The 137,616-nt window shown below is 37.0% G+C and overlaps 4 protein-coding genes, 1 non-coding gene and 2 pseudogenes across 5 annotated transcripts; 4 read left to right on the top strand and 3 right to left on the bottom strand.

Moving 5' to 3' along the window:
• Positions 1-32,686: 32,686 nt before the first annotated feature.
• LOC116134361 (protein REVEILLE 1-like) lies at positions 32,687-35,837 on the bottom strand. Its single transcript, XM_031420042.1, has 6 exons — positions 35,513-35,837; positions 34,810-34,926; positions 34,606-34,717; positions 34,461-34,522; positions 33,896-34,300; positions 32,687-33,796 (listed from the first exon to the last, which is right to left on the bottom strand). Exons 1-6 carry the CDS (start codon positions 35,537-35,539, stop codon positions 33,065-33,067), a joined length of 1,455 nt encoding a protein of 484 aa, XP_031275902.1. The 5' UTR covers positions 35,540-35,837; the 3' UTR covers positions 32,687-33,064.
• Positions 35,838-43,635: 7,798 nt separating this feature from the next.
• On the top strand, positions 43,636-49,559 carry LOC116134351 (expansin-A13). Its single transcript, XM_031420032.1, is given in 8 exon segments — positions 43,636-43,683; positions 43,865-43,927; positions 44,564-44,774; positions 44,777-44,864; positions 44,866-44,925; positions 44,927-45,072; positions 45,075-45,117; positions 48,924-49,559. Coding segments are annotated over 8 exon segments (966 nt in total). The 3' UTR covers positions 49,231-49,559.
• Positions 49,560-49,858: 299 nt separating this feature from the next.
• Positions 49,859-52,380, top strand: LOC116134350 (annotated as a pseudogene).
• Positions 52,381-57,571: 5,191 nt separating this feature from the next.
• On the bottom strand, positions 57,572-59,479 carry LOC116134364. The gene has a single exon (XM_031420044.1). It carries the CDS (start codon positions 59,313-59,315, stop codon positions 58,215-58,217), a length of 1,101 nt encoding a protein of 366 aa, XP_031275904.1. The 5' UTR covers positions 59,316-59,479; the 3' UTR covers positions 57,572-58,214.
• Positions 59,480-68,770: 9,291 nt separating this feature from the next.
• On the bottom strand, positions 68,771-68,877 carry LOC116134368. Its single transcript, XR_004128725.1, has one exon. It is a non-coding gene; the product is annotated as a small nucleolar RNA R71 (small nucleolar RNA).
• A 29,197-nt stretch (positions 68,878-98,074) lies between these two features.
• LOC116134362 (uncharacterized protein At5g03900, chloroplastic-like) lies at positions 98,075-100,081 on the top strand. Its single transcript, XM_031420043.1, has 6 exons — positions 98,075-98,501; positions 98,920-99,027; positions 99,135-99,235; positions 99,375-99,455; positions 99,813-99,891; positions 99,983-100,081. The coding sequence occupies exons 1-6, from the start codon at positions 98,106-98,108 to the stop codon at positions 100,064-100,066; spliced, it is 849 nt and encodes a 282-aa protein (XP_031275903.1). The 5' UTR covers positions 98,075-98,105; the 3' UTR covers positions 100,067-100,081.
• A 623-nt stretch (positions 100,082-100,704) lies between these two features.
• LOC116134349 lies at positions 100,705-106,807 on the top strand (annotated as a pseudogene).
• Positions 106,808-137,616: the final 30,809 nt, after the last annotated feature.

The following is a 137,616-nucleotide window of genomic DNA, read 5'->3' as shown; positions in this document are numbered from 1 at the left end:
ATAAGTTTGTAAAAGAAATTTTATATGAAAAAAGTTATGAGTATAGTATTATTTTATTGCTTTACTAGAAATAAAAATTTATCTGTTTGAAATGATCGAAAGTTACAAAATAATCACTTTATTCTTAAAGTGGGAAACAAAAGTTGTATTAAAATGAGTAAATTTTAAATTAATTATAAAAATAATTAATTTTATAAAAGATTTTACGAAACCAGAAAGATTATTTCTTTAAGCTTATAATTTTATATATCTATAATGGAAAATATAGAGAAAGCTAGACAGAGACAGACAGACAGGGCAAATCATTTGATTTTTCAATAAACTCGCTGTTTCAAAGGTTATTTCTCCAACTAGCCTTCTCGAATTCCAGTTTCTATTGTCTTGATTTAAGGAGTAAACGACTTTGTCCCACCCAAAGGTTTGCCTAAATGACACTTTTCTACCTAAAAAGTTTTAAAATACTATTTTTTCACCCAAAATTTATATTTCGTTAATATCCAAAATACAATTCACTTTCTTGACTGGCGCTCGACGAGTTAATAGAAGTCAAGGTAACAAGGGTTTTGCAGAGTGGAAGCCGGTGGATCGAATGGTGGTGTCTGATTGAATATTCGCTGTTGGAATCAGTCACAAATCAATTAAGAACAAGAAACTTTAGTTTTGCAATAGCGGGCAATCGGCGAGAAATCAGGGCTTTGTTTGGTTGTATTTTGGGAATACTACTTTTAGTATTCTCAAAAAAGTTAAACAGTAAAATACCAAAAAACTCATAATATTATTCAACTTTTTTTAAACCTTCTAAATTTGTTAATTTAATTAAATACCCCTAAATATTTTTTAAAAATTTTGTAAAAACACCCCAATAATCCACATTTACCAGATTCCGGCCACCACTGTCGGAAAATGGCCGGAATCTGGTAAGATAGAGCACTACCGGCTAAATCTGGCCGGTAGTGCACCGATCTAGCATTTTTCGGCCAAATCCACAGTGGATCTGGCCGGAAAAGGCCAGATCTAAGGCCAAAGATTTGGTCGTTGACTGCCAAATCTTTGGCCGTAACCAGTAGGTAACGACGGCCAACAAACAGTCGTTGTTGACCATCAACGACGGCCAACAACGACGACTGTTTGTTGACCGTCATTGAATAGCAAATACGGCTAGATCTGGCCGCCAATGGCCCGATCTAGCCGTAGATCTGGCCTTTGTCGGCCAGATCCACCGTGGATCTGGCCAAAAAAGGCTATATCGACGCACGATTGGTAAGATCCAGCCGGTCACGTGCCGATACAGCGACTCCAACCATGAGGGTGGCCGGCTGTCCGTATTTGAGGGTGGCTTGGAGGTGTTTTTGTTAACTTTTAATGTTTTATTATAGAGGGTATTTTGTAAAAAAACATTGGGGGGTATTTTATTAATTTGTAAATCCTACATCGTAATACCCGCCCAATTCAACTTTTTTTAAAAAACTTTTCCCAAAAACACAAAATTGTGAATCAAACGGAGCCCAGGTAATGGAGTGACAGAGGTTTTATAGAGAGAAGATCGGAGGCTCAAATGATAGTGACGGAGAGAATTTTCACCACCCAAATCAATTGGAATCGGCTTTAGATAATAATAGAAGTTATAGAATATCAACTTTAAGTGAGAAAAATAATATTTTGAAATTTTTTGGGTGAGAAAGTGGTATTTTAAAACTTTTGGGTGAGAAAGTGTCATTAAGGCAAACCTTGTGTAGGAAAAAGTCGTTTACTCTGATTTAAAATCAATACCTTAGGTGGTTATGAGTTAAGAATATGTATTAAATTTTATTTTCTTTAGTTTAACTGGGGCTTTAGTTTCAAAAATCAAAAACATCATATAATTTGAGAGTTTATTTCATTAACACACTTGTACGATTGTTTATGGTGCGTTTGGTTCAAAGAATATTGGATTACTGGGAATGTTGGATTATTGGAATCTTATATTTCCTTGAAGATTACTGAAAATCTTTAAGAAAATGTGTTAGGTTAGTTGTAATAAATTAGTAGGTATGTTTTATTAATATGTTTGGTTAGGAGGAATAAATTGGTGGGTATGTTATTTAAATTACTAGATTGCCCTATTTTTAAATATTAATATAATATAATATTCATTACTAATTTTTAAATAATTTTTAACTCCCAATATTTTATATTTAGCTAAAACACCCCCGCTTATATAAAACTTTAATTTATAACAAACTCACCCCCACCACCCTGCCGCCACCGCAAACCACTGCCGGAAGTCACTGTGAGTCGCCCACCATGATTGGAGGCCCCGATATGGCCATTTCTGGCCATATTGATGGCCGAAAAGGCCAGATTGATGGACGACCAGACAGTTGGCCTTTATCAGCCAGATCTGGCTGAGATCTGGCCGTTAATGGCCAGATCTACTCTCGATATGGCCTTTTCGGCCATCAATATGGCTAGAAACGGCCAGATCTACTCTCGATATGGCCTTTTCAGCCATCAATATGGATAGAAACGGCCATATCGGGCCTCCCGGTCACGATGGGTTGCTCACGGCGACTCCAGATGACTTCCGATGACTTTCCACGGCGGTCGACGGTGGTTTGGTGCGGCAATAGATGGGTGGGGGTGGTGGCTTGGGTAAGCTAAAATTTGTTTTGATTTCAAGGGTAATTTTGTCCAAAAAGTTAATTAATTGGGTGAAATAGTAAAAGCAAGATTCATGTAAATAAATTTAAAAATAAGGGCATTATTATTCTAAAATTTTATTAATAAATGATAGAATTGTAACAAAAAAAAATTACCCAAGTAATCTTACAATACCCAAGAAAATGGAGATAATCAGATTACCTCCAATATTACCAACAATAACCACTATTGGTATTTAAAGATTACCGAAATCTTATATTACTTGACAAACCAAACATAATAATCCAGTAATATAAGATGATTTAACCCTAGTAATCCCACATAATCCCCAACCAAATGCTCCCTTAGTAGTTGCTAATCAACAAAGCTACGGACACCGAATAGTTTGCATCGAAAATGTGTACCGGCCTACATGTACGCGTGACTCACACCAGCAGTCCAGTCTCTGATTTTTCTATGAATATTTTTCTAGTGAACGGCCGTCCATCAAATATGGAAAACCGTTCACTCACATGGACTCCTATCCATATTATATGGACGGGGGTCCATATACCATGGACGGGCATCCCCATTTAAAGGACGCCCATCCCTAAGTAAAATACAATAAAAAAAATCTATAAACATTAGGGACGGCCGTCCATTACTTTTGGGCGGGCGTCCACAAATAATGGACGCCCGTCCTTGACCCAAATATGAAAAAAAAAAACTTTGGGGACACCCGTCCACCAATTGTGGACAGCCGTCCCTTACTTTTTGACGGGCATCCGTAAGAAATGGACGGGCAATTTTGGTTTTGCAAATCAAAAAAGAAACTCTTTGGACGGCAGTCCAAAAATTATGGACGGTCGTCCTTTCACTGTGGACGGGCGTCTGTAAGTAATGGACGCCCGTCCATTCATTTGTTGTTTCAAATTAAAATAAAAACTATGGACGGCCGTCCACAAATTGTGGATGGCCGTCCTTTGATTGTGGACGGGCGTCTGTATCCATTCTTTTGCTTTTTAAAAAAAATAAACAAAGGACGGCAGTCCATAAATGGAGGACGGTCGTCCCTTTATAGTGGACGGGCATCCATAATTAATGGACGCCCGTCCATTCTTTATGGACGGCCGTCTGTAAGGGTTGGACGGCCGTCCCATATGTAAAGGATGGCCATCCCACCCTTATGGACGACCGTCCTTTACTGTAATCAAAATTTAAAAAAAACAAAGTCACGTTTTAGGTTAAAAATTTTGGGGAAGTTTCAAAAATTAAAACACACAGCCAGCCATTACCATCTTCTTCGTCTTCCATCTACGTTACTGCGTCTTCTTCGTCTTCTCACTCTTGTTCTTCTGGATTCCTGTTCTGCGCTTGTTCTTCGTCTTCCTCATCTGCCATTGGTAATTAAACACTTTCCTTTTTCAAATTTTTTTTTTTTTTTTTTTTTTGGTTGGATGAATGTGTTGAATGGAGTTGAGTTGATGAAATGAAATCTAGTCAATTTGGTGGGACTGGTTTGTGTGATTGATAAATAGAAGTGTTCTGCCATTGATAAAGAGAAATGTAGTTTATTTTACGTGCTGGTTTGTGTGAACTACCGTGAAAGGAAAATTGATTTTAGGCATATTTTAGGTGCAGTAGCAGGTAATTTGATTGATATCAAGAATCATAGTCTTAAAACCTTGTTTGCTCGAGAAAGATTCTCCTCTCAAGCTATTTCGAAATGAACTGTTATTTCAATTTTTTGGTGGGTATTTTCTTTCATTTGGGTTTTCTGATATGAACTGTTATGCCTAACTTTGATTAACTTTATGTTCATTCTTGCTGTCATGATAAGATTAATCTACTTATTAATTACAGTCCCCACTTGTAAATTTTACAAGTAGATTCTTGATTGATGACTGACTGATAAAATATTTGCAAAGAATGGTGATTAAAACTAAGAGTGTGGAGTTTATGCCATTCTTCTTGTCAATGTTTTTGTTCCTTTGTGGCACTTCATTTTTTGTTTATGGGCTACTTGGTAAAGGCCCTTTTGTGGTTGTAAGTATCCTGACTAATACTTTAATTAATTCCCGAACGAAACAAGAGAAAGAGGATTTGTCTTCTTAAATTTTGGTGCTTAATTTGATGTTGCAAGTACCTGCAGGATTTATGTGCACACTTTTGCTTAGTGATAATTGTTAGCTTTAAACTTCTGTAGGTTGTGTTAAACTGGTGTATTGGTTGAATTACTACCAATATTGATATACATATTTGAAGAGTATTTGTTTGATTGTTCTATGTTGGTTATTGTGTTTATATGAAATTGTTATTTGTGTTGGTTGTGGAATTCTGGAATTTGTGTTTTGCTGGGATCTAAGTGAGTTGTGATTGAAGTTGAGAATTGGGTTTTCATCAATGTTCTGTAGTTGTATATACACTGAATTTCTTTTGCTTTTCTCTTTTTGTAATTTGATTTTTGGTGATTGGTTGGTTTAGTTGTTATTGGAATTAAGGACTGGTTAACTTCTATTACAAATTCATGTGGATATACTTTCTTGACTTCATTTTTGCTTTCATTTCCGTAAGGTTTAGCTTAGAATTTGATATGGGGTTGTCCAAAAGTTAAATTCTCTTCTTATGTTTCAAAGATTTGTTAGGTGGTTGGCTTTTCAGTTCAAATTAGTATTTTTGATAAAGTTTGATGTATTGTGTTATAATTTAAAAAGGCTTAGAGAATGAACATAAATGTGTCTTTGATTTGTTTGAAAAACGAATGAGACTTTATATGTTATGAAAAGTCTCTGAACAAGTCGATATTTGTATGTTGGTTTAGGTTTGGCATACTATGATGACGACTTTTTTATGTATACAGGTTTTAGAAGAAAGCGGAAAATGGTGAGGGCAAAAAATACAATCATTCCTCAGGAAGGCACGTCGTCATCTGCAATTCAATTTCGAGACTTGCGACATAAAAAACAATACGAGGATGTGTCGAAAAGAGATATTTGCCTTGGAAGAAGTTTGGATTTAGGACTTCTAACAAGTTTAGGTTTAGGTGATGAAATCAATGGTTGGATTAATAATTTGAAATGAGACTGTTTGGTCAGTATGAGATATGATGGATATAGGCATTTGATATATGAGTTTTTTTGGTAGTTTGGAAGTTGCAGAGACAGATAATGATGAGTTTCAGACGTATACAATGTTCTTTAGATTAAAGAATCAGAACTTTGTAGTGACACCACAAGATTTAGCAACCTGAATAGGATTGATTGTTAAGGTTTGGAAAACGTATCTAGAACCTGGGATTCCAAACAAGCTTGGATTGATGTTTCCGGGATAGGGACTTACCATCCACATAGGTGTAAATCTACAAAGTTACAGAATCTTGCTATGAGAGTATTTCACAGATACCTGACTTTCACATTTAATGGTAGGAAAGAGACAAATGGAAATGTGACGGTTAAGGATTTAATGTTCATGGAAGCAGCAGTAGTAGGGAGGCAAGTTAATTCAGCGAAGTTATTGATTAAGAAGTTGGGAGAGATTCAAGCAGAAAAATGAGAAGTATATTGGGGGATGCTTGTTATGTTAATATGTGAGAAGTTGAATATTGAGATCACCCCTGATGATGCAACAAATAGGATTAAGTTTTCTACAAATAATGTGTTGGGGGATTTGACATTGAAAAAAATGGGTTTGATTAAAAAGAATATGGCAGGACAATGGATTCTGATTAGGGATGAAGTGGAGGGAGATGCAACGGTTCAGGAAGGTGTTAGTGTTTCAGAAGGGGTTAATGAAGGACAAGTGTATGTGCGCAAAAAAAGAAGAACGAGTACTGAACCTAGATCATCTGAGAACGTAGAAGATATGCCTTCTCATACTTTAGAGGAAATAGAAAGCAGATTTGAGCGGATGGAAAAGTTTCAAGAGGAGTGTTTTTCACGTATTGAGAGGCAAATGCAAGAACAACATGATCAATTGCAAAGTGATTTCAACACGTTTGCATCAAGAATAGAAGAAACAGTTGACATCATTGGGGAACGCATGACAGAGATTTTCAACATGATGAAGAACTTTTCAACAGCCTCCTCTTCCTCCAGTCAACCTCCACCCCCTGCATCATGATTCTTGGGGAACACACTATGAATGTTAATTATGATTATGTGTACTTCAAATAGTTCGCTTTATATACGAAGATTATTTTTGCCTTTTGTTTATAAATAGATTGATTTTAGCGGATGTTCTTAATAAAGATTGTCTTTTGTTTATAAATAGATATATTTTTTGTTTATACATATGTGAACTACTCTATTGAATGCATATGTATATGTAATACATCCAAAATTTCATGTACAACCAAAGTCTGCAATGTGACGATAATATATACTAAAAACATTTATAATAAGTTACATTAACGCCATTATCATGAATTCACTACCCTACACAACTAATGACGAAAATACTAAAAATAAAACAACTGAATAAGCATACAACTCAACTACATTCAGCAGAAATTAACCAAAACATGAAAAATTTATACCAAATACAATTCTATATGCTTCAACCTAGCAACAACATCAAACATCTCCCAACGAGACATGTTCATCATTTACAAACTTCTGTCCAGTATGGAAATTATTTTGTCCTGCGATATTCTGAACCGGACCAGTGGACATCTTTCATTGTTTAACAACCACAATTTAGCACACGTTATAGAAAACTCAAGGCAATTACAATTATACAAGATACATAACACATACCTGGGTAGTAACAACATCATTCGACAACACTTGAGTTTCTGCATCGGCCACAGAGGTACATGAAAGAAACTGTTCCTTTTGTCGCTGTACCGATGATCATTTTCCTAAAAAGTATCATAACACATTAATAATCAAGTCGATATTATTCTAAACTTCAAATAAGTAAGTAATGTTTCAAAAAAAATACTCAAATAATGTATAACTCATACCAATTCTTTGTTTTTGAAATTTTTTCTTTTTAACCCTACGTACAATTTCTTCAATCTTCTATTGCTTTCTTCTACATGGAGGACGACATTTGCTACGAGTTACCTGTGGACTAATAATTAGGGTATTCCCCTCTTTCGGAGGACTGTCCCCATCTTGACTAGTCAAACCGGTTGTGGAAGAGATGTTCACTTTTGTACCAAGCCCTCCCTTACTTTCCTTTTGCTCCAACTATTTCCTCATGTCAATCATAAACTCCGTCATAATATTATAATCTTCCTCAGTGTTTGATGTCATATCCACTGTTGTCAGCATTAAATTAGACAACTTATCAAAACGTTGTCCTTCAATGTTGGTGCTCCACCTATTATAACTGACCTTAATTTTCGTATGACATCTGTTCACATTCTTCCTCCAACGCCGTAAAATGTACTTTTCCGGAACGTGTGAAACCCTTTTATGAATCAACACCATAATGGCATGTCTGCATAAAATCCCCCTGAACTCAAACAAATGACAAGTACTCCGAATATCACACGAACTTTCATCAAAGTATACTACATGAGGAACACGGCGACTATTATCTCCAAACCAAACATCTTCCCAAACTTGAAACTCCTCGCATGAATCAAATTTTTTCAGAAAAGATAACTCACAATAAATCTTCCCGGCAATCTCATCTTGAAGCTCTTTAAACTTTGCAGTTGTGTATGCACTTTGAAATTGTTTCTCAATGGGGTAATTAGTTATGCATGGTATCCAAGATTTGAAAGATCTAAAATCAGCCTCCCTTTCTTTTTCCACTTTAGCTCGCAATGCATTATCATATTGTTCCACAAATTGTTTCAAAGTGGTTTTGGAATTGACATACCCATCAAAAAATGCATGCATACTTTCACTACGTTGGGTAGTAGACATACCTGCCCAGAAAGTATCTTTAAGAAATGCAGGCACCCATCGTACTCTTTCTTTGTACAATCCACATAACCATGCATTATCGTGAAGGTTGTGCACATCAACAAATTGGTTCCACCGCTCTTCAAACTCTTCACGCGTAAAGGAATCATACATAACATTTTGCAACTTAAACTTGATAGTTTCATATTCCTTATACCCCCTTAACTTTTCAGACAGTTTCTTCATTATATGCCACAAACACCACCTATGTCTGGAATCAGGGAAAACAATCTCAATTGCATTTTGCATGGCCTTATCTTGATTAGTGATTATTCCATTAGGAGCGACATCCATGCATTCAAGCCAAGAACGAAATAGCCATACAAATGTCTCAGTGTCCTCATGAGAAATTAACCCGCAACCTAACAACGTCGAATGTCCATGATGATCAACCCCCATAAAAGCAGCAAATGGCATGTCATACTTGTTCGTCTGATACGTTGTGTCGAAGGTGATAACATCACCGAATTCTTTATATGCAACCCTACATCTAGCATCAACCCATAGCACATTCTGTAATCGACTTTCTTCATCTACATCAATCATGTACCAGAAATTTGAATTACTCCTTTTGCATTTTCCTAAAATACTTAAGTACTGCCGAAGATCTCCAACTCCAAGTCGTAGCTTTCTCACCTTTTCAATGTAGTTCCTACAATCTTTTTCTAGAAACGTCAAATTCGTTACACCTCCTGCCTCAACTGAACATGACTGGAAATTTTTACATGGTCTAATCTCAGTCACATCATTAACTTCAACTCGCCTTTTCATATAATGTTGTATGGTTCGGTTAACCTTGAAATATCTTCTTTTTGTCGGACTTGTAAGATCATGGTTATGTTCAATTATAACTAATTTAATTTCCCATTTGCATTCACCATTCAAAGCTACACTAATCCGACTCTTACAATCTGTTTCGGCAATAGGTTGTTTTTTCAAGGTATTTCTGGACTTACATCTCTCCTTTCCAGAACAACAACATGCCACTGTCACATATCTCATCTCTCCATCTTCGCCTTTCTTTGACGTACATATCATTGCTTCAAATGCCATTTTGTTACCATACCGTTTGTAATACTTCACCAGACTATCAACTGAATCAAACACCATTCCAATATGAGGCTCTACTTCTTCCTCCACACATCCCATATCTTCTAATTCATCACGTTCATTTTCCTGATTATTTAATAGTTTTATAATAGACAAAATTAGAATGCACTAATACAGCACATCAAAAGAAATAATACGATACAATAAATTTAAAATCATGTTAACAAAAAAGTTAAGGTTTCGAGCACAATTTACCTCAACATCATTGAAATGAGGCAAACTGGACTCTTCTATATTCTGAGGCAAATTGGACTCTTCCATATTCTGTAATTTAATGCAAAACCAATACTAGTGTTCACGTTCACGAATCTGATTCATAACAATCACCAACAAATTTTCTGTATCAATTTTTTTCTATTGTAACATATATTCAATCCAAAATATAATACAAAACTAAATAAATGCATAACTTAAATAAAAATCGGTTAAAAACCTGGACAAATCTTTCTAATCTCCCTTTCCACTGTAAAAAATTGTTTGATGAAAAGTTTATATGTTTCGTTCTTCTCATGGTAGTTGGAAAATAAGGAAAAAATGGCTGATCAGGAAGAAATGGCTGAGAAATGCAGATGCAACACAGAGGAGAAGAACAGACGGCAACGATGAAGCAGAAAGGGACGAAGAATTTTGGCTCTGGTTTTCTAGAAGCGTATTGGAGAAGCTAATGTTATTCGCAATAAACAAAAAAAAATTATTAAAAAAACTTTTCATTTTTGTGTGGACGGGCGTTCATAAGGGTGGGACGACCGTCCAACCCTTATGGACGACCGTCTATAAAGAATGGACGAGCGTCCATTAATTATAGATACCCGTCCACAATAAAAGGACGACCGTCCACCATTTATGGACTGCCGTCCTTTGTTTTATTTTATTTTTAAAAGCAAAAGAGTGGACCGGCGTCCATTACTTACAGACGCCCGTCCACAATCAAAGTCCATAGTTTTTATTTTAATTTGAAATAACAAATGAATGGACGGGCGTCCATTACTTACGGACGGCCGTCCAAAGAGTTTCTTTTTTTATTTGTAAATCCAAAATAATGGACGCCAAAAAGTAAGGGACGACCGTCCACAATTGGTGGATGGGCGTCCCCAAAGTTTTTTTATTTTTTTATTTTCATATTTGGGTCAAGGACGAGCGTCCATTATTTGTGGGCACCCGTCCAAAAGTAATGTCCCTAATGTTTATAAAAAAAATTTATTGTATTTTACTTATGAACGGGCGTCCTTTAAATGGGGACGCCAGTCCATGGTCCATATAATATGGACGCCCGTCCATATAATGTGGACGGGAGTCCATGTGAGTGAACGGTCGTCCATATTTGATGGACGGCCGTTCACTAGAAAAATATTCATAGAAAAATCAGAGTCTGGACTACTGGTGTGAGTCAAGCATACACGTAGGCTGGTACACATTTTTGGTGCAAACTATTCGGTGTCCGTAGCTTTGGTGTTAACCAATATGTTTTGTTCAGAAAGTATTAAAAATATCTCTGTCATTACTCATTAGTAATTTCTTAGTTCTATCAACTTCTAAATTTAAAAGTCTATTTTAACCCTCTGTCTCACTTAGCAACTTATCATTTAAAAATAATTAAGGGCTTGTTTGGCTTATTATTTTTATTCGTATTCTCAAACCGATTTTCCCAATAGTGTTTGGCTTATTATTCAGAGAATAACACTTTGAAAATTCGATCCTGACAGTGTTTGACTGTTACAGTTTGTAGCTTTTATTCCTCTCTCATTTGTATTTAATTTTCTCAGTTTTTCTTCACTGACCGTTACAGTTTTCAGCTTTTATTCCTCTCTCATTTGTATTTCATTTTCTCAGTTTTTCTTCACTGCATTTGTATTTCATTTTCTCAGTTTTCTTCACTGCATTTGTGTTTCATTTTCTCAATTTTCTTCACACCGTGACCCACCCCACACCACCACATTTGTCGCACATTCACCGTGAACCACCCCATACCACCAGATCTATCGCACATTCACCGTCAACCACCCCACCGTGAACCACCCCATACCACCAGATCTATCGCACATTCACCGTCAACCACCCACCACTGTGAACCACCCCACACCAACAGATCTATCGCACATTCACCATCAACCACCCACCACCGTGAACCACCCCAAACCACCAGATTTGTCGCACATTCATTGTCAACCACCCACCACCAGATTTGTTGCTGTTATCATTTTTAGATTGATGCAGTTAGATTTGTTTATGGGTAAGCTTTGTGCTCCATGTTGTATTTTCATCGATCTGTTGAATGATTGTTTAAATTATTTTGTGGTTTTACAGGAGTAGAGTTCAACAAATTACTGGCACAACAAACAATCTGCAACAACGTTCTGGTAGTGTATTACCGCCACCATTTGATGATTATTGCATTACTAGTTCTTGGAGGAACACCGCCATTTTGATTTTGTCTTTATTGTAATTATCTAAAGGTTGATTATAATTATTTCAAGGTTGATTATAACTTTTCAGCCTTTGTTTACCTCATGATATAAATTTCAAAATATTTGACTTCAAAAAGTTTGTTTTCAACTTGTTTATCTCATAATATAAATTTGAAAATATTTTACTTTAAAATAATTTATTATATAATAGTTTATATAATATATATGAGCAATACTAGTTTTACAAAGACACATACAAATGGGGCATACAAAGACAATCCACACCCTTGATTTTCATGATTTCTCTCTCTCTCTCTCTCTCTCCCCGTTTTTTCTTTGTTTTTTTCTTCTTAATGATGTCACTTTGTAACCCTTTTTGTATGGGTCTTTGTAAGGATAATATTTTTCAATATATATTATTTCAATAGAGTTTTCAATTTTTGTAATACAATATGTATTAAATCGGGGGAAAAGTTATATCTTTAAATAAAATATAAAATACAACCTCTTTAGTCATTACACATATAACAACAATTTGAAAATCAAGTTTATCAAATTTATTTATTTATTTATTCATTTAAAATGATTGGAGACTCAAACTTGTTACCTTTGATTTTGACATCATGGTAATAACTTGTAATGTACATTAAGCTTGAAGAGTTTACCATGACCTCAGTCTTGGTTATTAAAGAATTGCAACCCTCAATTGACATTTTAAACCTCGTTTTGCATAATAAAAAGATAGATACCAAATTATATTTAATATTCAAGGAGTATATATTCTATGAGAGGATTTTCTTAGAAATAAGTTCAAGAAGAACTTTCTCTTTGCCTAGGATTGGTGCAACCTATTACTCACCAAAAAAGATACATTCTTCCCTTTCCTCTTACAGGAGGCAAGTTTTTCTTGTTGCCTTATTCAATTTGGCATACGCCACATATTGAATATCGATTCGATTCCAAAGCTTGTAAGATAAAAGAAACGAAATAAATCTGAAATAATCGATGAAGAAGTTGATAAGTTATTTGACAAGTAGGATTTATGAAAGAAAATTTCTACCCAAATAAGCTAGCAAATGTGGTCATAATTCAAAAGAAACATTTGAAAATGGAGGGTTAAAAAAAACCATTAATTTATGATGATTTAAAATTGTACTCCAAATAATATGAGGTGAAAATCAATATGATCAATCTAAAAGTGCATCTATTGACACCTCACTAATGGACTAAAGAAGCCCTACCTTTTAATATATTTATAATGACAAATTTATCCATGTAGTAAATTATTAAAATTAATTTTAATTTTTTATTGTTTACAAATAATTTTGACTATTATTATTATTTTGTTTGCTATTCAAATCATTCTTTAAACAAAAAAATAGTTTAATGGAAGAAAAATATTTGCAGTGGGATGTACCAGGTTCTAGGAAATATAAAATTGTAAGTTTTTAATTGCTTCATATAAATTTATTATTATGTTTTTCCTCAAAGTATTGATAACTATTTTAATTTATCTAATATATATGGAAATTCTCTAGTGGAGACCGTTCTAATATACTTGTATCAAAAACCTTACTTGAATACGGTTGCATTCACTTATTGGATTAAAATAATATTTTACATATAAGGATACAACGATGATTAATCGTAGTCTTTATAGAGGTGTGCAAAATTTTCAGGTAGAACCAATACTCGATGTTTCGGTTGCGGTTCCTACTTGGAACCAACATTGTGCAGGTCAATTCCGACTCCCAAATGTGTGGAACCAGTACTGTGCGGCCTCAATACCGGCTCCAATAGTTCAAGGAACCGGAATTGGATCTAGAATCGAGATATGGGTACCCAAGTTAGGACCGATTTAAGAATTGGGACTTAATTAAAGTTTTAGCAAACAATGGGACTATTTGTATCTACGTTTCAAATAAGAAATTAGGTTTTATGAATATTTCTTCCATTACGCCAAATGCCTCTTTCTTCGTCTTGTTCACTATTTCATCACAAGTCTCAAAGGCATCCGGGGAAGTGAAGAGTCAACTATTCTCATACTGTGAGATACCTTTTCCTTTCATGCCTAATCCCTCTTTCTAAGCATTGAACCAACACAGATAATTCCAGTATCCAGTAGTCGGCAAACTCACACTCGCACTCGCACTCAAACTAGATATTTTCAAATACCGGGATTGCTTCAATGGTAGAAGTTGGAAGAGTGAATTCAGCAATTGCTTTGTGACATGAAGTTCAAAGAAGAAAAGAGCAAAACCTAGTCGAATCGAAGCTCGTGAAATACCCCCTCAAATCGAGAAGAAGGAACAAACAAAAACAAATGAAAAAAAAAAAAAAAAAAAAAAAAGGAAAACAAATCGAAAACAAAGGCGAATTGGCGAGTAATAGAAGGACGAATAAATCGCAGAGACAAAGCGATTGAAATCTTTTGCTTTGTGAAATGGTGTTGCGAGTTTTGTGCTCATGTGAGTTGTTTGTTTTTTTTTAGCATTAACGTTTTTTGAACTTTCAAGTTAATTATTTAAAATTTTATTTAGGAATAAAGGTAGAGTGGGGTGTATTATACAGCATAAGTGAAGGGACTAATAAGTTAGCTCTTTTAAATATAGAATAAAATGAAAGGAAGAATATTTATAATTTATAAGGTGTTATAAGAAAAAAAATTAATTTTGAAACTTTGAAAATGACGGGTGCATTGTTTTGTTATTTTGGATAGAATTTTGGGAATAATTGGGTAGTTGAATAGAGTGAGTATATAAGGTAAAATTTAAAATTTAACATAAAACCTCTAGGTTTGCTAATTTAACTAAACACCTCAATATTAAATTTTTTTAAATGACAAAAACACTCCCACCACCTACAGTGCCAGATTTCGGCCACTACCGTCAAAATCTGGCCGAAAAAAGGCATTACGACGTAGATCGGTTAGATCTGGTTGGTCATGGATCGATATAGCCTTTTCTGGCTAGATTTACCACGATCTGGCAAAAGATCAGATCTACGGTCAGATTTGGCCATCAATGACGACATTCTTTTGCCTCGGTTGACAGTCAAATTGGTCTTTTTCGACCAGATCCATGTGGATCTGACCGGAAAAGACCGATCGATGAAGTACCGACTAATTCTATCGTTTTTAGCCGTTGTGACAGATTCCGACAATCGCCAACAGTGATTACCGGAATCTGGCAACTATGGGTGGGTGGGGGTGTTTTTATTAATTTTTAAATTTTTTTTCTATAGGTGTTTAATTAAATTAATAAACTTAAGAAATTTAAAAGTATTTAAAAAATAGAATAATATTTTTTAAATAATTAAACAAATTATATTTTGGGAATAGGATATAAATATAAAACAACGCAACCCTCGATGTTTTACGAAAGAGGCTTCTTTGATCTATTAGTCAGGTGTGAGTAACTCTAAATATAATTAATTGCGTTTACTTAAAAGAACCCAACCAAGGATTCTTATCACTACTGTTAGGTAAACTTTGAATAATAAGGTTACAGCCCAACGATCCCACCTAAGGTAACGTACTCAAATCCTTGTTCTGTTTCGGTTTTAAAACAAAACAAATTTTGAACCCATTGGATCAGATTGGACCCAAAGCATATGACGCCGGTCCCCTAACGCTGTCCGTCACTCTTTGAAAAAAAAAAAAAAATGGAACTCTGAGGATAGCATACCCAAACCAAGGCAAAAGAAAGTTTTAGGATCGAGATAAATTTGAGAAATTCCGGTTTACTAATTTTAATTTTCAAAAGTTAAAGTTTAGACTTTAGAGAAACTTCTTAGACTTAAAAAGACCACATTTATCTACCCTCCATCTAAATCTAATCTGGGTTTAGAGAAACTTTGAATAAATAGACATTTATTATTGCCTACACTTATTTCTCTAGTTTAAAAGAAATTCAACTTACAATCTCTTACCTTCACTACTACTCAGCCAACAGATTCCACAAAAACTTGAAATCAAATTGGAAAAAAGAAATTGAATTCATGGGTATTAGAAATCGCAGAATCAAAGTAAATTAACTTATTTCACCCCATTATTATATGAATTAGATATTTGTTTAAGAATATTTTTTCCAAAAGATTACTTTCTCTTTGAGCGTCATGGTTATTTTATCCGTCCAGGATTTTGAAAAATATTATAATGGTAGATCAAGGATGAGCTTGACAATGTTTGGTTTATTAATTAGATTCAGTATTTGTAGGCCTTTAATAGAGATAGAAAAAATTATCTAAAATCTTACGAAGACCCACCAATTCAGTATTGATTTCAATTGTTCAAAAATTGAGGTTTCCCGTTTCCATGGTTGAATTAAGAGTTTATGTTGGCTGAGCACAAACTGAGTTAAAAAGATCCGCGTCTTTTCTTACGGACCTTCTTGTTGACTTAGCATCGTTTCTGGAAGAAAAAAAAAAATGCAACAAACATTTGAACTTTATGCATTTCAGTACAGCACAAGCAACAAATACTTCCAACATAATTATACTAACTCATCAATAAGAAACTAGTCGTGGATATTACAATGGATACGGCAAAATTAGGGTACAAGGAATTCACGGTTCAAAGAAGGAAAAGAATTTAAAGAATAAAGCTGCTACTCAAAGGAAAATATGTAACAATAAACATACAGGAAGGGGCAGATTATGGAATTCAACAGCTGGGGTGAAAAACTAACTAGATGTAGATGTGAGTTGTATATACCAGACGCTTATGGTTTTTCCACAGCAGCCCAACCCGCTATCCAGTTGTTAAGTCACCTGATTCAGTTCTTCAACCGGTTAGAAACACCTATCAGCTGCTCAAGAAACTCTAATGAGTTACCCATTGCCATCACCGGAGACGAAGGCGGATTCTTTGCTCGCCTGTTATTGTTGATGATGGACTTCTCTTTCTGCCACACGTTTCTTATATGGCATAAACCCTTTCATACTCTTGTCAGGCTTTGCTTTTATTACGGAGAAGGCAGATTTCTCACTAGGTTTAAGCTCAAAATTACATCTGGCTCCTTTTCCTGCTTGTCAAAGAAAATCGGCAACTCTGAGTTTCGCCCTCTGAAGTTTATCAACCTGTCTTCCTCATTTACTGATTTGAGTTTGAAGCAGTCCAAGATCCTTCCTTCTGAAATTCTTTCTCCTGGATTTCTTGGAGATTAGAATCTACATGTACCTTCCCTGTCTCCTGCTTATGGTATGGAGAGACTGGAAAGGTGGACTCCCATATAAAGTCCACAATTGCAGAGGAGCAGCTGAAGCTTCCACCTGATTTAAATTTCTATCTGGGAATTGCGTGAAACAGAGACCCGCAGGTGCGCATCTGAAATGATTCCAACCACATTAGTATTCCCAGATGACAACGCATAATTGCAAAGGTCTTCCTTCATTCATGTCTGAAGGCAATGATTTAGGAGTCCCTGCAGTGGAGAATTCGTCTATGGGATTCAGTAACTAATACGGTTCTACCAAACATTAAGGCTCCGGGTAGATGCTTAATCAGCAGAGACTTCTCTAGCAAATTCTTGGGGAAACAACTCAAGTTTTGTGGCATCCTAACCAAAAGAAATAGAACCATAACAAGAAAACCATAATTTTTTGCAAAAATATCAGTATTCAAAATCTGATTGTTCGAGGGGTGTGGTAGTACCGTGGGTGACTGCTCATCCAAAACTGAATCACCGCTAAGACAGGTGGAGTTCCACTTTCTTCGGTGAAGAATTTGGGCGGGAAGTGTTACCACCAGTATGGACAGGGTCAGCAGATGAAACTGGTGATAAGCTGCCTTAGGTGTATTCGAATCGGAGAAACCAAAAGGCGCCGAACCAACTGCGATAATACTGATGTTGGAGATTGTTTTTCCTGTTCTGAAACGATAAGTTTGGAGATATAGACCTTCTAGGCAGCTCGGTTTGAGCTTTCTTTGACAAGTCTTTAGTCAATTTACGAGGGTAAGGATGCACAGGTTTTCGTTTCGGTCGAGGAGGGGGATTTCAATGGTTCCAGTGGGCTTGTGTTGCTGCCACTTGACTCACGAACAACCTATCATGAAGGCAGAAACAGGGTAGAACAACATTAAGAATGAACAAATGAACCTCTAAAATCGTTAAAACAACCTGGGTCACACAATTTTCAACTTACTTCAGTTCATATCATACAATATGGGTAAGGATATTGGTATAAAGCAGTAAACCTTAGAAAAGAATTTCTGAGCATGGCTTCGAATCTGAACTGCAGTCTTTGAGCCAACATGTTCTGTTATGAAAACAGAATATGGTTGTTCATTCAGGGGACTCACAACGCTTACTCAAAAAAACATAACTGTGACTCATTACCTTCTTCTTCCGCCAAGCCCGCCATACAGCTTCAGGGCTTCAAGAAATTCTTATGCTCTTCCTCAGTCCACCTTTCTCTTTGTTTGGTGATTATGTACGGTTTCCTTGCCTAGCAAAAGAAACAAAACGTAGAGTCAATGGAGATCTGCAATTGATTTTCTTAGGAGTGAAGCAAAACACTAAGAACAAACTAAAGCAACCTTAGGAGCGTAGTCATTCCCACAAGAAAATTGACCTTCATTTGGAGACCAGAACTCGACGCAATCCTTAACAACCGGAAGAACCAAGTCTGAATGACCATCTCCACATCTCCTTTTAACGCAAAGGGTAAAATCTGTTAATTCCAGTAACTTAAAACTACTACACATACAAAAAAAGAAACAACATCTATGTAGTTTCGCACTCCCACCACTCCTACACCAACATAACAGAAGTTTTTTTTTATTTCAAAAGCTATTAACACAATATATATATTGTACAGTTACGCCTTAAATTCTTCCGATTGCCTGTTCGAAATTCGCAAGTTTTATTTCAACCAGTTTTTATTTGTCCAACACGAGATCTAACTAGCTAGACTAACAGTACACAACATTGGAAAATTCTTTGAAGACAAAACCCTTTTAGCAACATTCTCTATTTACACAATTTTTCAAGCATAAACTAAAATTTCAAAGAGACAAATAAGGCTTTCTCTACGATCTGTCTTTTACTAATAAAGCAAACTATGTTCAACAAAAAATTGAAAAACAAAAAAACTAAAATATTGTTTACAACAAGAAATTGAAGATAATTAGCACAAATCAGTATAAAATTAAACAGTTCTGTAAAAGTAAAAATTAAACAGAAATAGAGGGATAATGAAATTTGTAGACATACTTGGACAGCCATAGCTACAAAAACCATCAAGATCTCCTTCTATTCAGTATCTCTTCTCTTCCTTTCAGAATCAACAAAAACATAACGAATTTATCACAAAATTCAAAGCCATTCGCTAAGTTTCTTCGGTACAGGCCTTGAATGGAAACAAAGAAAGTTTCGATAACAGTAACTTCGAGCACTCGGTAATCTGGTGCAAGAAAACAAAGCAGAGAGAAACAGAGAAGTTTTTTAAGAAGGCGAGTTGAAGAACAGAGAGAAACAGAGAGAAGAGTTAAATTAATATTTTTGAAAAGACTATATGGCTTGTGAAAGAAATGGAGAAAAAAATAAAAGAACAAGAAGAAGAAGAAAGAAGAAGGAAGAGGATGCCACGTCAGTTTGTTTAAATTTTTTTAATTTTTTTTTAAAAAAGTTGAGATGGAAAGCTCGAAAATCGATAAAATCTTGTGGCTCAGTCAAAAGACAGGGTTAACACGTGGCAGTGACTGTCGTGTCTCTCCGCTTTTTATTACGCAGCGTGATTAATTAGTTTGGAGAAATTCAGGGGCTACAAGCCATACATACTCGCATGTGTTTAATGTTTGAGTAACCTTCTTTCTTCTTATCTTATCTCTACGCAACTTTCTCTGTATTTTTTTTCTTTTTTTTTTTTATTGTTATTTATACCTTTCTCTATCTTCTCGACTAGTCTTAATTTAGAATAAATTTATTTTGATTAAAATTCACGTGAGCTCCTATGTTAACTATATTTACGCGTTGTTTTAGTCAGGCTTTATAGTTTTTTATCTCACAATAGATTTTGTTTATTAATTTTGAATTTAAATTTAGTTAGGTTATTGAATTAAATGAATGATAAATTAATATCCTTTTTATTTTTTTGTTAAGAAGGATTTTTTTATTTTATTTATTTTATTTTTCTCATATTTTTAATCAAACCTCTACTATTTATCACCCAGATTCCATCCATAACCTCTTAATTAACTTTTAAAATCTAAAAACTTAAGTTAAAATGCCTACAACTTCCAGTCCAAATATTATCATTAATATTTTTTACATTAAGATAATATTACTTTTATTTTTTATTTAAGAAATTTAATTAAGCTTTTGTAACTAGAAGAGGCCAGGAAGGTCCTTAAATTTAATGACAAAAATAGAGATCATAATAAAAGAAAATAATTAATAGTTTTAGGTAAATAAAAAGAAATTTTTGTTGTTTGTTATATATAATAAAATATATAGAAATTGGAACTTTTTGACTGGATGTGTTAAAGAGTCCAGAGGCTCGTGTAGCTTTTTCTTTAATTGAAGCCCCAAGCAGAGCTGTGATTGGTCCAGGTTGCGAGTAGCTTTTAATTCTACTCTCAGGCAGGGATGTTTATATTAAAAGATATTAAAGAAATTGAATGATATTTATGAATAGTAGAAAATTTAAAATATCTACGGCCAAGTATAAGGTTGATGATAGAGAAAGAGCAGGTCCCAGTGTGACTTTTCCTGCACTTTTCGCCCCGTCATCCCCCTTGCCGCCCTTCCTTATGAGCAGACGCAGTGTACCAAGAAGTGAGGGAGAGAGAACGGATATGGATGGTTGATAGCCCCTCGTTTAGTTGGACTTAAGATTAATTTAATCTAAAAAATTGATGCCCCAAATTCTTCTTAGGGTTTTCTGATGTTTCTGGTCGGATGAAAAGCGAATTAGGATGTGTGCTACTACGCTTTATTATGTATAGTAAGTTTTTGATTATTTTAGAAGAACAAAAGGACATCTAAGGTTTATGATTAAAGTATCAATTTTTTTATTTATCAAATAATATACGACAGTTCATTTTAAATTATATGCAAAAATAACTATATAAAATATGAAAAAGTTAGTGCAAATATTTTTAGATTAAATTTGATATTATATTATAAAATAGTTAAAAAAAAAAAAGCAACAACCACCAATTGGAAACTTTTTTTTTATAGAAAGTAATATAAAACGACAAAGATTAAAATTTTGTAATTAGTTAATTTGGTATACTTTCAAATAAAAATATTTTCAATATTATTAACGAATCTGGACATTACCAAAAGAAAAGACATGTTAACACAAAACTTACTATATAATCAGAAAATCCATAATATCAAATAAAATAATACGTTTTATATTCAATTGCAAATTTATTTTCTTAAATAAAATGTTATCAGAAAGTTTTCAACAAAGACAGCTTTAATTAAATTTTCTTAAAAAGTAATTAAATAATAGAATAAAAAAGAGGGTGAGCAGTTCCTATTTGAAAAAGGGAAGAGTTGAATAAGCGAAAAAGGGCGAGCCAGTGTAAACCGAACTTTCGAGCAAGCATTGAAACCAGAGGCCAGGTTTCCGGCTCATTAGGCCCATGACAAGAGTCGAGTGGAGGCGTTTGCTGAAACTGCGAATGAGTTACACCACGTAGTCAGGACTTAAGACCATAACTAAGCTATCCTCTTTTCTTTGGTTTGTTGCGTTAGTTTAGGAAGGCGGTCCTACGCCTGAGTCAGTATTGCATTTGCGTATGGTCAATCGGCTCCAAAACATATGCTCACAATTCTTAGTATTTGTTGTGATTATCACACTTTGATCATTGATTCTTTTAATTGAAATATTTGTATTTAATTTGAGGATATCCCCATTGTGTGGCTACCTAAATAAAGCGATAATTGCATGATAAACATTGTTTGGGGATGTGCTATTACTAGCTTGACACGTGGGCATCTAATTTTTTCCCTTAGGGCATTTGGTTAGGGGTTAAGTGGAATTACTGGGGTTATGTCATCTTATATTACTTGATTACCATGTTTGGTTGTTAAGTAATATAAGATACCGGTATCTTTAAATACCATAGTAACAATATAAGAGGTAATCTGATTACTCCATTTCTTTAGGTATTCTGAGATCCCAGGGTTATCTTTTTTTGTTACAATTTTATCCCTTATTAATAAAAATTTTGGACAATAATACCCCTATTTAACAAACAATTTACATAATATTCTATTTCAATTTACCCTTGTAATTAAAATTTGGACTATCATCCCCTTATATTTAAAATAATTTACAGACCACCACTCACCCAGCCACCACCGCCACTGCCACCCAGCCACCACCACTGGCAGCGGCCAACCACCACGGACCACCACCGGAAAATCGTTAGAGTCCTTGAAAAGGAACGAAATTCCGTGGGAGGCTCCGGAGGCTTCGATATGGCCGTTTTCAGCCATTTCGATGGCCGAAAACGGCCATATCAGGCCAGATCTAGCCGTTAACGGCCAGATCCCTGGCCATTAACGGCCAGGTTTGGGCTAGATATGGCCGTTAATGACCAGATCTATTCTGGCCTGATGGCCATATCGAAGCCTCTTCGTCACGGTGAGGTGCTCACGGGTGCTTTCGGAGATTTTCGGCGGTGGTTTGCGGTGGCGCCAGGAGGCGGCCAGAGGTGGGGGTGATTTTGTCATAAATTAAAGTTTTATATAAGCAGGGGTGTTTTAGCTAAATCTGAAATATTGGGGGTTAAAAGAAATTATTCAAAAATTAATAATAAAAATAATCTTATATTAATATTTAAAAGGTGGACAATTTAGTAATTTAAATAACATACCCATCAATTTATTCCCCATAATCAAACATATTCATATAACATACCCACCAACTAACCAAACACATTTTTTTAAAGATTCCCAGTAATCTTTTAAGGTAATCTATCTTCCCAGTAATCTAACATTCCTAGTAATCTAACATTCCTGAACCAAACGCCCTCTTAAAGCAATTTAGAGAAATTCAAATAAACAGAGGTGGCTTTGGTCAACATGACTCATTCCATGTTTATATAAGCCAAATAAATTATGAACTAAAATCAAAGTGAAAAACAAAGGGATGCATGTGATTTTTGAATTACCCCTCTTACACGTTCAAAGACAATCACAATAGTAATGGTGGCCAACAGTTATTCATACTCTTTGAAATGTTATGGCAAATTTCTTCATAGTATTTTAGTAGAGACTTAAGCTTTGATGAAAGAAAAAAGACTCTAAGGATATGTTTGGTTCAGCAAATGTTTTATTGCTGAAAATGTAGGATTACTAGTATAATATATTACTTTAAAGATTATGGGGGAATGTTATGTCAATATGTTTGGTTAGATTAGTGGGTATAAATAATTAATATGTTTGGTTGGAAAGAATAAAATATTATCGACAAATGTTTTTACTGAATTGCCCTTCCTTTTTAATATTATTATTCTTATTTAAATAAATTACTTTTAACCCCCCCTATATTTGAGAATTTAGCTAAAACATCTAACAACAAAGTTTAAATTTTAACAAAATACCCCCAGCCACCCAAGACCACCGCCAACCATCGGCCACCTACTGGCGATAGCCACTGAAACGGTGTACGACCAGTGAGATTTGGTCGACTGTGCGCCGTTTTAGTTGTTTCCAGCCAAATCCATGCCAATATGGCTATTTTTAGCTAGATTGAAAGCCAAAAACAGTCAAATCGTCGTGGATCTGGTCAAGAACGGCCAAATTTGTTCTGGTCATTTTCGGTCAAATCCACCGTCATTTGGTCGTTTTTGGCCTTTGATATTGCTAGAAACAACCAGATCAATGCACGATTAGCCAGATCCTGTCGGTCGTGCATCGATCTGACGACTATTGCCAAAGGTCGGCGGTAGTGACTACCAGTCAGTGGTAGTCTTTGGTGACTGGGGGTATTTTGTTAACTTTTAAACTTTATGTGACTATGGTGTTTTAGCTAAATTCTCAAATGTAGGAAGTTTGAATAATTGTTATTTGGTAGACATTAGAGGGCAATTTAGTCGAAAATGACTTTTATTTAAGGGCAAATTTGGTTTAAAAAAAAAAAGATAACCTTGGTAAAAAAAAGATTAACACCCTTAGACTAGGTAAACTGACAACCCCCAAAATGACCAACAATATTCACTATTGAGAATAAAACATTCTTGTAATCTTATATTACTATCAAACAAAGCAAAAAAATGTTTGGAATAAAAAATGGATAACAAAAGTTATCTGCCCACAGCCCTAACCAAACACAACCTAATGGTAACAACAGTGGTTATAGTTACCCTCATCAATTGATTAAAGAAACTCAATTTCTTAAAATATTTATTTTTAAAATTAATTTTTTACGGCATCCCATAAATTTTATAAATACCCTTTATTCCATTTTTTTATTTTATTTTAAATTTGTAAACATTTCATTCCCTTCCTATACACCCCACAATCATCATTCCTAAATCAAAATTATAGATATTCAAATTAAAAGTTCAAAAAAATTAAAGTTAGAAAAAGAAAATCCAAATAATTAACTCAGCAACATGATACGATAAGATTTGTAATAAACAAATAAAAATAATATAAAATTATGTTAAACATGAAATATCTATTTTTTCTAGCTAGTTTTTCATTAAAGATAATTTGATTTAAAAATAAAAAATGATAGGCAATTAAAAAGTAACAATTGTGTATTACTTGTAACCTGCAAGTTTTCTTCATCCATTAGACTATCTTTTATTTCTAAGTATGATTTTATTAGTATATAAAAATTACAATTTATGAGATAAAAGTAGGTTATCAAAAGCTTTTGTAATAAATAAGAACGGGTACGAAACACCTATCAGCTGCTCAAGAAACTCTAAGAGTGTACCCATTGCCATCACCGGAGACGAAGGCGGATTCTTTGCTCGCCTGTTATTGTTGATGATGGACTTCTCTTTCTGCCACACGTTTCTTATATGGCATAAACCCTTTCATACTCTTGTCAGGCTTTGCTTTTATTACGGAGAAGGCAGATTTCTCACTAGGTTTAAGCTCAAAATTACATCTGGCTCCTTTTCCTGCTGTCAAAGAAAATCGGCAACTCTGAGTTTCGCCCTCTGAATGTTTATCACCTGTCTTCCTCATTTTGATTTTGAGTTTGAAGCAGTCCAAGATCCTTCCTTCTGAAATTCTTTCTCCGGATTTCTTGGAGATTAGAATCTACATGTACCTTCCACTGTCTCCTGCTTATGGTATGGAGAGACTGGAAAGGGTGGACTCCCATATAAAGTCCACAATTGCAGAGGAGCAGCTGAAGCTTCCACCTGATTTAAATTTCTATCTGGGAATTGCGTGAAACAGAGACCCGCAGGTGCGCATCTGAAATGATTCCAACCACATTAGTATTCCCAGATGACAACGCATAATTGCAAAGGTCTTCCTTCATTCATGTCTGAAGGCAATGATTTAGGAGTCCCTCAGTGGAGAATTCGGTCTATGGGATTCAGTAACTAATACGGTTCTACCAAACACTTAAGGCTCCGGTAGATGCTTATCAGCAGAGACTTCTCTAGCAAATTCTGGGGAAACAACTCAAGTTTTGTGGCATCCTAACCAAAAGAAATAGAACCATAACAAGAAAACCATAATTTTTTGCAAAAATATCAGTATTCAAAATCTGATTGTTCGAGGGGTGTGGTAGTACCGTGGGTGACTGCTCATCCAAACTGAATCACCGCTAAGACAGGTGGAGTTCCACTTTCTTCGGTGAAGAATTTGGGCGGGAAGTGTTACCACCAGTATGGACAGGGTCAGCAGATGAAACTGGTGATAAGCTGCCTTAGGTGTATTCGAATCGGAGAAACCAAAAGCGCCGAACCAACTGCGATAATACTGATGTTGGAGATTGTTTTTCCTGTTCTGAAACAGATAAGTTTGGAGATATAGACCTTCTAGGCAGCTCGGTTTGAGCTTTCTTTGACAAGTCTTTAGTCAATTTACGAGGGTAAGGATGCACAGGTTTTCGTTTCGGTCGAGGAGGGGGAATTTCAATGGTTCCAGTGGGCTTGTGTTGCTGCCACTTGACTCCCGAACAACCTATCTGAAGGCAGAAACAGGGTAGAACAACATTAAGAATGAACAAATGAACCTCTAAAATCGTTAAAACAACCTGGGTCACACAATTTTCAACTTACTTCAGTTCATATCATACAATATGGGTAAGGATATTGGTATAAAGCAGTAAACCTTAGAAAAGAATTTCTGACATGGCTTCGAATCTGAACTGCAGTCTTTGAGCCAACATGTTCTGTTATGAAAACAGAATATGGTTGTTCATTCAGGGGACTCACAACGCTTACTCAAAAAAACAATAACTGTGACTCATTACCTTCTATCTTCCGCCAAGCCCGCCATACAGCTTCAGGGCTTCAAGAAATTCTTATGCTCTTCCTCAGTCCACCTTTCTCTTTGTTTGGTGATTATGTACGTTTCCTTGCCTAGCAAAAGAAACAAAACGTAGAGTCAATGGAGATCTGCAATTGATTTTCTTAGGAGTGAAGCAAAACACTAAGAACAAACTAAAGCAACCTTAGGAGCGTAGTCATTCCCACAAGAAAATTGACCCTTCATTTGGAGACCAGAACTCGACGCAATCCTTAACAACCGGAAGAACCAAGTCTGAATGACCATCTCCACATCTCCTTTTAACGCAAAGGGTAAAATCTGTTAATTCCAGTAACTTAAAACTACTACACATACAAAAAAACGAAACAACATCTATGTAGTTTCGCACTCCCACCACTCCTACACCAACATAACAGAAGTTTTTTTTTATTTCAAAAGCTATTAACACAATATATATATTGTACAGTTACGCCTTAAATTCTTCCGATTGCCTGTTCGAATTCGCAAGTTTTATTTCAACCAGTTTTTATTTGTCCAACACGAGATCTAACTAGCTAGACTAACAGTACACACATTGGAAAATTCTTTGAACACAACCCTTTTAGCAACATTCTCTATTTACACAATTTTTCAAGCATAAACTAAAATTTCAAAGAGACAAATAAGGCTTTCTCTACGATCTGTCTTTTACTAATAAAGCAAACTATGTTCAACAAAAAATTGAAAAACAAAAAAACTAAAATATTGTTTACAACAAGAAAATTGAAGATAATTAGCACAAATCAGTATAAATTAAACAGTTCTGTAAAAGTAAAAATTAAACAGAAATAGAGGGATAATGAAATTTGTAGACATACTTGGACAGCCATAGCTACAAAAACCATCAAGATCTCCTTCTATTCAGTATCTCTTCTCTTCCTTTCAGAATCAACAAAAACATAACGAATTTATCCAAAATTCAAAGCCATTCGCTAAGTTTCTTCGTAAGGCCTTGAATGGAATACAAAGAAAGTTTCGATAACAGTAACTTCGAGCACTCGGTAATCTGGTGCAAGAAAACAAAGCAGAGAGAAACAGAGAAGTTTTTTAAGAAGGCGAGTTGAAGAACAGAGAGAAACAGAGAGAAGAGTTAAATTAATATTTTGAAAAGACTATATGGCTTGTGAAAGAAATGGAGAAAAAAATAAAAGAACAAGAGAAGAAGAAAGAAGAAGGAAGAGGATGCCACGTCAGTTTGTTTAAATTTTTTAATTTTTTTTTTAAAAAAGTTGAGATGGAAAGCTCGAAAATCGATAAAATCTTGTGGCTCACGTCAAAAGACAGGGTTAACACGTGGCAGTGACTGTCGTGTCTCTCCGCTTTTTATTACGCAGCGTGATTAATTAGTTTGAGAAATTCAGGGGCTACAAGCCATACATACTCGCATTGTTTAATGTTTGAGTAACCTTCTTTCTTCTTATCTTATCTCTACGCAACTTTCTCTGTATTTTTTTTCTTTTTTTTTTTTTATTGTTATTTATACCTTTTCTCTATCTTCTCGACTAGTCTTAATTTAGAATAAATTTATTTTGATTAAAATTCACGTGAGCTCCTATGTTAACTATATTTACGCGTGTTTTAGTCAGGCTTTATAGTTTTTTATCTCACAATAGATTTTGTTTATTAATTTTGGAATTTAAATTTAGTTAGGTTATTGAATTAAATGAATGATAAATTAATATCCTTTTTATTTTTTTGTTAAGAAGGATTTTTTATTTTATTTATTTTATTTTTTCTCATATTTTTAATCAAACCTCTACCTATTTATCACCCAGATTCCATCCATAACCTCTTAATTAACTTTTAAAATCTAAAAACTTAAGTTAAAATGCCTACAACTTCCAGTCCAAATATTATCATTAATATTTTTTACATTAAGATAATATTACTTTTTATTTTTTATTTAAGAAATTTAATTAAGCTTTTGTAACTAGAAAAGAGGCCAGGAAGGTCCTTAAATTTAATGACAAAAATAGAGATCATAATAAAAGAAAATAATTAATAGTTTTAGGTAAATAAAAAGAAATTTTTGTTGTTTGTTATATATAATAAAATATATAGAAATTGGAACTTTTTGACTGGATGTGTTAAAGAGTCCAGAGGCTCGTGTAGCTTTTTCTTTAATTGAAGCCCCAAGCGAGCTGTGATTGGTCCAGGTTGCGAGTAGCTTTTAATTCTACTCTCAGGCAGGATGTTTATTTAAAAGATATTAAAGAAATTGAATGATATTTTGAATAGTAGAAAATTTAAAATATCTACGGCCAAGTATAAGGTTGATGATAGAGAAAGAGCAGGTCCCAGTTGACTTTTCCTGCACTTTTCGCCCCGTCATCCCCCTTGCCGCCCTTCCTTATGAGCAGCACAGTGTACCAAGAAGTGAGGGAGAGAGAACGGATATGGATGGTTGATAGCCCCTCGTTTACTTGGACTTAAGATAATTTAATCTAAAAAATTGATGCCCCAAATTCTTCTTAGGGTTTTCTGATGTTTCTGGTCGGATGAAAAGCGAATTAGGATGTGTTGCTACTACGCTTTATTATGTATAGTAAGTTTTTGATTATTTTAGAAGAACAAAAGGACATCTAAGGTTTATGATTAAAGTATCAATTTTTTTATTTATCAAATAATATACGACAGTTCATTTAAATTATATGCAAAAATAACTATATAAAATATGAAAAAGTTAGTGCAAATATTTTTAGATTAATTTGATATTATATTATAAAATAGTTAAAAAAAAAAAAGCAACAACCACCAATTGGAAACTTTTTTTTTATAGAAAGTATATAAAACGACAAAGATTAAAATTTTGTAATTAGTTAATTTGGTATACTTTCAAATAAAAATATTTTCAATATTTTAACGAATCTGGACATTACCAAAAGAAAAACATGTTAACACAAACTTACTATATAATCAGAAAATCCATAATATCAAATAAAATAATACGTTTTATATTCAATTGCAAATTTATTTTCTTAAATAAAATGTTATCAGAAAGTTTTCAACAAAGACAGCTTTAATTAAATTTTCTTAAAAAGTAATTAAATAATAGAAATAAAAAAGAGGGTGAGCAGTTCCTATTTGAAAAAGGGAAGAGTTGAATAAGCGAAAAAGGGCGAGCCAGTGTAAACCGAACTTTCGAGCAAGCATTGAAACCAGAGGCCAGGTTTCCGGCTCATAGGCCCATGCACAAGAGTCGAGTGGAGGCGTTTGCTGAAACTGCGAATGAGTTACACCACGTAGTCAGGACTTAAGACCATAACTAAGCTATCCTCTTTTCTTTGGTTGTTTGCGTTTAGTTTAGGAAGGCGGTCCTACGCCTGAGTCAGTATTGCATTTGCGTATGGTCAATCGGCTCCAAAACATATGGCTCACCAATTCTTAGTATTTGTTGTGATTATCACACTTTGAATCATTGATTCTTTTAATTGAAATATTTGTATTTAATTTGAGGATATCCCCATTGTGTGGCTACCTAAATAAAGCGATAATTGCATGATAAACATGTGTTTGGGGATGTGCTATTACTAGCTTGACACGTGGGCATCTAATTTTTTCCCTTAGGGCATTTGGTTAGGGGTTAAGTGGAATTACTGGGGTTATGTCATCTTATATTACTTGATTACCATGTTTGTTGTAGTAATATAAGATACCGGTAATCTTTAAATACCATAGTAACAATATAAGAGGTAATCTGATTATCCATTTCTTTAGGTATTCTGAGATCAGGGTTATCTTTTTTTGTTACAATTTTATCCCTTATTAATAAAAATTTTGGACAATAATACCCCTATTTAAAAACATTTACATAATTATTCTATTTCAATTTACCCTTGTAATTAAAATTTTGGACTATAATCCCTTATATTAAAATAATTTACAGACCACCACTCACCCAGCCACCACCGCCACTGCCACCCCGCACCAAACCACTGGCAGCGGCCAACCACCACGGACCACCACCGAAATCGTAGAGTCCTTGAAAGGAACTCGAAAACAAAGGCGAATTGGCGAGTAATAGAAAGGACGAATAAATCGCAGAGACAAAAGCGATTGAAATCTTTTGCTTTGTGAAATGGTGTTGCGAGTTTTTGCTCATGTGAGTTGTTTGTTTTTTTTTAGCATTAACGTTTTTTGAACTTTCAAGTTAATTATTTAAAATTTTATTTAGGAATAAAGGTAGAGTGGGGTGTATTATACAGCATAAGTGAAGGGACTAATAAGTTAGCTCTTTTAAAATATAGAATAAAAATGAAAGGAAGAATATTTATGAAATTTATAAGGTGTTATAAGAAAAAAAATTAATTTTGAAACTTTGAAAATGACGGGTGCATTTGTTTTGTTATTTTGGATAGAATTTTGGGAATAATATTGGGTAGTTGAATAGAGTGAGTATTATAAGGTAAAATTTAAAATTTAACAATAAAACCTCATAGGTTTGCTAATTTAACTAAACACCTCAATATATAAATTTTTTGTAAAATGACAAAAACACTCCCACCACCTACAGTGCCAGATTTCGGCCACTACCGTCAAAATCTGGCCGAAAAATGGCATTACGACGTAGATCGGTTAGATCTGGTTGGTCATGGATCGATATAGCCTTTTCTGGCTAGATTTACCACGGATCTGGCAAAAGATCAGATCTACGGTCAGATTTGGCCATCAATGACGACCATTTCTTTGGCCTCGGTTGACAGTCAAATTTGGTCTTTTTCGACCAGATCCACTGTGGATCTGACCGGAAAAGACCAGATCGATGAAGTACCGACTAATTCTGATCGTTTTTATGCCGTTGTGACAGATTCCGACAATCGCCAACAGTGATTACCGGAATCTGGCAACTATGGGTGGGTGGGGGTGTTTTTATTAATTTTTAAATTTTTTTTTCTATAGGTGTTTAATTAAATTAATAAACTTAAGAAATTTAAAAGTATTTAAAAAAATAGAATAATATTTTTTAAATAATTAAACAAATATATATTTTGGGAATAGGATATAAATAATAAAACAGACGCAACCCTCGATGTTTTAACGAAAGAGGCTTCTTTGATCTATTAGTCAGGTGTGAGTAACTCTAAATATAATTAATTGCGTTTACTTAAAAGAACCCAACCAAAGGATTCTTATCACTACTGTTAGGTAAACTTTGAATAATAAGGTTACAGCCCAACGATCCCACCTAAGGTAACGATACTCAAATCCTTGTTCTGTTTCGGTTTTAAAACAAAACAAATTTTGAACCCATTGGATCAGATTGGACCCAAAGCATATGACGCCGGTCCCCTAACGCTGTCCGGTCACTCTTTGTTTTTTTTTTTTTTTACCTTGAGAACTCCTATCGTATGGGCTTTGGTTCCGTTTTCTTTCAAAATCCTAGCTCTATTTAAACTCTTTAAGGCCAAATGATTAAAATTAAAAGTTTTACAATTTCAAATCTGAAATCTCTTTGAAAGATCTGAATTTTTCTCTGTGTTAAATAGATGGGAGGTAGATTTAGATTAGATTCCCAAATCTCTTTGAAACTTATTTATCTGTAAATAAATAACGGATGTGAATAAAGAGATCAAATTTTCTTTAAGTTGTTACAATCTCTTACCTTCACTACTACTCAGCCAACAGATTCCACAAAAAACTTGAAATCAAATATGGAAAAAAAGAAATTGAATTCATGGGTATTAGAAATCGCAGAATCAAAAGTAAATTAACTTATTTCATCCCCATTATTATATGAATTAGATATTTGTTTAAGAATTATTTTTCCAAAAGATTACTTTCTCTTTTGAGCGTCATGGTTATTTTATCCGTCCAGGATTTTGAAAAATAATTATAATGGTAGATCAAGGATGAGCTTGACAATGTTTGGTTTATTAATTAGGATTCAGTATTTGTAGGCCTTTAATAGAGAAATAGAAAAAAATATTATCTAAAATCTTACGAAGACCCACCAATTCAGTATTGATTTCAATTGTTCAAAAAATTGAGGTTTCCCGTTTCCATGGTTGAATTAAGAGTTTATGTTGGCTGAGCACAAACTGAGTTAAAAAAGATGCCGCGTCTTATTCTTACGGACCTTCTTGTTGACTTAGCATCGTTTCTGGAAGAAAAAAAAAAATGCAACAAACATTTGGAACTTTAGCTACATTATCAGTACAGCACAAGCAACAAATACTTCCAACATAATTATACATTAACTCATCAATAAGAAACTAGTCGTGGATATTATACAATGGATACGGCAAAATTAGGGTACAAGGAATTCACGGTTCAAAGAAGGAAAAGAATTTAAAGGAATAAAGCTGCTACTCAAAAGGAAAAATATGTAACAATTAAACATACAGGAAGGGGGCAGATTATGGAATTCAACAGTTGGGGTGAAAAACTAACTAGATGTAGATGTGAGTTGCAATAAACCAGACGCTTATGGTTTTTCCACAAGCAGCCCAACCCGCTATCCAGTTGTTAAGTGCACCTGATTCAGTTCTTCAACCGGTTAAGAAACACCTATCAGCTACTCAAGAAACTCTAATGAGTGTACCCATTGCCATCACCGGAGACGAAGGCGGATTCTTTGCTCGCCTGTTATTGTTGATGATGGAGCTTCTCTTTCTGCCACACGTTTCTTATATGGCATAAACCCTTTCATACTCTTGTCAGGCTTTGCTTTTATTACGGAGAAGGCAGATTTCTCACTAGGTTTAAGCTCAAAAGTTACATCTGGCTCCTTTTCCTCCTTGTCAAAAGAAAATCGGCAACTCTGAGTTTCGCTCTCTGAATGTTTATCAAAACTGTCTTCCTCATTTACTGATTTTGAGTTTGAAGCAGTCCAAGATCCTTCCTTCTGAAATTCTTTCTCCTGGATTTCTTGGAGATTAAAATCTACATGTACCTTCACTGTCTCCTGCTTATGGTATGGAGACACCGGAAAGGGTGGACTCCCATATAAAGTCCACAATTGCAGAGGAGCAGCTGAAGCTTCCACCTGATTTAAATTTCTATCTGGGAATTGCGTGAAACAGAGACCCGCAGGTGCTGCATCTGAAAAATGATTCCAACCACATTTAGTATTCCCAGATGACAACGGCGATAATTGCAAAGGTCTTCCTTCATTCATTTCTGAAGGCAATGATTTAGGAGTCCCTGCAGTGGGAGAATTCGGTCTATGGGATTCAGTAACTAATACGGTTCTACCAAACAGCTTAAGGCTCCGGGTAGATGCTTTATCAGCAGAGACTTCTCTAGCAAATTCTTGGGGAAACAACTCAAGTTTTGTGGCATCCTAACCAAAAGAAAATAGAACCATAACAAGAAAACCATAAATTTTTTGGCAAAAATAATCAGTATTCAAAATCTGATTGTTTGAGGGGTGTGGTAGTACCGTGGGTGACTGCTCATCCAAAACTGAACCACCAGCTAAGACAAGTGGAGTTCCACTTTCTTCGGGTGAAGAATTTGGGCGGGAAAGTGTTAATCCACCAGTATGGACAGGGTCAGCAGATGAAACTGGTGATAAGCTGCCATTAGGTGTATTCGAATCGGAGAAACCAAAAGCGTCCGAACCAACTGCAGATAATACTGATGTTGGAGATTGGTTTTCCTGTTCTGAAACAGATAAGTTTGGAGATATAGACCTTCTAGGCAGCTCTGGGTTTGAGCTTTCTTTGACAAGTGTTTTAGTCAATTTACGAGGGTAAGGATGCACAGGTTTTCGTTTCGGTCGAGGAGGGGGAATTTCAATGGGTTCCAGTGGGCTTGTGTTGCTGCCACTTGACTCACGAACAACCTATCATGAAGGCAGAAACAGGGTAAGAACAACATTAAGAATGAACAAATGAACCCTTCTAAAATCGTTTAAACAACCTGGGGTTCACACAATTTTCAACTTACTTCAGTCTATATCATATCAATATGGTAGAATGGATATTGGTATAAGAGCAGTAAACCTTAGAAAAGAATTTCTGAGCATGGCTTCGAATCTGAACTGCAGTCTTTGAGCCAACATGTTCTGTTATGAAAACAGAATATGGTTGTTCATTCAGGGGGCATCACAACGCTTACTCAAAAAAACAATAACTGTGACTCAATTACCTTCTATCTTCCGCCAAGCCCGGCCATACAGCTTCAGGGCTTCAAGAAATTTCTTATGCTCTTCCTCAGTCCACCTTTCTCTTTGTTTGGTGATTATGTACGGTTTCCTTGCCTAGCAAAAGAAACAAAACGTAGAGTCAATGGAGATCTGCAATTGATTTTCTTAGGAGTGAAGCAAAACACTAAGAACAAACTAAAGCAAACCTTAGGAGCGTAGTCATTCCCACAAGAAAATTGACCCTTCATTTGGAGACCAGAACTCGACGCAAATCCATTAACAACCGGAAGAACCAAGTCTGAATGACCATCTCCACATTCATCCTTTTAACGCAAAGGGTAAAATCTGTTAAATTCCAGTAACTTAAAACTACTACAACATACAAACAAACAGAAACAACATCTATGTAGTTTCGCACTCCCAGCACTCCTACACCAACATAACAGAAGTTTTTTTTTATTTCAAAAGCTATTAACACAATATATATATATTGTACAGTTACGCCTTAAGATTCTTCCCGATTGCCTGTTCGAAATTCGCAAGTTTTATTTCAACCAGTTTTTATTTGATCCAACACGAGATCTAACTAGCTAGACTAACAGTACACACAAGTTGGAAAATTCATTTGAAGACAAAATCCCTTATTAGCAACATTTCTCTATTTACACAAGTTTTCTAAGCATAAACTAAAATTTCAAAGAGACAAATTAAGGCTTTCTCTACGATCTGTCTTTTACTAATAAAAGCAAACTATGTTCAACAAAAAATTGAAAAACAAAAAAACTAAAATATTGTTTACAACAAGAAAATTGAAGATAATTAAGCACAAATCAGTATAAAAATTAAAACAGTTTTGTAAAAGTAAAAATTAAACAGAAATAAGAGGGATAATGAAATTTGTAGACATACTTGGACAGCCATAGCTACAAAAACCATCAAGATCTCCTTCTATTCAGTATCTCTTCTCTTACTTTCAGAATCAACAAAAACATAACGAATTTATCACAAAATTCAAAGCCATTCGCTAAGTTTCTTCGGTACAGGCCTTGAATGGAATACAAAGAAAGTTTCGATAACAGTAACTTCGAGCACTCGGTAATCTGGTGCAAGAAAACAAAGCAGAGAGAAACAGAGAAGTTTTTTTAAGAAGGCGAGTTGAAGAACAGAGAGAAACAGAGAGAGAGAGAGTTAAATTAATAGTTTTGAAAAGACTATATGGCTTGTGAAAGAAATGGAGAAAAAAATAAAAGAACAAGAAGAAAGAAGAAAGAAGAAGGAAGAGGATGCCACGTCAGTTTGTTTAAATTTTTTTAATTTTTTTTTTAAAAAAAGTTGAGATGGAAAGCTCGAGAAATCGATAAAATCTTGTGGCTCACGTCAAAAGACAGGGTTAACACGTGGCAGTGACTGTCGTGTCTCTCCGCTTTTTATTACGCAGCGTGATTAATTAGTTTGAGAAATTCAGGGGCTACAAGCCATACATACTCGCATGTGTTTAATGTTTGAGTAACCTTCTTTCTTCTTATCTTATCTCTACGCAACTTTCTCTGTAATTTTTTTTATTTTTTATTATTTATACCTTTTCCTCTATCTTCCCGACTAGTCTTAATTTAGAAATTAATTTATTTTGATTAAAATTCACGTGAGTTTCCTAATTTGTTAACGATATTTACGCGTGGTTTTAGTCAGGTTCTATAGTTTTTTTATCTCACAATAGATTTTGTTTATTAATTTAGGAATTTAAATTTAGTTAGGTTATTGAATTAAATGTATGATAAATTAATATACTTTTTATTTTTTTGTTAACATGGATTTTTTATTTTATTTTAACTCATATATTTTAATCAAACCTCTACCTATTTATCACCCAGATTCCATCCATAACCTCTTATTTAACTTTTAAAATCTAAAAAATTAAATTAAGTAATGCCTACAACTTCCATTTCAAATATTATCATTATAATTTTTTACATTAAGATAAATATTACTTTTATTTTTTATTTAAGAAATTTAATTAAGCTTTTGTAACTAGAACAGAGGCCAGGAAGTTCCTTAAATTTAATGACAAAAATAGAGATCGTAATAAAAGAAAATAATTAATAGTTTTAGTTAATTAAAAGAAATTTTTTGTTGTTTGTTATATATAAATAAATGTATAGAAATTGGAACTTTTTGACTGGATGTGTCAAGAGGCTCGTGTAGCTTTTTCTTTAATTGAAGCCACAAGCAGAGCTGTGATTGGTCCAGGTAGCGAGTAGCTTTTAATTCTACTCTCAGTCAGTGATGTTTATATTAAAAAGATATTAAAGAAATTGAATGATATTTATGAAATAGTAGAAAATTTAAAATATCTACGGCCAAGTATAAGGTTGATGATGAGAGAAAGAGGAGGTCCCAGGTGACTTTTCCTGCACTTTTCGCCACGTCATCGCCACTTGCCGCCCTTCCTTATGAGCAGCGACACGTGTACCAAGAAGTGAGGGAGAGAGAACGGATATGGATGGTTGATAGCCACTCGTTTCTAGTTGGACTTAAAATTAATTTAATCTCAAAAATTGATGCCCACAAATTCTTCATTAGGGTTTTCTGATGTTTCTGGTCGGATGAAAAGCGAATTAGGATGTGATTGCTACTACGCTTTATTATTGTATAGATAAGTTTTTAAGATTATTTTAGAAGAACAAAAAGGACATCTAAGGTTTAGGATTAAAGTATCAATTTTTTTATTTATCAAAATAATATAAGACAAGTTCATTTAAATTATATGCAAAAATATACTATATAAAATATGAAAAAGTTAGTGCAAATATTTTTAGATTAAATTTGATATTATATATATATAAAATAGTTAAAAAAAAAAAAGCAACAACCACCAATTAGGAAACTTTTTTTTTATAGAAAGTATATAAAAACGACAAAGATTAAAGTTTTGTAATTAAGTTGAATTTGGTATACTTTCAAATAAAAAATATTTTCAATATATTTAACGAATCTGGACATTACCAAAAGAAAAAGACATGTTAAACATAAAACTTTACTATATTAATCAGAAAATCCATAATATCAAATAAAATAATACGTTTTATATTCAATTGCAAATTTATTTTCTTAAATAAAATGTTATCAGAAAGTTTTCAACAAAGACAGCTTTAATTAAATTTTCTTAAAAAAAGTAATTAAATAATAGAAATAAAAAAGAGGGTGAGCAGTTCCTATTTGAAAAAGGGAAGAGTTGAATAAAGCGAAAAAGGGCGAGCCAGGTGTAAACCGAACTTTCGAGCAAGCATTGAAACCAGAGGCCAGAGATTCTGTTTCCGGCTCAGTAGGGCCCATACTAGGAGCCGAGTGGAGGCGTTTGTTGGAAACGGCGAATGAGCTAACACCACGTAGTCTTAGGACTTAAGACCATAACTAAGCTATCCTGTTTTCTTTGGTTGTTGCGTTTAGTTTAGGAAGGCGGGTCCTACGCCTGAGTCAGTAGTTGCAATTTGCGTATGGTCAATCGGCTCCAAAACATATGGCTCACAATTCTTAGTATTTGTTGTGATTATCACACTTTGAATCATTGATTCTTTTTAATTGAAATATTTGTATTTAATTTGAGGATATCCCCATTGTGTGGCTACCTAAATAAAGCGAATAATTGCATGATAAACAGTGTTTGTGGGAGATGTTCTATTAGTAGCTTGACACGTGGAGCATCTCATTTTTCCCTTAAAGCTATTTAGAGAAATTCAAGTAAAGAGAGGTGGGTCTGGCCAACATGACTCATTCCATGTTTATATAATCCAAATTATGAACTAAAATCAAAGTGGAAAACAAAGGGATGCTTGTGATTTTAGAATTACCCCCTTACACGTTTAAAGATAATCCCAATGGTAATGGTGGCGAAAAGTTATCCATACTCTTTGAAATGTTATGGCAAATTTCTTCAAGTATTTGAGTAGAGACTTAAGCTTCGATGAAAGAAAAAAGACTTTAAGGGTGTGTTTTGTTTGGAAAATATTTTATTGCTAAAAACGTAGGATTACTAGTAAGATAGATTACCTTGAAGATTATAAGGGAATGTTATATCAATATGTTTAGTTAGAATAGTGGATATAAATAATTAATATGTTTGGTTGGAAAAAATAAAATATTATCGACAAATGCTTTTATTGAATTGCCCTTCCTTTTTAATATTATTATTTAAATAAATTACTTTTAACCCCCTATACTTGAGAATTTAGTTAAAACATCTAACAACAAGGTTTAAATTTTAATAAAATACCCCCAGCCACCCAAGACCACCACCACCTACTGGCGACAGCTACCGAAATGGTGCTTGACCGGCGAGATTTGCTCGACCGTGCACTATTTTAGTTGTTTCTAGCCAAATCCACGCCAATATGGCTGTTTCTAGCCAGATTGAAGCAAAAAACAGTCAGATCGTTGTGGATCTGGTCTGAAACGGCCAAATCTGTTTTGGCCGTTTTCGGCCAAATCCATCATGATCTGGTCATTTTCGGCCTTTGATATGACCAGAAACAGCCAGATCGACGCACAATCAACCAGATCCCGTCGGTCGTGCATCGATCTGACGACTATTGCCAATGGTCGGCAGTGTTGACTAGCAGTCAGTGGTGATCTTTGGTGACTGGGGATATTTTGTTAACTTTTAAATTTTATGTGGCTAGGGTATTTTAACTAAATTTTCAAATATAAGGGGTTTGGGTGATTGTTATTTGGTAGACATTTGAGGACAATTCAATCCAAAATGACTTTCATTTAAGGGCAAATTTGGTAAAAAAAAGAAAAAAAGAAAAGATAACCCCGATAAAAAAAGATTAACACTCTTGGACTACGTAATCTGATAACCCCCAAAATGACCAATAATATTCACTATTGGGAATGAAACATTCCCAAAATCTTATATTACTATCAAACACAACAAAGAAATGTATGGAATCAAAGATAGATCACATGAGTTATTTGCCCGCAGCCCTAAGCAAAGACAACCTAATAGTAACAAGAGTGGTTATATTTACCCTCATCAATTGATTAAAGAAACTCAATTTCTTAAAATATTTATTTTTAAAGTTTTAAAAATAATTTTTTTACGGCATCCCATAAATTTTATAAATACCCTTCATTCCATTTTTTTTTTTTTTTAATTTTAAATTTGTAAACATTTCATTCCCTTCCTATACACCCCACAATCATCATTCCTAAATCAAAATTATAGATATTCAAATTAAAAGTTCAAAAAAATTAAAGTTAGAAAAAGAAAATCCAAATAATTAACTCAGCAACATGATACGATAAGATTTGTAATAAACAAATCAAAATAATATAAAATTATGTTAAACATGAAATATCTATTTTTTCTAGCTAGTTTTTCATTAAAGATAATTTGATTTAAAAATAAAAAATGATAGGCAATTAAAAAGTAACAATTGTGTATTACTTGTAACCTGCAAGTTTTCTTCACCCATTAGACTATCTTTTAGTTCTAAGTATGATTTTATTAGTATATAAAAATTACAATTTATGAGATAAAAGTAGGTTATCAAAAGCATTTGTAATAAATAAGAAATTAATGGCCATTTTAATAATTCAATATGAAGATAATTTTGTCATTATAAAAATGATTAAAACGTCAGACTTTTCTAGTCTATTAATAACAATTGTCTTCTTTACACTTGTTAACTCCCCAAATATCACGTTTTTAAGAGGGGGAATGATTTTGAGCCCCACTCTTCTACTTTGAGGGTATAATAGTAATAAAAAATATTGTCCTTCCTCCATACTTTTTTTTCAAAACTTTGAATTTGTAGTTAACAGGAAAAAAAAAAAAAAAAAAAATTAGGTTAATCAGAATTCATAATTTCACAAATAAATTAAAGCTTATTGTATTAATTATCAAAAACTATTTGTGTTTCACTTTATTTTCAAATCTCTGTATCTCTTATCTTTTAGACTTAAAGTAAAGTAAACATTGTTTGGTCTTCTTTAGGAGAGTTCTTTATCATTATTATTTTATTTTATCCTAAGTTTATATTTTGGAGAATTGCACAATTCCATTGTTTAAATGGAAAAATGACCATACAAAAAGAAATTACTATAACTTGAATCAAACAAGTATTTATGTTAATTTTTAGAGTTGACAAAATTAAAGAAATATAAGAATCTAAAAGATTTAAGATATTAATCAAAATAATGAACATGTATATTAGTAATTTTTCTAAATACATACTGGCTGCGTTTGGTTTAATATTTTTATCCCTATTCTAGATCCTATTTTTTAAATAGCGTTGGGTACATATTCCAAAATATTACTCTATTTTTTTAATTACATTTTAACCCCATAGATTATTAATTTCACTAAATACCCCTGAAAAAAAGTTTAAAAATTAACAAAAACACCCCCATCAACCCAACTTGTCAGATTCCGGCAACCACCGTCGGTGATAGCCGGAATCTGTACAACGGCCAAACTTCGACCAGAAATGGCCGGAAGTTCACCGCTGTGGCCTTTTCCGGCCAGATCCACCACGGATCTGGCCGGAAAAGGCCAGATCTGGCCGTCAGCGACGCCAAAGAAATGGCCGTCGTTTGCCTTTTCCGGCCGTCGACGGCCAAAACAAACCGTAGATCTGGCCTTTTCCGCCAGATCCACCATGGATCTAGCGGAAAAGGCCATAACGACGTTTACGGCACAGATCCGACAAGTCGGTGCCGTAACGAAATTTTCCGGCCAGATTCCGCGGTGGTGGCCGGAATCTGACACTGCAGATGGTGGGGGTGTTTTTGTCATTTTACATGTTAGGGTCTTTAGTTAAATTAGTAAACCTAAGGGCTTTTTTATAAATTTTTAAAATTTACTTCGTAATACTCCCATTCCAATAACCCAATACTATCCCTAAAATTCTATCTCCAAAATACTAAACCAAACGCACCCACTATTTTACTCCTATTTAAGATGGAGATGCGGTTAAAAATCACCCAGACAAGGTCTAGGCCCAATTTTAAACAATTTATTATCTTTCAAGTTCATTGGGCATATTGCATGGTCTTGAGCTCACTTATTTATTCTCTCTTCTCGGGCTTGTGCATGGGTCTTATTGGGCTCTTGCAGCAAATTTAAATTCCACCCACAACAGATGGATATTATTTTCTCATTACTATTTTATAACAACAATTTATATATGGGTGGATTTATAACATCTCACTACATTAAAAAAAGCTCCATCCATTATTAAAATTAACTTTAATTCTTATTAAAAATAATTTTGAAGCCACTCTATTATCTCATAAATCCAATTTTACTATTCGAATCATTCATAAGACAAAAAGATAGTTTAATGGAAGAATAAAAATTGTAATGGGATATTCAGTTGCAACCAATACCAAATTATAAAATTCTAATTAATTCACATATAAATTTATTGTAGTTTTTTCATCAAAGTATCTATAGATATTTTTTTATATTGTTTAATTGTATTATATTCTTATAATTTTTTTTTTAGATTTAATTTTTTCTGAATTTTCAATTTAATTATCTAAATTTTATTTTTGAAATACCGAGTATCGGAGGTTATAGCATAACTACTACAAGGTCTATTAATAATATTATGGTATACTCTTAACAATAGTGAATATCTAACATTGATGATAGTTTTTTTGACAGACTTGAGTTAATTGTTGCGCGCACCCATACCTCTCATTATAGTCAAATTATCCTAACCCAATCATACAAATTATTTAAAAGCATAATTTAAAAAAAGTTTCAAATTATAATTTAATCATCATTGACCAATCCAATTGGAGAGAAAAACAAAAAAATCAAAGTTAATAAGGAGTTAAAAAAAAAATTAAACCTTTCAGATATGATTAAATAACAAAAATCTCCCTAAAATTTATGAAATAATAAAAAATTTGTTGTGTTAGTAAAGTGTTAGTGAGTAGTTAGAACTTACTTTATTAGGAGGTAATAAATATTTACTAAATTACCTTTTTATTATTTATTTTAACACTTAAAATTTAACGGTAAATAGATTTTTGTTATTTTGGAAACTTCAAATTTTTTTTTGTTATTTAATCATATCTTATAGAAAAAAATGTTATTAACTCTAGAGCAATAATACTACAGACACCGAAATATTAGCACCAAATTTCTGTACCGGCCTACGTGTAACGCGTCTTTCTATTTTTTTACAATTTTTTTTCTAGTGAACGGCCCTCCATCAAATTTAGACGGTTGTTCACTCACATGGACGTCCGTCCATATTATATGGACGGACATCCATATTCGGGGGACGGGCGTCCATATAATATGGACGCCCGTCCCTATTAAAATAAAATTAAAAAATTTGTAAAACTTTGGGGACGGCTGTCCCCTACGTTTTGACGGGCATCCATTCCTAATGGACTTCCGTCCATACTTAAAAAAAAAAAAAAATGTTTGGACGGGCGTCCATTATTTTGGTTTCTACATATTAAAGAAAAACTTTGGACGATGCCTACTCTGATTCCAGCTGCAACTCAACCCTTCTCAACCTCCATGCTGCTTCCTTCTTCTGTGCTGCCCAAGCACGATGCCCTTCTTCCAACTCTCTACAGCAGTCTACCAGCTTAGATACTAAACATGCTCTGAAATCTCCATGGCTGAAATACTGAAGATAAAACTACTGAAGAAGCAACACAAATACACAGGAAGGAGAGACCACTTTGATGATGACCAATCCATTTTTTTAATTTTTAATTTTGGATTTAATTTATATATAATATTATCTTTACACTTCATCGGCTTTCAACACAAATACTGAAGATAAAACTACGAAGAAGCAACACAATACACAGGAAGGAGAGACCACTTTGATGATGACCAATCCATTTTTTTTATTTTATTTTGGATTTAATTTATATATATATTATCCTATGCAGATGCTTAGAAATTTCTTAGAGGAAGAGCTTAACGTACTAGTGTCTGATCCTCTATTGGTATTGATAATTTGTTTCAGATATTCATTTGAGTTCAGAATGTGCATGCAATGATAAACAAGGAAGTAGCTGCTGGAACAGATCCAAAAAATGTGTTTGTATGTGGATTTAGTCAAGGAGGTCTCTCTCTCTCTTTCTTCAACGTTCACAGAGACACCATAAATAGACATTACTGTGTTGCTATTTTTTTGCAACTTGATTACGGCGCTGAAGATCCGTGCTATTTCAGCCATGAGATTTCAGAGCATGTTTGATATCTGAGCTGGTAGACTGCTGCAGAGAGTTGAAGAAGGGCATCGTGCTTGGGCACACGAAGAAGGAGACAGCATGGAGGTTGGAAGGGTTAGTTGCAGCTGGAATCAAGAAGGCATCGTCCAAAGTTTTTCTTTAATTTGTAGAAACCAAAATAATGGGTCCAAACTTTTTTTTGTTTTTTTTTTTTAAGTATGGATGGGCTTCCATTAGGAATGGACGCCCGTCCAAACGTAAGGGACGCCGTCCATAATTTATGGATGGCCGTCTCCAAAGTTTTACAAATTTTTAATTTTATTTTAATATGATATATGGACGTTTGTCCCTCGAATATGGACGCCCGTCCATATAATTGGACGAGCGTCCAAGTGAGTGAACGATCGTTCAAATTGATGAGGTCGTTCACTAGAAAAAATTATAAAAAATGGAAAGACGCATCACACGTAGACCAGTACAAAATTTGGTGCTATTATTTCGGTGTCCGTAGTGTTATTGAACTCTAAGTTATCCCAATCTCCTTATCCCTGATGTTTATGAAATAACATCAATTTCTCTTTTATTAATAGTTTGATGGATATATCAAATTGTCTCTATCTACCATCTTAACTTAACAAAAAAATTTATAAAAAATATTTGGGATTTAATGTCCTTAATTTAACTCTATAATAAACTAAAAAGCATTTCCACTTATTGAAAATCATCAATTTCAAAATCAAACAAAGGCAGCATCTTTACTTTCACTTTCATCCTTTGTCAAACAAATTCTTCATTTTCTCCACTCTCTATCAAACAACAAACAAAAATGCTACATCTCATTCTACTTCAACTGCTTCTATCACACTTACACGAACCGCTACCTCTCACTACAACTACAATTTCTCTTCCTCCTCGCCCTCCGCTTCGTCGCCGAATTCCGAGTGGCGCCCCGCACGCGCCACTACTACGCCGCTTCTGATCCACGTGACGTTGTCGGCGGCGCGTGCGGCTATGGCGACCTGGTGAAGGCTGGCTATGGTAAGGCCACTGTGGTCTGTCGAGTCTATGTTCGAGCGTGGCCAGATCTGTGGCGCGTGCTTTGAACTTCGTTGCGGTAGGACTTGCGTGGTGCATCCCTGGAACCTCCATTATTGCTACTGTGACTAACTTTTGTGCTCCTAATTATGGTTTTAATGCTGAGGAGGCGGCCATGTAATCCGCCAACAAGCATTTGGTGCTTCCTATTGAAGCTTTTGAGAAGACGCTATTTGGAAGGCGGGCAACATGCCCGTCCAGTATCGGAGGTACTTCCTTTTTTTTTTTTTTTTTTTTCCTTATTTATATAATTATTTATTTAGTTCTGGTGAGTTGTAATTGCAGTAGGGCACTTTTGTTTTGCTTAGTGTTGCAAGGGCAGGTGAGGTTGGCCTACTTTTGTTTCTTGGAGCTTTTACTTTATTTACTTTTTAGATAAGTAAAGCTCTGTGTTATTCGTTTGTGGAAGAATTTGATGTTAATCTAGTTGCGATAATTACGTTCGCTTAAGTAGTAAAATTAATATTTAGCTGTACTTTTCATGAAAAATTAACCAACATATATAGTTTCTTTGATTTAGGCTTAGTTTAACTGGGTTTAGAGCTGATACTTGGATATGAAGAGAGTGTAAGTGTACAATATATAAGTTGCACTATGTCATCCATGTGCCAAGATGACAAATTCTGTTAGTAGATAATCATTTTAATATCCACCGATCTTCTTAGTTATTAGGATTCCCAAAAAAAAAAAAAGATAATAATTCATTCATGGTTTATAAATATTGCCTTAAATGATATGGTATGTCTAATGTATAATAAACTTTTTTCTGGGATACATTCCAAATGTAAACACAATAGAAACCTCTACTAGCTATGACTTTTGAAATGGGTGAAAGAGCTTACTTAGATGTACTTTTTTATGATTGACAGCCAGAAAGCCGATAACAATATAAACCTCTACTTGGAACAGCTATTTTAAATTGAAGTTGGTTTTATGTTTAGTAAGTTAGCATTTTAAATGTGTTTGTATGTATGCTTATTGAGGCATGGACGTTTGGATCATGGCTTAAGGGGTGGAATAAGCATAAAAATCCGAAATGTTGGTTTACAGTTCCCAGAAGAATTTCTAGGTGTAATAAGTGATCAGATCATTCTAAGTTGTAAAATTCAATGTTAAATTTGAGGCCATTTTGAAGTACGAATAATGAATCATGCATGTTCCTTTTGGAAAATCCGATACTTTCTAGCTTAAATGTAAGTTGCTTCCTCTTGGAATAAGTTACAATATTATGATATTTGCATTAAAGAAACTTTAGTTAGTAAACAGAGCATATGTAAAGATTATGGATATAATGTACAGATTATGGATATAAGAATGATAAGATATGGATGTGGATGATTTAAATCTTCAAATGGAATGGTATGATGTCAATCACAAGGCACATGGCATCCACATATGATTATATTATTTGGTTAAATATTTTTCAGTTATTTACATTAGTTAGTTGGATGCACAATGCCTACCAGAATATTGAAGATTTGTAGGAAAGAAGGGTAGGCACTCTTTCCTAAATTAAGGGTAGGAAAATGAGATATATAATCTATTTGCAGTGGAGAACCTTCTTATAATGATTTTAGAAATTATGATCTGATTTATCTTCTCAGTAGTGATGAGGATGTACAATTACACCGAGGAATAAATTTATTTCTATTCAATGGTCTATCAAATGGAATAGATTGATGTTAGCTTAGGCAAGTTATGCCGGTTAGCAGCCACAATTTATTGGCTAAATGAGATATAATAAATGCATGTAGTCAAGGCCCAAGAATAGTCCAATGCAAACTGGGCAACCTTAGGTATGTATTTGGTGAATGTATTATAGCACTGAAAAATTAGACACATCTATTTAGAGGATCCTACATCAGTTTGATAGTTTATATTTGACACCCTGCTATAGTATCAGACAAGTAATTCCAGGATCTTGTAGAATATAAAGACAAAACTATGGGGCAAAATTGGCAGATATTTAAATCATGAAGTTTTGAAGAACATTTAATAATTGAGAAGAACTTGAAGATACTACAATGAAGTATGCCTTTACGTTAGTACTAGGGGCCCTAGTGTTGTTTACGTAGTCTTACACAAATTGCAATAAAAATGACTTGCCAAGTAAATTGTTGTAGTATTAATGATGCAATACAATACCCGTAATTCAAACGGTTTTCCTTGCATGTCTGTGAACAGTCCTCAAATGGGATTATCAGTTCATTTATCCCTTAATACTTCATGATCTTATACTGTTTTACTGCAATTCATCTGCCTTGTCTCTAAAGCCTTAAGTTTTCCATAGAAGTAACAGTTATTACAATACTATGACAAATTCAATTCAGTAGTTGGTCTAGGCTACTTTAATATTGGAGTCTAGCACTGTATTTATCTCTGGGTTGCAGGTACTTAGCTTGCTTTATTATTTATTTTTTGTACTGACTAAATAACAATGTCGAGTCTGCTATCTTCATTCCTTTTATTGTAAGTGAAGCCATCTTATAGGCTACAATTGCATCACTCTTCTTTCGTTTTTGAGGTTGTACTAAGTGTATGTCATTGCCTATGTTGGAGAATGCCTGTTCTGTTGATTATAAATCTTCGTATCTTGAAAGAATTTCCAGTTCCTGATATGTTGATTTGGTGTGGAATAGGATAAAGTGCAGGAAGGAAGGAGGCATTCGATTTTCAATTGATGGTTCAGGCATCTTTATTTCAGTGCTGATCAGCAATGTGGCAGGTGCTGGAGATATAGTTGCAGTGAAGATCAAGGGTCATTTAACAGGTTGGCTTACGATGGGNGTTAAATATTTTTCAGTTATTTACATTAGTTAGTTGGATGCACAATGCCTACCAGAATATTGAAGATTTGTAGGAAAGAAGGGTAGGCACTCTTTCCTAAATTAAGGGTAGGAAAATGAGATATATAATCTATTTGCAGTGGAGAACCTTCTTATAATGATTTTAGAAATTATGATCTGATTTATCTTCTCAGTAGTGATGAGGATGTACAATTACACCGAGGAATAAATTTATTTCTATTCAATGGTCTATCAAATGGAATAGATTGATGTTAGCTTAGGCAAGTTATGCCGGTTAGCAGCCACAATTTATTGGCTAAATGAGATATAATAAATGCATGTAGTCAAGGCCCAAGAATAGTCCAATGCAAACTGGGCAACCTTAGGTATGTATTTGGTGAATGTATTATAGCACTGAAAAATTAGACACATCTATTTAGAGGATCCTACATCAGTTTGATAGTTTATATTTGACACCCTGCTATAGTATCAGACAAGTAATTCCAGGATCTTGTAGAATATAAAGACAAAACTATGGGGCAAAATTGGCAGATATTTAAATCATGAAGTTTTGAAGAACATTTAATAATTGAGAAGAACTTGAAGATACTACAATGAAGTATGCCTTTACGTTAGTACTAGGGGCCCTAGTGTTGTTTACGTAGTCTTACACAAATTGCAATAACAATGACTTGCCAAGTAAATTGTTGTAGTATTAATGATGCAATACAATACCCGTAATTCAAACGGTTTTCCTTGCATGTCTGTGAACAGTCCTCAAATGGGATTATCAGTTCATTTATCCCTTAATACTTCATGATCTTATACTGTTTTACTGCAATTCATCTGCCTTGTCTCTAAAGCCTTAAGTTTTCCATAGAAGTAACAGTTATTACAATACTATGACAAATTCAATTCAGTAGTTGGTCTAGGCTACTTCAGTATTGGAGTCTAGCACTGTATTTATCTCTGGGTTGCAGGTACTTAGCTTGCTTTATTATTTATTTTTTGTACTGACTAAATAACAATGTCAAGTCTGCCATCTTCATTCCTTTTATTGTAAGTGAAGCCATCTTATAGGCTACAATTGCATCACTCTTCCTTCGTTTTTGAGGTTGTACTAAGTGTATGTCATTGCCTATGTTGGAGAATGCCTGTTCTGTTGATTATAAATCTTTGTATCTTGAAAGAATTTCCAGTTCCTGATATGTTGATTTGGTGTGGAATAGGATAAAGTGCAGGAAGGAAGGAGGCATTCGATTTTCAATTGATGGTTCAGGCATCTTTATTTCAGTGCTGATCAGCAATGTGGCAGGTGCTGGAGATATAGTTGCAGTGAAGATCAAGGGTCATTTAACAGGTTGGCTTACGATGGGTAGGAATTGGGGCCAAAACTGGCATATAAATGCTGATTTAAAGAATCAACCTCTCTCATTTGAGGTCACTAGTAGTGATGGCCTCACAGTTACATCTTATAATGTTGCTCCTAGGAATTGGGACTTCGGACAGACCTTTGAAGGCAAGCAATTTGACTAGATTACCATCAATAACATAAATTATGTAGAATAGTTTTTTATTTTTTAGATTTTATGTCTTAAATCTTTTTCTTGTATTAATTGGGTGAAGGTGTATGATGTGGTGGGGTTTTCTTTGATGTGGGGAAGTAAGATACTGAACTGCAAATGGTACGATGATTCCAACATTTTTTGGTAGCAAACTGCAGATCATTCCGATAATATTATCAGATCGATAATCATTTGATAAACTTATTAGTTATCTAACTAATATTATTGACTTGATGATGTGGGAGATGCTGTCATTGTATTTAAGAGGTGGAAATGTGGTGGCCTTAAAAAAGCACCTGATAGAAAAGAAAATGGCGCGGACGAACTGAGGTAGTTGGACACGGGAGATTGGTTCATCAAATGTTCATTGGTTTGTTTCTAAAAGAATAAAAAATATAAAACCAGTCTTGGAATTTTGGTCTGAGTTAACAATCGGATTAAACTCTTTAATGTTCACCCCTAAATAAAGTTGTTATTGTTACACCGGGCCACCCAAAGGTGGTTCCTATTATAATTTATAAACTAGTGACTCATTTTCTAGTGTTCATCCTTGTCATTTAGAGTGTAATCAAATTTCTAGTTAATTAAGTAGACTTGAATCAAACAAGCACTCCTCCAAACCTTCGATCAAGAAAACTACCTAAATAAACTTTGCCAAAGCCACTTGAGAACAAAGGCATGCAGTAACAACAATTTGATTGCTTGTTAATAGAAATGCAATTAACTTTTCACAAAAGAGCCGTTGGCTTTACCAAACTTTTCAAACTTAAACCCTGCACGTCTCTTGCTCAAAACCCCTCTACAAAGCCCTTTTACTCTTCACTTATTCAACAATGTATAGACACCAAATCCATATTAGACCTCAAAAACATCCAAACCCACATCATAAAATCGGGTTTTCTACTCACTTCAAGTGATAAACTGATTGATGCTTACATAAAATGCGGCAGCATTTTGGAGGGTCGTAAGCTGTTCGATGAAATGCCTGAACGGCATATTGTTACTTGGAATTCCATGATAGCTAGGTACGTTAGTCAGAAAAAGAGTAAGGAAGCTATTGGGTTGTACAAAATGATGATTTTTGAGGGAGTTTTTCCTGATGAGTATACGTTTTCGAGCATTTTTAAGGCGTTCTCTGAGCTGGGTTCTCTGCGCGATGGGCAGAGAGCTCATGGGTTGTCAGTGGTTTTGGGCGTAGAGGTGTCGAATGTGTTTGTTGGTAGTGCTTTGGTTGATATGTATTCGAAGTTTGGTAAAATGAGGGATGCTAAATTGGTGGCAGACCAAGTTGTTGAGAAAGATGTTGTGTTGTTTACTGCTTTGATTGTTGGTTACTCTCAACAGCGCGCAGATTGTGATGCTTTATCGGTTTTTGTGAGTATGATCAATGAAGGGGTTAAGGCTAATGAATATACTTTTGCAAGCATTTTGATTGCTTGTGGAAATTTGAAGGATTTAGGTAATGGTAGGCTGATTCATGGTCTTATTATTAAGTCTGGTTTTGAATCTGCGGTTGCTTCACAAACTTCACTGCTTACTATGTATTCTAAGTGCGGATATATTGATGATTCTTTGAAAGTTTTCAAGTGGTTTGCAAACCCGAACCAAGTGATGTGGACGTCAATAATTGCTGGTCTTGTGCAAAATGGTAGAGAAAAGATTGCTTTGACAAAGTTCAGGCTGATGATCCGTAACTCGATAAATCCAAATTCTTTTACTTTATCTAGTGTACTTAGGGCGTGTGCCAGTCTTGGCAATGCTAGAAGAAGGGAAACAAACCCGGCCATAGTCACGAACTACTGATTGGATAAATATCAAATATTTCTGGAGTGGCATCATTGATTGACTTGTACGGGAAATGCGGAAATACAGAAATGGCAAGATTTTTTGATGACTTAACTGAACTTGATGCTGTCTCTGTTAACTCAATGATATATAGTTATGCCCAGTATGGATTCGGATCCGAGGCACTTAAACTGTTCAATAGGATGAAAGATCTGAGACTGGTCCCAAATGAAGTTACGTTTTTAAGTGTTCTTTTAGCATGTAACAATGCAGGGTTGGTAGAAGAAGGTTGCCAGATATCTGCTTCTATGAAGAGCAATCGCAATATTGAACTAACAAGAGATCATTAGGCTTGTATGGTTGATTTGCTTGGACGTTCTGGAAGACTTGAGGAGGCTGAAACCACTGTTTTAAAATCCAGCCCAGTGTAACCAGTACTTGAAAGCCTCACCGGGTTGGGTTTGCATTATTTATATTCACTCAAAATCCTAGAATTTTGAATAATGATTTACGAACAATTGAAGGTCGGGATATTAGGGCTTTTAAAGAGCAAGTTCCAATGAGTATAATGGTGGCGACGGAATTGATTTTCGATGAGTAAATCCACTGAAAATTGAAAAACAGTAATATGGTCTTAGCTAGATGTGGCTTTAGCCAGGGTTGGGTTTTAAAATATTGGCTGAAACATTAATAAATCAGGTTAAGAATCCATATGTGGTTTTATGGAGGGCGCTACTTAGTGGGTGCAAGATTCATGGACGAGTCGAAATGGTGGATAGAATTAAGAATAGAGTGCTCGAGCTTGCATGGGCGGATGAAGGAGCTCATGTTTTGTTGTCAAATCTTTATGCTGCAACAGGCAAATGGAACTAGGTTATTGAGATGAAGACCACAATGAGGGAGATGAAATTGAAAAAGGATCTGGCAATGACTTGGGTTGATGTTGATCGCGAGGTCCATATCTTCATGGCCGGGGATTGGTCCCACCCAAGGTCGCAAGAGATAACCGAAACACTAGAGAATCTAATTCAAAAGGTTAAAAACCTTGGTTATGTTCCAGATACTAGATTTGTGTTGCAAGACTTGGATGAGGAGAGAAAGAGAGGTCTTTGTATTACCATAGTGAGAAACTAGCCATAGCTTTTACATTATGGAAGACTAGTAATCAAACTTCTAGTATCAGGATTTTTAAGAACCTTAAGAGTGTGGGGACTGCCACAATTGGATTAAGCTTGTATCCAAAGTTGTTAATAGGGAAATAATTTCGAGGGATGCAAAGAGATTTCACTAATTTAAAGATTTTTCTTTCATCCTTTTTTTTTTTTTTTTGGTTTAAGTCAATGCAGTTCATTTGGTTTAACTCTATTGACAAAAGGCCAAACAAAGACACAATTGCGGTATACAATATAGAAATGTTTTTCTATACCATCATCATCGTTACAGTGAAACGAGAAATCAATTACTAGTGCAAAAACCGTCTAAAAATTCAAACAAACAAAGACAACAATACAAAATTGCCAAGTTGTACCTCTCTTGTCGAAGCATTTTTCATCCAAATTTTACAGTTATTGTCAGGATGCTCAACGATCACTCCAGCATTGACAGCTACAGATATACTATAAGTTATCTAACAAATAAAACAGGAATTAAAGCCCAAGTTCTGAGAGAAGCTCACGCCATCTTGGAGTCTCTTCATCAAAAATGTAGGTCAAGGGCGAGATTAGAACCCCGCTGCCTCCAATCTATATCAAACAATATTTAAGAAATCAAATTCATCAAGTGGATCTGGCTGGGAGAAGCCGCCTTATTTCAAAACATGCATTACTGCACAAAAAGGCAGGCAGAGAAGATCCTTAGAAGTTCACAACCAATATGTTGAGATTCAAAAATGTCTGAGAACTACAGAAATTGGAATAAACCCGCTTATGATGGAAGGCTAGTTTATGTAGCCCAAAACTATGTATGAGCAAGAAAAACAATTAAGTTGGTTTTCAACAGCAATGGTTAAATATGAATAGGCAATGTTCCCTAAAAATATACCAGGCATGTTTATTCACTGCCTATTGAAAAGTCAATTCAACTGTGTATTATAGCAATGAAAAATGAAATCTTATCTATAAACCAGAAACAATTTTTGAAGTGTATTTAAGTATCTATTTATATCTTTAATAGATTTCAGAAAAAAATGTCACGGTTCATACAATTGTTATGTGTGTGTCTATGTGTGTATAATAGAACTATGACTCACCGCTCTCAGTTGCTGTACAGACTTGTATAGTGCTTTCTTGGGTACACAAATGACTATGGCATAATAATCAGCTGTTACCTTCCCATCGCGTTTGCGAAAAACAGGACTGACAGTGGGTCCCTGCACATACAATCATTTAACAAACATACAAGAGTTTTTAATTGAGAAAACCAACTGCAGATGGCACCAATTTTATACAAAAAAAATTGACATTCTTCAGTGATTCCATGATATTGATTTCATATAAGGTAGGTGAGGCCATTGGGAAAGGACAAACACGAGGGAGTAGTCATTTTTCCTGACAAGAAAATCTGGTTCATCCTGTCATGAACNACCCAAATTTGGCTTTCATGTTGGATCAATTGATCAAATACTTACCCAACAAGCTAAATTCTAGGGATTGATTGAGAAAAAATGCTTTTTAGAACCTGGTCGTTAACTTCAAGACTCTAAGGAGGCGTTTGGATCATATAATGTTTTTTTATCTTAGTAATAAGATTACCGGAAAGAAAGATTACATTGTAGATTACCGAGTTTAAATTATTATTGTCCTTGGTTCAATTGGGATGTATTAATAATTAATGTGTTTGGTTGATAGTAATAACAGATGTCCTGAAATACCTTTTTACTAGAATTTCTTTTAGATGATTACTAGATATAAAGAATTAAGGGTTTGTTTGTTTTATTATTTCAAACCCTATTCTCTATCCTATTCCCAAAATACTTGTTTGTTTAATTATTTGGGAAATACAATTCTAGTTTTTTAATATTTTTAGACCCCTTAAGTTTATTAACTTAATTAAACACCCCCAGAAAAAAAGTTTAAAAATTAACAAAAACAATCCCATCCACCCATAGTTGCCAGATTTCAGCAACCACCGTTAGTGGTGGTCAGAATCTGTCACAACGACCTAAAAACGATCGAAAATGACCGTTTATTCACCGATTTGGCCTTTTCGGCTAGATCCGTGGTGGATCTGGTCGGAAAAGGCTAGATCTGGGCGTCGTGCGGCTGTTGACGGCTAAATCTGGCCATAGATCTAGCCTTTTCTGGCCAGATCCATGGTGGATCTGGTTGGAAAAGGCCAGATCGACACACCACCGGCCAGATTCGACCAGTCTGAGTCGTAACGGCAGATTCCGACTAGATTCCGACGGTGGTGGCCGGAATCTGGCACTGTGGTGGTGGGGGTGTTTTTATCATTTTACAAATTGGGTGTTTTGTAATTATTAACAAAACCAAGGATATTTTCGTCCACATTGTCCACTGTTTTGGGGTAAAATTGGACAGAAATTTGGATTACCGAAGTAATATTTTAATACCACCCTCCCCCCAGGTAAGATTATTCCCGATGATTTATCCTCTTTTTGGCACTGTTTGTCATCTTATTTTCCGGTAATGTTTTTGTACAAAAATGCCAAACATGGTAATCTGCTCAATTAAACAAATATTACCCTTATTAAAAAATTTCAACCCAATTCAAACGGGTCCTAAGAGATTTTTATTTATAAATGAACACTAGAGGGTTTACTCGGTCGTTAACTTCAGGATTTTGGGAGATTTTTATCAATAGAAAACCATTCTTGGAATTTTTGTCTGACATCTTTGGCTGCAAAAATCATCCTTCTAGATGTGTGGGATGGATGCGAATGGGGTTTTACAATGACATCCTTCAGGTTTAGTAAAAATAAGACCCACAGGTTTTAGAAAGTGACATTTGCACCCTGAAATTGTTAGCTGTTATTAATAAGAATTTGAATTGTAAGGACATATATACCCCCTTAAATATTGCGATTGCGGTCATTGCAGCCAATTATTGTGCTGTCGTGACAAGGTCTTAACTATGATGGCGATTGGATTGCAATGCAATTTGTTAATTTTAACTTAATTTTTAGGATTAGTTATAACTCAATTGTATAAATAATTACCTCTACATCAAAGTTTTTAAGGTGTTTGTTTTGTTTAATTTGTAAATTAATTTTACTTTCAAGAGAAGAGATGTAATATATAACTATAACACCATTAATTATATATCCTTAATAATTAATCTAGGATAAATCATACAAATTCTATTTGTTATAAATTTTTCCTAATAATTTATTAAACTTAAAAGATTATCTTACAAAAGTTTTCTAATGATATTTTATTTATAAAATAAAGAGTTATATTAACATGTGTTATACAAATTCTATATGCAATGATTATTATAGAATATTACATAAATTAACAAATAATAAAAAATAAAATGAAGAACACCTAGACCACAAAGTTGATGCCCAAACAATATTTCAATGAGGGGTGATATTGCCCAATTCTTCAAACTTAATCTCACCAAAATTTTCCCACTCTCAGCTACAACAGCAATTAAAATTTTAAGAAATTACGAGCTCAAAGGAGAAATGAGAATACGAAATAATATCAATGACAGCAAGAAATTTACACTGCATACTATTGTATGTAAAATTGGTCTCACCAAAGAAATGAAATGACTCTTTGACATTATAAAAAAAATAAAAAACCGGTAATTCCTTTAGTTTAAAGCCCTGTAGAGAGAAACGGAGTAATTCCTTTAGTTTAAAGCCCTGTAGAGAGAAACGGAGTAACTAACAAAGAACAACCCCTTCCTCCAAAAAAATAAAATAAAATAAATAAATGCCGAATCATCAGTGCTTGCCTGCAATTCATATAATGTCAGCAGCAGCAGTAAATGTAATAACTTCTGAAGTAAAACCCTAGTTTGTATCAAAGACTTGTTGCATTTTTCAACAGAACCAAAATGATAAATCCAGTGCACATTTGGAGGTAGGATGTGCATCTAACAACAGAAGAGAGTATTAAATAGAGTATGACAGGAACAAAATTCTAAAGTGATGCTTGAGAAAAGTAGCTCAGAGATGATAAAGAGTAACATATTAAAGAGATGCAATAGTAATAAGATATGGGTCAAAAACTTCATGACACAAATAACCAAGGTTGAGAATTCCAAATCAGGATGGAAGTAAACAGTTCACAACATAATCAAAATAAGTCGTACATTTTGATTAGAAAGGAAAACATAACAAAATATAGATTCACTTCTATCAGGAAGGAGAAGAATAGTTCGGGACATAAACCAAAGTGAGTCATATTTGAATGAGAAACCTAACAATATATAGGTTCACTTACAGAATTAATATAGTACTTCTGAAACAAACCAAATACAAAGTTATTGAAACATAATAAAAAAGAGTCATTTCCAACACAGAAACCAAATTCTAGTTCTAACAATTTCTTGCCATCCGAAGTAGTTTATGTCAGCCACAAATGTCATTAACTAAAAAATTTCATAGGTATATACCAAGAATATAAAATTTTCTTATTCTTAGTTATTGTTATCATACAAACTCGGCACATCATGCTTCAGAGTCTCGAAATTTAAGAAATGATAGTCACCAGAACCACAGCAGAAGTGACAAGATAGACCATTCATTAATACAAATAGAAAATAGAAAATATTTACAATAGTATCCTTGTTTGAAGGAGGAAAGAGCAGCAAGGTAGGGGAAAACAAGTTCTACTGTCTCTTCAGAGACATCCCATTGCATACATCAGTTTGTTTCTCATGACTGCATCCAGTATAGACTTTGAAGTCTTCTCACCATTAAACTCCATTCAAAATTTCAAGTCTAAAGAGTTATCAAATTCATTCAGTTAGCGACAGTACTAAAAACAGTCTTGCAATGCAAACATTTATCATTGTATAAAATATTGTTGAATCAGACACACGCCTCAGGGAACACCTAGTCCAGTAAGAGCGGCCAACTGTACATAGAACCAACTCCAGGTAAGCCATAGAATCGACTAGTCATTAAAAAATACATGTATCCTATCTTTGATGTTTAACTCAAAAAATGTGAAACACAGATGGAGCAATAAAATCCATGGTATTAGTATATTTCCATCCTTTAATTCCAAATTACATCTAAAATTAAATGGGTTTAGGTTAAAAACACACCTGTCAAGTAACCAACCCAATCACAAAGATAATTTTAGAACAATAATGCTCTGACCATATTTTATACATTTGGGGACATCTAAACTAGAACATATTTCTTCCACTTAGGTTGAGCTTTTCCTAAGCATTTGTGATAGGTCAAATTCAAACTGAATGCAATCTCAACCATTCAAATATTAATCCAAGGGCTTTAACTTTGAGTAAAAGACATGGAGCTCTTAATCATAACCCCTCTATTAAATATTGATATCTAAGATAGGGTAAGAACAGTTTTATCAGACGGTAGTCACTGTAGCACTTCACAGCTATTACTATGCTAATACAAGTGATAGGTTCCTCATAATAAACAGATTACAACATACACAGTAGAACTAATCAAAAGTGATTGTAGGTTTTTCTTTTCTATTTGTGTACTGTAGCATTGATCTCTTGACAAGATATCAACAAACAGCAGAAAGGAGAACAGACTCTTCAATCCAAAATCGATTTAAAAAGTCAATATGCGATCATTCAAAACAAAAAAAAACTAATCAATTGAAGTGAAGCAACAAGATCTTTCCAATGCTATAAACTTAATGAAAGCATGGATATTATATTTATTATATTTATATGAAACTGTCAACCCTATTCCCATCAAAATTGGATGTGAGAATGATCCAGTTGTTTGACTATAAAATATCAATACCTCGAGTATTCAGTTTTCAAACCTATTTGAACAAAGAACCAAAAAAAGAATTTCAATGCGTGTATACTAACACAAAACTTTACTTGTGAGTTGATTATAAGCGTGGAAAGAATCACATATACAAAATAGGAGGTATGAATTCAGCCTCATTTAAGGGTCAATGTCTTGAAAGTGTTAGAGAGCCCTTTTGTAACCCCATGCAAAAGCCGCACCAATTTAAGAGACAAGCAAAACTATAGCTTTTACAGCACCTGGTGAGATTCAATGAGTAATGCATTTAGCATGATATGAACAGCTGCTTCATAAACAACTCCATCATAATGCATACCATCAATTGTACACCGAGGACCACAATTCCAAGTCAAAGACTGAATATCAAGCAATACAAGTGGCCCACCAGTTTGGCGCAAGAGCTTACTATCTCCAAGTGCTCTATCATAAGCATGCCACATTTCATCGCTCATTTTCTCCCTCTTCTCCTCTGTATTCAACATCCCATTTATCAACACAGGCATGCCAATCCAAAATAAATGCGGTGATCTAATCGAAACGGAACCAGTCACAGGCCCATTTGTTCCCAACTCTGGGGAAAAAGGTAACAAAGACACCACAGAACTTTTCAACACCCGCAAAGAAACAACATAATCAGTTGCATTCGTGCAATGTAACATATGCCATAGCCCCGAACCCATCACCAAAACATCCGGGTACTTCCTCTTAACCTTAAACTTAATAACCAAATCCGTCAAATTCTTCTCATAGGGTGCCCATATAAAATCCAATTTCAAACCAATCTCATGTACCACAATATTATAATCACTATGTCTCCTAAACAAATCTTCCCTAACAGAATCCATCCGTTCTTTCTCCAAAACAAAACTAAGTAAAGACAGAACAACCAATCTTGCCTGCGAATCACCCGCCACAACAACCCAAGATCCGTTTAACAAATCCGAAGCGTCGGATTTCCCCAATTTCTGAAACTCACAAGCATTGACTTTCCCCGTATTAACCCACTCCCAATTCTTCTCATAATATTCAAAAGAAGAATTATCACTTTTATCAATTAAATCAGTTCTAGGTTTAACATCCCACGCAATTTGATTGACCAAATTAATACAAGAATTGCGATGATCAAACACTACAAAAGACGAAAACGACGACGCAAATTCAGAAACAGAAGGAAAATAAGGAGTCAAATGTACACAAACCGCGAGGGTTATGAACAAAGCACCGCTGAAAAATAACATCTTGTTTCGGCTTAAATGCCAGCCGGCCATTAACATGGGCACGAAAAGGACTAAACACGCGGCCAAGACTCCCAATTGAATGCCTCCAATCATTTTAATGTTTGGATCCTTAAAATTTGAACATGTTGCGGGAGGTGAAATGGGTTGTATGGTGAAGAGATCTGGGGATCCGGTTGTGAGTAGAGAAGGAATATTGGAGGGATTGGTGATGGGGATGTGGTAACAGCAGCCATCGACGTGGGTTGTGTTTAGTTACTGATGTCGATTTCAATTCAAACGGCCGGTGCATGTTAGCACGTTGGCCGTGTTTTTGTTTTAAAATGCGCCGCGTTTATTGTCTCTTGTGAGTCTTCTTTTATCTTGTTATGGATTTTGTTGCCTCGTCTATAAATTTCGGGCCGGCCCAAATAAAACCAAATGAGCTCTCATGTTTTACTGTGGGCTCTTAACATCTTTTGTTAATCTTATGATATATGATATTATATAACATTTATGAATATGTGATTGACAATTGTTTCCTTTCACCATCTCTTTTACTAATCATCCATCAAGTTTTTGCATAAATGAAGATCAAATTACTAAAAACACATAGGCCATGTCGAATACTCTTATGTAGTGTATATATTAAAGTTAAGGTGTATTAAAAATTAACCAAAAATGAAGGGGATTAAACAAAATTAACCATTCATTCACTCTCTCTTTCTTCAATTTTTTTTTTGTCCTTTTCTTATAATTCGAAATTCAATTTTTGAGCTGTTTCAAATTCTTGAAAAATTAAAGCTTTAATTAGTTGTTTCCATAATATTAAAGATGAAAAATTGATTGGAAAAGTTCAACTTTTGGTTTGAAAAGCACAATGTTTTAAAAACCGACTAGGGACAAAACCCGACAAGGTGGCTGGGTCCTGGGTTGACTGGTTTAATCGGTTGAACCAGCTGGTTCAACCGGTGACGTCATAATGCTGACGTCAGCAAATTTTAATTCACAGATTGCAAATTTCAGAATTTGGCTCCAAATCATAAACTCCAAAATAAAAAATCCTTAGCAAAACATCATCAAACATCATTACATCAATAATACAACAAATTACAAATCAATAACAAAAATGAGGGAAGAAAAATGACATAATAGTTGTTTCAACTTTCAAGTCAACACTTCACATTCTAACAAAAATGATCTTCACCCAATAGTCTTTAATCCATCATTCCATCCTCAATTAAAATTTACAATTCACACCACCACCTGACAGATGATTGTCATCATATTAACATCGCGGATATCATCTACAAAAAATTCTAGCAAAAAAGGAAAACCATAAGTTAAATCTTCCCATTTAAACTAATGAATATAAAGTATAAACTAGCTACTACCAAATTGAAATTGCTTAAAAATTGTAAACAACCTTCAAAGCATCCGTTGAGTCATATAAGAAGGGTGATCACCACCATATATAGAATAGCTCCTTCTCCATATAATGATTGTTGCAATTCATCATAATTAAGCTCACCAACCTTTTCTTTCATCAACTATCCACCATTAAGTTTTTCAATACTTTCATAATCAAAGGATCATATGTAATTTTCTTGTAAACTCATGTAATAGCAGAATTAAATATTCAATCATGACCAATAAAGACATCAATGAAATAACAAAATGAAGAAGGCTTTATACCTATTTTGAAACGCAAGTTATAATGAGTGAAAACCAAATCATTCAACCGTGGATGCTCCAATCTATTCCTCTTTTTAGATGATGTGTTAAAAACACTCCAATTTCGCTCATATCTAGAAGAGGCCGAAGTTTGACTTAGAATTTTGATTGCAAACTTTTGTAATTTGGAGCACTAAACCCAAATGTCCTCCACCATTCATCTAATTGAGAATAAAAGCATAAATTACATAAGAAATAAACACAATTTCATAACTTAAAAATTAGACTTAAAAGTTAAATATATTACATACGGCCATGTAGTTTTGCAAGTTTGAAGAGCAAACTCACGGGAAAAGCTTTCTAGCGGTCTCGATATAATCTACTCTCCTCCAGTAACGTTGTCTTGCTCATTTTGAATGCAGTTGCTTTACTGTCAATAGTGTCAAGGAAACTACATGACCTCAGGTTTTTTGGAAAAAGTATCTTCGTCATATTTAAATGCAGGATTCGAATAATATGCTGTTGCATGAATATCACGACGCACATCCTATCCTAGCGCATCTTAATAATTGTTGTATAAGGCTTATACACATTTTTCTTGTTCTAAACTACTTATTGATTCCCATCGTTCTGTACATGTCATCATACACATGTCCTATTGAAGGCCTCTCATCTGAGTCTACAATCCGGAGCATACGCATCAATGGACTCACAACTTTGGAAATTATACCAATGTCATCCCAGAACCTGTTCTCTAGAATTATGGAAATAAAGGCTTTGCCTTTATTAGTTTTTGCATATTGAGACTCCACAAAAGTTCTATCTGTCACTGTAGATTGCAAGTCATGTTTGTGATGTGTAGTGCTCAATGCAATGAAAGTTGTGGCAAAATGGGTTGCACCTGGGCATATAATTTTTGTCCAACCATTCAAGTGATAGACAATAGATGTTAGTACTTAGTAAATAATAAAAAAGTACACATATATATTATGTCTTGACAATGTAAATTATAAACATATGAGGTAAAGGTATATAACCTGTTTTTTTCCTTAGCAAAGCTAGCACAAAGGAACGATTATACACAAACTTTGTAACCCAGATGCACGTGTCGAAAGGTTGACTATATGACTCATCTCAGCTATGTCTTTCAACATCAAATTAATGCAATGTGCTGCACAAGGAGACCAAGTAATCTGCTATGTTTTTCAGACAACATTCTTCCAACAACTTATAATTTGCTCCATTGTCAGTGAAAGATGGAAATATGTTGGTCTAACCCATAAAGCCATTTCCTCAAACAAGCTAACAATGTTGCATCATCCTTTACAAGATCTGAAGCATCCACTGATTTCACAAAACACACTCTTTTAGGACAGTACATTAGAAAATTAATCAGCAACTATGTGAATATATCTGTCCAACCATCAGCCATTAAGTAGAGCTGGGCATTTGGGACCGGGCCCAAAGCCCAGCATCAAAACCCGATCCTAGGACTAGTCCTTGAGAGGACCGTCCTAGGAGGCTTGGTCCCAAAACGGGACCAGGCCTAGAGGAGGCCGGGCCCTCCTCCAAGGCCGAGCCGCCTAGCCTAATTTTTTTTGTATTTTATCCTTTAGTCCCCTGTAAAATTACATTAAACCCCTTATTAATTTAAATAAAATAAATTATAATGGCTAAAATAAAATTTCACAAAATTTATTAAATAAATATAATATATATATTTTTTTTTTTTTAACTTTTTATAACCGTTGGCTGCCAACGGTCACAGCAGAGCAGCCAACGGTTATAATTATTATTAATTAAAAGTTTTTTTTCATTCCCCCCCCCCCCCCCCCCCCCCCCCCCCCCCCCCCAACAACTACACTATAAAACCCTAAAATCTTTCATTTTTTTCACACACTCAATATCTCTTATTCTTCATTCTCTCAATCTTCTACTCCAAATCTCCAATCAATTCTCATTCAATTTATATTATAATTTATTCATATAATTTATTTATATTATTCAATTTTTTCTATTTTCAATATCATCATTCATCAAATTTCATATATATTTAATTTCTTTTTATTTTAATTATTTATTATTTCTCATAATATGATAATGTCTTCCCCAAATGAGTTTTACTTCCATCCACCGAAAGAAATGAAGGCAATCCTTTTCACAATTCTCCAGTCCGGAAGCAGCTGCAATTTCACACCCATATCGTAGGACGAGGTGTAGCCAAACACATGCGAGATGGGAGTTAACGGGCACAGACATAGCCCAACCCCCCGATCGTCAAAGAGGGTCGTGTCCGATGTCTGGCGATACTTCATCAAATCAAAACGGCCAAAGACAAATGGGAGGGGAAGAATCGTGTGGGATATAATTTATGTGGAACCATTATTGGCACTGAAAAGGGACTTCGACGATGCACGACACGTAGAGAAGAAGCATCCCAAAATAAATGCATCTCAAGCGGATCAGGTAGACAAATTCAAACTACACTTAATTTAATCCACATCCTCAACTTCTCAACATGGCAATAAATACACATGTTGCACGAGAGGAAATAACAAGATATATAGTTGCTACGGACTCTCCCATTTGTTTATTTGAAAATCCTTTTTTGTTAATATGGTTAAACTACATTTTGTCCAGCATATACCCCTGTTAGTAGAAGTACAAGTAGAAGAGATATACTAAAACTTTATAACAAAATAAATAATAAACTTAAAATGAATTTCAATTTTAGGAATATATCTATTGCACTTACATCAGACATATGGGTGTAGATCAAAAACCGATTTTTTAACTGTCACAGTACACTTTAGATCATATTGGGGTTTACAACAAAAATTGATAGGTTTTAAACCATTATATGAAAACTAGTGCTAAAACTATTTTTTTACAATTCTTGAAGTTTTGCAAGAATATTTATTTACAGATAGAGTTTTAGCGTTAACGCTTGATAATGCAGCTGCTAACCCGCGACAATCTCTTTATTTGAAAAGAAATTGGATCTGTTGGTGAAGACAAATTTTATCACCAGAGAGTGCTTGTCACATCATCAATTTGTAGTTAAAACAGGTTTAGATGCTATACATTCAAGATGGAGAGGGTGGTAGAGCTATCAGATTTATCGTGGCGGTAGCAATAAAAGATGGTAGGAGTACGTCAAATATTGTAAGCAAGAGGACCACCTGTTCGACCTTTGAAGTTATGTACAGACATGTCTATCCGTTGGAACTCTACCTACTTGATGTTGGAAAAAGCTTTGTCAATTGCAAAACAAATACAGATTTCGTCAACCGGAAGAACTATCCAGAGGAGTTGTTATGATGATTGGGCGGTTGTGGAACTTTTTTATTCATTTCTTAAAATTTTTTATGATGCTACTAATACATAAGTGGTATTTATATCCAACTAACTAATTAGCGTTAGATAGTTTAGTTAAATTGCTAAAACTTTTCTCATATAGATATGATAATATTTAAGTGAAATTGTTTTAAGTATGGAAGAAAAATATAAGAGATATGGTGATATGACCATTCTTATATGGATTAGGCTTTTTAGATCCTAGGTTAAATTATCCATAGTAACGTGTAATTACTGAGTTAAGCCATCATTTATGATATGATTATAGTCTTATTGACTGACTTAAACACAAATTGGATAGGCCTTTTTCTTTATATGAGAATAGGTACAAGGAAGTGGAGTAGAAGTGGAAGTGGAACGTTTAGGAGAGCGATCAGGACCTTGATGCAGCAACAACCCCCCACCCCCCCCTCTCTCCGCTAAAGGATTGAGCAAGTGGGCGTATGTGGAACGTGGCGGGAAGCTCCAGCTCGTTACATACATAGACCAAAGAGATGACTGACCTACAGGGGACTTGACCTTTATGATGATGAAGGAGTAACTTGACATGGATATTCTTCAATGGTGGAACCAACATGAAGTCGATTCCCCATTATATCCTAAATGGCAGTGACATTTTATCTGTGTCGGTTTCTACAATTGCATCTGAGTCAACATTTTCAACGAGTGATCGGATGTTAAAGACAGAAGATGTTCTTTAACCGATGAGATGATTGAAGTGATAACGTGTTTACAGATTGGACTCATACAGAAAGAAGAACTACAATAGCACCCTGAAGATCAAACTACTCGAACTCTTTAGGATACAGATTTGAATAATGTAACTAGTGTTGACGATGAAATGAGATGATAATTTAATAAAAAAATTATTTAATTGTTTATTTGTGAGCGTGAATGTGTGAAATGTGAATATTACATTTATATTAAAAATTAAAATTAACTATAATTTATTATTTTTTAAAAAATTAAATTTTAGAAACTTACTAATCAACCCCTAAAACTAAAAAACCCCCTATAAAACTTCATTTCGCCTCTAAAATATAAAAAAATATCAGGGGGGGAAAAATTATCAAACCACAAGACCGGTGGCCCATAGGACCAGTCCCGACCAGGCCTAGCACCTGGTCTGGTCCTGGTTTTTCTCATGGGCCGGTCCCAGGCCCATGAGTGACTGGTCCATTTGGGACCAGTCTCAATGGGCCTAGGCCTGGGCCCGCAAGGGACCGGTCCCTACCCAGCTTACAAGTAAATACATCAACATCCTCCCAAGTTTTCTTGTAACCATCAAGTAATTGCACTTCTTTCCTAGCATCTCTCAATATATTTACACGCAAATTATGATAAGTTAGGATTTTATACCCAGAACCAATTGCAGTTATATATCCACCATAGATTGAAAATAAATTGAATAATAACATTAGTTGAGATGCAAGAATCATAAATAACCTTGAACAGCATGTCCGCTCTCCACTTAGCTTCTTTTCCGGCTAAAACACTCTTAATTGAGGCTGAGACCAGACTTAGTCCTCAGAGCAAATAGTCACCTATCCCATAGATGTTTTTCTCTTAGTGCTTGAAGTTGAAGTTGGAGCTGGACATGGAGAAACCTTTCACACTCTTTATCTTCATCTAACATACACCTTCAAATTATTGTACACTAGCTCCATAAGGATTGAACATTCTTACGAAGTTCAACTTTTTGTTTATTCTTGGCCCCAATTTCATTAGTGCTTCTTCAATCTTGAATTTAACATCGAAAGGAGCTTTAGAGCACTTTCCAACTTCTCCTTTATACCCGCTAGATGCAATTTCACTCGACAAATCCTCCACCTTTGATTATCTTGCCACGTAAAGACATGTTAATATCTTCTTCCAATTTCATCCACACTCTCATTAACAGTCCCCATGCTATCATTTCTTCCTCGAAAAGATTGTGAAACACCTATAGAAGTAGATTGTTGACAAGACCCAGATGATGACATATTCTCTGTCTTTAATGTTGATCTCTAACCTGGCGATACAAATAACAAATAAGTTAGAAATTAATAATAACCTCAATCAACCAAATACTCATGCATTGTACCAATACTCATGCATGTAAATAACTCAAAAGTGTAAATATATCAAAATCTCAATTATATGGCTACACATTGAAGACACACATGACCCTTTTGGATTATATGTAACACATTGAAAACTTTGTCAATAAGAGATATGTAACAAGTGTTTGTTTCATAAAAACAAAGTTGTTGGATGGTTATGTGTTTTATCTTGTTTGATAGTTTATAAAAACAATTATATACATTATCGTAGTAATACTTTATCATATTCATAATCATTTCTTTTATGAGTATATCAATCACAAAGATACAAATGCAATACATATATAAATGTTAATGGATCATTAGCTACACTCCTCTTGAAGACGGTCTAGTGTCAAAGAAGGTACAACACCTAAAGAGTAACCCTAATTTTGGCGAGATTGCTCTATGAATATTCATCCAAAAGATTTTCTTTTCCTATAATAAAAATTAGCATTTATCCCTAAAATTCAAGTATGAGATACTAAGCTAGCTTGAGCATTGGTCGGAAAACTACCTATTAGCCAGAGTCTCAACCCATATTTAGAAGTATCACCCACCCTCAAAGGTTTGAGTAACCCAATTCAGCCCAAACTCCCAAAAAATCTATAATGTTAAATATCATTAAAGCAGCTAAATAAATAGCGAACTTCATTTTTTTACTCTTTCTAATCAGAATTACATGTATCAAATTAAATGTTCTGCATTGTTTAAGAATAAAGTAAATGGTCACACATGATACAATCTTTGCACATGCCAGAACTAGGGAGGATATCTATTTCTGTAGCAAATGTATGACCTTTACGAATTGTGTTGTGAAGTCAATTGAAGCTTTCAGTACGGGAAAACCACCATCTCTTTGAATAAATGTTAACCTTCTTGCTACCCCTTATATTTTCCTTTATTCATGTTGGCTAGGTCAGGCTCATAATAAGCAAACCCGTTGTTCTAGACCAGGAAATTTTAATCTAGTTTGTGCCAAGCCATACCCAGCCTGAAATAAAAAATAAGCCTACACCGTGATAGTTTACCTGGTGTTGGTGAAGATGAGCTGCTATTGAGGCGTTGACAATTAAGTTGATCGTTGGGGAGTTGGACTCGGCTGTGAACAGGGCAACTATGAAGAGCTGAGATTCAAGAATGTGAGGGAAGAGGTAACATTTCTGGCAAGAAGAAGACAAATCGACTGTGCAGCTCGAGAAGATTGACGACGATGGAATTACAGCGTAGATCGACAGTGAAGAAGAGTGTTGAGGACAGAGAAGATTGCGAAAGGAGGGATTCGCGGTACCCAGCTGACGACGAAGTAAGCAGTTGACGGTGAAGGGGAGACTCGACGGTTATTTTCAGACTTTCATACAAAGGTGGGAAATGTTGTGAAAATGGGGGGAAATGACGAAATGTTGATATTTGCTTTGGATAAGGGGCTTTTAACTGTTCAGTTCAATATATAATTAATAATTATTATTTATATTTTTATAAATTAGTTGACCTGGATTTTTAAAACTAACAGTTGGACTGGCGGGTGCTACAGTGCATCGGTCCAACTACGGGTGTAATGGTAGACTAATATAAACGGTTTTGAGCCTCACCGGCCTGGCCCAGCTCACCAGTTGGGTCCGATTGAACCGATTCAACCACCGGCAGGGGCAGGTTTTAAACATTGGACAAGGCATAAGTATTTTGGAGTTTGGTTGAAGTTTGAATTTGAAGTTAATCTTGTAGTTTAGAATTTTTTTTTTTTTGATAAAAATACATGAATTATGTATTGTTGTTATGACACTTTCTGATGTAATCCCTAAACATTCTTTAAAATAAGCCTGCATTCTCCGAATGATTTTGTGTTAATATTGATTTTTTCTGGTTTTAGTTAGATTGGAGTTTAATTTTAGTTTTAATTGTTTCCTAGTTAATTTTTGCTATTTCTTTTCTGTTTGCTTGTGATCTCACGCTCTTTTTCTATCTGTGTAGTTTATGCGACGAGCTAGACGTCATCCAGTTGTTCTTATTGATCTAGTGATTGAAAGAACAACAAGAAGACTTAACAGAGAGAGAAGAGAACAAGAGGCAATAGTCATTGAGATGGCTGAAAACAGAACGTTGAGGGAATTCTCAGTGCCTTCAGTTGATGGTAGTGATCCAAGTATAACTAGGCCACTAGTGCAAGCCAACAACTTCGAAATAAAGTCGGCAATCATCCAAATGATCCAACAGTCGGTACAATTTGGGGGAGACCAAAAGGAAGACCCAAATTCACATATTGCAAACTTCTTAGAGATTTGTGACACCTTCAAGCCAAATGGAGTGTCAGATGACGCCGTCAGATTAAGATTATTTCATTTTTCATTAAGGGATAAAGCAAATGGATGGTTAATGGCACTACCAGTAGGAACAATCACAACCTGGAATGAATTGGCACAAAAGTTCCTGACTAAATATTTCCCACCAGCGAAATCTGCAAGGATGAGAAACGACATCACTTCATTTCTGTAGGAAGAGAACGAGTCACTTTATGAAGCTTGGGAAAGATATAAGGAACTGTTGAGAAAGTGTCCACACCATGGTTTGTCGGTTTGGATGCAAGTCCAAACGTTCTATAACGGGTTGATGATAAATGTGCAAACAATGATGGATGCAGCATCTGGAGGAGCATTGCAAAACAAGATACTTGAAGAAGCTTATGAGTTACTTGAAGTCCTGGCAAGTAACAACTATCAGAGACCCAATGAGAGAATGCATTTGAAGAAGTCTATGGTATTCATGAAGTTGATGCTTACACGACCATTTCAGCCCAACTTATAGTATTTCAAAAGCAATTAGGAAGTATACAGGTAAATTCTATTCAAACACCTCAAATGACATGTGATTTTTGTGCACGTAACCATGCGACCAATGAATGCCAAGTGGGGAACACCTTTGCTTCAGCTTCATCATCATAAGAACAAGTCAACTATTTGGCAGGGAATCAACAAAACAATCCTTTCTCCAACACGTATAATCCTAGTTGGAGAAATCATCCAAATCTATCTTGGGGCAATCAGAATAATCAATGGAACCAAAGAAATGCGCCAAACAATCAAGTTGGGATGAATCATCAACCAGGGGATCAAAGATTGTCAAAATTAGAAGATATGTCCAATAAGTTCATGCAAGAGACCACAAGTTTCATGAGTGAGACGAGGGTAAATTTCAGAAACCAAGGGGCGTCCATTCGAAACTTGGAAGTACAGATGGGTCAAATAGTCGAAAAGTTGAATGAGCGACCTCAGGGTTCTCTGCCAAGTAACACGGTGACAAATCCACGAGAACAAGCAAATGCAATAACTTTACGAAGTGGAACAGTTTTGGAAGGGGTTGAACACAAAGGGAAGGATGAGAACACACCAAGTAGAGCGAAGGAAGAATACGATGAAGAATTCGAAGAAAAAGTCATGGTTGAAGAGAAGCCAACAAACCCTAGAGAAGAAGAATCGAAAAGGGAAGAGAGGCTAAAGCAAAAGAAAGAAAAATTGCCATTTCCTGAGATACCACCGGAGTTGGCACATCATACTCCTCTTGTTCCTTTTCCTCAGAGGCTCAGAAAAAAAAATCAGGATAAGCAGTTCACGAAATTCCTTGAGGTATTTAAAAAACTGTATATTAACATTCCTTTTGCAGATGCCGAGCTACGCAAAATTCCTCAAGGAAATTCTTTCAAACAAAAGGACGTTGAAAGAGGAGGAAACAATGATGCTTACAAAGGAGTGTAGTGCCATTCTACAGAAGAAGCTGCCGCCAAAACTCAAGGATCTAAGGAGTTTCACTATCCCTTGTGTTATAGGAGATATTACATTTGATAGAGTTTTATGTGATCTAGGTGCAAGCATTAATCTAATGCATTTTTCTGTTTTCAGGAGACTAGGGATTGGTGAAGTAAAGCCAACAACCATATCTTTGCAACTTGCAGATAGACCCATCAAGCATCCGAGGGGCATAGTTGAAGATGTACTGGTTAAGGTGGACAAAGTCATCTTTCCTACAGACCTTGTCGTGTTGGATATGGAAGAGGACAAGGAAATGCCTCTCATCTTGGGGCAACCATTTCTTGCCATCAAAAGAGCCTTAATTGATGTACAAGAAGGGAAATTTCTTTTAAGGGTCTAAGATGAAATGGTGACATTTGATGTCTTTGAGGCCATGAAATTTCCATCAGAGTCAGATTCATGCTTTAGTGTAGACTTGGTGGATAGACTTGTAGCAGATGCTATCGAAAAAAATGCCCCTCAACTACCTTTAGAAGCTTGCATCACCCAATAAAAAACAACCGAGATAGATGAGCCGATGAAGAATGAGTGTGCTAGGCTTTTGGAATCACTTCAACCAATAAACGCAAGCCAAGATCCAGAATTTGAAGATTTTGACATAGAAAAATAGAAGGAAAAGGCAAGAATGGAAGAACCTCCAAACTTGAATTGAAGCCTTTACCATTGCACCTCAAATATGTATATCTTGGTGAATCAAAATCTTTTCCAGTGATCATCAATGCAAGGCTGAGTAAATTGGAGGAAGAGAGGTTGATTTGGGTGTTAATAGAACATAGATCAGCAATTGGATGGACCATATCGGACATTAAAGGAATCTCTCCATCTTTTTGTATGCACAAGATACTCATGGAAGATGATGTCAAGCTTAGAGTGCAGTCATAACGGAGATTGAATCCTTCTATGAAGGAAATGGTGAGAAAGGAAGTGGTGAAACTCTTAGATGTAGGCATCATCTACCCTATTTTAGATAGTCCTTGGGTGCGCCCGATGCAAGTGGTTCCAAAGAAATGAGGTATTACGGTAATAAAGAATGACAATAATGAATTGATACCAACTAGAATAGTCACGGGTTGGAAGGTATGCATCGACTACAGAAAACTGAATGAAACAACAAGGAAAGATCATTTTCCACTTCCTTTCATCGATCAAATGTTGGAAAGACTGGCGGGGCGTGCTTATTATTGTTTCCTGGATGGCTTTTCAGGTTATAATCAGATTGCCATTGCTCTTGAAGATCAAGAGAAGACGACATTCACTTGTCCTTATGGTACCTTTGCTTACAGAAGGATGCCTTTTGGGTTGTGCAATGCACTGGCCATATTCCAGCGAGGCATGATGTCAATTTTCGGTGACATGGTAGAGCGGTTCATAGAAGTCTTCATGGATGACTTCTCTGTTTTTGATTCTTCTTTTGATAATTGCCTGTCTAACCTTTCATTTGTTTTGCAGCGATGTCAAGATACAAATCTAGTGCTCAACTGGGAGAAGTGTCACTTCATGGTTCAAGAAGGAATAGTACTCGGTCACTGAATTTCAAAGGATGGCATTGAAGTGATCAAGCCAAAACGGAAATGATTGAGAAGCTGCCACCACCTGCAAACGTTAAGGTAGTCTAGAGTTTCCTGGGGCATGCGAGGTTCTATAGAAAATTTATAAAGGATTTCTCTAAAATCTCTAAACTTCTTTGCAATTTGTTGATAAAAAATGCTTCTTTTGATTTTAATGATGAATGCATGCATGCTTTTCAAACTCTTAAGAAATTATTAGTGTTTGCACCCATTATTGCAGTTCCCAATTGGGAACTCCCATTTGAATTGATGTGTGATGCTAGTGATTTTGCGTTAGGAGTGGTTTTAAGATAGCGACAGAATAAAGTTTTGCATGTAATTTAGTATGCTAGCAGGACACTAACTGATGCACAGTTGAATTACACTACTACTGAAAAAGAGCTTTTAGCTGTCATTTTTGCATTTGACAAATTTTGGTCTTATTTGCTAGGTGTGAAGGTGATTGTCTACACGAACCATTCAGCACTCAAGCACCTACTGGCAAAACAAGAAGCAAAACCCAGACTGATTAGATGGATCCTACTACTGCAAGAGTACGAATTGGAGATCTGAGACAAAAAAGGGGTCAGAAAATGTGGTGACAGATCATCTATCAAGGATTGAATGACTAAACCAGGGAAGTGAAGAAGAAATTCAGATCAAGGAGACATTCCTGGATGAGAAAATGATGAGAGTTGAAGAAGCACCTTGGTATGCAGATATTGCAAATTACTTATCATCGAGAGTGCTCCCAAACGGCATAACTTTCCAGCATAAGAGGAAATTTTTCTCTGACTTGAAGTTCTATTTCTGGGAAGAACCGTTTTTGTATAAACACTGCGCAGATCAGATGATATGTAGGTGTGTCCTGGAAGAGGAGATGAAGAGTACTTTAAGGCATTGCCATGAGAAGGAAGTTGGTGGTCACTTTGGGGGGACTAGAACAGCAACCAAGGTCCTTCAATTTGGATTTTATTGGCCAACTCTATTCAAGGATGCTTTCTGGGTGGTTCAAGAATGTGACCAATGTCAATAGAGTGGAAATATTTCAAGGAGAGATGAGATGTCATTGAGTAACATTCTAGTTGTTGAGCTTTTTGATGTGTGGGGGATTAACTTCATGGGCCCTATCTCGAATTCATATGGAAATGTGTACATCTTGGTGGTTGTTGACTATGTGTCAAAATGGGTGGAAGCAGTGGCATTACCATCCAATGATGCCAAAGTGGTGGTTAACTTTGTGAGGAACAACATTTTCTCAAGATTTAGAGTACCATGAGCAATCATCAGTGATGGAGGAACTCATTTTTGCAATAGGCAATTTGGTGCTCTCTTGGGAAAATACGGAGTGAAACATATAGTGGCTACACCATACCATCCTCAGACTAGTGGCCAAGTGGAAATGTCAAATAGAAAGCTGAAAAGAATTTTAGAGAAGACAGTTAACATATCCAAGAAGGGCTGATCACGGAAGTTAGATGATCCATTATGGGCATACCGCACTGCATTTAAGACTCCAATTAGTATGTCTCCGTTCCGATTGGTTTATGAGAAGGCATGTTACTTGCCGGTGGAACTCGAGCATAAGGCATATTGGGTAGTCAAGCAGCTAAACGTGGATTTACAAGCTGTTGGGGATGAAAGGATGCTGAAATTGAATGAACTTGACGAGTTTCGTCATGAAGCTTATGAGAATGCCCGTATTTACAAAGAAAAGACCAAGATGTGGCACGACAAGCATATCACGAAGAAAAACTTTAAAGTGGGTCAAAAATTATTGCTGTACAATTCTAGACATAGGCTCTTTCCCAGAAAACTTAAGTCTAGATGGTCCGAACCCTTCACCCATACGGTGCTGTGGAAATCTCACATGAGGAAAAGGGTACATTTAAGGTTAATGGGCAGCGATTGAAGCCATACATTGATAGAGCATTGAGTTGCAAGTCACTACTCGTCAAACTTGACATTCTGGAATGAGGACTTGAGAAAGTCGAGCTTCCGACTATAAACAAACGCTTCTTAGGAGGCAACCCAAACGTTCTCATTTTTAGTTGTTTTAAATTTGTTTATGTGTTTTATGACTTAGGAAATAGTTTAATTTCATTTGTCTTTTGGTGTTTCAGGTGAATGATCAAAATGTGGCAAGAATTTGAATTTTCCAGACTTCGCCCTTTCCTTTGCCGCGGCATTGTATGCACTGCCTAATGAGTGCTCATGGAACTCCAGATTTTGCCGCGACGAAGTTTATTCTTCGTTGCGGCATCGTACACACTACCAAAGTTGGACTTAAGGAAATTCAAGATTTTGCCGCAACATTGTACGCATTGCTAGACTTAGCCACGGCGAGAAAAATTCTTCGCCGCGATATCGAGTATCTCGCACAAATGATTCTTGAACTTCGTCGAGGAGAAAACTGTTTTCTATATAAACGCGCGTTGACTCTTCATTTTTCGCGAGAGCTCCCAAAAATTTCCAAAAACTAAACACTTCCACCTTCAATCCAGATTGTTTCTAGTAAAGATTCTTCCCATTACTCCACTCCTTAACCCTTATAAACACTAAATCATCTCAATTTTTCAAGGATTATGAAAGAAATTGTGGAAACCTTAGGTTGATAAAAATTTGGGGATCTTTCAATTTGGGCAGAAATTGGCAAAATCAAGGATGAATCTAAGGTGGGCAAGGTACGAATTGGTGTATCTAGCTTTGATTTTAATCAATTTCAGTTTGTACTTGCTTTATATTTAAGAATTGATTGAAGTGATTGAGGTTGAATTGGTGCGAATTGTGTGGTGATTTTGGGTTGAAAATTGTGGAGTTTGAGTTGTGTGTATTGAGGAAGTGTGGGTTTGTGATTTCGAAGTTGGTTGATTGCGTTTGGAAGAGTGGTGATTTTGAGGTGTAAGTGTAAATTTTGAAACCTCAGGGTGAATTGAGGAAGTGATTTTGGGTTGTAGAATTGTGCATTGGTGTTGAATTTTTGAGTTGAATTGCTAAGTTTGGCGGTAGATTTTAGTGAACTTTATTGACAAAATGAAATGCCACTCAAAACTGTTCCCAATGGTAAAAGAAAACAAGTCGATAATATATTTGTGAATGAGAAAGCTAGGCAGCGTTACGAAGGAGCAATTAAAAGAAAAGACAAAGGTTTTATTACCGAGAGAGGATTGACCATAGTCAATGCAGAAGCTTGGATCCAAGGGAGAGGTTGGGATCTCTTTTTGCGTGAACCAAAACATTTAGCCATAGAGCCAATCGTAAGAGAGTTTTATGCAAACTTCCCTGAGTGTGAGCCTAAACATGTATATGTGAGGGGTATTAAGGTGCTAATTAGTGTGAAGATTATCAATGAATTTTACCAGATTGATCAAATTGACCATGATGAGTATGTAGAATTCAAAAAGCAGGAGATTAACCAAGATGAGATTCTTATGGTTATTGCAAAGCCGGGTACCTCTTGGGAAATTTCGAAAAAGGGAAGGAGAAGCATAAAAGGGACTAATTTGATTCCCATGGCTAGAATTTGGCAGTACTTTGTCTGTGCGAAGATGGTTTTAGAAACGCACTACAGTTCAGTGGTTTTTGAGCGAGCAGTCTTATTTTATGCCATTGCCACTAAAAAGAAAATGGATGTGGGGAATATCATAATGGAGAGTATAAGGCATGAAGCTAAACAAGGAAGAGGGAGCTTTGCCTTCCCACATCTCATCACTGAGATTTGAACTCGAGCGGCAGTAAAGAAGGTAGATGATGAACCACTTCTTCATCCTGCCCCAGTCCTCGATCAAGCCTATTACTTCAAGCTCCTAGAGCATTCTACCAGAGAAGGAACCAACTCCAGCTCGAAAAGACCAAAAACCACAACAAATGCCACAACACCTAGTTCAACATCCATGACAAGGGAGCTGTTGCAACAAATTTTTGAAAAAAGTGAACAGAATGGAACGATGTCAAGATTGGATGGCAGGTTAAACTTGAATGCTGTATGAGATGCAATACAACTACTGCACCAATCTAGGCATTGATGTATCAAATTTCCAATGGCAAGATTGGCAAGAGGAGGAAGAAGATGATGCCATGGAAAAAGATGATGATGTCGAAGAAGAAGAGGAAGATGACGAATGAAGCCTGAAACACTTGTATTTGTATTTTCTGTTTTCATGTCTTCTTGTTTTGTAAATTGGAACTGATTTTCTTTTGTTAGATTTGTACTTGTTCTTGTTTGAATTTTTTGGTTTAGTTGATAAGGTTGAGATCAGGTTGTAATTTTTTTCGTATTAATCAGTGCAGATATCTAACACAGTGGGCACCATAGATTTTCATTTGTTTTACAGATGATGATGGTGAGGAAGCCAAGGAACAGGTGTGCATGATGTTGAACAAAAATCAACCTTCACGGATTAATCAGGGAAATATCTCGTACCCTTTAATTATGTTTTTCTATTCCTGAGATGTGCATGATGTGACATTGGGGATAATGTCATTTTAAGTTTGAGGGTAGGAAAATTTGAAAAATTTTGTGTTTAGTTTGTTTTTGTGTTTTGTGTTGTTGTTGCCAATGATGAATTGCATAAGTCTATGATGAGAATAAGATTGTTGAGATTTTATTTATGGAAAATGTTAAGCATTGCTTCAAGTTTAGGTTAGTTGATTAACTTTTCTTTTCTAGAGGTTTGTTGAGTGGTTCAACCACCATTTTCATTCTTTTGGCATGCTTAGAAACATTTTATGTGGTTAGGTGAAGTCTTGATAATGTTAGCGGACTCTAGAACCTAGTTAATAAGTGTTTGAGGCGAAATTCTAGGAATAGACATTATTGAGGAAATGATTTAGACAATTTTTCGGAATGTTTGAGCCTTTCCAGCCGACCATGAATAAATTTTCCCCTAGTCACCCATTTGAGCCTTATGAGATTATCACTGTCCTATTCTTCTTGTGCAACCAAAAATGCCTAAACCTCTCACCCTAAACACGTTTCATACCCTTTAAAAGAATTCTGGATCTAATGTATGCCACAAAAATGCTTGGAGAGTTGTGTGAGAATTTGACGAACTAAAACTTTAAGTTTAGGGGTCACAAAAAGGGCAGGAAGAAGGGATAATTGTCCTCAATAAATCGATGTTGCAGTCAAATTTTTTTTTTTTTTTTTTTTGAGAGTTTCAATTCAGAATAAAAAATGCACATGTTTGAGGGTTATAAAATGGTTGATACCTTGATTGGTGGTTGAGAAGGAAAGCAGAGATTGATGTAGCTCTTAGTGTTTGCATGAGGAAAATCTAGTTCTCTTACTTTGTTTATCCTATCCTTTTCCTTAGAGCTCACTAACCGAGCCTAACGTTACAAGCTTGCAAAGACCTTTTGATCTTTAGTGATGTCTAGTCTACATTAGTGGAAAGTAGTTCGATACGTAGGCTTATAGAGTCTACCACCATTTGATAAACTTTGCATTTCTGCATAAAATAATCTGGGAAGTTGGAAGGTAGACTAAAGTGGGGATTACCTACTCATGAGGCCTATAGAGAAAGATAGTCAACCAACTTATAACTTCTTGGAGTGTTAAGCATTTTCTCATAATAATGTTTCAACAACTTTTGAGACTTGCATCAATTCTAGGCTTATCTTTGTGTTTGATTTTGATTCTAAACTCTCCCTTTTCATTTTCAATTTTGTTGTCTTTTTCTGTTTGTTAGTTGTCCTTCTTTAGTAGAATTTTGTGCCTGGTGCTCGAGGACGAGCATACTTTAAGTTTGGGGGTATTTGATAATCCTAGGATTATACTATTTTATTTATGCTTTTTGGTTGGATTTTGGATACTTCTTCTTAAGTTTGTGCTTGAATTGCAACTTAATTTCATATATTTTACGTTTCAGGCCAAAACATGCAGTTAGAGCAAAAACTGAGCGGAATTGAGTTTTTGGACCCAGAATCAAGCGAATTTCAGGATTCGGGAAAGTTTTGATGCGAATTCGAAGCACTATGAAGCTTGTTTCTATTGGGGATCACTAAGATTGAAGATTCAAGCAAAGAAGCAAGCGGAGGACAATTTTGTAATTTCAAAAAAGTTCGCAGTGGCGAAGTTTATTCTTCCCCGCGGCGAGAAAGTCTCGGGTCAAATTTTGAAATAAAATCCAACTCGATGCCATGACAAAGTTTATTCTTCGTCGCGGCGAAAACTGAAATTTTTAGTTTATTGAAATTGTGTGTTTTAATTGTATGAGATTAGTCTTAGGGTTTTGGGGTCGACTATTTAAGAGAGACTTGGTATTTTGTTAGGAGTTCGACACTTTTTGGAAAGAGGGGAGAAAATTGGAGATTGGAAGCCTTTGGGTTCATCAAATAGGGAAGAATTTATTCTCTTTTCATTATTCCAGCAAGTTGAACTCTGTTTTTACAGCTTTTCTTTTGATTTGTTTTATTTTTAGTATGAACTAACTCATTTTTGGGTTCGGGTTTTGATGTAATTAGGATTTCAATGTCTAATCAATGAATTGATGTTGCTTTCACATTCTATTGCTTGGATTATGTATTTATTCTTGTTCTAATTGAAATTTATTGTTGAGCATGATGAGACTGAGAAGTGAATCATGTATTAGCCTCTTAGAGTAAATGCCATTGATTGATTGAACGCTAGAGATAGGATCGAAGATCCATGAAATCAATTTAGGATTCCACTTAGCTTAACGGACTTGGAACTATTAACCTTCATTTTGTTAGGTGCAGAAGCTTAATAGGGATAAGTAGGAAAACATAGCCTGAGAAGGTATGTTTTATAGGTTAGGGTGTCCGATTTATAATCCTTGCATGTGAATTTAGAAGTAACAAAAATGGTAGATTAATTCATAAAATCCTAGTGAAGTCAAAACCCTAACCGCTTTGTCTTAATTAATATTTCTTGAATTGATATTGCTGTTATTAATTAGTTTTTAAATTACGTAGTGGATTTTGTTTTAACTTTAACTTAATTGTCTTCCGTAAATCCAACAATTTTTCATTTACTGCAACTTGATACAAATTGGGAAAATTAGTACTTGACATGCAATCCTCGTGGGAACGATATTTTACTCATCATTCTATTACTTGTTGCGACTAGTACACTTGCTACAAATTGCATGTTGTAAGTTCAATGCATCAATAAGCTGTGAAGAGAACCACAATCCTCGATTATCATCAGGGATTTGGAGCGCATAAGAGCAGTCTATGTGTCGTAGCTTAATTTGATGGTTCCAGGGGATTCTTCTCGAAAGAATCCCTCGCTCGGATGGGTTGTAACGCCCACATGGAGGTACGTAAGTTAATTTATGCTCTTATACCTTTAGTCGATTTTGTTGCTAAAGTTAATTTGAGAAAATGTAAAGAAAATGCCTTAAACTTGCATTAAGGGTAAAATGGTCTTTTCACTCAAAATTAGTTGAAATTGTGGGGAGTGAAAAGAGATAGAATTTCATGGAGAATGCAATAAAAATGAGGGCATTATGGTAATTGACTAAGGGACATAGATGAAATTTTAAAGAAAGTGCAAGGGCAACAAAATGGGAAACTATATATAATTTTTATGTTATATCAAATTGAAGAGTGAAACCCTAGTCACTTTTACCCATTTGCACGCCACTTTCACCTTCATATTCTCTCAAATTCTTTAATTCTTCTTCAAAGGAAATTCATAGGTTTTCGGTGTTTTTGAGTGGATTTTCAATTTTAAGCTTCTATAGGTAAGATCCTTGCACTAAGAAGTGAATTTTAGTTTTAAAAGTGTTGATTTTGATGGTTTATGCTCATAGGATTTAAGAGGAAGAGAGTTTGATCAAAGGAGATTCTTAAAGGGTTGAATTTGCTCATATCAAAGGTAAGCAAATCCTACCCTAAGCATGATTTAAGTTATGTTGTGTAGAGAAATTTCTTTATGCATATATGTGTGTTATATGTATAATTGTTGATGGATTTGGTGTTGAATAATGATTAGAACCTATCCATGAGAAGTTGTGTTGGTGTAGTTGTTATTTAATGAATGTTTGGATGAGATTTGGAAGAATTGAAGTGAAAATTTTGACGTGTGTATTTTGGGCAGATTTGGTGTTAATTATGGAGGAGTTTATTCCAAATTTGTGGTGGCCTAAAATAGAGATAGAAGTGTAGCCAAATTAGTGTTGATTTGTGCACATGAATTGTTTGATGAAATGCCAAGGAGAAGTGCATGTATGAGAATGATTATGTGTTACTTTGAGATGTGTTTATAGATAGTAGAGAATGACATGTTTGCATTCCATAATGCATAATTTCATTTAAATATGTGAATTTAGAAAGAATTAGAAGCATGAAACCATCTACATGCATACATATTCATTAGAGCATGAAAATGCCCTAAAATATGTTAAAGAGAAAATAGAAAGAAATGAGAATATTAAAGATATTCAAATCTAAATTTTTCTTAAAGAAATGTAAAAAAAAGATAAAAAGAAGAGAAAGTTGTTGTGATGGGGAGTCGTGAGTGACATAGTCCCACATGCACGCCGCCTTTAGTGAGCGGCCTCAGAATTCAGAAAGAAGAAATGTACAGTCCATTAGAAGTATGTGTGGATGAGGACTGTACCCAGAATTAGAGAATTCACTCACATGGCCAAGGCTCCAAATCCATGCATTAACCGAGTCCGATCGGCAAGAACAGAAAGAAAGAAAAGAAATAAAGAAAACAGAATAAGAAAAAAGAAAAGAAAATGCATAATTTATGCATTTGTGCATTTGCATCATGAATATGCATAATACCATGCTCGTTATCATGGTAGTGAAAAATTTAAAAAACAGAGAGCAAAACAGAGAAAGAACAGAGAGAGGAACAGAGAAAGAATAGAGAATACTCGGGACATGAGTTGTAAGGAAAGAAAATTTAGGATTTAAGCAACGGAGAGAGAAGGGTAGCATAGTGGGTTTACTTACTGAGCCATTAGTGCTCACTCCGTTGTTTTTAATGTTTTGCAGGTAATAGGTGAGTTGCAGTCGCTCGGAACGTCATGCAGTGGAAGGGTTAGGCTACACTGTCAAGTTGCTATTTTTGAGAATATTTTGTAAATATTTGTATATAAAGAAAAATTAAATATGGGCCCATACTTTATTACTCGTATATATATGTGTATTTTCTTATATATATTTTTAATGAGTTTTATGATTATTTTACGAGTATACTAGCTAGAAAGAAAGCATTACATGGGTGGTGATCTTTGAGACCCTATAAAAATTGTATGCAATTATCATCGCTCTGTACATAGCGTATATGATCGCTGAATTAGGCGAGCCATCCGTCAAGGAGCTTGTCCATCTGTATAGGCTCAAGAAAGGACAAGACCAAACGTACTACCTTTCTAAGGCGAGGAAGGTATTTTCCAACGGGCTGGTTGACATCCCATAAAAGGTCCCGCATTGGGACTGGCAATTTTTCTTCTACGAGGCCTGAGAGACTGGCGTGTTCGTTTTGGAAGCGAGTAAGACTTCGACTTTCTGTGTGTGTGAAGATCGCTTTCGAGCTTTGTATTCTAGCTAACTAAGTTGCTTTATTTTATAGTCAATGTCGAGCAGAACTATCTCCCTGGCGCGAGCTTTTAGAGGCTCTAATGTTTCAGCAACCTTCCCGACAGACAACGTAATGTTAACGAGATCGTCATGCTTCCTCACTTGAAGGCATACGGCTTCTGTCGAGACGACGCCAAGTTTCCTACCTTTTTGGGAAAAGGTTTAAGTTATCGTTTACTTGCACTTATTTTCCTTGCGCAGATAGGTCACTCACTGTTTACTTCTTTTTTGCAAAAAAGTGGGTCGAAAAACCAAAAGGCCTTAAGAAGAAGGCGACAACCAAGAACACACCAGCTGTTTTGGCGACAAAATAGCCTATTGACATTGTCGACGTGAAATGCGGTAGTGGTAAGCTTGGGGAAGGCCCAAACGCGAAGAAGCCCGCGACTATCTCAAAGGCAATTAGCGAGAAGAGTGTCTCCGAGCCCTAAAAGGGGCCGAAAAAGAAAATGCCTGAGCTAGCTAGTGGCTCGGAAAAACAGAAGGGGCCCGAGTAGTAGGTTGGCTTGGACAAAGTAGTCGTCGAGCAGACTGGCAGCCTATAGAAAATAGCAGCCAAGGATTTGGCTAAGAAAAAGTCCGCTCCTACGGGCAAGGTTGGTGTTGTTGGCGGGAGTAAGTCTAGCTCGTCCCGATCGAAAACCAAAAGACGGATGAAGTAGCCCAAGCTGTAGTCGACACGCTGATCGACTAACTCCCTGACCATATTAGCGTTGGAGCTACAGCGGCCAAGGACGGCGTCACCTCATGAACATTCGCGGCTGTTAGGGACGCAACTCCTATGATATGTTGGCCTGGGTGTGCAGTTATGCGGCGAAGGTACCAGTAGTTTGCTCCTCTTTCCTTTTATTTGTATGCTATCCCTGCTTCTTGCTAACTTTCCATTTTATCCCTTTTTTTTAGGTTGCCATGGTGAGTAGGCTTTTTTACTATGAGTGCTATGTCACCTTGGAAGGCACTCATAAAGGGTGGCAACTAACGAAGATGGTGAAAGAGGATGCTCTGGCCAAGGCCGAGGCTGCAGAGAAGGAGAAGGAAGCCATGCAGGTTGAGCTCGAGCAGCTTAAGGGGGAAATGGTGACCTTTGGGTCAAGGAAAAAGAGTTCTTTGACAAGCTCAACGTGAGCGAAGGCTGAAGCTAAGGCCATTGAGGTTGATAAGAGCTTGGCATAGCAACGAGGTGCCAATAACAAACTGAATTCCAAGCTATCCTCGGCTCGAAAGGCTGTATCGGATTGGGAGGCCAAATTCAAGCAATCATCACTCGACATTGCCTAGGAGGCGGAAGGTCAACAGAAGGTCGAAGATGAGGTGAGGCAACTTAGACTTCAAATTGAGGAGTTGAATGAGGCCATCACTATTTGGTCTTGGCAGACATCGGTCTTCCTCGTACAAAAGTTATGGGAAGCCCATCCCTCAATCGACTTCTTTTTCCTTCCACAAGCTTATTAGAAAGAAGTCTAGAGAATGAAGGTTGAAGCCCAAGGAATGGCCTACGTCTACTCAGACGACTCTGAGACGATGGTGAGGGCTAAGAGGAGATCGAGGAAGGTGAAGATGAGATCGGGCTCAAGTAAGAAGTCGAGGATCCGGCTCCATAACTACACTTCCCCAGGTGAGGCTCCCAACCTTGAAGAAACAGCTGCCACTCCTTCCGTCGAGGAATCGTTTCTTCTAGTCTGCGATGAACCTAGACCAGTCGAGGATGATCCCCCTGTTCCCTTAGCTGCTTGAAATATCATATTTTTTTTTTTACAATGTAATAGCAGTTTATTAATGAAAGGAATATTTTTCAGTATATCCTCGTCGAGCAAAGATTTTATATTTTTGTAGAGTCATTTTTATTGTCCCAATTGGACTTATAATAGAAGATCCGAATTTGCTCTAAGTTATGCGTAGCTCGTTTCTTAAGGAGCTTTTTCGAATGTGTGCAAGGAAATCTTTTGCGACAAACAACTTTGATTCTGGATCAGGTGTCCGTTTCGAGTTTTGGTCGTCGGCTTAAGGCCGATTTCCTTTCGACACGTTTTTTCTTGAAATTTTTCTTTCAAGTTTAACTTTGTCGATTTTGGATATTTTACCTTTATAGAGTTGGATTTTGGTGTGGCTTATTGAGATAAGCTGCCTTTTCTTGAACTCTTTGACTTCGAGTTTTTTTTTTGGAATGCTATCGTGTAGGTCGCGACCTTTGAAGTGATGAATAAATGCTAAACAAATTAAACATTAATAATAAACAAAGAAAGATTATGAATAATACTTCTTTTATTGATAAAGCACTTTGGCCGTGAACAACCTTACATCGAATGATAAAAGGAAAGACATAAGCGGAACCTGAGTTGCTTATTGGTAATACCTTCGCAAATGCTTAGCGTTCCCGGCTCGCAATATCACTTCGCCGTTGAGGCTTTCTAGGTGAAAAGATTATGGTGCAAGCTTTTCGAAGATCTTAAAAGGACCTTCCCATTTGGGACCAAGTGCCCCCAAGTTCAAGTTTTAGGTACCATAGACGACCTTTCTGAGAACCAGGTCGCCCATTTCAAAGTCTCTGTTTTTTTCTTTCGTGTTGAAGTATCGTTTGGCTCGTTGTTGATTTGAGGCAAGCCTTAATTGAGACTTGGCTCGGTGCTCTTCAATTAGATCTAGCCTCAAGTGGAAAAGGTCTTCATTTACTTCCTCGTTGAAGACTTCCCTTTGGAACGAACTGATTCCCACCTCAACCAGGGTCATTGCTTTACACCTGTATGATAGAGAGAACGGGGTTTCACTTGTAAAACTCTTGGCTGTTGTTTTGTAGGACCACAAGGCTTCGAGCAATTCTTCAGCCCAGCTTCTCTTTAGGGCGTCGAGCTTCTTTTTAATAGTGTGCTTGATGACCTTGTTCACAGCCTCTACTTGACCATTGGCTTGAGGTTGACAAACAGCGGCAAAACTCTTCTTGATGCTGAGTTGTTCGCAGAAAGATCTGAAGTCTTCACTTTTAAACTATTTCCCGTTGTCGGTTATTATAGTGTAGGGAATTCCAAACCGACAAATAATGTTTTTGTAGACAAAATCTTTTAGCTTGTTCGACGTGACAGTAGCCAAGGGTTCATCCTCTACCCACTTCGTGAAATAGTCAACGGCGACCATTGGAAACTTAATGGCCCCTTTTCCTTGAGGTAAGAGACCGATTAGGTTGATGCCCTAGATCACAAATGGCCAGGGACTTGTCAGAGTAGTCAATTCTTAAGGTGGAGCTCGCAGAGTATCTGCAAACCTTTGGCACTTATCACATCTGCGCACATAGTTTGCTGCATCATCAAAAACGGTTGGCCAATATTACCCCTGACGAAGCACTTTGTAGGCTAGAGATCTACCTCTTGCATGATTTCCACAAATTCCCTCATGGATCTCCCTCAGAATATAATATGCATCCTCATGGTCGATACATCAGAGCAGCGGTACATTGAATCTGTGTTTGTACAATTTATCATTGATGAGTGTGTATCGAGCTGCTTTTGTGCAGAGTGTTCTAGCTTCAGTTCTCTCCTCTGGTAGTGTACCATCCCTTAGGTAGGCAATGATTGCGTCCATCCAACTGTATCTCCGACTTGTTGCTAAAACTGGTCCTTGTGGGGTAAAGATGCTTGGTCTTGGGAGGAACTTAACTGGGATTGAATCAGCTTTTTCTTGGTTCATCACAAAGGCTAAGCGGGCTAATGCATTCGCTTGTGAGTTCTTCTCCCTTGGGATCTAGAGAATTGTGAAAGATATGAATTGCTTGAGCTCGGTTTCCACTAGTTGGAGGTAGGATGCTAGTTGGAGGTAGGATGCCATCCTATCTTCCTTCGCCTGGTATTCCTCAATAATTTGGTATACTACGAGCTGCAATCACTGTAAATCTTAATGGACTCTACCCTTATTTCCTTGGCGAGGCAGATCCTTACGAGCAACACCTTGTACTCAGCCTCGTTGTTGGAGGCGATGAACCTGAATTTTGTTGAGGCTCTGATCGAGTTTCCCTCCGGACTTTCAAGCAAAAGCCCTGCTCCTACCCCTTTCTCGTTTGAGGAGCCATCCACATACAAAGTCTATTGCCATAGGTCATTGAGATTTGGTTTCTGTTGGTCAACTTCTCCCGAGGTATCTGCCCCTAGCGAGCCTGGTTCACCCTCTAGCTGATAGGAGAACTCTGATATAAAATCTGCCAAGGCTTGACCTTTGATTGCTGTTCTCGAAATATACTTGATATCATGCTGACTCATTTCCATTGTCCACTAGATCAATCTACTCGATGTCTCGGGCTTTTGCATTATTTTCTTTAGGGGAAAGTTGGTTAGCATGTGAATGGAGTGTGCCCAGAAATAGGGTCGCAGCTTCTTGGCAGCGATGATAAGGGCGAAGGCAAGCTTCTCCATTTCAGGGTATCTTGTCTCCGTGTCGAGTAGCCTCTGGCTCACGTAATATACCGGCCATTGCACTCCTCCCTCTTTGCGTACCAATGTCGCGCTGATAGTAGACTTTGATACCGATAAGTATAATGGCAATAGCTCACCCTAGACGGGCTTTGACAACAAAGGAGGTTGTCCCAGATGTTTCTTCAGCTCTTGGAAGGCTCTTTCACACTCCTTTGTCCACTTGAAACCATTTTTCCCTTTCAAGGTCTCAAAGAATGGTAAGCATCTGTCTGTGGCTTGGGAAACAAACTTGCTGAGTGCAGCTAGGCGTCCCTTCAAGCTTTGTACCTGCCTTATGCTGGTAAGGTTTTTCATATTGAGCAGAGCCTAAATCTTCTCCGGGTTGGCTTCTACACCCTGTTGGTTTACAAGGAAGCCCAAACATTTCCCCGAGCTCACTTCGAAAGCAGATTTTAAAGGATTGAGCTTCATTTGGTATCTTCTGAGGATGTCAAACATCTCTCCCATATGCTTAATGTGGCTTTTGGTGACCTTTGCCTTGACGAGCATGTTGTTGATGTATACCTCTATGGTCTTGCCAATTTGATCGACGAACATCTTGTTACCAAGCGCTGGTAGGTCACCCTAGCATTCTTAAGGCCAAATGGCATAACCCTGCAACAATAAATTCCATGGTCAGTAATAAAGGAAGTATATTCTTCATTAAGCTGATACGTCGAGATTTGGTTATATCCCGAGTACGAGTCAATGAAGCTAAGTAGTGCATTTCTAGTTGTCGCATCTACTAGCTGGTCAATCTGTGGAAACGGAAAGCTGTCTTTTAGACAGGTTTTATTCAGATCTATGAAGTCTACGCAAGTCCGCCACTTGCCATTTGGCTTTTTGACTAGGACTAGTTTGGCAAGCCAATCCGAATACTTCACTTTCCTGATGAAGCTGATGTTCAAGAGCTTGTCAACTTCATCCTTGAGCGCTCTGCATCCATCGACCTTCTTTTCTGTCGTATCAATCGAGCCTTTGGGTCGATGTTCAGCCTGTGATGCATTACCTCAGGGTTGATCCCCCCCACCATATCTGCATGCACCCATGCGAAAACGTCGAGGTTTTTCCTCAAAAACCCCGTGAGGTTGTCAGCCATGCCTTTGCTTAGGCTACTGCCGACTTTTAGTACACGAGTTGAATCTTCCTTGCCGACACATATCTCTCGCAGTTTTCTATTGGCCCTGTTATGGGCTCCTCTCTATAGATGCGAGGATCAATGATATCCTCAAAAAGCCCGAGGTTTTGCTTAGATTCTATAATAACCATTGCTCTCGGGAGTTGTCATTTCTATGCAGCATTTATAGCCTGGTTGTAACGTTCCCGAGATTCCTTTCGACAGCTTCTAATCGTCGCGACTCCCTTAAAAGTTGGAAACCTCATTGCCTAGCAGCACACTAATGTGACTATGCTCAAGTCATCCAAGATCGATCTTTCGAGGATGACATCGTATGTGGTTAGACAGTCTACCACTAGAAATTCAGTGATCATTGTTCGGACCTTGGGCTCTAGCCCCAGAGTCACAAGGAGGTCGATCATCCTATTGGGAACTAGGCTGTCCCTGGTAAATCCATAAAGTGGCAAAGGGCACGCCCTCAGGTCTTTCTATGTGAACCTCATTCCTTGGAAAGCTCCCAAGAAAATGATGTTTGTTGCACTCCCATTATTGACCATTACCCTTAGCACTCTAGCATTACCAATTCTGGCTACGATTACGATGGTGTCATGATTGTGGTGAAGGGATTCCTCACACTCCTTGACTGTGAATATTACTACCTCGCTCTCTTGTTTGGGCCGATTGGGCTGCCTATGTTCACAACTCATTATTCGGGGGACCGAGTCTATTCTGGCCTCATGAGCATACTGTTCGCAGGAGCGCCTTGAGCTGTTTACTATGTTTGGCCCCTTGTAGATCATACCTACCCGAACCTCATTGTTAGCATTCGTCGAGGCTTGCTGGATCTAGTTATGGACCTTATTGTTTTGCTCGCTAGCACCTTCGCGAGCTGGTGCCTCCTTGACGAATTCCTTTAGGTGCCCCCTTCGTATCAAGTCCTCAATGGCATCTTTTAAAGCTCGACACTCATTGGTGTTGTACCTAGTGTCCCGGTGGTATCAACAATATTTTTGCCGATTCCTTCTACTTGGAGCCCCCCTCATCCTTTCTGGAGCGAGCAATCTCTTTGCTTCACATGAGACTTCATCGATGTGAGCTATGTCTCATGTGAGAGGGGTATATTTTGCATATCGCGGGAAATGATGCCTGTCCCCACGGTTATTTATTCTCTGCCTTTTTTGGGACTTATTGTGATCTCTATCATTGTGGTCTTGACCATCGCGCTTGTCTGATGGGCGATCCTATCACCTGTCCAGGGCTCCTCGCGTCGAGCTTCTAGCCAGTGCGGCCAACGAACTTTCCACTCGCTGGTGTTTTATAGCCATTTGGTAAAATTTGGTCAGGCTCATGTGATCTTCGTTTTGGAACTCTTTCCACAACTCTGTGTTTGGCCTGATACCTGCAATCAGCAAAGTTCAGATGGACTCCTCGGGAGCATCAACAACCTTCGCTTGTTCATTCTAGAACCTCATCAAATACGAGGTCAATGTTTCGTCCCTCTCCTAACGAATGTTGCTTAAGTAACTGAGGGGCATTGCGAACCGTTTCCTCTCTTGAAATTGTTGTAGGTACAGTGAGAAGAATTATTGCCAAGAATTGATGGAGTTCGCCTTGAGTCTCTTGTACCACCTCTTGGCATCCCCTACTAATGTGATTGCAAAGCAGTGACATTTCACTAAGTCACAGGTCTAGTGTAGCTCTATTAGGTCATTTAAATTGTTGAGGTGGTCCCTAGGGTCCCCTCTCTTGTCGAATTTACTCACTGGTGCCCTGAATCCCTATGGAAGTGAGGTCTGGTGAACCTCCTCCGTGAAGAGGGAACTCACTATTTCTTCCATTGCGCCATTCTGGCAGGCCCTTAGATCGTCGAGCATTTTCTGCATGTGATCTAAATCTTCATTGCGGTTGCCTTGGCTGGCTCGGTTCAACCTTACTTCAAGTAAGTGAGTTCGCAAGTCCACGGCTTGCGAAGCCCCTCCATTGCACACGTTGATGCGTGAAGTCGAGTCATGATGGCTAGGCTGATAGGTGCTATCATTCTCTTCGGTGCGTTGCTTACGACATCGATTATAACTAGAACGTTGGTCATTGCTGGATTGGTGCACATGACTCGTCTCGCAAGCTTGCGAGGATTGAGCCTATCTCGAGCGTGGGTAAAGACCAGCACACTGTCATTGGGGATACCGTTTAGCGTCTCGGGGGTGACCATTGCCTTCGTTCTTATCCAGTGGTTGCTTCCTTGGCCATCTCCCGAGGTTAGTTTACCCGCGGGATTCACACTCGTGAGAGGAGTGGAGTTTATGACGGCGAGGGTATCATTCGTCTCTCGACACCGACAAGTTAGACTAGCCACCTATTGAATTCACACCTATTGGGGAGGCATTGGCGAAGCATGGCTAGTCGATGTTCTGGGCAGGTGGTTGCTGATTTCTCAGTTCAACCATGTTTTGTTGCATCGCCTATGCAACCATTGTTCTGATCATCTCCACCAGTGGTGTGACGTCTCTACCCCTTGGTTATTCGTGACGTGCAGAGTTGGTGGCACAGGTGGTCGGTGTCCGGCGGTGTCCTATTGCACCTCTTGATGGGTGGTTTCCACATTTTTATGGTTTTCAGTGGTGGTCTTCGATCTGGTAAGCACCATCGCGAGCCTGAATTAAGTAGGTTGTTATGGCTATTCACCGGAATTTTTGAGATGTTGGCGGAGGCCCTCCTTCTAACGCCAAAATGTTGATATGAAAATTTGCACCAACCAGAGAGATCTGATTGACCTTGGTGGAATCGGATCTGATGTGGTCGTGATTATGGATAATTAGCGATGGGTGAATGACAAGTGCAATAAAGTAAAAGATAATAAGATTTTTAAAGTGGTTCAGCGAGGTAACCTCTTATGCCTACGTCCACTGTTCTTGTATTTGTTGTGAGAGCTTACAATAAAAGTTCTACGAAAATTTTCTAACACCTTTTTCATCATTTTGAGAGGGTTTATATACAAAGTTTGCACAAAGGAAAGAACGAAAATAAAGTGATTACAATTGATTTGAACTGCAACTCTGATATTCTCGTGATTAGGCGCTCTGATTGCACAGAGATTGTTGTTAATCTGGTCATTCCCGTAATATCTAGGATCTGAAGTTATCTAGGAATTGATTGAACGATCATTCGAGTTGTTCTCAACTAGCTTGTGCTGAGTCGAGCTATATGTCTACAAGCTATGCTGGGTTGGGCAACTGGTAGAGTCGAACTAATTTTGTGTCGATCTAATACCTCGTAACTCACCGAGCTTGATAGAAAAATCACACACTAACACCCTTGACTACCTCAGTTGAAAACAAGCTACACTTTGGTAGTTGAGTCAACAAAAATCACTAGGCAAATGCAGGGAAATCAAGATTGTTACTAAGCTTGTATATTAACTCCACCTAATTCTATTTTTTTTTTCTAAAAAAGAAGAACAAACTCCCACCATCCACTGAATTGTCGGCGGCGCTCTTCCTCATCCTGACTATATAAAGAAGCGGGGTTTATCTCCAGTAAAAAAGGAAAGGTGAGGGCTGAGAAAAAACCTTGTCATCCCTAGATTATAGCTTCATTAAATTGCAAGACACTTTAATTTTTTAGTAACAAAATTGTCCCCCAAACTAACAAATTTTACTTAAATCAATTACTTGATAGTTGATACTGCATTTTTTGTGTAAAGTCTTATATACCCTAGAAAAAAAATATAAATCCCTAACCCCAAAAACAAACCCACTCTGTAGCAATTCCCACTAACGTTTACCACCATATACCACTGCCTCCTCACCTCTTCCTCTGCTGTCCTTTTTCTTCGCTCTCTTCTCGCATCAATAAAAGTGACATCATTTAGCCTCTAATTCTTCAATTAATCTCAGGGCACAAACATCTCACGATCCCCTTTTTTATTGAAAAAAAAAAAACTTAATTGACTTTTTTGGCATCATCATTTTTTTATTGTTGATTGTGTTGTGTGATGTTTTAGGGTAGGGTGGTTTTTGCCTAGTGAAGTGGATGCAGATATAATTTTTTTAGGGTTATGGGGTGGGCAAGGGAGTGGTGAGTTCCTGGCTAGGAGGGAAGGGTGGGGTGGCTTCGTGGAGCATGGGAGATAGGTGAGTGGGGGTATCGGCAATTGTTGTTGGGCAAAAGAGGGGAGATAGGTGGGTGGGGGGATCGCAATTGTTGCTAGGCCAAGGAGGGGAGATAGGTGGGTGGGGGGATCGGCAATTGTTGCTGGGTGAAAGAGGGGAGCTATTGGTTGGTGAAGGATTGATGATATTTTGGTTCTGGATTTTTTTTTTTTTTTTTTTTTTTGTTTTTTTTTTACGGGGGGTTTTAGTGGTTTTGTAGGAAAGAAAATGGCTTTTTCCAGAACACCCCCTCAAACATAAAACTCTGACATGGGACTCCTACCAACTTGGGAACTAGCCAGTAGCCACTTCGACCCCCTATCGTGAGTTTTTGCTGTTATTTTGGACGTAAGACTGTAGTTGACTGAGGGAAAGACAAAAACACCCTTAATAATGCTTCCACATTCTACAATGACATATATGCCCATAGGTTTTTTACAATATGATCAGTGTACCCATCTAATTTTACTAAAACATTTGATAAAAATATTCAAACAAATTATTAAAAACATTTATTTATATTTCTTTTAACATTTTATTTTTATAAACTTAAAATTAAAAAAATTAAACATACATTTTAAATATATTTTTTCTATAAATTAAAAACTACAAAAATAAAAAGTCAAAATATTTTTTGCATTTAAAATATAAAAACAAAAAAAAAGAGATCCTTTTCTAAACTACATTTTTTCTCTAAATTGAAAAATAAAAATATTATTATTTTAAAAAAAATAGATTATTGTTGCAATATGGGATTATTATAGCAATCTCAATTGTGATCTTAGATTACATTTTGTGATCTTAGATTACATTTTGTGATCTAAAAGGATGTGCTTTCAATAATCCGAGATCGTCGTTTGTTGACAATCTAAGATTGTTGTTTCCAACGATCTTTCATTGGACAATCTTAGCTCGTCATTTCCAACAATTTGGGATTTTCACAGATCTTGGATCATTAGAGACAATTTTTTCCTTAGAAATTTTTTTTTAATATTTTTCAAAAAAAGAATATCAAACTTAATTTTTTTTTAAATATGTTTGAAATATTTTTTGTGAACATGAATGTGTGAAATGTGAATATTACATATTAAAATTAACTATTAATTTATTATTTTTTTAAATTAACATTAATTTTTATTTTTTAAAAATTATTAAACTTTGAAACTTACTAATTTACCCTTGAAAAATCTAAAACCCCCTACAAAATTTTGTTTCGCCCCTAAAATATAAAAAAGATCAGAGGGGAAAAATAATTTTTCTAGCCCATAGGACCGGTCATAGGACCGATCCGGGTCCTAAAATTGCTTATGGGCTTGGGCTCATGGTGATTGGTCCCATTTGGGACCAGTCCCAACGGGCCCAGGCTGCAGCCTGCTTGGGACTGGCCCTTGACCAGCTCTAGTCTTAAGGTTTGTAGGAAAAATTTGTATTGAATGAATTTGAGGGTGAAGTGGTTTTTTTTGGCCCAACGATCATTCTTCCCCCCCAATTACACAATAAATAACCCTAAAATCTCTCATTTTTTCTGCACCACTCAATCTCTCTACTCTAAATCTCCAATCAAATTTTCATTCAATTTATATTTATAATTTATTTATATTATTTAATTTTTTCTATTTTTCAATATCATCTCTTATTCATATTATTATTTAATTTTTTTAATTTTAATTATTTATTATTTTATCATAAATTCATAATGGATTCCCGAAATGATGCATTCAGATGATCATCCCCAAATGAGTTTTACGTTCCATCCACCAAAGAAATGGAAGGGTTAAATTCATTTTCACCATTTCCTCCAAAGGCAGCAACTGCAATTCCACAACCACATTCGATCGGGACGAGGTGTAGCCAAACACATGTGAGCTGCAAGTCAACGGACACGGGCATAGCCCAACCCCCCCGACCATCAAAGAGGGTCATGTCCGATGTATGACAATACTTCACCAAATCAAAACGGCCAAAGACAAATGGGGAGGGGGAAGAATCGTGTGGGATATGTAATTTTTGTGAAACCATTATTGGCGCTGAGAAGAGGACTTCGACGATGTGACGACACGTGGAGAAGAAGCATCCCCAAATAATGCAATTGCCCGGTACATCTTCAACCGGATCAGGTAGACAAATTCAAACTCAACTTAATTTTAATCCATAATCCTCAACTCTCTCAACATGGCAATACAATGCAGATGTTGTACGAGATGAAATAGCAAGATTCATAGTTGCTACGGACTCTCCCATTTGTTTATCTAAAAATCCTTATTTTATTCACATGATTAAAACTGTATTTTGTCTAGCATATACCCCTATTAGTAGAAGTACAAGTAGAAGAGATATACTAGAACTTTATAACAAAATAAATAATAAACTTTAAAATGAATTTCAAAATTTTAGGAATATATCTATTGCACTTACATCAGACATATGGGCTTGCAGATCAAAAACCGATTTTTTAATTGTCATGGTACATTTCTTAGATCATAATTGGGGTTTACAACAAAAATTGATGGGATTTAAACCATTAGATGAAAAACATAGTGCTGAAACTATTTATTTTACAATTCTTGAAGTTTTACAAGAATATTTATTAATTGATAGAGTTGTAGCGTTAACGCTTGATAATGCAGTTGCTAACACCGCGACAATCTCTTTATTTTAAAAGAGATTGGATCCGCGTGGTGAAGGCAAATTTTTTCACCAGAGATGTGTTTACCACATCATCAATTTGATAGTTAAAGTAGGTTTAGATGTTATACATTCGAAGATGGAGAGGGTGCGCGCGGCTATCGGATTTATCATTGGCGGTAGCAATAAAAGATGGCAGGAGTAGTCAAATATTGTAAGCAAGATGACCCACCGGTTCAACCTTTGAAGTTATGTACGGACATGCCTATCCGTTGGAACTCCACCTACTTGATGTTGGAAAAAGCTTTGCCAGCCGCAAAACAAATTACAGATTTCGTCAACCGAAAGCACTATCCAAAGGAAGTTGTCAGCTATGATGATTGGGCGGTTTGTGAACTTTTTATTCATTTCTTAAATTTTTTTATTATTCTACTAATACATTAAGTGGTATTTATTATCCGACTACTAATTTAGTGTTAGATATTTTACTTCAAATTGCGAAAACTTTTGCTAAATATATATATAATAACGTTTTAAGGGAAATTGTTTTAAAGATGGAAGAAAAATATGAGAAATATTGGTTAGATATTCAATTCTTATATGGATTAGGCCTTGTTGTAGATCCTAGGTTTAAATTACACGTAGTTAACTGTATAATTACTGAGTTAGTCCAGCATTTAAGACATGATTATACGTCTTATTTGACTGACTTTAAACAAAAATTGGATAGCCTTTTTTCTTTATATGAGAACATGTACAGTGGAAGTGGAGGTGGAACGTTTAGGAGAAACGATCAGGACCCTAATGCAGACCTCCGTCAAGGATCGAGCAAGTGGACGTATACGGAACATGGCGGAAGTAGCAGCTCTAGCTTGTACATACATGGACCAAATGAGCTGAATCACTACCTACAAGTGGACCTATCCTTTATGACGATGAAGGAGAAACGTGACATGGATATTCTTCAATGGTGGAACCAACATGAAAGTCGATTCCCCATTGTAGCCCAAATGGCGCATGACATTTTATCTATGCCGGTTTCTACAATTGCATCCGAGTCAACATTTTCAACGAGTGGCCACATTGTTGAAGACAGAAAATGTTCTTTAACCGATGAGATGATTGAAGTGATAACGATTAACGTGTTTACGGGATTGGACTCATGCAGAAAGAAGACTACAACAGCACCTTGAAGATCTCAAACTACTCAAACTCTTTAGGAATACAGATTTGAATGATGTAAATATTGTTGACGATGAAGATGAATAATTTAATAAAAAAATATTATTTAATTGTTTATTTGTGAAGCATGAATGTGTGAAATGTGAATATTACATTTATGTTAAAATTAACTATTAATTTATTATTTTTTTAAATTAACTATTAATTTATTATTTTTAAAAATTAATTAAACTTTTAGAAACTTACTAATTTACCCTTGAAAAATACTAAAAACCCCCTACAAAATTTTGTTTCGCCCCTAAAATATAAAAAAAGATCAGAGGGGAAAAATAATTTTTCTAGGCCCATAGGACCGGTCATAGGGACCGATCCGGGTCCTAAAATTGCTTATGGGCTTGGGCTCATGAGTGATTGGTCCCATTTGGGACCAGTCCCAAACGGGCCCAGGCTCGAGCCTGCTTGGGACTGGCCCTTGACCAGCTCTAGTCTTAAGTGGTTTTGTAGGAAAGAAATTTGTATTGAAGTAGGAATTTGAGGGTGAAGTGGTTTTGCAGGAAAGAAAATGGCTTTTTCCAATAATACCCCCTCAAGCATAAAATTCTGACAAGGGACTCCTACCAACTTGGGAACTAGCCACTTCGACCCCCTATCGTGAGTTTTTGCTGTTATTTTGGACGTAAGACTGTAGTTNTTGTCATCTTCATGTTTTTATCTTGGTGTAAATAATGTAAATGATAAATGTTTATGAAACACCTTTGGAAGCTTCCACCCTGTAAATATGTTTTGATTGTGTAATTTCCGGATAAATTCTTAAAGTTTATAAATTATAAGTTTGGATCTTGCGTGACATTTTATATGCATGTTTTGGATATTACTATTATTATCCTTACATAGATATTTTTTCTAAATACAACTCGTTCTTCAGACATGTATCCTCGGGATTCTCATTTAGGGATATTCAGAGGATACCTGACTGGAGGGGGGTTTTACAATAACCCAGAAACGCGGCTATCGCATGTGATGCATGTACGCGACAAAAAATAGCGTATGCCACGACGATATAATCCATCGTTGCTGAGCGTACTTTTGAATGCGTAAGGGGCCAAAGTGAAAAGTTTCAAAACTTTTGGACCAAATGTTAGAGGGTAATTAATAATTCACCCACCCAATTCAAAAATTGATTGTTTTTTAATGTATGTAATGTACTTGTTTGAATATTGTATGATGCCCGATACATGAGCCTTAAGACCTATGGTGAATGTTTTAAAATATTTTTGGGTATGTATGATTGTAAATTTTAAAATAGGGCATGCATGTCCTGCCTTTCTTCCCCTTCTCGATGTACATTCTCTTCTCATCTCATTCCTCTCGAATGTAAATCGAGGTTTCTAAATTTATTGATTAAAAATAGTTTGAGATTAATTTTATTGTAAATTTAGTATGATGTTTTTGTAATGTACTTGAAGACGGAGCAAAGGGAGAGGCAATCATACTTGAAGACTCAAGATATTTATTATAGGACCCCCTAGGTGAACCATCGATTCCTCTAGGCTCGAGAAAATCTGTTTTAGTTGGGCCATGTACCGACACGTTTATATTTTGTTTAGAATGCATGCTAAGTAGAGCTGGGCATTTGGGACCGGGCCCAAAAGCCTAGCTCTAAAAACCGGTCCTAGGAGGTCTAGTCCCAAAACGGGACCAGGCCTTAGGAGGAGGGCTCGGGCCCTCCACTGGGCCCTCCTCCAAGGCCCGGGCCTGGGATAGGTCCCAAGCCTGGGCCCAAAAAAATTTGTATATTTTCAATGTAGTCCTCTGCCAAATTACATAAAACCCCCTGTTAATTTTAAATAGATATAAATTACGAGGGTTAAAATAAAATTTTACAAAATTTATTAAAAAAAAATCTTCCAGGTCTAAAAAATTTATAAAATTTATAAATTTTACCCCTAAAAAATACTAAAAACCCCCAATAAAATTTTGTTTTACCCCCAAAATATAAAAAAATTTGAGGGGGCAAAATGAAATTGTCCAAGGCCCATGGGACTGGTCCTAGGACCGGTCCTGGGCCCATGGGACCAATCCCGACCAGGCCTAAGGCCTGGTCCGGGTCCTGGTTTTTCTCATGGGCCTGGGACCGGTCCCAGGCCCATGAGTGACTGGTCCCATTTGGGACCAATCCCAAACGGGCCCAGGCTTGGGCCCGCAAGGGACCGGTCCCTTGCCCAGCTCTAATGCTAAGGTTGAATGTTCATTAACATGTCAAACAATGTCATTTTAACAAAGATAATAATCTGGTGAGACATTATAATAAAAACCCTCAAACAAAGTATATTAAGTTGCACGTATGCCTTCCATCACCATGGGTTTAATCAAATCACTGTTCATAGGAACCTTGTTCGCCACAACAAAGGGTACACTTCTACCAGTGGGATGTTAAATTTCATTGGAGTTTTCCTTAATGGTGATGGGTCAACTTAAAATGACAATTTTGCTTGTTCGCCACAGCAAAGGTTGATAAACACGTCATAGGCATAGTAAAGAAGTACACATGTTGTGTACGTGGCGACATGTAATGTCCACTCTACTGATACTGAGAATCACACTTGAGGACGATGGCTATACCGTTAGATTGTGTGATTGGCATGTTGACTTGTTTCACATTTGAGGTTGGTAGTAAGAGCTATCAATTGGTGTGGATTAAGTTGTTGGCCTACTTAATCAATCCATTTTGGCTTGTTTGCCACATCAAAGGTTTGAAATGGGCCAGATGAGATCTCAATCCACTAGGAAAGCCAACAGGCTTTCCCGAGTTAAAATGTTTTAATATTTAGATAAAAGTTAAGTTTTTTGGCTTTTTTATTTGATCTGATTATTTGATAAAAGTTTTTTTTTTTTAAAAAAAAAAACCTAAAATGTCTAAATCAAATAAAATTAAACTTATTCATATTTAAGGCCGAAAAATAAGCAACCCCTGAGAATAAACTTAGTTGACTCTTAATTCCATCTATTTCAAATATCTAAACCAAAATTCACTTGTTAAATGGTGACACATTAATAATTTAATTTTATACATTTGGTGATTATCTGAAATACCAATTTGTCATATTGTACATCTTTTGTACTTTAATTTTAATACTTCAAAATAGATAAATTGACTATTGTGATAGTTAATTGAAAACAAAAAATATAGTAGGTTGATTTTGTTAAGGGTGTCTGTGTCATACGATGTCGTTTTGGTGGTACGAAGGGCCTAAGGGCAAAACGATAATTCCAGCAACATCATCCTCTCTTTCGCTTGGCCAGGCTTAAGCTTTAGAATCTCTGGCAGAGTGGCACCACAAACATTTTCATCTTCCAAATTTCCCAAAAATAAAAAATGAAAATGGCGTCAATCTCAACATGTTTCTCTCTAACTCCAAAATCTCGCCTTATCCTCTTTACTTCAAAATCTTCCCTTAATTTAAAGCCTCCCGATTCTTTTTCCAGAACTCAAACACTCGTTTTCCCCAGAATTTCTTGGAAAAATCCAAACCCTAGGGTTTTTGTTCCTGTTGTTCGAGCAAGCATCGATGTAAACGCTGGAGTGAGACCTGGAAGTGTTGTGGAGAGTGATAAGCTGCCGTCTGATGTTAGAAAGCGGGCCATGGACGCCGTTGATGCTTGTGGAAGAAGAGTCACCATTGGTGACGTGGCCAGTAAAGCTGGGCTTACTTTGACTCAAGCTCAAAAGGCTCTCCAAGCTCTTGCCGCTGATACTGATGGTTTCCTGGAGGTAATTTCAAGTCATAGTACGAATTTATTTTGTAATTGTTTCTAGTTTAGTAAAATGTAACTTCAATTTTGAGAACATGGGTTGTGAAATTTCAGTGTAAATTTGCTTAGTAATGAAAAGCAATGTACAAGTGTCTTGATTAAAATCACTAGTTAAAAGTATAATAAATTGGGTATGTTTGATAAATTTTATGAAATTTAGGGGGAGTCTTTGAAAACTTTAGATGAGATTTATGGTCATTCTCACAATGACAGCAAAGGGTTTTAGTAAATAATTTTGTTACTTGATAACTGATTTTCATGTATTAGCATTTAGCAATTCTTTTGCTTTTATAGATTTTGAAATGGAACTTGTTTAGTTATTATTTATTTTTATTCTTGATTCATGAGTGCAATTGTTTTCAAGATGGTTTTAACAGGTCTCGGATGAAGGTGATGTCTTGTATGTTTTTCCAAAGGATTATCGTGCAAAACTTGCTGCCAAGTCATTTAGGATAAAAGTAGAACCTTTGGTTGAAAAGACAAAGGTATTAATTTCATAACATAATGTGCTGAGATTCTGTTTCAAAGAGAAGAAATGAATGTCATATAATTTATATTAGTGTCATAATCTAATGAATTCTGTAATTTTCAGGCCGGGGCTGAGTATTTAATAAGGGTTTCTTTTGGGACAGCTCTTATAGCTTCAATTGTTATTGTTTATACTACAATAATTGCTCTTCTTTCAAGTCGGAGGTATCTTTTGAATTTGGCTCTTTAAATGTTATTTTACATTGACCATGTGCTCTTATTAATTGAATGAGTGATTGTTTTTCATTTTATTTTTTTATGTTCTGTCACAGCAAGATATTGACGGTGAAATTCTTGATTACAGTGATGAAGACAATCGTGGAAGGCGAAGCAGATCATACGATACGGGATTCACATTTTACGTCAATCCATTCGACATGTTTTGGTAAACTTTCTGGTCGTTCAGAATTCTGAGCATTGTTTTCAAACCATGAAAAGCTGATGATTTACATGTTTGACTGTTTTAATCAATGATAATATAAACACATTATCTTGGATAGTTCTGGCTGCCATTATCGTTGGCTTTAGTTTTATGTGTGATAAGGGCCACAACAGTTATTGCTAGTCTAATTAATTTTATACTCTAAAAGTGGGGGTTTTTTTTTTTTTTTTTTTAATACTTCAGCCCTCTGTGCTTACTGCTCCCTCATTGGCCATGATCTTCTCTAAAGAGTCCCTTATTTTCATGTGGTCACAAACATTTTGTAACTTTTTGCGGTTTTGCCTTCTAATTTCATGTAAGGTACTGGGATCCATATTACTACAGAAGACGACGAGTACGTGCCGATGATGATGACAACAAAATGAACTTTGTTGAATCTGTATGTATAAAATTGAATCATGCCTGATGTTTTTTCTGGTTGCTTCCTATTTTTGAAAGAAAATTTGACTTAATAAATGGCTTTCTTTCAGATTTTCTCATTTGTGTTTGGAGATGGTGATCCAAATCAAGGAATTGAAGAAGAAAGGTGGAAGTTGGTAATATTTCGGCATTGAATTCAGTGGTCCGTTGCTTGCAACATATATATAATAATTCATTGGTTGTGCTATTTTTACCTTTGTTTGCTGTTAGCTTGCCCCTTGTCAAAGTAACACTGTTTAATCTGGCCTTTTGAAAACTCTCCCTTCTCTCTCTTACAAGCTATTTGTAGAAACCCTTTATATTTTGCAATTGATTATTTTTCATTTCACACACAGTGAATCGTATTGGAAACAAGCAAATTTTCTGATATGTTGCAACATATTAATATGGATACTTGTGTCTCAAGTGCTTTTGAATAACATTGTAATATTTCATAAAGATATCTATTCTGCACCTTCATGATTTAGTTAAAATATAACAGTGATCTACTTCAGTTGTTATTTAAAGCGATCAAATATAATCTGGTGACCGATGAATCTTTCACCTCTTCTCAATGAGTAGTAGTTGTTTTTAGGTGCTAAACTGGATCTATTTGTTACTTAATATTCTTGGCCTAAATTGAGGTCTACAGCTGTAAAGAACAATAGTAATTTACCTGTTGTCTTTGGAAGGCGTTTCTTGTTTGAGAATGGTTGTAATGATAATGTTTCATTGATAAAACAGAATTTGCATTGTTTTTTTGGTTGTTTTATTTTAGCTTTCATTAGATCTAATGACACAATTTATTGATTCTTTNGCTTATGCTAGCAATAAGAGGTATAACGACGTTGTGATGGTGTTCAAGAAGATGGAGGATAAGGGGTGTAAACCTACTTTGGTAACTTACAATGTGATTCTGAATGTGTATGGGAAAATTGGTATGCCCTGGAATAAGCTTATGACTCTAGTAGAGAGAATGAAGAATGCTAAAGTTGCCCTAGATTCTTATACTTATTGAAACAACAGTGTTTGTGAAATATGTTGCTGGATTATTTCCCCAAGCAAGATGGGAATTTATACAATGTACAAGTTACATGAATTAGGAAAGAATTGATCCTAAATAATCAAGGATATATACACAATATCAGTCTACCATATTTACACAAATCAATCTAGGAAATACTATCTCTATTTTCTTAATATATCTTAACAGTCAATCTAGGAAATAATATCTCTAGTTTCCTAATATATCTTAGCACTCCCCCTCAAGCTGGAGCATATATGTCATATGTTCCAAGCTTGTTATAAATGTATCCGATTCGGGAACCTCTGAGAGACTTAGTAAGAACATCTGCTAGCTGGTCATTTGAGTTGACAAAACTGGTGACAATGCATCCAGATTCAATCATCTCTTGGATAAAATGACAATCAACCTCCATATGATTTGTTCTTTCGTGAAAGACTGGATTTGAGGCAATATGCAGAGTAGCTTGATTGTCGCATATTAGTTTCATCTGCTTCACTTCACTACACCCCAATTCTTGAAGAAGTTGTTTCAACCAGATGAGCTCACAAGTCGCGAGAACCATAGCCCCATATTTTGCCTCTACACTTGATCTAGCGACTACATCTTGCTTCTTACTCTTCCAAGATATTAGATTGCCTCCTATCATGATACAGTATCTAGAAGCAGATCGTCTATTTGATGGAGACCTTGCCCAATTAGCATCAGAGTACCCAACAATTTGAGAATGGCCCCTATTTTCATATAGCAAGCCTTGTCTCGGAGCTCCTTTAATATACTTGAGAATGTGAACTGCTGCGTGCCAATGACAATTACATGGGGCCTGGAGAAATTGGCTAACCACACTAACTGCAAAGGAGATATTTGGTTTGGTGATCGTGAGATAATTCAGCTTACTAACCAATCTTCGATACCTTCCAGGGTCTTCCAATGGCTCTCCCTGTCCAAGAACAAGTTCGACATTGGGATCCATAGGAGAATCCACAGGCTTATAGTCTAACATACCTGTCTCCTCAAGAATGTCCAAGGCATACTTCCTTTGTGATATAGCAATACCAGCCTTAGACTGTGCTACCTCAAATTCCTAGAAAATACTTTAGCTTCCCCAAGTCCTTGGCTTGAAAGTGGCTAAACAGATGCTGCTTTAATTGAGAAATCTCATCTTGGTCATTACCTGTTATGACAATGTTATCAACATAGACAACCAAGTATATAAATTTACCATGATCATTATGGCGGAAAAAAACTAAATGATTAGCTGTACTTTGTGACAACCCAAACTATTAAATCATAGAACTGAACCATCCAAACCATGCTCTAGGTGACTGCTTGAGACCATATAAAGACCAGTGTAGATGGCACACCAATCCTGACTCCCCCTGAGCGACAAACCTTCGTTGCTCCATATACACTTCCTCAGCAAGTTGACCATACAAAAAGGCATTTTTAATATCCAACTGATGAAGAGGCCATTGATACATGGCCACTAAAGTAATAAGGAGGCATACTGAAGTAATCTTAGCAACAGGAGAGAAGGTATCACTGTAGTCGAGCCCATGGATCTAAATGTACCCTTTTGCAACAAGGTGAGTCTTCAGTCGATCAACTTTGACATTAGGACCAATCTTAATAGTGTAAACCCAATGACACCTAACAACAGTCTTGCCTAGTAGTAAGGAAACCAACTCCCAAGTACCATTATGATCTAGAGCAGTCATCTCCTCAATCATGGCAGCTCTCCACCCTGTATGTGCCATTGCCTCGCTAACAGTGTTATGTATAGGGATAGAAGACAAGTTTGAAATAAAGGCAGAATAAAATGGAGATAAATGATCATAACTAAGAAAATTATAAATAGGATGTGGGTTTCGAGAAGATCGAATACCTTTGCAAAGGGCAAGCGGAGGAGTTGCCTCGTCTATAGGAGACATGGCCGGAGCATGCAACGAAGGAACAACAGATGGGTCATCATGATTGACCGAGGTACCTGTATCAAGAAGGAAAGTACCATTAGGATTAGTAGGAGAACAAGGATGACGAGAATAAACTTGGAAAGGAGGATGATCCATCGACGAGGAAACAGGGATGCGGATAGGGATAGGTAAGGTGGTAAGGATAAGATTGCTTTTGACAGTGTTTTCAAAAAATTATGGAGATGTCTCAAAGAAAGTTACATCTGGAGAAACAAAATATTTGTTAGTGGTTCAGTCATAGCAACGGTAACCTTTTTGGAGGTGAGAGTATCCGAAGAAGATACACTTAACGAATTTAAACTGTAATTTGTCTTTGCTTGGAGTATGATCATGAACAAAGCAAATGCAACCAAACACTCGTAAATGTATTGGGTATGTGTCTTTACCAGGAAACAGAATGGAGTGGTGAGGACTCTTATGTTGCAAGACAGAAGAAGGCATACGGTTAATCAAGTAATAGGTGGTGAGAACTGCATCCCCCAAAAATCGAAAAGGAACATGATGATGTATAAGTAAGGTACGGGCTGTTTCAACAAGATGACGATTCTGCTGAGAGTATAGGCACATGAGGTCTAGTGAATTATACCTTGAGAAGACATATACTTAGTAAAGGGAGAAGATAGATATTCCCTAGCATTATCACTACGCAATATCTTAATAGAAACACCAAATTGATTACGAATCTCAGCACAAAAATTATGAAAGATAGAAAATAACTCAGAACGAGTTTTCATTAAAAATACCCAAGTATTACGAGAATAGTCATCTATAAATGTAACAAAATAATAGAAACCCAAAGTTGAACCGACAAGACTAGGACCCCAGATGTCGGTGTGAACAATATCAAACATTGAGATGGCCCTATTATTAACTCACCTGGGAAAGGAAGCTCTAGTTTGTTTTCCAAGTTGACATGACTCATAATTAAAAGAAGATAATGTAGACAGACTAGGTACTAATTTCTGAAATTTGGCAAGACTTGGATGACCAAGATGGCTATGAAGAATGTCGGTAGATGCAGCGGAGGCAAAGGCAACCAGCAGATTTGGATCAGAGAAGTGGTACAGTCCATGTGATTCATGTCCTGTTCCAATCGTCTGACCCATGTTCCGATCCTGCACTGCAACAGAGTCAGCAAAAAAGGTGATAGAATAGTTAAGATATTTGGTTAACTTATTAATAGAAATCAGATTGTTTGGACATTTAGGGGGAGAATAAGATTGAGATTAAAGAAATGGAAGGAAGTGGTCGAGCTTCTCCTATCCCTTTGACCATAGTCTGTGAACCATTAGCAAGAGTAATTTTTGATATAGTGGGAGAAGAGGTAATTTGAGATAAAAGATTTTTATTACCAAGAATGTGGTTAGATGCTCTGGAATCCAAAATCCATGGGCCAGTAGAGGAGGTCCGACTCAGATAGGCAAAGGAATTACCAGTTTGGGAGGTGCCAGATAAGGATGACTACTACTTGACAGCTTAATATTGAAGATACTCATTGTAATCAGCCCCATACAATGTAATGGATTTGGGTTGTTGGTCTTTAGCATCGGGTAAGGGAAGGAGTCCATCTCCAGTTTCTTGAGCCACATGAGCGATGGATCGATTAGAAGATTGAAGTGGTGGCCTCCCATGCAAAGCCTAACAAGTGTCTCGGTTGTGGCCATTCTTGTCACAATAGGTGCAATGTGGTCTAGATCCCTTTCGAGAACCACTTTGTCCTTGCTGATTTCCTGCTTGAACAGCTAATTTTGATGCTTCTGCCATTGTAATCAAGAGAAGTGAGAGATAAATCCAAAACGGTAGAAACACCCTCTATCAGAGTTGAATCACCAACAAGAAGGAAGTGGAGGAAACCGATTGCCTGAGAAGAACCAAACGATGCCGATGAACTAGGAGAATCGAGAAATAAACTCCCCAAAAGCAAAGAGGAGCGTCTCCTTTAAAGATATGTTTTAGGGTTTTTGAAATAGATGGATTTAGAATAAGAAGAAGGCCAAGAACCAACCTGACTCTGATACCATGAAATAACAGTGTTTATGAAATATGTTGCTTGATTATTTCCCCAAGCAAGATGGGAATTTATATAATGTACAAGTTACATGAATTAGGAAAGAATTGATCCTAAATAATCAAGGATATATACACAATATTAGTCTACCATATTTACACAAATCAATCTAGGAAATACTATTTCTATTTTCCTAATATATCTTAACAGTCAATCTAGGAAATAATATCTCTATTTTCCTAATATATCTTAACACTTATAATACGCTTATAAGTTGTTGTCGGCGGGTTCTTTGCATGAAGAAGCAGCTTGGGTTTTTCAAGAAATGAAATTAGCGGGTTTTAGTCCAGATAAGGTTACTTATAATGCCTTGTTGGATGTTTATGGGAAGTGTAGGCAGCCTAAAGAAGCTATGGAGGTATTAAGGGAGATGGAGGTTAGTGGTTGTTCACCTAGTATTGTGACTTACACTTCATTGATATCAGCTTATGTCAGAGTTGGTTTGTTGGAAGAGGTGATGGAGCTTAAAAACCAGATGGTGGAAATAGGGATTAAGCCTGATGTTTTTACTTACACCACCCTCTTATCCGGGTTTGAGCAAACTAGGAAGGATGAGTCCGCAATGAAGGTTTTTGACGAGATGAGAAGTGCAGGGTGCAAGCCAGATATTTGTACTTTTAATGCTTTGATTAAGATGCATGGAAACAGGGGAAAGTTTGTGGAGATGATGAAGGATTTTGATGAGATCAAGACATGAAATTGTAAGCCGGACATTGTTACTTGGAACACACTTCTGGCAGTATTTGGGCAGAATGGGATGGACTTGGAAGTGTCAGGTGTGTTCAAGGAGATGAAGAGGGCAGGGTTTATTACTAAGAGGGACACTTTCAACACCCTAATTAGTGTATTCAGTCGCCGTGGTTCTTTTGACCAAGCCATGGCTGATTATAAGAGAATGCTGGAAGCTGAGGTTACACCGGATCTTTGCACCTACAATACTATTTTGGCAGCATTGGCTCGGGGAGGGATGTGGGAACAATCTGAGAAAATACTTGCTGAAATGAAGGATGGTGATGAGGGAACATATTGTTCTTTGCTTCATGCTTATGCCAATGGCAAGTAGATTGAGCGGATGCTTACTCTTGCAGAAGATATATTCTCTGGTCTGATTGAACCTCATGCTGTGCTCTTGAAGACCCTTGTTTTGGTTAATAGTAAAAGTGACCTCCTTATAGAAACAGAGCGTGCCTTCTTAGAGTTGAAGAAAAAAGGATTTTCCCCTGACAGATCCACTATAAATGCCATGATTTCGATTTATGGCAGGAGGCAGATGGGTACCAAGACAAATGAGATCTTGAACTTCATGAATGAAAGTGGGTTAACTCTTTGGTTGACAACCTACAATAAGTTGATGTATATGTATAGACGTTCTGAAAATTTTGAGAAGTCTAAAGAGATTTTAAAGGAAACTTTCAACAAAGGATTGAAACCTGATATAATATCATATAATGCTGTCATTTATGCCTATTGTAGAAATGGTCGGATGAAAGAGGCTTTGAGGATATTTTCGGAAATGAGAGATTCTGGCCTTGTTCTAGATGTAATCACCTACAATACCTTTGTTTCAAGTTATGCAGCCGATTCATTGTTTGTGGAGGCTATTGATGTGGTTGGATACATGATCAAGCAAGGATGTAAACCAAACCAGAACACATACAACTCCATTGTAGATGGTTATTGTAAACTCAATCGTCGAGATGAAGCAATCACGTTTGTTAATAATCTTTCCAAGCTTGATCCACACACGTCTAAGAGGGAAAAATACAGGTTATTAGACCGCATAGCAAAGAAATGGTCATATCATAGACATTCCTCTTCTCCCGAGGGATAGCAATTCAGTTTGTGTGCTTTTCAAGTGTCAAACACTTGTCCATCCAGTACAATCAACCTATGTACCAGTGAAATATGAATTGATACCTACTATTGGCCTGTGTTTCTATGCAAATTTTGTGATAAAATAATATTTTTGATAGGTTTTACATGTGCTGTAATATGGCATGACTATTATCAACTAAAATCGTATTATCAAATTTTATGTTAAGTTCTTCATACTACTTTTGAAGTAAAAAGGAAAATTCATTTATTTTCTAGATGAGCAGGAGATTTGTGTGAGGGCACTCTCATTTTAGAACACCTTTTTTTTTTTTTTCTTTTTTTCTTTTTAGAAGTAATCCATAAATTTTGATACACATATAATAGCATTCAGAGATACATAAACAGTAACATCCAAAACATTATACAATTCCATAGATGATATATACATGTCTTTGAACACTAAACCCTAGATTTGGTAAGTTTTGGCTGCCTGGATTATGCAAAAGTTATAGTCGAGTAAGCTACGATCGCAAAATAGAACTAAACGTTCTAGAAATGTGTTGGACGGTGTAGTGTTTAATTTTTCACCATAAATATAAGCAAACATCTCTAAATAATATTTCTATTTTATATAATTTTAAACTAAAAAAGATTGTCTTTGGTTGGGATCTAATTGAGAAAGTGCTTCCACTTGAATTTTCTCCGCTATATATTGCTAAAAGAAATTGTAGAGATAGATGAGCATTAAGAGTGGATCATTTTGATATCAATATTATTACCTAAAATTTCCAACAATCGGAATCTAATAGCTAACACTGGATTCTGGCAATTGGGAACTTAATTAATTAATTAATAAAGGAAATTTAATTAAAAAGTGTTATACATAAAATAATTATAGGACACTTTTTAACATTTTTATTTAAGTTTTAATTTTATTATGATTAGAGGTATTTCAAGTAATTAAGTTCATGTGTTTATAAAAAGTTTGCAGACTTCAGATTCATGTCAAGAAATCTTTTTTCTAGAATTAATTGACAATTTGAAAAAGAAAAATGAACAATCAAAACTCTAGGTTTAATTAGATTTGACTTATAAATGGTAAAATCACACAAACTCTTAGTAATTAGTATGACTTCATCGGATGAATATACAAATGGTATAATATTTGATAATGCTCTGTTTAATGATTATATAGAAACGTAATTGAGATAATGTTATTAAAATAGTTCTCACAAGACTTTTTAAAAGAGATTTATTAAATATAATTTTTTTTAAAAAAAAAAAAAAAAAGACAATCACTAAAGCGATAGATTTAATTATGTCATAAATTTAATTTTTAATTATGTCACAAAACAATTATTCTGAAATAAATTTGATAAACAATAGAAATAATTCAATTATTTATAATAATATTAATGATAATTATATGGATAAGAGAGCACTTAGAAAGTCATCAAAAAATATTGCTTTTACATTGCTTTAAAACTCAATTGGAGTCCCCATTTCAACAAAATTCGGCCACTGTCTACCAGTAATGTTCACAGAATTTATGGATAAGAGAGCACTTAGAAAGTCGTCAAAAAATATTATCTACAATAGAATCTATGTAAACCCTCGAACTGGTAGCAAACATCTTATTCATTACATGCACAGGGATTCCAAATGTTGCAAAGGCATATAAAGCCACATAGAGTCTAAGATAAAACATCAGATTATTTCATTTATAGTAGCGATTATTTATGAGCTTCAACTTCTCACACATCATCATCATCTAGTACTTAGGTGCTAAACCCAAAATCTTGGCCCGAACTAGATCATAAATAGCTAAGACAGTATCTCTGCGAGAGCTACAATGCTGACGAAACACATGATATTCCGTTCAAACCATAGGAAATAAATTATGACTGAAAGGACCAACCGAGAAAGAAGGTGGTTGAAGTCACCTTTGCGTCTAAGATGCAAGCTAGCTCATTAGAGTAGAGGGAGCCAAGACAGAGTAGGCTATGCAGAGAGCATCCTGGTAGTGACCTCTCGCCAAACATAACTTGAGAAGTCACAGCTAAAAAACAAATGGTCATGGGTCTCTGTAGCTGAACTGCATAAAACACATAGGGAGGACATAATGACACCATGAGAGTTGAGCCAATCCATGGTGTGAAGCCGACCAAGAGAAGCGAGCCAAAGAATGAAAGAGTGGCATGGAATATGCCCTGGAAACCACAAGAGATGATGAATCGAGTTCACATCCCGTTTTTCTCGCAACACATTCTAGGCTGAATCAATAGAGAAACGTCTAGACAAGTGGCCCTCTCACACAAGATGGTCAGGATGACTCGCTGAAGGCTGCACTGTAATGGAGTCCCAGATATGCTAAAGGTGTGCATTGCCCGAAGGAAAATCCCACAAACCATCTCCAATAATGTCTGAAACCTGAGCATCCCATGGCAAACCAGTGGAAGTCAAAGTTCTAAAAGGGAGTAAGTCACACAACGGTCCCTGTGGCAACCAGTGATCTCGCCATAACATGGTGTCCCTACCATCACCAATACAAGTCACAATAAGACCCCGACACCAAACCCTGCTAAGTAAAATCTTCCTCCAAGCCCATGAAGCCCCAAAAGTAACTCGAAAATGCCAAAAGGACTGACCACGGAGGAGAACCAAACAGGCCTAAGAAGACCATACAGAAGATCTATCATTAAGTAGTCTCCAAACATGTTTAAGAATAGCCGCTCTATTCCAATCTTGGATCCTTTTAATCCCCAAACCACCCTCTCTCAATGGATAGCAAACAGAAGACCATGCAACCTTGGCACCAGAAGGGGGCAAAGAAGTACCCTTTCAAAGAAACGAGACCAAAATACTCTCAATCTGTCTAACTGTAGCTGCTAGCAAAAGAAACATGGATGACCAATATACCTGTATGGAGAAAAGCACCGACTTGATCAACTATACTTGGCCTACATAGGTCAAAGAAATCGACGTCTATAGCCTAATCCAAGATAGAATTCGCTCTAATAGAGGCCTACAATCAAAATGTCGAAGACAGGTAGAGATAAGAGGAACCCCTAGATATCTAACTGGTAACTGGCCCAACTAGAAACCCATGATAGACTGTAACCCAATCCGATCCTTATCTGTAACTCCAGAAAGAAACAACTGGCTCTTCTCTACATTAGTCACCAACCCAGAAACTTTGCAAAATAATCCAAGGCCAATTTGATCAGGCTAACAGAGGAAGCATCTGCTTGACAAAACACCATCAAATCATTCACAAGACACAAATGAGTAATAGCTGCTTGCCTACACCTCTAATGATAATTAAAACCAGGGCTTTAAGAGGTTTCCCAAAAGATACCAACTAACCCCTCCATAGCCAACACAAATAGGTAAGGAGAAAGAGGGTCCCCCTGCTGAACACCCCGGGAGGACCTAAAAAAATTGTCAAGCTCTCCATTTAGAGCAACAGAGAAATACGGTGTAGAGATACATGTCTGATCCACTTCACCATATGCTCAGGGAACCCTACAGTATGTAGGCCCAAAAGGATGAAATCCTAGCTCACTGTATCAAAAGCTTTCCAAATATCAACTTTAAGGGCACATCGAGGTGAAGTACCCCCAAGATGATAATTCTGCAAAAGCTCTTGAGTCAGCAGAATATTATCAGAAATCCTTCGACCCGGGACAAAATTCGATTGAGAACTCCCAATAACATCCGGAAGCACTACTTTAAACCAATTCACTATAACCTTAGTAATGCACTTGTGTAGTACATTACAATAAGATATCGGTCTAAAGTCTGTCATACGACTTGGGCTCTCCACCTTAGGAGCCAAAGCAATCCTAGTGGCATTAACACATCTTGGCATTTCATTAGTAGCAAAAAATCTAAAAAACAAAGAAGTGTATCCACCTAGACTAGGGGCTTTATCATCGGGGATAGAGAATAAAACAATCCTAATCTCATCATCAGTGATAGGAGCAGTCAAGGGAGAAATCATATCAGGAGAAATGCGCCTAGAAAAATACCTGGAAGCCTTTGTGATCTAAGGTTGAGTAGGGGCAGCAAGAAGATCCTGAAAAAAACCCACAGCTAAATGCCCTAAACCCTAACTGTCGGTAATATGGGTACCATTCCCATCAGTCAAACCACAGATGCAGTTTTGTACCTGCCTATGGATCAACAACTTATGAAAGAACTTAGTATTTTGATCCCCTAAGTTCAGCCACTGAACACGAGACCGCTGCTTAAAAAAAGTCGCCTCATCTCGACAAAGACTGAAATACAAGTTGGCAAGATTCCTCTCCTGAGAGATACACTCAGTTTAGGGTTTAGAGTTTTTTAGGGTTTTGGGTTTAGGGTTTAGGGTTTTAGGGTTTAAGGTTTAGGGTTTAGGGTTTTAGGGGTCTAGGGTCTAGGGTTTAGGGGTTAGAGTTTAGGGGTTTAGGGGTTCAGGGTTCAGGGTTTAGGGTCATATGCCATGAAGCTTATGAATAATTGTAGGTAAGGTAATATACTACTCCATACTATAGACAGTTGGATTAAGTCATATTGTATTGGAAACTCCTTGTCACCAAGACTATGTGTCTAAGGCGGCTGGTATTTAAGATGGCCGCTTGTGCCGCACCAGACTACTTGGAGATTTTTTCGGTATTTATATGAAACTCCTTTTGTCTCTGTGTGGACGTCACAGTATGTTATCATCTGTGCCCACGCCAAAGCTAATATGGTCCAGTAAACTTCAGGCTTTGTGAAATGTTTTAGCTTTATTTCGCCAGTGTATTTTCTTAGTACGAATCAATGCAGCCCACTTACCCTGAGTAAACAGTTAACAAAACTTGCACTTTCTTGATCTTATTCTTTCTCTTCTCTAAGAAGTTCCAGTTCTTATAGTTCGTCTACTGCCATACTCCGTACAGATCTTAAAGATAAAGTAGAGTCTTTATATGAACTTTCATACATTCCAAAAGATGATTCCACTCCGTTGGATAATCTTCTTATACCCTTTCTATACAGAAAACCCTCTCCATACAGAAAACCCTCTCTACCTGTCACTACCAGAATCAAAACCCTAGTCAAACCTCCCTAATATCACACAAAAGAATATGTGTACAGCTCCCATTTTGATCAACATTGTATTACTACTACCATGTCTGAGCAGTTCTTCCCGTTCCACTTTCCTCCTGAATTGGTGACCCAATGGCAGCTTGAGGAATATACCCACCTTTATTTTGGTGTTGTTCATCTTGCTCTTACCTTCCATGGTAGAAAAGGTCTTCCAACCTCTACCCAAATTGCTCTCCTTTACACTTGCTTCCCTACATACATTAATGCTTGTATTGGCAGCATGGAAACAACTTTAAATGCTGGTACTGTGATGGTTACTTTCTACCCCAATTTCAATATGCTTCTTAAAGACATTGCTTTGTTTGATGCTCTCAACGTCCAGGTTTAAGTGGCTAGTGATATCCCTAAAACTAGTGAATTGATGGCCACTCTCCATTACTAATTGGTCTACAGGGTCCAGAATCATGCTTTTGATCTCGCTTCACCTCAAGACCCAGATTTGGTTGATAAGGCTTTATTTCTTAAAGTAAATAGCCAATATGCCCCTAGTTGCACATATGTTCCACGTCAGATTCCATGCCTAGAACTGTTGACTTTAATGCTAGAAAAGTGGCTCACAGCCTATGAGACTTTACATCCTACTACAGAGAAGAATCAGCCTATCCAGACAACTACTTGTACTTTAGGACACTACCTGATGGTACTGTTGAAGCACGTTATGAAAGGGAAACTCCTCTACAAGTTACACCATCTTGTTTCCCATCCTCTTTTTCCATTAGCACTCCTCTTCACATCTCTCCACCACCACAACGAGAGTATGATTATTTTTCTATCAATTATTTTGACAGTCAAGGTGCTCTAGTATATGCTTTTTCTAATCCTATTACAGGACATAAATATTGGGATCTTTGTGATTGTAATGATTGCTATGAAAATGCTAAGTTTGATGTGCACTATAAAAAGCGAGTCAAGAAGTCAATGAAACGCAACTCTTGTAAAGAGTTTCAAGACAGATTTGACAAAAAAGATCCCCTAGTTGGTACTTTAGGCCAATCCTCTGGCAAATATGACTATCTTGTCTCCTATGGTGCTACTCCAGCTACTCCGTATCCTACTCATCCTACTGGCTGGAATGATGATCCATATCTCAATCTGTACTACAAAAAGGCCCTTAAACACATTTCTCCTTCCAGAAGGACAACAACGTTTGTTGCAGCTCCTTGTGCCATGTATACAAGTAGCCTAGGACCTCCACGTACCACAATGCCACCTAGCCTCACATCTCCTGAAGCTTTTCCTCCTCTCACTCCTTTTACCACAGACCACACTTCCCATTCTTGGAAGATCAATGATTCTATCACCGTTGATCCAACTGGCAATACCAAAAAACCATCCCCAGCAGAAACAGTGTTGAATTGGCAGTCTCAGAATGCTGTAGCCCAAAATGCTTGTCTACAGCTCATTGAGACTCATTTGACCACAAAGCTCAAAACTCATGAAGAATGTTTGACAGAATTACATGGACGAATAGAATCTTTCCATAATGAGATTCTTTCTCTTATTCAATACAAGCAAGATTTTTCCTACCAGGAACAGGAAATTAAATTTCTAAAGAATCAACTATTTCATATTGAGAATACACCACCACTAGCTCCAATCCAACCAATTCAACCATCTTCAACCTCTTTGTGGTCCCTACCCCCTATAGGCCCTTCCTCTGTTTTCCACACACCCAAAGTAACACAACCGTTACAAAGTTTGCCATTGTTTCCACAATACCAACAACCCACATATCCCTCTGTTTTCTCCCAACTATCATCCTCCACACCTTCCAAGGTCTGGAAACCCAAATCTCCACCAAAGACACCTCCACCGTCTACTCCCTCACAATCTCCACAACCACCTCTTGCACCTACCAATTTACCTCCTCCTATTGTCCAACCTCTAAACAAAACACCATCACAACCTAAACCATCTGATTCACCTTCCTCTTCAGCTGACTAAAGTCAAGATGGCCTAGCCTGTTATGCCATGCAGCCTACTTCTTATTCGCTTCTTTTCTTTCCTAAGATGTTGGAAGAATGGCAAGAGACACATGAGAAGGCGAAGCACAAAAGTCGAGAAAGAATAATCTACCAACATTTCTACCCCTTCCAATCATCTTCCCAGTTACCAGGTCCTGGACAAGACATCCAAAAGGATAAAATAAAACAAGACAAGAAATTTTTGATCAAAAAGTTGCCTAATATAAAGTCAGTGTTGGGAAATGTTAGGAACAGAGAAAAGATCAGAGTTGGAGTATAGAGGGACTCATTTTCATATAAACGGTTCCAAAACGAGCCATTTTTAGAGGAAAATTCACCCTACCATCACAATTTATGATGTCTTCCTCTTCCTCACCTAACCCCATTACAGAATTCCTCACACACCATACCTTATCAGACCACACTCCTATTCAAAACCTGCCCATTCATTATGCCACAATTGGAGCCTCCTCTTCCAAGGATGATTATAATACATCCAGTGAATCCTCCTCCTATAATTCAGAAACACCAATCATTTTCATAAACCATTTTCATAAAACCCCTCCTAATCCTGAACTTGCTGTTGAAGATCCTGTTAGTGAACCTAATGTCATGGACACTCCACCTCCCTCACCTATGGGTCCTCTAGGCACATATAACCAAACCTATTATGTTCCCCTCTTCTGGGCCTTGGTTCAATCTGGATCCACATCATCCTTCTAAGTGGAGAGAAATGATCCATGAGATCTACACTTGGGGACAAATTGAGCTCATTAAACCCAATGCTACCCTTATAAGAGTAATTGAAGCTATTGTACCACAGTTTATAGGTATTCTATGCTAATGGTGGTATAATCTTGGTCATTTCAGACAACTCCAAGTAGTTCAAGTTGCTTCTCTTGAACAATTCGCTGGATTTTTGGTCTAAGAATTTATTGGTGATAGTAGAAACCACCAAGACCAATTAAGAGAAGAATTCTTTAAGCTCAAATGCTGCTCCTTTAAGCTTAAGGATTTGCAAACCCATTTTAGATGGGCTTCCCTTCGGTTTTATGAAATTGGTGGACTTGATGATCCCAACCTTAAGCAAGCCTCTTTGAGCTCCATTCCTGAATCTCTATCTCAAGAAACACAAAGGCTACTTGAACAACACGGCCACATGTTGGCCTCCATCACATTTGGCCATTTGGGCCAACTTACTAAAAAAGCCCTCCAGGGTTTTTGTAACAAATGGGCATTTATTCAACACTTTTAGCAGACAGGCCGTACTATTGAAAAGTCCTATCATAGACTAGATCTCCTACTCAAATGCCTCACTAGAAATCCTTCCTGTCACAGTCCCAATAAAAAGAAAAAACATTTTCACAAAATCAAGACTTTTCATTCAGACAAAAAACCTTTCAGAAAGTCATTCTACAAGAACAAAAAAACTCGTTTCAGAAAAAAGAAACGTCACTACTTTCAAAAAAAGAAACGAGGTTCTCCTAAAACCAAACGATGTTTCTTCTGTAAATAGCCCGATCATTTTGCCAAAAACTATCCCAAAAAACATAAGTCTGCCAAGCAGCTTATAGCCCTTGATCGGCTCTTGCAGAACATGACCTGAAAAGTCTCTATTCTGAAATCGAAGAACAAACACCCTCCACCGTCTTTGCTGTAGACCTTTTGACTTTTCCAGATTCTACAGAAACATCTTCTTCAGATGGATATTCCAGTGGTGGGTCCCTCTAGTTTGGATTTTTTTCCTATGAATCTCTTAGTACAAGTACCTATGGTTGAACTCACTTTGTATCTCCATTCTAAATATGACCAGCCTATTAAGGTCATGGCACTTTTTGACACTGGTGCTACTTCAACCATCTTGAATCCTGACGTCCTCCTAACGTCATTCTGGCGTCCTCACATTCGATGGTTTACTGCAGCAATTGGCGAACACTTCTCCACAAATTTAATCAGTGAACCAATCCACATACAGTTTTTCCCCAACTTAATCCTTACACATGAATGTCTCATCTCTTATCATCCTGGTAAAGATATGGTTGTTGGATGGGATCTTTTGAAGCAACTCCTCAAAGCCAAATTTACCTTTACTGCACAAGGCCTCAAACACAAGTCCTATTTCCAACCATACAAGCAACCTCACAATTACTTCACCACCTTACCACCCACTGTCCCTGACACTGACATAACCAAATAACTACTGACTGAATGTTTCGCCCAATCTCATACAGAATTTCTCACAAAGTGTTTTCATCCTTTATGGCTAAATCTGGAATTCTATGTTAGCCTTCCCTTTAAGAAAAATGAGGACATAAATCCTACCAAAGCTATCCATCCGGGTATGAATCCTAAACATTTAACCCTAGCCCAAGAGGAATTAGCCCAGCTCGAAAAAGAAAAGTTGATTGAGCCAACTCGATTCCCATGGGCCTATCAAGCCATTTATGTTAACAAAAGAGCTGAGCAAGTCAGAGGAAAACTTTGTCTTGTCATCAACTATAAACTATTAAATTGGTTTCTTGCAGACATCAAGTTTCCTTTTCCCAGATAAGATTTTCTGTTTGGATACCTCACAAATGCCAGGGTATTCTCCAAATTTGATCTGAAAGCAAGATTTTGGCAACTCGGACTTCACCCTGCAGACAGAGAAAAAACTAGGTTTTGTATCCCAAACCTTCACTACCATTGGACCGTCCTTCCTTTTGGGCTCAAAATAGCCCCATCCATTTTCCAAAAGGCCATGATCCGCATTTTCCAACCTATCCTAAAGCAGGCTCTTGTCTATATTGATGTCATTTTACTTTACTCTCCAGATCATTCTAGTCATCTGGCCTTATTACACCAGTTTTATTCCATCCTTAAAAAATATGGAGTCATGCTCTCACAAAAGAAGATGGTCTTCAACACTACCAAAATTGACTTCCTCGGCATGCAAATAGCCAATAGCTAATATCAACTTCAGCCTTATATTGGCCAGGAACTTCTCAAGTTTCCTGACACCCATCTCTCTCTCAAAGAAGTCCAACAGTTCCTTGGGATAGTCAATTACATGGCCCCCTTCATTAAAAAATTGTCCCTTCTGGACCGACCTCTCCAGATAATGCTCAAGAAAAATCCACCTCTATTGGGCCCTTCTCAAACTTGTTAGTAAACGGTCCCATACACCCAGCGGAAACAAAAACAAATAATTCAGGGATCGTTTACATGAGCCAAGATCAAGGGTATAATTTTACAATTCATATTAAATAAAATCTGCAGAAAAATAAATCTGAGTTTAAAGAAAAACAAACGCACGTTGGAGGCTCCTCCAAATTTGTCAACGAATGTTTTGCTACCGATCCAAGTGTAGGATCGAACCCACGTAGTCCACACGAAGACAATCTCAAAAGAACCAAAGAGGGATTTGCTAGATCCTCTTTGGCTTCAAGATTAAGAAGAAAGCAAATCAATTGAATTGATTTTTGGGCCTAAAGTGTTTCTGCCGTGGGAGTGTATTGAGAGGGGCTGTGTGTGTTTTTAATTTCAAAAGAAATCAATTCATTAAATTAATTAACACACACTTTTCCTTTTATAGTTAATTAAGTTGCCCTAATCCCATATGGAATAGGCTTGGGCTCCAACCCAAACGCCCCATGTTGCCAAACACTCCCAATTTGATATATTTTATTTTCCATCATTATCTCAATTAAAATCAATTAATATATATTTAAATATATATTAACATTTAACAATAATGATAATATATTTAAATATGTGCGAACACACATTTAAACGTAATTTCACTTATTTAATTTTTCTAACAAATTAAATAAAGGCTACGACCTCAGCAAATTTAATTGCACTGTGAAATTACCAAAATACCCTTTCGCCTTAAAAGACGAAAACGCCCTTCTTTCTTCTTGGATCTTAAATTGTCTTCTATGTGTGTGACCCATAGGCTCCTCATCATATCGGCAGTGTATAGTATCGCGATTAACACCAATTAATCGTCTCACTAATACACAGACCAAGATTGGCCCCTAGCAAGGCATCATGGCCACCCGATAGATTCGGATTCAGCAAAGTAGCTACCTGTCAACGATATGGTTACCGTGCAATTCGATCCTTTCATCATACGTTATCTCGACGAGACGAAGGCATAGAAATAGTGTCAACCTTCGGTTACTCTCGATATTATTTATTCAGTTTCTGGACCAATGACCCGTATTATAAACTGGATAGAGCAACAACTCAATCCCACTGTGGCCACAGTTTTAGTGTCATTGCCATATACTGAATTGCGCCGTGAGATAACTTTCTCCCGTACCCGGGAGTGATAAATCCTCTGTCAATCCACCATAGTCTTGATACACTCCTTGATGCAGCCAATCACCACCGTATTGACAGCTCTGAAAAGAACTGCGTTAGGCTAGTGTCAAACTACACCAATCGGTGCACAAGGCGCTCCGGTGATCTCAAGTCTAAGGATCACATGCACCACCATTCGTTAGAGGATTTGTTCCATAGACACTGGGGTTACCATCCATATGGAATCCTCTGGTGGGTCAGTCCAGTGAACTTGCTGTGGTGTAATCGCCTACAACAAACACCCATGTGTTGCACCAGGTTGTCACCAAACAACCTTGACAAGTGAGATCAGTCACTGCCTTTCGACAGGGTCGTTCAACACTATGATAGCCTTACCGTATTATCTGTGCCCTTAGTTCAGAATAATACTGGGGCTACGGACGTTTCTAGAATGGCCACCATATGTGCTCATAGGGTTCTCACTATCAAGATTTGAAACACTTGATACCCTCGTCACGGTTCTACCATTCTAAGGACATATATCAATACATATTGCAATAATAATGATTTACGCGATATAGAATAAAATGGCTTTTATTGATTAATGAACATTATTACAAAGAGTCAATTCTACAATAATTTATTGGCTCTAGGGCATCTACTCTAACAAAACTAACTCTGTTAAAACCCTGAAAGAGTTAGTCTCCCAACTACCTCCCCTGCAAATTCCTTCCAATGGAAAAAGAATTCTCCAGATAGATGCTAGTGATTCTCATTGATCAGCTATTCTCGTAGAAGAAATTGATGGAGAAAGGAAAATCTGTGGGTATAAGAGTGGACATTTTAAACCTAGTGAAATTTTGGCTGTCAGACGAGGTATTGAAAAGTTTGAATTCCATCTTGTTAACCTTCCCATGGATGCTTGAGTTTAAACAAAAAGAAATTTTAGATGGTCAGAGACTTCGCTGGGCCCAATGGTTTGTTCGCTACTAATTTGATGTCAAGCACATTAAAGGAAAACAAAACACTCTTGCAGACCTCTCCCGGCCCAAAAAACCCAAGAAAAATTTCCACAAAAAGCCTATCAAGCCCATCACCATCACACAAACACCGTCCATCCCTGTTAGGGTTTAGGGTTTAGGGGGGAAAAAACTAGAAATTTTCTTAAGTGTTTTGCTCTCAACTCGTAACTACCTGTGTTAGCAGCTCGGGTCACCAGGATTTGGCTGTAGAAATTGACAGAAACTATAGATCTGGAGTTGCTTTTGTGGTGGGTTTCTCGATCGGGAATTGCAATGGAGTGCAACGACTGACTCTTCTAGGCTTGCTCTTCAATCCCCATAGCTCTTTGCACCAGCTTGTTGACCTCTGGTTCCTGGTAAAACGCTCTGTTTTTTCCCAAGAATGTGCTGTTTTGGTTGGGTTTCTTTTGGCCATTTCATAGACTTATTTTTGGTGTGATTTTCAGCAGTTTTTTTGTGGTTTCTTGCTGGTTTTGTTTGCTATAGATTCCTGGAAAGCGTGGTTTCAATTTGGTCGATTCTTGAGGATGTTTTTATCGTGCACTCCAACTACTCGATAAAAGTCTCCCCTTTTTATAGGCTTTCCTTGCACAATGCCCCAATGCCCAATGCCCAGTGCCCAGTGCCCCAGCACCCGCGCCTGCTGTTGCATTCCCACTCTTTGGCCATCCCTACCGCCTTCCCCTTCCCAACACCAAAACCTCTTCAACCCTAGCATTTTTTTTCACTAATCCCCGCTGTTTTGATATTAAGAATGACATCTTACATATCCCGGATGATGTTATTGATGACAATGATGTTGAATGGCTTCGCTGTATTGTAGGTTATTCTCAAGGTATTCTATGCCTTTTCATGTTGCTCACTCAATTGCTTTCCATACATTGGAAGCTGCAGGGTTGGAAGATGTTATGTCCACAAGTACTGGTTTCTACATTTTCAGATTTAGGGATGAGGATGCGGTGCATTCAGTCCTAGAGAGAGGTCCGTGGATGTTTGGGGATAAGTTTATTATTCTGCAACAATGGCATGCTCAGTTTACTTTTGATAAAAGCCATGTCTCTACGGTTCCAATATGGACTCATTTGCATGGTTTGCCTTATCCTTTGTGGTCTCACAAAGGACTCTGCATGGTTTCTTCTATGTTGGGTCGACTGTTGTCGAGTGGTAAGACAACTTTAGAGCGGACCCGTTTGGATTATGTTGGGTATGTGTTGAGCTAGATGCAGCAAAGCCTCTAAGGCGCCATTTTGAATTTCAATGCTGGTTATCTGCTGAACCCATTTAGATTATAGTGGAATATGAGTGGACCCCTAAGAGGTGCCCCAAGTGCTATTTTTTTGGTCATGTTTGTCACCAACCAGAGGTACCTACTGCAACTATAGCTCAGGGTAAGAGTAAGATAGTTACTAGTTTCCAGAAGGAATCAAGGAAAGCTATTTAGTGCAATCTGAGGACTGTAAGCCTTTGAGGCGGTTAGCCACTATTGATCCCATTAGGGAGAGGGAGAGGGAGCAGGAGAGGGATGTTTCAACGCCAGCTAGAGTTTCAGTTTCGAGTACGGTTAGAGTTGGGGATGTTTCTTTGGCTATGGTCTCGTATCAACAGATTGTTCGTGCTAGCAAAGGTGAATTTTTTGGTTCTGAATCAAGGTCGAAACCTGATTCACCTTTTCCTATTGAGGATGAGTAGGACAGCATTATGGGCTTCACAAATTGAACGAAAAACACTCAGGTTTCCTTTATGAGTTCTGGGAGCACTCTACTTCCTCCAACAGGTTTGCCTCGCTTGTTCTGCATAGTGACGATCTCTAGACATCAGATGCCCCCTTATCAGGATCAGTTTCCTTGCCACCCCTGGCAAAGGGGAAAGGTGGAAAGCGGGGGCTTCGGCTCAAATGATTTTTAGCTTGTTTTTATCCCAATTCCAATGATAGGGAGTTGGAATATTAGAGGCCTTAACGGCTTCTCAAAACAATGCGTAGTGCGAAATTGGATTTCTGACTCTTCTTTAGGTTTGATTGGTTTGTTGGAGACTAAGGTTCAGCAGTCTCATTTATAGTTGGTGGTCTCGGCAGTTTGTCCTTCGTGGAAGTTTTTGTCAAATGCGACAAATTCTATTGCTTGCCGAGTTCTGGTATGTTGGGATTCTTCTCTTTACTCTATAAATAGTCTTCATTGCTCTCTTCAGGAGATTACTTGCAGGGTTACTCATGTTTCAGAGGGGTTCTCCTTTGGGATTACTTTTGTGTATGGTTCTAATGACCTTGGGAATCGCCGCAATCCATGGGATTTCCTTAAGGATCAGTCAGCAGAGTTTGATTTAGAGGGGCTTATATGGCTTATGTTAGGTGATTTTAATGCCATCTTGGGAGCCTCTGAGAGAGTGGGTGGTGATTATGCGTGGTATGGTTATATGGATGATTTTGGCCAATGTATCCATGATGCTGAGTTGATTGGGGTTCCTTTTACTGGGCTTCGGTATACTTGGCATAACAGTCAGCAGGGCGATGGGATTATTTTATGGAAGCTCGATTGGGTCTTTGCATCACTTTCTTGGTTATCGACCGAACATAGTTTTAGAGTTTCGACCTCGAGATGTCTTAGATCATAGCTCTATGGTTGTCCAGTTTGGTCCCTATCGTGGCAAGGTACCATCCCCTTTTAAATTTCTAAATTTTTGGGCTAATCATGCAAATTTTATGGATATTGTTTAGGCAGTTTGGGACGAGCCTATTATAGGTAATCTTATGTTCCATCTTACGCAGAAATTGGGGTTAGTGAAATGGAAGCTCAAATCTTTACATATTAGGGTTTCCAGCCATATCTCCAGCAGGGTAATTGAGGCCCGGGCTCAATGGGCAACAGCCCAAGAAAATTTGGACCGAGACCCCCTTTCTACTAAGTGTATCTCTGAGGAAAGGAACCTTGCCAACCAGTTTTTCAGTCTTTGTCAAGATGAGGAGGCATTTTTTAAGCAGCGGTCTCGTGTTCAGTGGTTGAACTTAGGGGATTAGAATACTAAGTTCTTTCATAGGTTGTTGATCCATAGGCAGGTTCGAAACCACATCCACGGTTTGACTGATGGGAATGGTACCCATATTACTGACAGTTAGGGTTTAGGGCATTTGGTGGTGGGTTTTTTTCGGGATCTTCTTGCTACCTCTACTCAACCTCAGATCACAGAGGCTTCTAGGTATTTTTCTGGGTGCATTTCTCCTGATGTGATTTCTCCCTTGACTGCTCCTATCACTGATGATGAGATTAGGTTTGCCTTATTCTCTATCCCGGATGATAAAGCCCCAAGTCCAAATGGATACACTTCTTTATTTTTTAAGCGGGCATGGGATATTATTAGTAGAGATTTCAAAGCTACAGTGAGACATTTTTTTGCTACTAATGAAATGCCAAGATGTGTTAATGCCACCAGGATTGCTTTGGTTCCTAAGGTGGATCCCGAGTCGTATGACAGACCTTAGACCAATATCTTATTGTAATGTACTTTACAAGTGCATTTCTAATGTGATAGTGAATCGGTTTAAAGTAGTGCTTCCAGATGTTATTCGGAGTTCCTAGTCAGCTTTTGTCCTAGGTCGAAGGATTTATGATAATATTCTACTGACTCAGGAGCTTTTGCGGAATTATCATCTTGGGGATACTTTACCTTGATATGCCTTTAAAGTTGATATTCGAAAAGCTTTTGATACTGTGAGTTGGGATTTCATCCTTTTGGGACTACGTACTGTGGGTTTTCTTGAGCGTATGGTGAGGTGGATCATGACATGTATCTCTACACAATATTTTTTGATTGCCCTGAACAGAGAGCTTCATGATTTTTTTAGGTCCTCTGGGGGTGTTCGGGAGAGGGACCCTCTTTCTCCTTACCAATTTGTGTTGGCTATGGAAGGGTTAGCTGGTATCTTTCGAGAAACCTCTCACAACCTTGGTTTTCATTATCATTAGAGATGTAAGTAGGCAGCTATTACTCATTTGTGTTTTGCGGATGATTTAATGGTGTTTTGTTGAGCAGATGCTTCCTCTGTTAGCCTGATCAAATCAGCCTTGGATTATTTTGCCAAGGTTTCTAGGTTGGTGACTAATGTAGAGAATAGCCAGTTGTTTCTTTCTAAAGTTACAGATGAGGAGCAGATTGGGTTACAATCTATCATGGGTTTCCAGTTGGGCCAGTTACCGATCAGATATCTAGGGGTTCCTCTGATCTCTACCCGTCTTTGACATTCTAATTATAGGCCTCTATTAGAGCGAATACTGTCTCAGATTAGACTATGGATGTCGGTATCTTTGACCTATACGGGCTGACTACAGTTGATAAAGTCAGTGCTTTTCTCCATACAAGTATATTGGTCATCCATGTTTCTTTTGTTGGCAGCTACAGTTCGACGGATTGAAAGTATTTTGGCCTCGTTTCTCTGGAACGGTACTTTTTTGTCCCTTTCTGGTGCCAAGGTTACATGGTCTTCTGTTTGCTATCCATTGAAAGAGGGTGGTCTGAGGATTAAGAGGATCCAAGATTGGAATAGAACGGCTATTCTTAAACACGTTTGGAGACTACTTAATGATAGATCTTCTATATGGTCATCTTGGGCCTGTTTGGTTCTCCTCCGTGGTCAGTCTTTTTGGCATATTTGAGCTACTTCTGGGGCTTCATGGGCTTGGAGGAAGATTTTACTTAGTAGGGTTTGGTGTCGAGGTCTTGTTGTGACTTGTATTGGTGATGGTAGGGACACCATGTTATGGCGAGATCACTAGCTACCGTAGGGACCTTTGTGTGACTTGCTCCCTTTTAGAACTTTGACTTCCACTGGTTTGCCATGGGATGCTCGAGTTTCAGACATTATTCGGGATGGTTTGTGGGATTTTCCTTCGGGCAGTGCAGACCTTCAGCATATTTGGGACTTCATTACAATGCAGCCTTCAACAAGTCATCCTGACCATCTTGTGTGGAAGGGCCACCCCTTTGGACGTTTCTCCATTGATTCAGCCTAGAATATGTTGCGAGACAAATGGGATGTGAACTCGATTCATCATCTCTTGTGGTTTCCAGGGCATATTCCACACCAGTCTTTCATTCTCTAGCTCGCTTCTCTTGGTCGGCTTCACACCATGGATTGGCTCAGCTCTCATGGTGTCATCACGTCCTCCCTATGTGTTTTGTGCAGTTTAGCTACAGAGAGCCATAACCATTTGTTTTTTAGCTGTGACTTCTGAAGTTATGTTTGGCAGGAGGTCACTACCAAAACGCTCTCTACATGGCCTACTATCTTTTGGCTCCCTCTGCTCCAGTGGGCTAGCTTGCATCTTCGACGGAAAGGTGACTTCAGCCACCTTCTTTCCCGATTGGTCCTTTCAACCACAGTTTATTTCTTATGGTTTGAACGGAATAATCGCGTGTGTCGTTAGCATTGTTGCTCCCGCAGAGATACGTTCTTAGTTATTTGTGATCTAGTTCAGGCCAAGATTTTGGGTCTAGCACCTAAGTACGAGATCTCAAGTAAGCTCCATGCGGTATGGCATCTTTCTGATTAGCTTTGTAAGGAGCTTATGTGCTCTTTTGTGCCAGTTTGTGGCTTTGTGATTCATGGCATCTTTTTAGTTCGTTTGTGGTGAGCCTGCATGCTTTTTTATGCGATTTGTGGCTTTGTGATTTATGGCATCTTCTTATTTATTTTGTGGGGAGCCTGCGTGCTCTTTTTATGCCGTTGTGGCTTTGTGGGGTTTCCCATGTGTTTTTTTTACTGAAAATTGTCGGTCTTCCTCTTGGGATATGCCCCTCGTACTTGTACATTTTTGGTCTCTTTTATAAATTACTTACCTTTTCCAAAAAAAAAAGTTTAGGGTTTAAGGGTTTACGGTTTTAAGGTTTACGATTTTGGGTTTTGGGTTTTAGGGTTTTTAGGGTTCTTAGGTGTTTAGGGTTTAGGGGTTTAGGGTTTGGGAGTTCCTAGTCGGCTTTTGTCCTAGGTTGAGGATTTCTGATAATATTCTACTAACTCAAGAGCTCCTGCGGAATTATCATCTTGGGGGTGCTTCACCTCGATGTGCCCTTAAAGTTGATATTCGGAAAGCTTTTGATACTGTGAGTTGGGATTTCATCCTTTTGGGACTGCGTATTGTGGGTTTTCCTGAGTGTATGGTGAGGTGGATCATGACATGTATCTCTACACCGTATTTTTCTGTTGCCCTGAACAGAGAGCTTCATGGTTTTTTTAGGTCCTCCCGAGGGGTTCGGCAAGGGGACCCTCTTTCTCCTTACCTATTTGTGGTGGCTATTGAGGGGTTAGCTGGTATCTTTTGAGAAATCTCTCACAGCCCTAGTTTTCATTATCATTAGAGACGTAAGCAAGCAGCTATTACTCATTTATGTTTTATGGATGATTTGATGGTGTTTTGTCCAGCATATGCTTCCTCTATTAGCCTAATCAAGTCAGACTCGGATTATTTTGCCAAGGTTTCTAGGTTGGCGACTAATGCAGAGAAGAGTCAGTTGTTTCTTTCTGGAGTTACAGATGAGGAGCAGATTGGGTTACAGTCGATCGTGGGTTTCCAGTTGGACCAGTTACTGATCAAATATCTAGGGGTTCCTTTGATCTCTACCCATCTTTGACATTCTGATTATAGGCCTCTATTAGAGCGAATTCTGTCTCGGATTAGGCTATGGACGTCAGCTTCTTTGACTTATGCAGGTCGACTACAGTTGATCAAGTCAATGCTTTTCTCCATAAAGGTTTCTTAGTCATCCACGTTTCTTTTGTCGGCAGCTACAGTTAGACGGATTAAGAGTATTTTGGCCTCGTTTCTTTGGAAAGGTACTTCTTTGTCCCCTTCTAGTGCCAAAGTTACATGGTCTTCTGTTTGCTATCCATTAAGAAAGGGTGGTCTGGGGATTATGAGGATCCAAGATTGGAATAGAGCGGCTATTCTTAAACACGTTTGGAGACTACTTAATGATAGATCTTCTGTTTGGTCTTCTTAGGCATGTTTGGTTCTCTTCCATGGTCAGTCCTTTTGGCATATTCGAGTTACTCTTGGGGCTTTATGGGCTTGGAAGAAGATTTTACTTAGCAGGGCTTGGTGCCGGGGTCTTATTGTGACTTGTATTGGTGATGGTAGAGACACCATGTTATGGCGAGATCACTGGTTGCCTTAGGGGCCTTTGTGTGACATGTTCCCTTTTAGAACTTTGACTTCCACTGGTTTGCCATGGGATGCTCGGGTTTCAAACATTATTCGAGATGGTTTATGGGATTTTCCTTCGGGCAGTGCAGACCTTCAGCATATCTGGAACTCTATTACAATGCAGCCTTCAGTGAGTCATCCTGACCATCTTGTGTGGAAGGGCCACCTATCTGGACAGTTCTCTATTGATTCAGCATGGAATGTGTTGCGAGACAAATGGGATGTGAACTCGATTCATCATCTCTTGTGGTTCCCAGGGCATATTCCACGCCATTCTTTCATTCTCTAGCTCGCTTCTCTTGGTCAGCTTCACAACATGGATCGGCTCAGCTCTCATGGTGTCATTACGTCCTCCTTATGTGTTTTGTGTGGTTCAGCTACATAGACCCATGACCATTTGTTTTTCAACTGTGACTTCTCAAGTTATGTTAGACAAAAAGGTGACTTTAGCCACCTTCTTTCTCGGTTGGTCCTTTTAGCCACAGTTTATTTCCTATGGCTTGAACGGAATAATCGCGTGTTTCGTCAGCACCGTAGCTCCCGCAGAGATATTGTCTTAGCTATTTGTGATCTAGTTCGGGCCAAGATTTTGGGCTTAGCACCTAAGTACAAGATCTCGACTTAGCTCCGGGCAATATGGAATCTCCCTGATTAGCTTTGTTAGGAGCCTGCGTGCTCTTTTATGCAGGTTTGTGGCTTTGTGATTTATGGCATCTTCTTGTTTTGTTTTGTTGTGAGCTTGCGTGCTTTTTTTAATGCTGTTTGTGGCTTTGTGGGTTTTCCCATGTGTTTTTTTGACTGAGATTTATCAGTCATCCTCTTGGGGTATGCCCCTTGTTTTTGTACATTTTTGGTCTCTTTTATAATATAATTACCTTTTCAAAAAAAAAAAAAAAAAGTTTAGGGTTTAGGGTTTTTTTCAAGATCTTCTTGCTGCCCCTACTCAACCTCAGATCGCAGAGGCTTCCAAGTATTTTTGTAGGCGCATTTCTCCTGATATGATTTCTCTCTTGACTGCTCCTATCATTGATGATGAGATTAGGATTGTTTTATTCTCTATACCGGATGATAAAGCCCCTAGTCTGGATGGATACACTTCTTTGTTTTTTAAGCGGGCATGGGATATTATTGGTACAGATTTCAAAGATGCAGTGAGACATTTTTTTTCTACTAATGAAATGACAAGATGTGTTAATGCCACCAGGATTGCTTTGGTTCCTAAGATGGAGAGCCCAAGTTGTATGACGGACTTTAGACCGATATCTTGTTGTAATGTACTACACAAGTGCATTACTAAGGTGATAATGAATTGGTTTAAAGTAATGTTTCCGGATGTTATTGGGAGTTCTCAATCGGCTTTTGTCCCGGGTCGAAGGATTTCTGATAATATTCTACTAACTCAAGAGCTTTTGCAGAATTATCATCTTGGGGGTACTTTACCTCGATGTGCCCTTAAAGTTGATATTTGGAAAGCTTTTGATACTGTGAGCTAAGATTTCATCCTTTTGGGACTACAGACTGTAGGGTTCCCTAAGCGTATGGTGAGGTGGATCATGACATGTATCTCTACACCGTATTTCTTTGTTGCCCTAAATGGAGAGCTTGACGGTTTTTTAGGTCCTCCCAGGGTGTTTAGCAGGGGGACCCTCTTTCTCCTTACCTATTTGTGTTGGCTATGGAGAGGTTAGCTGGTATCTTTTGGGAAACCTCTTAAAGCCTTGGTTTTCATTATCATTGGAGGTGTAGGCAAGCAGCTATTACTCATTTGTGTTTTGTGGATGATTTGATGGTGTTTTGTCAAGCAGATGCTTCCTCTGTTAGCCTGATCAAATTGGCCTTGGATTATTTTGCAAAGGTTTCTGGGTTGGTGACTAATGTAAAGAAGAGCCAGTTGTTTCTTTCGGGAGTTACAGATGAGGATCAGATTGGGTTACAGTCTATCATGGGTTTCCAGTTGGGCTAGTTACCAGTTAGATATCTAGGGGTTCCTCTTATCTCTACCAGTCTTCGACATTTTTATTGTAGGCCTCTATTAGAGTGAATTCTATCTCAGATTAGGCTATAGATGTTCGCTTCTTTGACCTATGTAGGCCAAGTACAGTTGATCAAGTTGGTGCTTTTCTCCATATAGGTATATTGGTTATCCATGCTTCTTTTGCTGGCAGCTACAGTTAGATAGATTGAGAGTATTTTGGTCTCATTTCTTTGAAAAGGTACTTCTTTGCCTTTTTTTGGTGCTTAGGTTGCATGGTCTTCTATTTGCTACCCATTGAGAGAGAGTGGTTTGGGGATTAAGAGGATCCAAGATTGGAATAGAGCAGCTATTCTTAAACATGTTTGGAGATTACTTAATGATAGATCTTTTGTATGGTCTTCTTAGGCCTGTTTAGTTCTTGTCCGTGGTCAGTCCTTTTGGCATATTCGAGTTACTTTTGGGGCTTCATGGGCTTGGAGGAAGATTTTACTTAGCAGGGTTTGGTGTCGGGGTCTTATTGTGACTTGTATTGGTGATGGTAAGGACACCATGTTATGGCGAGATCACTAGCTGCCGCAGGGACCTTTGTGTGACTTACTCACTTTTAGAACTTTGACTTCCACTGGTTTGCCATGGGATGCTCAGGTTTCAGACATTATTGCAGATGGTTTGTGGGATTTTCCTTTGGGCAGCGCACACCTTCAGCATATCTGGGACTCCATTACAGTACAACCTTCAGCGAGTCATCCTGACAATCTTGTGTGGGAGGGCCACCTGTCTGGACATTTCTCTATTGATTCAGCCTGGAATGTGTTGCGAGACAAATGGGATGTGAACTCGATTCATCATCTCTTATGGTTTCCAGGGCATATTCCATGCTACTCTTTCATTCTCTAGCTCGCTTCTCTTGGTCGGCTTCACACCATGGATTGGCTCAACTCTCATGGTGTCATTACATCCTCCCTGTGTGTTTTATGCAGTTCAGCTATAGAGACCCATGACCATTTGTTTTTCAGCTGTGACTTTTCAAGTTATGTTTGGCGGGAGGTGATGCGTGTTTCCTACAACATGCAATATGTAGCAAGTATACTAATCGCACAAGTAATATAATGATGAGTAGAGTATCATTCCCACGAGGATTGTTAGCAAAACACTGAGTTTCCTAATGTTATCAAGTTGAACCAATCGAATTCTTTGGATTGGTGGGAGCAAATTCTAATTAAAAACAACAATGAATTTTAAACTAAGATTAAAACTTAATTAAGAAAGCAATATGAAAACACGGATAATCAATTCAAGTAAAACGGGTAGGGTTTTGACTACATTTGGATTTTTATGGGTTAAACCTAAAAATTACTCTACATTCACATTCATACGCAATGGTTGTAAATCGAACTCACTAATATGTTAAACATACCCTCTCGGGCTATATTTTCCTATTCATCCTTATTAACCTTCCGCACCCAACAAATTGAAGATTAATAATTCCAAACTCATTAAGCAAAAGAATCCTATAATGATTTCATTAATTCTTGAATCTATCTCTAGCATCCAATACTATAATGGTGATTACCCAAGAAGCCTAACATGATTCATTTCTCAATCTCACCATGTTCATCACATACAGCATTAAAAATCAGAGTAACACACAACCAAAGCATATTCATATGAAAATAACACAATCAAACCCTCAAACCATTTAAAATCCAAACTACCATCAAAACCCTAACCCAAAATAGATTAGTTCATAGCTAAATCAATAATACAAAAAACGAAAATCGGAAATAAACAAGTTCAACATAATGAAACTGAGATAAAAGATTAGAAATCTCCCCAAAAGATGAATCCTCTAGTTAGAAATCGAGTCTTCTCCCTTTAACAAACCAAATCGCTCAAAGTTTTTCTTAGAAAAATGCAAAAGTAGCTAACCCTAAAAAAAAAAAAAGACCCTTGGGCAAAAGGCTAAGGTTTTCTTTTATTCTTCATCCAAATAACCCAGCCAAAACACGCACAGAATGAAACTGTGCGTTTAACAAAACTGAAAATAATGCGAAGAAGAATTCTTTGCCGCGGCAAAGAGTGAATCAGTCCCTGGCTTACTTCGCCGCGGCGAAGACAATTCCTTCGTCGGGGCGAAGCTTCTTGAAAAGTTCTGAAATTACAGAACTGCCACTCTGCTTGCTTCTTCGTTTGATTCTTCGATTCTCGGTGCTCTCTCTTGGGAACAAGCTTCATCGTGCTTTATCCTGCTCCGGAACTCTCCTATCTTTTGAGATCCACTAATTTCTGAGTCAAAAATATCCAATTTTGTCCTTATTTGCTCAAAATGTCCATTTTAACCTGAAACATGAAAGGTAAAGAATTAAGCAACAATTCAGGTCAAAATGCACTAGAAAGTACCTGAAATCCGACAAAAAGGTCTAATGAAAAGTGTATAATTCACGGATTATCAACTACCCTCAAACTAGAGATATGCTCGTCCCCGAGCATATAGTACAAAACCGATGAAAACACATACAATAAACAAAAACAAAAACACAAAACACACACAACAAAACTGAAAAACAAAAACCAACAAGACTCAATTCTACAAAGAATTACCTAGAAATTGTACATGTCTCAAAAGTTGTTGAATTATTATCAAGAAATATTCAACACTCCAAGAAGTTATAAGCTACATCGATTGTCTTCCTCAATCGGTCCACCAAGTAGGTGATCCCCACTTCAATCCACATTCCAACTTCCAGGATTATTTTATGCAAAAATTGTAAAGTTTATCAAATGGTGACGGACTCCATAAGCCTAAATATCAAACTACTCTCCACTAATGAGGACTAGACAAAGGTAAGAATCAAAAGGTCTTTAAAAGCTTATACGTTCGCTCTGTAGTGGTTCCAATAAAAGGATAGGAATAACAAAGTAAGAGAACTCGGTTGTCCTAAAGCAAACAAATCACCTCGAAACCCATACCTTCTCAACCACCAATCGACATGTCCACTAATTCACAGCCCTCAAACGCGTACCTTTCTTTTTAGGATACCATAATGCAAGGAGATTCGTTTGAGGCGTACGTGGCGTTTTTATACCCGAGGTCACCAAGTACTGCATGCAGTTTTTAAGGCGGTTCTGGTTTCTAGCCGGTTAACCCTTAAACTAGGCAGAATTGGTTTTTTTTTTTTTTTTCCAAACAATTGAATTGAAAATGAGGTGACTACCTCTTTTGTTTTTATTCTTTTCTCTCAACCCCAAACTATTCTTTTGGCCTTTTCATCATTTTTCTTCTCTCAACCCCCAAACTATTCTTTTGCTCATTCGTACACTCTTCCCGTTCTTTGTTTTGCCCTAGGACCGAATTCTCCTAAGGGTACGATAAAGTGTTTAGGGTAAAAGGATTTGACAAATTTTGTTTTCCAACAATAATTCATACGCTCGAAGGGTGACCAGGGAAATTTTCATTCATGGGTTGGCTAGAAAGGCTCAACGTTCCAAAAAATGCCTAAATCATCTCCTCAACCATGTCATCCTAGAATTTCGCTCAAGCACTTCTCAACTAGGTCTAGAGTCCCCAACATTATCAAGCTTTACCTAACCACATAAAATGAATCTAAGCATGCGAAAAATGAATGGTGTTGAACCACTCAACAACCTCAATCAAAATCCAATCAATAAACAAAACTTGAAGCCTCAACAATAAAAATTCAATAGCCTTATTCTCATCATTGATTTATCAATTCATCTCGGCAAAAACGAAACAAACAAAGTAACAAATAACAAAAATAGATTTTTTTTTTTTTTTTTTTTTTATTTTAAGGTGTACGTGGCGTTGTTAACCTGAGGTCGCCAAGTGCTGCTAGGCAGTTTTTAAGCGGGTTACTGGTTTCCAGCCAATATACCCTTAAACTCGGTTTTAATTCTATTCCCTACCTCCAACTAAACATGACATTGTCCCCAATGTTCTATTATGCACAAATCAGGAATAGAGAATAATAAAACAATAAAGGTACGAGAATACTCCCTGGTTAATCCATGAATTGTCGCTCCACAATGAACACCCGGTCTCGGACTTTTCATCATCCAAAATCTATCAAAACAATTAAACTGTGGTGTCCTTTATGTTAGCACAATTCACAACTAACTTGAAAATATTACAACCTAATCTCGTCCTTTTAACAACTACAAATTAAAACAACAACTAAACAACTAACAAAATAAAAAAAATTCAAAACCGCAATAAACTGAGTTTAATGTATCAAGTGGACACGAAATTAAATGAAAACTATTAAACAAAAATAAAACAAAACAGGTGCTCTGGTTCAATCTTCTTCTTCTTCCTCGGAGCCCTTTTCTTCCTCGTCTTCCTTGGAGCCCATCCACTCATCCGAGTTCTAGTCGACCCATTGGTATGCTAAAGTGTCAACATTAAGCTCCTTGAAGCTATTTGTCAGTAGCTCATGCATCCTCTCAGTTCGCTCCATCATCCAATCCTAACGTCTCTTCATATATTTCATCAGGCCCATCATTTCCTGCATCATCTCTTTTTGTGTACTTGTGGAGCTGGATGATGTGGCAAGGCTTGTTCTCTGCCTTTTCGCCCCTGCTCTTGGTTAGGCAGATTCTGTTTGGTCAAGGTGTTTCTTGTAATAATCTGAATCTAGAGTTAGAGCAGCATGAATACGCTGCTCGTCATCCTAAACCTTGACCCCAACTTTTAGGCATAAGGCTGTGATGAGATGCGGGAAACCGTAACTTCCTCACCCCGGTTTTGCTGCTAGCTTAATGTTGTTAAAAATCATGTCCCCCACATCAATACTCTTCCCTGTGGCAATCAAATAGAGCAGCACTACCTTCTCATGAGTCATGGTACTGTAGTGCGATTCTGGCATTAGTCTCGCACATATAAAGTATTGCCACAGCCGAGCCATCGGTGTCAACTGCGTGCCTTTAAGAGTCTTTTTCTATTTCTTGGACACTGCCCACTCTGCACCCGGTTTTGCAATTACTGGAAGGATTAAGCCGTCATCAATCCGTGGTCTCTTGAATTGCACATACTCATCACTGAGGATTTCAGGCAAATGAAAGAAATCATTGATTTCCTTCCCCATAAAAGGCACGTCCTCCCCTCTCACAAAAACCGTATCTTCCTTACACTTCGGGAGATTGGCATAGAACTCCTTTACTAGCGGCTCAATAGCCAACTGCTCAGGAGCTCGCAAAAACATGTCCCACTGTCTCCCTCTACTCCAGTCAAAAGCCTGAGTAGCGGTTAAACCGCGCTCCGGAATAATCCCTTTATCCTTTCTTTGAATTGTCGCCTCATACCTTTTGCGAGCCTCATCATTCACAAACCGGTTGTCAACACTCTTACCTTTACTCTTACTCTTTCCCCTGTACGGTTGCTTCATTTTTGGAGCCATTTTTCCAAATGAAATTCCAATCCAAAATTTCAACCCCAAAAATTCAGACCTAATTCTACACAGCCACTTCAATCCTGCAAAAACAACCCACACTTCCAAAAATTCGCAATTCACCCCAAAACTACAAATTTTTCAATTTCACACAAACACTCCAAAAGTACAACACCCACACTCCTAACAATCAGTTACTGCACAAACCACTCTTCTTCAGTCATAATCACAACTCAAAATCACCAAATAATTCTCAATTCAATCGCAACAAAATTCTCAGATCTATGCTTAGAAACTTGAAATTTTTTGAAACAAAGCTTTGGGTTATTGAGATCTTACCAAAATGAAGGAGTGTGCACCACCAATTGAACCGGAAACGACCCAGATTCAAAAGCCCCAAATTTTTGATCCAAAAATTTTTGTGAAATTTTCGCGAAAATTGTTGTTGAAAAGGGTTGTTTTGGTGTTTAGGGATGTTGTGGAGTAAGAAATTTGGTTGGAAAAACAAAATGGAAGCAAAAGATGGAAGTTTGAAAATTTTTCTCTCAACTCAAAATGCAAGGCGGCGTGAAAATGAAAAAGGTAAAGCCAGTATTTATAGAAACGCTTCGTCATCGCGGCGAAGAAGAAACTTCGCCGCGGCGACGTTCTTCGTTCATGAACCCTAAAAAAATTTCCAGGTTTCGCCGCGGCGAAGAAAAATCTTTCGCCGGGGCAAAACCTTCCCGAGGATACAAGGCTTTCTTCGCCCTGGCGAAGAAAATTTCTTTGCCGCAGCGAAATGCCTTAGCCAAATTTTCACAAAATTAAATCACCTTCTTCGCCACGGCGAAGACAATTCCTTCGCTACGGCGAAAACGTCCAGGAGCTAACTCTTATTTTCAGTTTTCTTCGCCGCGGCAAAGTCTGGAACATTTTCATACCTTTTCTTTGACTAATGACTTCACCTGAAACACCCAAAAACAAAAACATAAAAATTTATACAAACTCATAATGAAATTAAACAAAATCGAACAACCAAAATGAAAAGCAAAAAGTTAAAAACACTTGGGTTGTCTCCCAAGAAACGCTTGTTTATAGTCGAAAGCTCGACTCTCTCAATCCTTCAAGTTGGGATGTCCAGCTAGATTGGGATGGATTTGTAACTCATCACCCCATCAATGTATGGCTTCAATCTCTGTCCATTAATTGTGAATGTGCCTTTATCTTCATGTGTCACTTCCACTACTCCGGATGCGTAAATCCTCTTAATAGTGAATGGTCCGGATCATCTAGACTTAAGTTTTCTGGGGAAAAGCCTAAGTCTAGAATTGAACAACAACACCTTCTGTCCAACTTCAAAAACCTTCTTGCGGATGTGCTTGTCATGCCACCTTTTTGTCTTCTCTTTATAAATCCGGGCATTTTCATATGCTTCGAGATGAAACTCATCAAGTTCGTTCAAAGTCAGCATCCTCTCTTCCCCAGTGGCTTTCAAGTCCATGTTTAGCTTCTTAACGGCCCAGTATGCTTTATGTTCAAGTTCTACCGGCAAGTGGGATGTCTTCCCAAAAACCATCCTAAATGGTGACATACCAATAGGAGTCTTAAATACAGTTCGGTATGCCCACAGTGCATCATCCAGCTTCCGTGACCAATCTTTCCTAGATGCATTAACTGTCTTTTCCCAAATCCCCTTGAGTTCTCTATTCGACAGTTCCACTTGCCCGCTCGTTTGTGGGTGGTAAGGTGTTGCAACTCTATGTGTCACTCCATACTTACTCAATAGTGCATCCATTTGCCTATTGCAAAAATGAGATCCTCCATCAATAATGATTGCTCGTGGTACCCCAAACCTAGAGAAAATATTTTTCCTCACAAAATTAATCACTACCCTAACATCATTCGTTGGCACTGCAATTGCCTTAACCCACTTCGATACATAATCCACCACTACTAAGATATACGTGTTCCCAAAAGAACTTGGGAAGGGACCCATGAAATCAATCCCCCAAACATCAAAAATTTCAACTACCAGGATGTTGTTCAATGGCATCTCATCTCTTTTTGAAATATTTCCCATCCGTTGACATTGGTCACACTCTTGAATCATCCGGAAGGAATCCTTAAAGAGGGTTGGCCAATAAAACCCCGATTGTAACACCTTGGCTGCTATTCTAGCTCCCCCAAAATGGCCACCTACTTCCTTTTCATGACAATGCCTTAAAATGCTCTCCATTTCTTCCTCCGGGACACATCTCTGTATCATTTGATCAGTACAGTGTCTGTACAGGAACGACTCTTCCCAAAAGTAGTACTTTAAATCTGAGAAAATTTTCTCTTTTGTTAGTATATCATACCACTTGGGAGCACCCTTGATGACAAATAGTTTGCAAAATCCGCATACCATGGTGCTTCTTCCACTCTCATCAACTTCTCATTCGGAAATATTTCTCTAATTGACATTTCCTCCTCATTTCCCTTGATTGGTCTCTCAATTCTCAACAAGTGATCAGCCACCACATTTTTCGACCCCTTCTTGTCTTGAATTTCCAACTCAAACTCTTGACGTAGTAAAATCCATCTTATCAGCCGAGGTTTTGGTTCTTGCTTTGCCAGTAGGTGTCTGAGTGCTGAATGGTCCGTGTATACGATCACTTTCGCACCTAATAAGTAAGAACGAAACTTGTCAAAAGCAAAAACTACAGCCAATAATTCTTTTTCAGTGGTGGTGTAATTCAATTGTGCATTGATGAGTGTTTTGCTAGCATACTGAATTACATGCAACACTTTATTTTTCCTCTGTCCTAATACTACCCCTAAAGCAAAGTCACTAGCATCACACATTAATTCAAAGGGCAGTCCCCAATCGGGAACTGCAATAATAGGTGCAGATACTAATAATTTTTTTAGAGTTAGGAAGGCATGCATGCAGTCATCATTAAAATTAAAAACAACATCTTTATTCAATAGATTGCAAAGGGGTTTAGAAATCTTAGAAAAATCCTTGATGAAGCGTCTGTAAAACCCCGTATGCCCAAAGAAACTTCAGACTGCCTTGACATTTGATGGTGGTGGTAGCTTCTCAATCACTTCTGTCTTTGCTCGATCAACTTCAATCCCATGCTTGGAAATCCTATGCCCGAGCACTATTCCCTCTTAGACCATGAAGTGACATTTCTCCCAATTCAGCATCATGTTTGTCTCCTTACATCGCTGCAAAACAAGAGAAAGATTAGTTAGACAGTTATCAAATGATGAGCCAAAAACTGAGAAGTCATCCATGAAGACTTCTATAAACCGTTCCACCATGTCTCCAAAGATTGACATCATGCATCTTTGGAATGTTACTGGTGCATTGCATAACCCAAATGGCATCCTTCGATAAGCAAAGGTGCCGTAGGGGCAAGTGAAGGTCGTTTTCTCTTGATCCTCAAGAGCGATTGCAATTTGGTTATATCCTGAATACCCATCCAGAAAACAATAATAGGCATGTCCTGCCAACCTCTCCAACATCTGATCAATGAAGGGTAATGGGAAATGATCCTTTCTTGTCACCTCATTTAGTTTACGGTAATCAATGCATACTCTCCAGCCCGTCACCGTCCTTGTTGGACAATTAGATCGACACTCGCAAAACTAAAGGCCCCGGAAACATTTAGGAAGTCACCAATGACTCCATGGTTATTTTGCTTCCTTAAGCAGAGACTACCAAGATGCCATACACTCGATCCCAGGAACCTGCAAGTAGTGGAAATGTTCTGAAAAACACCCATGCAATCTACAACCTCCAACAGAAGATGACGAACATAAGGAGGGGTGAATAGTAAACAACCCCCCAACACCTAAGGGGTGTCGTTTCGAACTCCT

This window comes from Pistacia vera, unplaced genomic scaffold, assembly GCF_008641045.1.
Source record: "Pistacia vera cultivar Batoury unplaced genomic scaffold, PisVer_v2 Contig286, whole genome shotgun sequence".
In the NCBI taxonomy this organism is placed as follows: domain Eukaryota; kingdom Viridiplantae; phylum Streptophyta; class Magnoliopsida; order Sapindales; family Anacardiaceae; genus Pistacia; species Pistacia vera.
This window is presented reverse-complemented; position numbering and strand designations above follow the sequence as displayed.

Bases quoted from the DNA above. Each gene is read 5' to 3' on its own strand.
- LOC116134361 (XM_031420042.1), bottom strand. From the start codon at position 35,539: ATGGTTTTTGTAGCTATGGCTGTCCAA. The intron at 34,927-35,512 runs GTATGTCTACAA...TTGCGTTAAAAG, and splicing joins TTGTAGCTATGGCTGTCCAA to GATGAATGTGGAGATGGTCA. The intron at 34,301-34,460 runs GTTTACTGCTCT...CCTTCATGATAG, and splicing joins CTCAGAAATTCTTTTCTAAG to GTTGTTCGTGAGTCAAGTGG.
- LOC116134364 (XM_031420044.1), bottom strand. From the start codon at position 59,315: ATGATTGGAGGCATTCAATTGGGAGTCTTGGCCGCGTGTTTAGTCCTT.
- LOC116134362 (XM_031420043.1), top strand. From the start codon at position 98,106: ATGAAAATGGCGTCAATCTCAACATGTTTCTCTCTAACTCCAAAATCT. The intron at 99,028-99,134 runs GTATTAATTTCA...TGTAATTTTCAG, and splicing joins CTTTGGTTGAAAAGACAAAG to GCCGGGGCTGAGTATTTAAT. The intron at 99,236-99,374 runs GTATCTTTTGAA...TCTTGATTACAG, and splicing joins GCTCTTCTTTCAAGTCGGAG to TGATGAAGACAATCGTGGAA.